The following is a 144,179-nucleotide window of genomic DNA, read 5'->3' on the forward strand; positions in this document are numbered from 1 at the left end:
ATTGTTCAAAGTTACTGATGGTTTTGTTGGAAAAGTTAGTAACGTTTTAACGTTATAAATTTAATTTAAAAGTAAGCTGAAAGTTTAAAGAAAATAAAAAATACAACCCTGGAAGATAATCAATCATTACAGTATTAACATCAATAACGTCAATAATAATTCATAACACAGTTTGCATCAATGTTCACAAACACGCTTTCCGCATATTGCAATCATTCCCATTATAATGCGACTCTAGTCAGAAACTATATATTTTCCTTCATTTAATGTGTTGCTGTTCTTTTTTGTTTTTGTTTTTCATAGCAATCTTTGACCAATTATTCATTACTGTCACCGGCACCATCACACGGTGATTATTATTCATTTCACTTAACCCAGACACATCGCTCGGATGTAATCCCAATCAATTCATTGCTGCAATTTTAGTCCTTCGACAGGCGCTACAGGGCCAGAGGCGAAATGCCGAACAGTGACAATTAAAAATTCGACTACCTCGCCCCATGCACGGTTCAACGGTGCGTGCATTTATTTGAAATGGATATCATTAGTGACGTTCTCCGTTTCATTGTGGAAATTAAAGCGAAAATGAAACCCATTTTTCCGAAGCTTCACTTTTTTTGTGCGTGACGAACATTGAAGCAGGGGTTTAAAAATTCAAAACTTCCTGGAAATTGAAAAATTTTCCACCCAACATTTTGCCGATCCGTAACGAAACTTTTCGTTCCAGCTAAATGTGCTTCGGTTACCATCGTCACCATCTTTGTCGACAAACAAACCGAACCAACGGGAACCCAGCTGCATTTGGGTCGGTTGTGTGTGGTTTGCACGGCCGGAGGCGTCTGCGGTTGCCCGTACCGAAAAGCATTCCCAGGCCGTAGCGGTTCTCTGGAGGGAACTTGCATCGTTGGTGGTGCAAACTATCATGGGTTTGGCTAGCCGACAGCACTGACCTCCTGCAAATGAGTTGCTTGAGCGTGTTGCGGAGTGCAGAGATTTATGAATGGTAAAAACGCACTCGTTATTTCTTGTAATTAATATCCTTACCCCCCGCCCGGTCAGTGTAGTGGTTGATGTATACTAAGCCTCAGCCTACGGTTTGCGTGTTTGAAAATTTGAAAAGTTGAGGTGGGTTGCGTACGTGGGGCTTAGTAAATAAATGACCACACTATATGACAACCGTGTGACATGTTTTGCTAATGGTGGGTTTTGATGTTTTTTTTTCTTTAACAACAGATAAATATGCACAGCATGGTACGGTTTGACCATGACCAGAGATGCAGGGAACAAGATAAATATTCATACCATATGAAAGTAAATACAAAATGGAATGCGCTTTGCATGAATGATGAAGTTTTAATGTGTGGAATATTGTTTGTTCATTTTATGCTAGTTATTTACGGTTGAACTCCTTAATTAATATTTAAAACATTTTTTGTCACTAGAAGTTTGTCGCACAAAACCTAACCGACTGTAACGGTGAAGAGATGAAATTTTGGAACAATAATCTGTAGCTAGAGTAGCGTTAGCTAGTTTTTTGTACAAACTACTTTCTAGTGCAAGTTTGCCATAAACTGTGTCATTTGTTTACACACAACAGGAGAATAAAAATCACGTAATGCTTTAGGGGAATTAATTGAATCAAACCCTCTCTAGAATGGGTAGAATGTTTCGTACTAAGCTTTTTTAACAAAACCTTGCCCAGCTTTTTTTTTATAACAAATACAGAAAGTGATAAGGATTCCTCAGTTCAGAAATCGACTTTGCCGATTCATATATAAAATAACGTTGTATCTACTGAATCTTTTGAGAAGAATCAATCATATGATTAATCAGTGATCGATCATATGATTCCTCACATACCCTTGTGGTGACCCTAAACGAGTCATGAATCATCAAAGATTTCGGATTTTCCGAAGATTCAACAGAATCTTAAATTCTCAAATCAAAGAGAATCGAGGATGGATGATTCGTTGGAACGTCATGAATCTCATGGTATTCATGAATCTTTGAGTATTCAAGCATCTTTAAATAATTATAATGCAGAGATCTCATGGTTATGTTCCAGTGCGAAAATGGCATAGCATCCAGCATTGCGCATAACTCGAGAAGTATCCATCGAACAAACGGATCTCGAAATTGTGACAGGAGTGTTGGACTACTTCATCGATTCCACATCCCCAAAACAATAGAACAATTTCTTGGTGGCTCCCTGGTGTGACCACTTTGGTTAGAAATATTGTAATGTCTTTCTTTTATTTCACGTAAAACGAGCTGGGACAAATATCTTATATATAATGTCATACAATTTATTGGAAATGAATGGCATAAATTTCAACCCATTGCGTAGTGGGCTTGATTGTTACATGCGTTTGTTAGCTGTCAACGGATAAAGGAATTACGTTCAATTTTCATTCGGTTTGGTCGTCCTGAATAACCGTAATAATCAGTTCCGACCATCGATTTATCAGGATATAAATAATATGCATACAACTAAATAAAAAATAATTTGTTTTTCATATAAAAACAAAGCTTTGCACCACAAATCAAATTTGCTCCAATCGTTTCATCCACCATCCGTTTTATCATGCTGTACACTTTTCACAAAGTTAAAACACATGTGAACCTTTTTGTCACCCTTTTCTACACGGACAAATTCGTACGCAATTGCTACAATGTAACGAACTTTTTTTTCTTTCTTTCTCTCTCCCTTACTTTCCAATCATTTCAGCATCATCGTACCCAGCCAGTAACGCTGACCGTTCGCACTAAAATATATACTCCGGAGAATGAAAAACCAGCAACCCAATTAAGTGCGAAATGAAAAAAAGGCTACAGCATCGGTACCAGCCCTGGCCAGAAAATCCCAGCGCAGAGACAAACGTTCGACCGAAGTCATCGATGCCGCACGATAGCCATCGTGGTCGCAGTAGTAGTAGCAGCGTAGCGCAAACAATCGTACAGTAAAGTCCGAGCCGTTTCTTCTGTGTGTGTGTGTGTGGGAGCAGAGGAGTTTGGGCTGAACAAACGTACGAACGGGAACCTGCCGGAGCACCAGCCATGGACGAACGATCATTAAGTATCACTGTTTATGACGGTCGAGACTGGTAAATGATACATACAAACGCGCTCAAACACACTTACACACACACACACACATGTACGGAGCGCTATGTTCGATGCGGTGCGTTCCTGCAATCAGTCCATGCCACTGACCCATGGGTTTCGGGGGGCACGGTGTGGAAGCGGCACGCATGCAGTGTACCGTGCGAGGTGCTTCGTTGTCTTTGTCACGGCAAAAAGAGTCGGTCGCTGCTTATCTGGTTGAATGTTGACAAAATGTTTTCCACCGTTGTGTCCGGCGAAAGACGGTTGCAAGATTATTGCCTGGCGATTTGTAGCAATTTCTTTGCCAGCGTAATGGGAATGGGCATCATGGCGTCAGATGAAAGGCTGGCCTGCGTGCTGAAGGTGCCCGGATGTGGTCGGTGAGCGTCGAGCGTGCGAATCAATACTCGGTCAAGCGCGGCGTAGTGGGTGCCCCCACAGGAAAACCTGGGATTCCTGCTATTAGGATCATCCGTTCAGTCACAAACTTTTCCCATTTTCCCCGGTTGCGGTCGAGCAATCATAACTCTCGGTGCTAATGAGACAGTGTGTGTGTGTGTTTGCGTGTGCGTGTGATGTTATTGTGTGCGGGTAAGGGCGTTTTCCGGCGACAGCGAAGGAAAAACAAACGGTGCATTTCCTAATGAACGGTGCTAACGGACGTTAACGCTATTGCGGTGCGGGACACAAACAAACCGCAATGGTGTAGCAAAAAAAAAAACCTCCCGGAATAGTTTTCTACGTGGGGCCAAGGTGAAGCGAAATCATCAACGATGGGCCAACCCAGTGTATCTGCGGGCCACAATCGCTGGCACTGCAATTAGTTCTAGTGCACCAATAACGGACGAGTCAATAAATTGCAGCCAATCGCTTCGATTTCGCCGGAAAAAAAGATGCACTCGAGCGGGCAATGTAAACGACCGCGCCGAGCGTCGGTGAGGTGAGGCAGCTGCAAAACGGTAGCGAAAAAGTGTTTTTTCGACGAGCATAAGTGGCGGCAAAGCGTGAATAAAAACGAGATTCGCGAATGGTAGTGAACGAAAACGATTTAAGTGTGCAAAGCATCGTCATAAAATGTTGTTTTTAATGGTGTGCACCGATGGTGGTGCCTAGTTTTTGCTGAGGTTTTCTCAAGATACTTCCCTACCTGCCGGGGGAGAAGGAAAAAAAACACACACAAACACAGCGCGGTGAATCGAGTGCAGTGCATATTCACTTCGAAACGTGAACGCCATTAGCGATCTAGTAGTCGGATAGAAACTTGAAGGGGAAAAAATCGTTGCAGCATCAAACACATTTTAACGTTCGTCTATCGTGGAAATAAAATTTAAAAAAAAATACCCCTCGACCACCGTTCGATAACACGCATACAATCGCTTCCGGAATGTTTATTCGTTTTATAAAGACACGTAAAGCGGGTAAACGTGCAAACATTAGCTCAAGTGCACAAACACTGCCACCGGTCGCTGCAATCGCTGCTGGATAATTGACACAGCAAACAGCCATCTCATGTTAGCTGAGAGTTGAATTAATGTTTTAACGATATAAAAAGGAAAGCAACAACAACAAAAAAACGAACAATACAGTGCGATAGTAATCGTTTAGCGAACCGATAAAGCAAACAAATAGGCGTCCAAATAGACGAATACGCTACTGACACCGTTTGCAGCAGGTCACCGTCCGATTGTACATAGTTTCGCAGTAGTCACGAGCATCAAACGTTCGTGAAGTGACGGCAAGCACAACTTATCGTAAATTGCACATACACACACAACACAACCACTTCGGCTAAGGGCTATCTGTGAAAATGGTGTTCGTGAAATTTCAATACTTCTGCATAATTTACTTTCTGCTGGTGCGCTTCCTGAACGGTGCCACGATGGATCTGTATAAAAATTCGCGCCTCGGCAACCGGATTGTGCAGACCCGGTACGGGCGTCTGCAGGGATTGGTGCTGCCATTGGACGGCTACAAATTTCTCAAACCCATCGAAGCGTTCCTTGGCGTACCGTACGCCACACCGCCAACTAAAATGAACAGGTACGTAAAGTGCCGCCCTGTTGCTAGCAAGGGTTTATAAAACACCATTACTTAATGCTTATTTTAATTAAGCTCATTGCTTTTAACGACACAACTTTACCAGGTTGGGAGCGAAGTACAGTAAATGAATTGACGAAGCGTACAAATGACCGGGCGTCTCCATTTGTTTTTATTCCATGCCTTAGAAAATGATTTATTATTGGAAAGAAACTTATTTCGTTAAAACTTAAAGACAGACTTCACTTCCTTTGTTCTTATGTTAAACTTTTTGTTTACAATTACATTTCTAAAATAATTATAACGTGTTTGAATGTTAACGAGTATGACAACTTTACCAAGTATTTTCCTCACTGGAGCCTGTAAGATGGTCGTGCATAATTAAAAAAAGCCTTTGGGAATTGGATCATTAATAAAATATATGCTATGTTATACGACACTATTTGATAATTTGTCAAGGTGTGATACCATGTATCTTGCCTAATGACAACTTGAAGCTTCTGTACAGTTTTGTTCCTCTTGCATAAATATTTAACATACTAAAGTTCTGGTGAAGCGACAAACTTGTATGATCGGATACTTTATGAAACGCTGCCAATTGACAAGGTCAAGAATGTATTTCAAATTTATTTTCTAAAATCTCGATGCATATTTAAGTATTAATGTATGTTAAAAAAGCTTGCTATGTAGTAATATGACAGGGAAATATAAATATATAACATTTATTTCCACATAATTACTACTTTGTCTTTACAGAACATCTCCAAATCCCAGATAAAACCGTGTGTTATGAAATGAGTAATCCAAATAAACACGGTGTACATCACACAATGTGTGGTAATCCTTAAATCACTCGAAATAAACCATCACCCTGCTAAAGTAAATTATATTATTGTTTATCAAAAAAATATATTGCAGTCCGTTTTGTTTTCGTTGTTGCTTTTACTTTCACACACGGCCTGCCGGCCTGCTGGCAATCTTTCATGAAACTGTCACTTTTATTTTCCCAAACTGTTATTAAATTAAACTAAGCCTCGTTTGCCTTCCCGACCAACAAAGCAGCGGTACTTTCATTTTGACATAGATTGAAAAGGGTTTTCGTTACAACGTTGATGCAGTTTTTTTTTTCGTTGTTTTGGTCCCCCTTTTTGTGTATCTTCATATTTTCAGCTTTACCATATTCTCTAGCAAATATTCCATGCTGTTTTTTGGGGGGAAGAAAGCTGTAGTGAGCGAGTTTATACGTTTTGTTTTATGTAAAGCCGGAACAAAAAGTGATAAATGATGTAATTTATCAATTAACACCATTCGCGGTTCCCCTTTTGCTTTTTTGGTGCTTCAAGTAGAAAAACTTGGTGGAAAGTAAAACGGCACAAAAAAGTGCACGAGCAAAGGCAAGAAAAAAAAGGCTTAGAGCAGGAACGTTTCATCGTTTCAGGCCCAATTTTTATGCAAAACTGACGCCTGCGACGGTAAGTCGATTTGGTGAGCATCGAATAGCGACGGGTTTAATTAAAACTTGTGCCGCTGAATTGCTGTCACATAAATTATCCATTGTATTTTGATTGTCAGTCGTACGAACATGGTGACGGAAGTTCGCACAATCGTGCTGGGCACTTGGTTAATCTACCACAGCATGCAGCATAGTGGGAGGTTTAAACAACTCCATTCATACCTGCAATTCGAGCTCGATTGATTGGGCTTTACAATATTAATTGATTCACAGGTAATGAAACGAGACAAAAAGGGTGCAAGAAACAAAAAACACTCCATCACACCGCTTCCATCACACGGCAGAATGTGAATATCACGCTTGGAAATGATAAGATCCATTTCATTCTCTGCATGGAAGCGCATCCAACCATTTTTGCTGTACAGACATAACACACGTCAGCAAACTTCCGATGAATTCATTAGGAAAGATAAACACCGTACCATTTCGTGCTAAACCACTCGCTTATCAATCGGAAATGTGAAAGCTAAACACAAGCTTAGCATGAGTTTAGCAAAAGTTAGTCAGAGATATGCCAACAGTTGCTCATTTTCCATTGTACCTTCTGTTCACCGTAAACGGTTGGAATGTAATTGCCGCAAAATATTTCCCATCTGTATATAACATAATAAAAAAGCGAGAAGAAGTAACAAAAAAAAACCCCTGACATACCGATCACTTTTCCCACCTTCGGTTACAGCTGTCAAGCATGTTGGAAATGTAATATTTAGCAAAAGTTTAATCCAATCAATGCAGTCACACTGCAGCTAATGTTTCCGAATACCACCGCTATAATCATATACCACTGTCAAGTGAATCTTTGCGGTAGGTGAAACATGGTTTCAGCACCATTTGTGAGAAACCCTCCCCTCCTCGAACACACTGATAACTTTGTTACAGTGGAAAAGCAATGGAAATCTTCGAAAGTTCGAAGTTCTAGTGCGCAACACACATACGTCAGCTTTCCCCAGGATGGCATGAGTGAAGGGCAATACTTTTTGCACGTGAAAACCCGGAAGCAAATCTATTTATAAACTTCTTGCCAAAGGGCAGAAGCTGATCCTTCATGGTGAGAGGGGAAGGTAAAAAGCTGCCGAACCGTTGTTCACATTGTGTTGTACAGATACGCACGGGTATGCTGTCTGGCTGAAACTTTCCCAAGCAGCTGGTTTGCTGTATCAATTCTGAATCGGATTGCTTTTTCACCCTCTGTATCGGGTGATATTGAAAAGTTGGGTGATAGGTTTTAAATTATGGACGGGAACCGGTGTGTCATTTCACACTTTGATGCAATTTTTCGATAAAAGTATTTCGTGTTTTTCCTCTATAATTTTATTACACTACTCTACAAGTACACCACAAAGAGTTTTTTGATTCGCATATTTCCATAGTCGTGCATTGTGAGAAGATATATTATTCCAACCCGATACAATGTCATCAAAACCAAACCCGAACCCAGAGCAAAACCCTAGAAATCGATAAAATATCACATAAAGTAGTTTGATTGACGATTTAGTACCCCATTTTCCGAACGGGAACCACGGCACAAAGAAGCGAAAAAAAAACCCACAAACAAAATTGGCAAACGCTCGAAGGGTGCCATGAAGCATGAAATAAAAATATGCCATGTAAAGTTGGGCCAGGAAAACTGCAAACCGCCAAACATCGATCGATTTGCATTCGCGTTTCCCGCACCTTCCGTCTCCGGGCACGCGCTAATCCCCCCTTCCTCTTACCAGTACCGCCCACCCACAGCACCGCGGATGGTGCCACTAATGCGAATCAATCGTAGCATTCCAAGGGTAGCATTGATAAAGCTAATGGAGCACGTTTCTTTTATTTGTCAAACGCACGAACATGGCATCGACATTTCGCACAACACGGGCCTTATTTTGACTTACCCTATGAATGCGAAACACTTTGTATCGGTCACGTTCGCTCACCTTGCGTGTACAAAAATCAGCGCATGGCAGCGTGCTTTTGTTTTGTTCCACTCTGTATTGATCTAAAACGCGTAACAGAAAAAAAAACATGGCAGATTTGGGGCGCGAGTCTGCACGGCGAGGACACTTTCAATTTTATGCTTGACGAATTGTCGCTTACGCAATGTGCTGATTGGCATTTATTACATCTGCACTCTACGTCGCTTTTTCCGTGAAATGAACTGTTCGTATACGGAGTACAGAGTAGTTCAAAAACAGTGCTTCCATGCTTTTCAAAAGTTAATCCAAAACCTGTAGGATGTAATCCGCTTCGTGGTTTTTCGCTTTGTAAATATATACTCAAACGAAAAGCCTTTTCTGGTGAATTCTACGAAACACCTTTCACGCAGGGACACTTTTGTGTAACTCTCGCACAAGGAGTCTATGATTTCATGGGCTAAAGAGCTTCAGTATTAACAACATATCTATTAAACAACCGAACAAATATCGAATCGATAAATTCAAGCTCGATACTGAAGGCTTTCTTTGGTTTGGTTCGCACCTATTAATCTACTGTTACTAATTGTTTCGGTGGATTTTGTGAAAAATTTACTTAAAAATATCTCGTAAAATTAAACTATGTCTTATAGAATTTTAAAGCAAGTAGTTTTGGAGCAAACATTTGTAAACATTTTTTTATTTATTGAATCGTCGAATGAAATTTCTGCCTCACTAATTGTTTCAGGAATGTATGTGAGATTATAGTGAAATGTAACCGAACGATAATGTTAAATGAGTTGCTTGCTATAATATGGATGCTTACTTATAATAATAATGGATTGCTTGCTAAAATTGTTGTTTGACATTTTATAGCAAACGGTAGTCGATGGACAAATTGAAATAATAGTTATTCCTTTATGCATATAAAGACCATGACTTTATAAACTCCCAAAAGGCTAATGTATCACTATACGATCACATTCAATGTTCTAAATCTTCCAGTTATGTTTTGTTAATCATCAAATAGAGGAATTTCTTGGACACTTTTTAACATTTTGACTTGTAGTTTTCCACAGCTCACATGATTTGCGTATAATTACGCTCACATGATTTGCAAGAAATTATTGTAAGCTTTCATTTTCAAAACCACATTGTTGAACACTAACTGGAAAATCAGTGTATCTTTTATACGCAAAATACCTTACACATGCACACAAAAAACACAAACATACACACAAACACAGCATACACAAACTAAAACTAGTTGAATCATATATCTGTAACTTGTGCTGGGAACAAAAAGAAAAGACAGATTGACAAAAAAAATCGTTTTTGTTCATGTTCATGACCACTAATTAGGATTATGTCTACGATGTTTTATGCGAAACAGCGAAATATCATTTAACAAAAGAACGGTCATAATTCGACGAAAACGTGGGTTTTCTTGTACTAGCTCATTATTACAAGGTGTCTATTTTTAGTGTCAACAATAGAAGTAGCAAGTGGGAAAAATTCTCAGAAAACAAATCAATTTCATCATGTTTAAGTGTGTTCAAATTTTCCTATCAACATAGAAAACAACCTCACACGAAAACTCCCATCGAATAAACTCATGCACAAGCATCTTGCGCATCCGGTAAAGGAAGTTGAACAACACTTCAATATTGTTCGCTTGACCATAAACAGTTTGTTGTTATCACTGTTCAGCTAACAAACAAACGAACAAACAAAAAAGTACATCATGCACTGTGAAGCGTAGCATGTCGTAAGGAGCAAAGTGTAGCAATTTCCCGTACGAACATTCCTCTCAGGCCAGCTGCAGCCGGCACCGTGTTCAGGTCTCAAATTATTTCCAATGTTTCCCCAAACGGCGACTCACAACTGGACGCGTGGCCATACCCACAGTACTGCACGTTTATGGGCCTCACGCTATTACCGAGGTCGTTCAGTGAAAAATCAGGCGCCTTACTTTCGCCCGTAATGGTTTGCCGGGGACCGATGCGCTTGTTACTCAATGCCGCACGGTTCACTTGGATTGCTTTGTTGTTTTTATTTTTATACAAATGTAGCACAAGGAAAAACTGACACTTTTGTGTGTGTGTGTTTTTTTTTCTTTCGAAGCATGTAACAAAACTAACCAACGTACCATCGCTATTATCAGCGCCTCCTATAGACAGCGTTCTACAATTTCGGTGGCAAAGCGAGGAAAACCGATTTGCTGCAAAATTACGCGAAGCGAGGGCAATAAAAAATATGAGGCATTTTTTATGCATCATTTCTTGCGCGAATATTATTCCGCAAACCACTTAGACAAGTTTTTCAATTTTCCTACCGATTGATTCTTCAATTTTCGGTAGTCTAGCCGGTAATTTCAGGAAAGTTGTTGAACGGTGTTGAACTACATTTGGCTGCTAAAATGTTAGACTTATCTTTATTCTTTTGATAAAACGAGAATTTTCCTTACCTTGCTTACCTTATCAATGTGCTGAAATAAAATGATAAGTTTCAGTAGGTTTATCAGATGTTTCCCTAACTGTTTCGATTGCAAAACAGACGAACGTGCCCGGTTACTTCATCCGAGCGCTTACATATGTTGATAACATCTTGCCTTTCTTAAGAACATGAAATCCATCCAAAACCAACTATCTCACGTTTGCTGTAAATTAACATAGAAAATTGAATCCAATGATGGTGTATACAGAATGTACCCAAATATTGATTATACATAATAAACTCGATCACACAAAAAAAGAATGACGAAACTCAAAACGAATCTTAGAAAGCACACAACGGACCGTCGACGGACCGGCCAAGCAGTCCTCGCTAGTTCCTCGGCTGTTGGTAGCGCGGTCAAACCACAGAGCCGTTCGAATGCCGCCTATTTCATCGACCGTGAAGCACTCTTAATAGCGATGGCGCCAATGGCTATCGGCAATCACACGAACGAAAGTGGCACTAGTAAGCCCCAAGTTTCACCAAATACTCACACAACCACTCACACACACACACACATACACTGACATCTAAATGGGCAACATTCGGCAACCAAACAAAGGAAACGGAAAGCACGAGAAAGCTAAAGGCTTTTAGCTGGAAAAGCTCACCGAGGCTTACAGGCGTGGAAAAACAGAACCACTGTAAATGGTAAACATTGCCGGGCACAGCGCCCTGGGTGAATGGTGTTTCGACGCGACGAAAAAGCATTTAGCCTAGTAATGGTGTAGCCCGTACCCCAGCATCGACACAAACTGGTACTGCTGCTGTCAGTTTGGTGATGGGAAGGCAGTTATTTCCCTTGGGGTGGTTTCAATGAAGCAATTTTTCATTTCATTCTACGTCCGTGCAATTTCTTCCGTCAATAGCTGTAACCAATACTGCTGCGGAAAGAAGATGGACCATGACGGCACAAGGTCAGCGGCAGCTTTGCTGTGCTCTGTGCTGTGACAAATGGTAGAGCGGGATCATTAATTTTAAGGAATCAAAACAAGCGATTGGGAGGAAAAAATATTTAAACCTCATAGTTTTTATTATTTAAAGAATATTTTGTATACGAGCACATATAGTGAAACTATTGAATTTGAAGAAAAGCAAATGAAAAAAGTGAATTTTTTAAAACTAATGGAGACGCAAGGTCTTTCAGGAAAGCTTTTTTATGAATATGATTTTTACTCCACAATGCAATTGTTGATCATATGTGTATTATATATGTATTCCTATTGTTCAACTATTGTTCAACTATTGTTCACAACAATAGTTGTGAAACTATTGCTCACAGCAATAATTGTGAAATTATTGCTCAAATTTCCAAAAACTAATGGAGACGCATGGTCTTTCACGAAAGCTTTCTATGTGTATGAGATTTCCTGCTCCAAAATGCATTTGTTGTCCATAAGTGGGTTGTTTATTCATTTCTATTGTTCCTCTATTGTTCAACTATTGTTCATAACAATAGTTGTGAAACTATTGCTCAAATTTTTAAAAACTAATGGAGACGCATGGTCTTTCACGAAAGCTTTTTTATGTGTATGATTTTTTCTGCTCCACAATGCATTTGTTGTCCATATGCGTGATGTATATTCAATTCAAGTCTGTGATCTAAGATAAAATGGTCTTTCAGGTTGTATCTTCAAACACGACAAATCTCCATCGTCTACTGGCCAAAACAAGCTTCATGTCAGAGCTAGAACTTTGCAGCACCGGCGAATGTCTAATGAAAATCTTCCATTATGACTAGCTTTGTTCCCTTCGGATGAACCAAACATACGGCGTCATTTAAAGAGGAAACATTTTGAACTCAATCTCTCTCAACTGAGACGTGAGAGTGTTTCTCAACTTACTGTGTTTGTTAGTTAAACACTCACAAAAGCAACGTAATGATAGCATTTTGGGAACTTGTTTAAACAACGTCTAATTGTGCTTTTGTGTGAGTTGTTACTTCTAACGAGCTTCTCGACTGGAGAGATGGTTCAATATCGAGTTTAAGCATCGAAAAGAAACTCTAACTGGAATTTTAAGCATCGTTTTGTTTCTTTTAAAGTTAACTCTTAAATTTAATAAAATGTTTAATTGTTTAGACATTTTACCAACGAACTACATTTTTAAAGTATTCGGTTTTGTTACCAAAAAAAAACTATTTTAAAACGCTCCCAATTCCCAACGCTTCAATGATTGTGTACTACATAATTGAAAAAAAACCAACAATTTTGCAAAAGTTGTAAAGGATTCCATTCGCGAGCGGTTCAAAGCACATTTCTTTACAAAATCCTAGACAATGCCCATGCATTATTAAAATATTCACGAACAAGCACCGGCACCGCTCGGCAAATAAAGTTCACTAACTCAATTTTTTCCTCCTTCTCTCCACGTTCGCTTCCAGGTATGTGGAAAATCAAACAAAATCCGCCTGTTGGAAAGGTAAAAAGTGCAGCTTCAGGGGGAAACGGCGTCAAATCTACGGAAAACGGTCTGACGGTAAACTTTTTTTCCCCTCATATTCAATCTGCAGCGAACCTACGTGACGAGCCCTGGCGGTAATCGAAAACTTGACGCATTGAAAGTTTGCGTGTGTGTGTGTGTGTGTTTGCTTCCCTTCCATTTTGAGTGGCTTCTGGGATCTGTCAATCCCATCGAGTCGGTTGCAATCGATTTGGAGCGGGTTTCAGTGAACCGGTAAAAGTTGAGTGGTTTGGATGAGTGGAACGAATTTTTCCAATGAAGTTATTTGACTCTAGCCTTAAGTCAGGTTGATGTGCTGAGGCCGGTTTGTGGATTTTTCATCCTATTCTTCGTGCAGCAGAACCATCAAAACTTTTTTCGTTTAGAACAGTTTAGCAATGTTTGTACCATTCAGCAGCTTTTGTTCTCAGCGCCTGAAGGGCTGCAGCAAATTGAGTTTTATCTTGTAACTATAACACACTTGGGAAATTATTAGCCTGTTTGCTGAACATGTACGGTTTACTTTACTTGTTCGAATACTCGGAAAGTTACTTCAATTTTCCAACAAGTTTCTTACATTGAGGACAATAGTTAAAGCTCAGATATTTCACCGTTCTAAAGTTAAACGAATCGTTTTGTAGCCGTAAATCTTTAAGACGTTATGATGAACTGATTTACACGAAATTGCTTGAAGTGAAAATAATAAAAAATACAGCTTAAATACAGAAATATGCTCTTCACAGCACTACAGGAACCGTAAGGCAGCAAATAAACTCTTCCCAAAATATAAACATAATTTTGACAACCATAATTGAATTAATAATTTAACTTACAATAAATTTCACTACAACAAACAAAGCATACATAGAAATTAAATTTCATCCTTTGAAGTTTTAATGGGATATCTCTGTGCTGTGACAAATGGAAGTGCGGGACCATTAATTTTATGAAATCAAAACAAGCGTTTTGAGGAAAAATATTTAAACCTCATAGTTTTTAATATATAAAGAATATTTTGTATAAAACTGCATGAGCACATATATTGAAACTATTTAAATTTGACAAAAAAGGAAATGAAAAAAGTGAAACTTTTTAAAAACTAATGGAGACGCATGGTCTTTCACGAAAGCTTTTTTATGAAATGATTTTTATTCCACAATGCATTTGTTGATCGTATATGTATTTCTGTTGTTCAAATATTGTTAACAGCAATAGTTGTGAAACTATTGCTCACAGCAATAATTGTGAAACTGTTGCTCAAATTTCCAAAAATTAATGGAGACGCATGGTCTTTCACCAAAGTTTTCTATGTGTATGAGATTTCCTGCTCCACAATGCATCTTTACCAATCCAATGCATAATTATAAAGCCATTTTTGCCCTAACTTAAGGAACTCCGTATGAAGTATCAATACTAAAGAAAGCAACAGCTCAAACAAGAATATGTTATCCCACCGTACAGTTTCGATTCGAGTCACTCCCGACATCGAAGAACAATTACTTATGGCTTCATTTACATGACTATCTTGAAATAATTCCACTCTAAAAGGATGCGAAACAACCCAACATGCTAATCACACTCCCCACGGAGCGTTCATTGATCCGGGTTTATCAATTCACCTTCTTATCTGGCGCGTCTCGCCAGTGTGTTTGCCGCTACCCGCAAGCACGATTAAACAGAACAGCAACTATTATAAGCATGAGTACGTCCTGAAGTATCTACCCAAACTTCAACCCCCAGCACCCGGCGAACGTTGCCAAACGAGCCGAAACTGTCTCGCAGTGGTTCAAAACATAATTAACGTCATGTTTGCACATAAATTAGGACTACTGTGAGCGTGTTTGTAAACATGGCACATAGCTTGGAACAATCATCCATCCACGTTTTCCTCACACCAAAATCCCCTTTATTCCACCCCTGCTACCCTGGGGGAAGCTTTTGGGCCAGGAGACGTGGAAAGTGTCGATAATGTTTCGTGTTGGGTAAGGACACGCTGGACTGTAAAATAAATTACCATCGGAATCGAACTTCTCAGCATTGTCGATAAATCTCAACCGGCAGTGGGACTTTGCTGCGAGGCAAAACATACACACAACAGGCACAGGCACACTGGCCGGTACGGCTGTTTGAAGCGCAACCCGCCCTAAAACCGTAACCACTGTGGCAGGGGCGTAATAAGCCACCGACCGAGCGTAGTGTGTGCGAGTCGTAACGAGCGAACGCCCAAATGATTTCATTCGGAGATACTGTAGAATTAGCAATTATACAGTCAATCCGGGGAACTCCTGCCTCGAAGGTTCCGAATATCGAATCAGACCGAGATTCCGCAAAACCCCACCATTCCAAACTACCATAGCATGAACACACATGAACACGACCCACGGCACAGAAACCCGTGCTAACTTCTAATGTCTGCTACCTCGAATATAATGGCATCGGTATGTAAATGCTGCCTCGCGCTTTACTACTATCGCTTCGAAAGCGCTAACCACCTTCCCCCGCCGTCCGCCATCTTACTGCTTGCTCCGCTTCATTCCACTCCACTTCACTTCACCTTCCAATGCCCCACCTCCACACCGCAGTCCAAAAGTGGCCAATCCGCGGGTACGGTTTTGCGGGCGGGATATGTCGAAAATTATCGCCCCTGTTAAGCAGTGTGACACGCAATCTCCCATTGAGCTGGTGCCAGGTCCAGGGCACGAGACTGCTCGAGAAAAGGTCGTGGTCGTTTTCGATTTATCAGAGGGTAGACACCCTGCGCCACACTAATGTACGATTGCTACGTGATAGCATCTTTCGCAGGACCCGGTGCGCTGGCACAGTTTTGCGTGAACCCATTTTCACGTATTCACGTCCCAAATGGTTCGCCGGATTATTGCCAGGCCCGTACGGATGCACGCACCACGCACCAGGCTGGCGTTAATTTTGGGGAAATAAATTAAAGTTTAATAATCGTACAGCGAGCTAGCGCGAAGGGTTGCACAGGAAACTGCTGCCGATCGTGAAATGTAATGGAACACATTCCGTGTTGTTTACTGTACGGGTAATGGGGGGGAATTTACCACACCAGTATGAGGCAACGAAAAGCTGTTTGAAGACATTTTTTTCTTTGTTTTTTTATGAAAATTTTGTAAAATTTAGGAATGCTGTTTTAATAAACAGTTCTTTTTAAAAAACATTATATTTTGAGATAGGCCAGATCGGTTATATTGAGCGGCTATTCTCATACGCCATCTAAGACGTGGACTTTGTCCTAAAACAGACGAAACCCTCTTGGGCATTTTCAAGAAGAAAATGCTCAAAAGGATTTTTGGCTCAGTTTATGTGGAAGGACAATAGAGGAGCCACTATCATAACGAACTCTATCGAGCTGTACAATAAACTCACGATCTACAGCGAACTATACTCACCTGACTCCGGTGGGTTGGTCATGTCATGAGAATGATTCCGGACGACCCAATCTGTAATTTTCCTTTAGATGGTCCAATTGGACAGCGGAAGCGTGAGACACCCAATTGGTGGCGGTGACACAAAAGGACCGATCCAAAATCCCACCCGAATTTAATCACCCGTAGGCAGGACTGACTATCCAGCTACGCATATTTAAAAACAACGTCAAAGAAATTCAGAAATTCAGGTTGTGCCGTTAAAGCACTACAGTGTTGACCTCGTACACCCGGGATAAGGTGCCCTTTCACTGTTTGAAAGAAGGAGGTTCCTCCAAACTGATGTGAATTGTACTTTACATCAAGATTCCAATAAATTTAACCAATTCGACCAGGTCGTTCTTTATGATTAGGGAAAGAGCACTACATTATAAACGTGAAATATTATATTTTATTTTACTGAAGCACTTTCACAAAACTGACGCGTAAACAATGCGATAAATACTATTTTAAAATTAAACCTTGCGCGGAACCATTATGCTAAACGTACGGCGAAACGTTCCACTTCATTAGTGGATGCACTCCGGAGCAAGCTTTCGGTCCTGGTAATACCATTGTGCAGGGTACCGCAGCTGAATGTAATATGGCTTGTAGTAATGAGAAATGTATACCATTCAGCATCGTAATGTCGGTGCTGTATTGCTTTTTGTTCTCAAAAGGAAGCAAAAAAAAAGTACAAGCAGGGCATCATCTCCTTTCACTAATTAATCCACCACACATGAGGCAGCAAATTTTTGTTTACATCCCATCCAGGCAAGGTGTTAGCCTTGGTAATTTGTGCCAAACCAAACGAAACAAAAAAAAACAGCGACAAAATAAGGCAACAGCAACAAAAAAGGCACCATCTTCTGTGCATGGACCGCTTCACATATTGCAGCCAGATGGCACACGAAACAAAAGATGCACTCGCCCCGTGCATCTGACGCACCACCGAGCAGAACCGGCGCTGATGGGATGCATTTTGGTTGCAGCATGTTTTTATCTTATTCCTGTTTGTTTGTTTGTAGCGACGTGAAGGGGCAAAAATGACAAAACAAAAGCATTCGTCCAAATGAATGGAAAGTTTGCGGTGCATCAGATCCCGCAGGCACAAAAGCGCCCCGAAAGCCACGGCTGGATGGGATGCATTCAGGGTGGGCTCACTCCGTACGAGTGCGGGAAATATGTGAAAAGAACTGACTGGAGTGTGTGTGTGTGTGTGTGTGTGTGTGGGGGGGGGGGGGGGGTGAGCAACGCAGCAAGAAGAAATAGTGAAATTCCTGTATTGCGGAACAACCAAACAGAGTTTCCATCACGGTTAGTCGGCGTTGCTATAGAAACGAGGTCATCAGCTAGCTGGCAGCAGGATGGTTGGGGCGGCACTGGGAAGTTGCTAACCTTGAATGAATTGGAGCGCGGACCAAACTGGGCGAATCGTGGGATGCTCCAGATACTGCATTCCCCTTTGGGCAAGCGCTTAAAGCACATTTTTAAGGATGCTGTGTGTGCTTTTTTATGTTGATGCTTGGCGTACGTTTGGAATGCTCTTGACACTGCACTGAACAGGGCGAAATTGACAGGTCGCTCTGGAAATTCCGAGAATTTTGAAAAAAGCGCGTGGTAAGAAAACGAGCAAAGTGTGGAATAATCTATTGAACTTACGTTCCATTCGTGTTTCTTGCAAGATAGCAGCCTGTTCCACACACCTTTTCTCGCACGGCAGAACGTGCATACGGGCAGGTGTTCGTCTAATCGACACATGACATTCACCAGCAAATGTTTTCAAATTCAACACGAGCAATAAACGTAACATGATTGAATGCTGCTGTAAAGAGAGTGGAGATAAACGTTAAAGAGTGTGATTTGTTTGCAAAACAAATACACATCGTCACCAGGACTTTAATAGCTTTGGTAAGCTTTGGCGAAATATTGTCCTTTCTTTAAGGCACACACACCGACACTCCACCCGGTGTGCGTCTGTGGAAAACGTGACTTTTACGGTTCTGTAAGTGTGTCTAATGAAAATTTATTCCAAACGTGAAGAAATTTTAATGCTTTCGCTGGAAGAAAAATCCCACTCCGTGTGCGACGTTGCTTTCTGCCGGTGGAGGCGATAAACACCGGAGCCCATCTTCCTATTTACGTTTTCATAACGTGTGAACCGCAAGTCTCATATCCGGGCCGGCTCACGCTTGCCGAGCGACCGTGTCCGTCGTCAAGACGCGCCTGGACGTGATTTTGTCCCGGCACGTGCCCAACCGAACTCTTTCGGCCCCGAAAAAGGTAGCCATGTTTTTCCTTATCATTCATCTCGCCCTCTTTCGCTCTTTTCAGCGGTTGGGCGGTAGTTCTGCCGATTAGATCAGGGAAATTGGGACCAAAACCCCCACCCCCCAACCATGTGCGTCTGTCCGAACCGAAAATAAATCGCCGTTGACCTTTACGTCGTGCTCGTGGTGGGTGAGTTTGCTATCCTCCGGCTGGTGGAAACAGCGTAACCAATGATTACGCCGGTGCGAGGAGAGAAAAAGTTCACAACAGAAATAAAGAAAACTCGCACGTACGCGTCGAATCACGCTAGGCAAACTGTTGAAAGTTGAATCTAGGTTTGGCGAAATACGGGCGAAAGTGCGGATCAATTATGGAACCACACAACGTTTGATGGGTCCCGGGTGGCCACCGCGAAACCAATGAATCTGTCCAGGCGCACCGATCCGTCGGCCCACGATAGCCGTCAAACGTGGAACGCCAAGTCGTTACGGGGCTTGGCGTATGCATATCGTGATACCAGCTCCAATATCCATTGCCGTGGTAAAACGGTCGACGATGCCGCAGTATCATGTGTCTGATTTTGCATTCCGCACACACACCGAACGCCGCCGTTATTGAACTGCGGAGCGACTATCGGCCGACTGGACTCCTGGTCTGGGCGAAATCACCAAGAGGATTCCATTCAATTGTGCTAAATGCTGGCCACACATTTCATCGTACGCAGCAACGAAACCGTTCCCGCACGGGCAAATCCAGTCCAATGAATGGCAATGGATGGGCATTTGGTGCCGTTGCTGTTGTTCGCTGTTGAAAACAGTTTTGATATCTGGAATTCATTTCAATACACAATTTGCAATTCGTAGAAGCGTACATGATCGAGGGTGTTTTTTTTTCTTGTTTTGTTACCCTTTTGGTTGCACGCTGGCTCGAATCACCGTATGATAGGACAACATTTCAATGTCTTTTGCACTTGACAAGATATTGATGGAATTGTAACGAATTTTGCGCAGCGCCCATTCTTCATCTTCACACACAATTTAATCATGAATGTTCCTAGTAATATGCTTCAACTGACAGTTGGAACACCGGTGGTTGCAGCATTTCGTTCACTTTCCCGTTAAGCCATCATCTCTGGCAATTGGAAGCCATCGGCGCTTAGAACAGTCGACAGCACCCAGTCGCTTCTAATTTATTCGTCGTCAGGAGTTTTGTGGCACGGGAGAAAAATATTATGTGTGCGCACATAAGCGTGAAAATGCTGCTCTTTCGTTTGCCATTGGCATCGTAATCAAGACCCCCCCCCCCCCCCCCCTCCCCCTTTTCGGGCCCACTACACCCTGCTGCCGCGTTGGTTTCCGTGGCAAAGTGTCAGAAGTGTCATCCCGGTTACCATCTAACGGGTTATCTTCTCCTTCGTTAAACCTCGGAATGCTAACGCACAATGCAACTTGAGCTTGACGATGTGAGTGGGTGCCTGCTTTTTTTTCTGCCTGGCTCTTCTTCGCCTATCAAAGCTCCTCCACGGGTGGGGGGGGCGGTGGGTTAGCTAACTCCAAAGTTCAACAGTGGTGCGCATACATTTTCTGATACCATCACCAAGCCAGCCGACAGCAAAAGTATCACCACTGCGGTGCGATGTAATGTGAGCGTTCGCTAGTCTCGCGGCGATGTACATAACTTGACGATGGTGGTACTACTATTACTCCAGATTACATCCACACACACACACGCACACGCACCCGTCCGACATGTGGGTGACATGTGACCGTTTTACATTGCGAGCCCACCATTCAGGGAAGCCCACCCGATTTGGCGTGGTTTGATCTTGCTGTTGCGCTGTTGCGCGACACAACACTCCACTGCGCGGAGCAGCACTCACCCGCATGGAGTTGATGAACTAACCAGCTACCAGGTCGGTGGGAAAATAATGATGGTTTTCGGTGAATCCCATTCACCAAATCGCTCTTCACCACGGTGCGGCATGCTGGTGACGCTGGTAGTGTTTCGATGAATGTTTGATAAGCCCTGGGACATGTGGAGGGTCGGCACCCTAATGAGGTTTACAGCGCTGTCACATCAAGCCGTGGCCGCAACGGTAATGGGTGTCTAGTTAATGAAGCCAAGCCTCTTTGTGTGGTGGTCTTGGTAATACTGATCAATGATAAAGGATCGCGCAATGGATCGGATGGGAACATTAAGGAACATTATGTGTCTTTGATGTGTTTATGAACTCAGGACATTAAATGAAATTTGATGAGTACACTCTTAGCTATTTTACAAGAAATAGTAAAACAGATTTTGCAACTATCTTAGGCATGCAGTACATCAGAAATTCCAGCACACAATATTCATCCGATTAGTGCAATCTGTAGTTGTATCTGTGAATTTCTGGATAATTTCCCATCACGCAACACCTGCTACTGATGAAGCTAATCATTATAGTGTTAGCGGGTTAGCGGCATCCCGATTTTCCCCAACACAAGTCCGTTCCCGAACCATCCTCAGTCGAGGAAAAAAAGGCTCGGCAAAGAGTTAACTTGCTAAAACTAGACCTGCTATTGGATAGCAGCCCCAACCTCACGTACATTCAGCTTTCGCCTGCGGAACGGGCCGTACTAATGAAATACGCAGCTGGTTGGATAAGCATTACAAGGGTGTTGTTGTGCTAAAGTTTAAATTTTCAAACGAAAGAACATTGTGCAGTGTGCGCACGTGTCGGATCAGCCGCTCTTGAAGCTTCCCGGGGCTAGAGTTACCGTTTGCGTGGATGTAGCTGAGCTTCCTGGCCAACAAAGCGGGCCTGCCAACGAAAACGGGGGGGGAAATATATTTGATCTTTTACGCTGGTCGTTGCAAAAACGGGGTGCAAAAACAACTGTAACAGACACCACATACACGCGCACACACCGTGCTCGTACATCATGGTAAATGTTGCACCTGGGTACAATATTTTTAGATGAGTTCCGGGACCAGGCCTACGACCTAGACAAAACGCAGAGCTTCACCATCCGACCGATGATTACGAAGCCGGAACAAATTTAGGTGAGAAAAGAGGTTTTTATCCGCTCCTGTCCCGCTGCAAAGGATTACCATGCAAGGACGAACCACGAACACGCACGGGGTTGGGTGGGAAATATGCTATCATTTCGACCTTCTTTTTTGCACCTACCAGAAGCCGGGTGAAAATTATGCTTAATCGCTGTTGTTCACGTGTTCACTAATATGCAAACGGTTGGACGCTGGTGCCGGTTCGCTGACGCTGTTATTAATCGCTGCTTAAAAACTAACCACTTGCACCACACGGCAAGCCGCTTTGCTGGGGATGAGTGGACATTACGAGGATGCTTTTTTTTAACAAGCATACGACATACAGCTCCCGCCTATTTGGGTCGGGCTAATCCAAAGATATGATATTTACAGAAAGCGGCAAAATACACCTTATTCGTTCTCTGGGATTTTTCCTACCATTTTTTTGGCACGGTAAGTTGCTGACGAGTTAAACCTCTCCACTGACGTCCACTACGCCATTCAGGCAAAAAAGGTGTACGTACCAAAAACCGAAGTTTACTTTGCAAAGCATCACATTCCAGATGGACGGGGGTTCTTGTCTTTTTTCCGTACCTTCGCTTTTGCTAATTGAAATGAAAGCCCGATGTGTGGCCAGGCAAGGGAAAGGATTTGCCTGTGGGTAAGAAAAGTGTTACGTGCATCAGAATGTTTGGCTGCAAAATGTAAATTTAGGCGGAATGGTGCAAATCGATAAGACCGAGGGATTAAGTCACCATCCGAACAATACGGATCACGGATTGACTTCCCATATGGTTGCCCGAAAGGCTAAAGGGGAATAGGGAAACGGAGCCAGCACACCAACGGAGCAGCGAAATTTCCCGCTTCGAAATGGTCCTTAATCCAGCAGCGTTTTTAGCTCTGCTGCGTGTGCGTGGAGAAAGTTTTGCCCCAAAAGCTTTGCTAAAACGTTTCAGTTTGTTTTCGGGGGTGGCTTTTCGAAATTTGGGTAATGCTTTTCGAATACTTTCACCGCAAAACATGGTTCAATACATTTCCGATTGTGTACGTTGTCTACGCGGTAAGCGAAGAGCAGATGTTATGCTTTAGCAGAAGCACGAAGTAGCAAAACCCATTTAAAAATTTTGAATCTGTGGAAGAATGTTTTTAAGTACTTACTTACTTTTCAGGCTTCACAAACATTGTGGAGACTCCGCTTGCTCTGCTTTCAGTCAAAAATCCTATTCTTCCGAGAGCACGTACGCCATTACTCCATCTTAATTTAGGCGAAATTGCGCCACCTCTTCTTCATGTGTACGACCTAAACGGACTTTATGGGCTGATTCGAGCGGTGTCACTTTCATGACATGACTTGCCCAAGCATGACAGATACGATACACGATCGAGAGTTTATCGTAAAGAGTGTCATTTTTTTCGGAGGCCCAAATGGGACCAAAACCATTCTAAAAATCTTTCTCTCAAGCTACTTTGTGACTAAGTGTCTATCGGAACTGTATTTAACTGTATAGTTTTATTTACTCCCATTTTCGAATGTTTTGTCAGGTGTTTTCAGAGAAGTATTTTTCTCAACCTGGGAGCAGAATTAGCAAAAAAACGGTTGACTGCCAGCTCCCTCCGTAACCTTTAGCCCAAGGTAGATGAAATTTTAAACGACTGAAAGGCCTATCTAATATACTTTAGACAGTCGAAGTCTGAATAGAAGAAACGATTGTTTGAAGGTCGCAGATTAGACAACAGACAAAACAGGATACATCCTTGAACACAAAAATAATTAAAATAAGAAGGAGGGCCTGTTCGTCACTACTAGGATTATTCAGTATTTGTTAGCAGAACCGCTGAAGATGCTACTATCAATTTTGTGTTTACCTCTTTAGTCTTCAACCCGGAGTTTTCTAGCCATCTGATCGATCCTCTGTTGAGCATCCGTTAGGTAGAAGATACATTAACCAATGATGTGTATGTCAGCAGCGTATGCCAGGATTTGGATTGACTTATGGAACATGGTTCTCGAAGTTTCCAGCTCCGAATCGCGGATAAACTTCTCTAGCTTAAGATTTGAAAGTAGACCAGAAACTACTAGCAGGCCCATGGTGTTCCTATAAGTGATCTAACTAAACGCTTATAAAAATAGTTTTTTTTACATGTTTTTATTTAAAAAAAACTTTCAATGCAGCTACCAGTGCAGAATTTCTCCATTTTTTTGATACAAAATTTTTTTTTTGATATTCTTAACACGGCCTTTTGTTAATTTTTGTTTTCAAACTGCATATTCTGTTCTTTTACAGCTTGGTTAGTTAAATTTTCTCTCAAACCTAATTGAAACATAAATTTTGTGTCTTTCGATAAATGCAATTTTTCGTAATTTTAATTATTTGAAATCCGACACACCAAACATTGAATTAAAGTTGTAAAGTTGCGCTTCCTAGAAAACTCCTCAAATGTCATGTATTCTTGCTTTTTTACAGTTCTTTTGACAGTTCCAGTTTTAAGTAATGACGAAAACGAACTTTCCTGTAAGCTTTTAATTACATATCTTCTCCTAATTTTAACTAGCAACGCGACGCAACAAATCGTTCCTTCGTGCGTCACACACTCATTAGCAAGAAATTTGCAAAACGTCCCGAACAAGCGATACATTTTGATTATAATTAAAACGGAACCTGCATCTGAGCGGTTTTAATTGTCCCCCCTCCGTTCCTGCATGCAGTCAGCTACCCGTGTTATTTACCAACGATTACCAACATAAATAAAAGCATGAACCCATTTGGGACTGATGGAACATGGTTATGAGGAACGTCTAAAGCACCATTGAGGAATACTTCTAAAAAAGGAAAAATACCTTACAAAACACAAAACAAAAAAAAAAACACGAAACGATGCATTCTCACACAAAACGTTTATTTTATGGGCTGATGTTCCCGGTGCCGTTTGCGGGTACCCCGCGTGTGCGCATCCCCACCGGCAAAGCATTAGCTCCCTGGTGGGAAGGTGATAATAAAATGCGCTTCCTCTGTCGGGACACAACAGCATCACAGGGCGGCCTGCCAAACGTTTTGCCGTAGTAATTGATGAATAAATTTACTTAATCGTTTCAACTTTTTAATTTCATTGCTGCCCTTTAGTTTCCGCACGGCGCGCGGCATTGCGCTGCGGGCGGGGGAACCGTTCCGTCGCTGGGAACGCCTGGCAACACTGGAACCGCCATTCTTCTCATGCAAGGTGAACATTTCGCTCGCATTTCGTTTTGCTCTATTTCGTCGATTTTCACCAGGCGCAAAGAAAGGTTGGAACCTTCAAGGTATTTAATAACATATGACCCGCTCGTTTTCTGCTACTGCTGCTGAAGTGTGGGTATTTTTCTCACATCCATGGACGATGTGGACGAATGCTGCACGGTATATTTTAAGTACCAAATAAACATTACGACTATAACTGCTTTCCTCTCGTTTACTTTTACCATTCCCATACCAATGGCAATCTCGGGCAGATCGCGTTTTGATGCGCAGAAAGGGACAGCTGCGAAACTGGCCAGAAGGATGCAACCCCGCAGAGGAAAACTAAACTAAACTGAATAAAACAATAACTCGCAACGCTTCACTGAACCGTTATCTCGCATTTCCTTACCCATTTTGCCGTGCTGCGCCCGGTTATTTCCCAGGGTGACTGTGCGTTTTCCTGTGGCCACAGCTTTATGCACGGCCGAGAAAATAAAACCCCAGCACCCGTTGAAAACCCTTCAGCGGGGACGAGAATGGCGAGCTTAAAGAAGCATCCCTCAGTTAGGGACGGTCTTCCCGGTTTTTTTTACCCACACACACACACTCAGTGTCGCTCGGTTCGATGCGAATGCTTCGACAGTGCGCAAGATTTTATGGCATGGAAAACGGTCATAACACAGGGTCCCGAGTTTTTTTTTTCGTTTTTGTTCTCCGCTTTCGATTTTCCTCTTTCCATCCGCTAGTTCCAGCCGGGTCATGGCCAGCTCCTGCCAATCTGTCGGTCGGTGTGCCTTTTCCCTTTCGGGCCGCAATTTCAGTGGGACCAAAAATCCATATCCTTTCCATCGCTGGCGCGTAGCGTACACTCGAGCCGATGTCGTTCTAGCGGTCAATAAAAATCGGCATCGGTCCGGTAGCATCCAGTGTGTAAGGGAATTTGCCACGAAACACGAGCTGTGAGAGATAAGGGCAGTAGGGGAGGAGGAGGAGCGTAATAAAATGGTCGTCAGAGAAAATTGTTTGATGGATGTTGAAGTTTCATTCGTCACCATAAAACGATAAGAAAATACCTCCAGTGTATGCCGGGCTTCGCGGTAGAATGTCTCAGGGATGATGCAGTGCGCAATCGAAATTTGCTTTTTATAGCTTTAATGAGAGGTCAATTGGAGTGCCAGAGCAGGTGTTCAATGTAGGGTAAGGTCGTAAAAATTTATACTGCAAATGGTCCTTTCGGTGGGAGTTGCCCTATGCCGTGATTTAAGTACATCCTAGGGCATCAGCAGATGGGCTTTGCGTGACTCAAGCATACAGGCATGCATACTAGCTGAATATTCAATGCGCATCCAAAACCGATTCTTTGCCATGATCGAATGGTTTTATTTGCCTATATATACTGAACGAGGTCCTACGTTTTTTACTGTACCTCAAATATTACAACAAAAGGTGCAACAGACGGCATCCAAACCGACAGGAAACCTCCTTCTGGGGAAAAATCAATTTCATAGGATTAATATTTCCGTAAATTAATTACTAAACCTCACCCGGCGGTATTGCAATGGTGCCCTCCCCCCGGGTGGAACTGCACTGCACTGTGCAGGAGGTCTTTCCGAGCGTACCTTCCACGTACACTCCAGTCGCACATAAAATGGCTCGTTGCGCTTGATTTGCATTTCATATTTCACAAGCTTGCGGCACCGTGCTCGTGTTACTCGCCCCCTCGGGCACACGAGTTTGGTGCACTGTTGGCTTCTTTAATATTGCTTCATCAAGCTGCATAGCGTTCGGACCATTCTTCAGAATTTCAGACCACTAGAAACGAGCAATTCTGGAACAAAAAACCCACCCCCTCCTTAACCACCGGGCAGATGGTGCCCGTGAGATCCTCAACCGCAGATCCTTTTCGTGGCAACACCTGACGAAGAATGTTTCGTACGAGCTACTTCTCGCACTCTTTCTCTCTCCTTCACAAACCCTGCTGGTGTTGGGAAGTTGTGGAATAAAATTCCAGCACGCTCGGTTTTAACGTAAAATATAACCCACAAGTCCAACACACACTCACACACACAAGCAGGAGAATTGGAAATCGTCTCGGAACGCGTCTCGGTACAAACTCGGTTGACTGGGAAGGATGCAGGCGTGTACACCTGGTTCCCTTCCCTCCAGGACGTGTTGCCGTTTGCCCGTTGCCGACGGTTGATTGGAGCTGCCCGGCATGCCATTTCTCCTTATCGTCGCAACACGGGCAGAAATGCCTGCGTGGAAAGGTTGGCGATGTTGGGGAAACGAGGCTGGAACGAGGGCGAGCAGTAAAATTTTATTAGTTACCCACTAAAGCTCCGCGTGGAAATTCATTTGCCACCCACGGAGGTAGCAAGCAGGCACCAACCATAATGGTAACGGGCCGGGCCAGTGGGAGGGAAACGAACGTGGCAAAAGGTAAAGACCGATACTAAGACCGCATAAAATAGAGTGTTCTATTTATCTTGCCGCTTGGCGTTATGCTTTTCCCGTTTTCTTCACCCACACCCTGAGCGTTTTCGTTTGAATAATGTTGGACAAAAAAAAGTTGGTTTAACTATTTTTACACCAATGGAAAAGTGATGTTTTACGATTAAATGTTTGCTTTTGAATACAGTAATCGTGGAATTGGAAATGACTTTTTGATGAAAGTTTTAAGCTTTCCCAGAATGTTGGGTCGGATAATTTAAAGCCCGGTTGCGTACAATTGCAGTGATAAGCTGTTGCGAATGCAGCACTAATTGGACATCCTCCCAAAACTAAACTTTGGTTAACCCACTTGTTATCGCAATTGAAAGTAGTGAGTAGTGGAATTTAGTCGCAATTAAAAAAAATATAGGAGGATGTTAAACAACAATTTAATATTGCACTCTTATTTTTGCAAATATCTCTCTGTAATATGTCGAATCTACCCCCATATGAATTTTCATTTTCTCATTTTCGTTGTAGTTAAGTTTTAAAACATTAAAATACAATTTAACCTCCATTTTGCACACTTTTCCGGGTTTGTTTTCGTTGTTTTTCCAACGACATTTTACAATGCTGAGCGTGTGGAATATATTACTGTTGTTTGTATGAATTGCAACTGGAAAACGAAGAGCGATCCTCAAACCTAGCCCTTTTTATCCCGGCTGATGGTGGCGCCCTCTTTCGTCAAAGTGACTGAAGCACCGTTGTTGATTTAGACGTAGGTCAATTAAATTCTTGGACATTTGCCTATTCACTGCAAACACCTTTAAAAAAATGTTGTTTTGAATAACCAATCAATATTTATTTAATACTAAAATTTCGAATATCTTTTCTTTCCATAATACTCGCTTCAATGGCTGCGCCGTCAAACACCCCACCCAATACCTATTTTCTTCTTCCTTGTCGTTAAAGTTACGCATACAAAACACGCTAATCTAGCTATTTTCGTTCATCGCTTGCAATTGCAATCCTGCAATCCTACTAAGCTAGCTTTGCAGCACCTGAACTGCTACAGACATTGCATGAACGATAGATATAAGTTTGATGATGAAAACGGAAAATCTCTCCCCATTGCTGGCAAAAGTATCTTTGCAAAACAAGCGGTCACCCCTTTTTTCCCTGGGCACCGTACCGACTCAACGACACTGGATAACGCTTCAAGATACGATCATTCTGGTTTTATCGCTAACTCGTAAAACTTACCGACTGCATTCGCTCGGTAAAGATTTTCCACCCCCAAACGAAGGGACACAAAAGAGCCGACCCTGTTACACGCTGGTAATTTTGGGTGGGGTTTTGTTGCCTGTTCTTATTTCGCTCATCCAAACCCCGTCCGGCTCGGTTGTCCCACCGCAAGGACGCACTGTCCGACGCTGCCCATCTTTCAGTAGTTTCCTTACCACAAAAGCCTCTCGAGCGTAACGTGAAATTACTCGCACAACTACCGGCACTAGTGCATGTACTACCGACTGCCTATTGGGTTGATAATTAACGTTAAGGCAACCACAGGCTAGAGGCGAAGTCGGGAAGATTAAGCGGCCAAGATCAGACAAGGCGGTTGGGCAAATGCTGCAGCCATAAGGCAGAGGTTTCATCATTAAATTTTTCTAGCAGTATAAAAAGCAAGAAGACTATACAAAAGGCGAAATATTATCGGAACGATATCTCGTGCTGCTTGGCGAGGGCTTAGAGACTGACCCTGGGAGGGTGGTTGTGCTCATAAACGACACAGCACAAAATGTATTTGTCTACTCAAACCTTTTGTGGCGCTCAACGCAGCTTCGGCCTTCGACCGGGTGGAGCGTAATGATTCACAATCAGTATAGATACTGATAACCATAAAGATGTTTTATGGTTGAAAATCCCCACTAACTCGTAGCATTTTTTCGTTAACTCTGTTTCGCCCGCGTTTCAACATGTACGAGAGTTTTGCAAATGGAGCGTTGAGCCAATTCTTCGGAATGGGTTGCTGTTTGAAGACAACTAGAAATTACGTACATTTTCGGTTAGTTTGGGAAAATAATGCATATTCCCTGCAACAGCAGAGCCTTTCGCAGAACAATCGTCCAAAACTTTCATTATGAACACCGAACAGAACAGTCATCCATCCAGTGGTTCCACTTTCACTGATAGTAATGCCCAGCATCGTTTTGCATTATAAATTCAGCGAGCGCGTCATCCGTGATGCACAGGCACGTTCAGAACATGAACCACTGCAGCACAAAACAGCATGCTCAGCAGTTGCTTAAAACCATTTACGTCAGTCGCCACGGTTCAGCAGTACGCAACTAGGACCGAAACTTCCGCCTGAACAATGCCTGCACATCAAACGGGTGTGGGTAAATTACCTTTTTTTCTCCCTCAGTTGGCTATGGTTCGTGGCCTTCATTCTATGGCCGCCCCAACACAACGCTGTTCGGCCTGATTTTTCCACCAGTGTGCCTTGGCTCCCGTTGGTGAAACTTTGCCGTCTCACTAACCCTGCAGCCACATGCGAATTATTTTTCAAAACCAAAAGTTCCACCTAGACCACCCGAGTGAAGTTCCGAATCTCCGTAGGAGCACCGGCACCGTGGATCTGTGTGCGGGTTTTTCGGGCGTACATGCGGTAATGCATGGTTTTGACACACAAAACCCAGCAGATGATGCCTGTCGGTGTAAGAACGCAAATGTGTGCTGAAAGCAACCGTAATTAGGAGTGCTGGTAGCCGAAAGAGCGAAAGAGTGTTGCGCACGGGTTAAATTAATTTCCTCATTTTTCTTGGTCAGAATTCGGGTAACCATATGGTTACGACACCTTTTCCGACACCGGATCGATATAACCTGCCCGGGCCCGGGTGGGCTCGCTGGTATTGAACGCTACACTACCGGAGGTTTCGCTTACAATCACGCGCCAGGTGTGCGCACAACGTCGTAGATGGGATGGGAGCAGGTCGTAAAACTCACCACGGAAGATCTTTTCGAGCCGAACTGGACACGCTATTTTGCTATGCAGGCGCACTGGAAACTTCGTATATAGCACGGTTACCATTGTGATAGGGTTTTAATTTATGCGGCATCTTCATGTCTTTCGGTCAGCTGCCTTGTCCTTCCCTGTTACAGCACTTGTACGCGTTAACACGATGACAAATGTGTTGTGCACTACTGCACTCTTGTGCGCCGTGCCGTGGGGTTTGTGAGAATTCCCTCACAAACTCCTGCTCCTGCTGAGATGGGCTCGAAATTCCTGCAACTATCAATCAAACCGGGTCCGAGTGCGTAAAAGCATTGCCCTCCCTCTCCCCTCTCGAATGTAGCATCCTGCAGCTCTACACTGTGGCATCCCGTACCAGGATAATTACATCCATCCTGCACACATTCCGATCCATTTGAAAGATTTCAACAAGCTCCGTTCAAAATTGGTTGGGACTAATCACAGAGTGTCCGTGCGCTAGAACACACTTGCACGTCTGCGAAATTACGCTTCCATTTCGATGCGTCCGATTCACGCAGTCACTCATTAATGCTACAGTACTTGCACCAACCAAAAGGTGCCTGGGCCGTCCGTGCATGGGATAAGCCTTAGCCGGTAAACCGTACCATCCCTAACAAGTGCAGTGCAGAAGAAAACAACCAATGGAATGCAATCTCTATGTCAACTGTAGCATTAAAATTCGCTACATTAGATAGCCGAAAGTTCGTCCCTTTACCCCAGGACGATAAGCAACACCACACCCATGCAGAGCAAAGCACTTTCACGCAGTACAAAGCCGTCGGCTAAACGGGTGACCCTTGACTGACGGATCCCTTTATTTACTTCGAATACTGGTTCAGCAAGACGTTGGTCTGCTATGCTGGTCCCTCATTCCGTAGTGCGGTTCCCATTGTGTCACCCATAAATCATTATTTATTTGTACAGTTGCACAATCGTCCTTTTGCTGCATGGTGTTTGGGGTATGGGAACGAAAAATGAGTTACTCCAGTGGGTTTGGATAAGTGTATTGGAGAGTTTAGGGGGGTGTGGGTTAGAAAAAGCTTAGCTGTTACAATAAATTCCGTTTGCTTTATGTTACGTTAGCATGCAATTCCAGTGGTCGTCAAACTTTCCACAGCAAAAAGCTCCAAACACCGTAAGAGTACATATATGAATTAATTTTCAATAGTCAAGTTTTGAATATTTTTTGTAAAACATATATCATGTCTTGAAAATGTAGATTAAACTGCGGAATAATTAAAAAGCAATGTAACAATAACGAAAGGTATCATAATTTTATAATTCTATAAGAAACTATCTTCTCATTTACTAATCAAGATAACAAAACCATTAATGGAATACAGTAACAAATAAAACTAACAGAAAAAGAATTGTAAAAAGGAGGTTACAATCATTAAAAAAATTTAATTTGTAGTCAAATAAACATAATTTATTTGCAATTTCTTGTGAACTAGTTCTTTTATCAAATATTGTTGACTATCAGCAGCAAATTTGTTGAAATATAATTAAAAAAATCCTCAAACCAAGTATGTATACACGAATAACATATACGAAAATCATGAAAATTAGGGCATCTTTAACTATCAAATTGACTTGCACTGCATAAAAACACGATTTAGGAATACTCATATTGTTTTCATAATTGCTTAGAAGACTCTCAGATTCAATCACCTTTAGAAGTACATATCTAATGAACCAACTATGTAGTTCAAATGCATCTGTTAGGTTTAGGGAAAAATGAGCAGTACTTGGGTTTTTTTACTTGGGAATAGAATAAAAATAGAAAAGCCATACAACATGATTCATTAGAATGTAACGAATGAATGAAATTGGAATGATGTTTTTTCCAACATTCGATATTTAAAAGGATTCATCTTTTTTAAACGATTAATGATTCATTGAGGATTAATGACATAACTCATCATTTGGATGACTATGCACGACAATGCATTAGAATGACTATTCTCTAAGAATGCATTAGCGTAAAGTGACATTGTAGCAAGTTTGCAGAAAATTAGTTATTTTCAACAAGGCTTACGGTCTATCGGCCTATGACACCGCAAGTGATGGAATCCTCTAACAACTGGATGGCTTCTTCCCTTACAGAGATGGAAAAGCTGATTGCGTGGTAGGACTCGTAAGCCTGTTATCTGTAAAAAATCTTATTCAAAAATATACATTCTTCTCCAGAAAAGTCCAACGCTCGCCTACACCGTCTCAGCTCAGCAGCATTCCCAACCAGCAAAGTAAACACGCAACACTTAAGCAGAACAATTCCGACCGCATTGTGTAGGTGTAGCTACGTGAATAACAAATCGCACAATGTCGTCCCACGGCACCGGAATCGAAAACAAAAAAGGGCAATGTAACTCACACGCACACTTTTCCCAAACCTGCCACCCGGCAGCCTCTCCTACCACGCACACGCAGCAGAGAGACTTTTGTGTTTCTCGCTAACGGCAGACAGGGTGTAACATATTCACCGTAACGCATTGGAAAGCTTTTTACGCAAGAGCAAAAGACTTGCTGATATTCACAGCACACGAATTATGTGCATGTGTGTGTGGGTGTGTGTATGTGTGTATGTGGGCAATAAAATTTGGCGATCGTGATCGGAATATGTAGCGTTGCATAGCATTGAAAGGATGAAACGAATTTGCCCCGGGGTGTTCCTTACAACAAATAATTCCGCCACAACAATCGGATGGGAATGTAGCATCGGTGAGAGTAATTGTGGTGAATTGTTCCATTATTATTTCATGTGTGTTTTCCATTGCATAATGCGTTTGGTTTTGTGTGCAAAAATATTCCACCAGATTGTGAACCAGATAATTAAAAACCCTGCATAACAAGACGATCGACCCATACCGGTATTCTCATGAATGGCATTATGCTTCCCCAAAGAAAACATTATTACTTCCACGTTAGCATTCTAACTTGAACCCGCAGTGCTGCACTTGCACGCCACAGGTTGAATGCTGTTTTAAAGTTCGAACATTAACAACTCTTATCAACCGACGACCAGCTTTTAACCCACCCATTCTCACGCACACACTTCCGTATCACGGTGTGGGTCCATGACTTTGGGTAATCTTTAGAACATTATACCCAGTCCGCTGTGGTACATCGATTTCGCAACAGAAGTTTCATCAATATTATTGCTTCGCTACCTGGTGCCGCATCCGTTAGGCCCCACGTTAGCCCCGAAAACTTCCCATAACTTTATGCCCATTTAATCTTTTGCATGAATGAGTGCTGCCGGAGCGATGGCTGCTAGGTTTGGGGGCGACAGAAACTTTTCCACTATATATCGTTGCCTCAAATCAAAGGCTTTTGGTGTAGTGTGCCCACCAAGCTCACGGTAAGTCTTGCGATGAATATATCATCAAACTTATGATCCCTTGCCGGCTGGTTGGTACATGCGTACTCGATCTCTCGATTAACATTTTCCGTTCCGTACAAAACTTCTCGTACGTGCGCAAACGACGAGCAGCGTAAAGTTCTTGCTCCCGTTTTATCTACGTTGCATGCTGTCATGCGTCATGCTTTACAAATGTTGCATGATATGTTTCATCTCGTACGTCAGTGCGTGCTACGTAATATATTAGTTTCAAACGGTACCACGTAAAACTTCAAATAAGAGCAGAGAATTTAAAGAAAGGTATAACAAAATTAAGCCAAGCTAAAATTTTTATTCCATCTTTCACCAACAACACATTCGCAAACACAATTTTCAACCTCGCCCCGAAACACAATACAACGCTCGAATAAATATTTATCAAAAAGCCCTCGTTCGAGCTCGACCGCTTCCACACCGCAATCATTTTCCTGCTTAAACCGCAGCTTTCACCGATCGGTTTCCCGTCCGCCGTGCGGACGGCAGCCACGCTAATGCTATTATGCTCCGGTTTGGGGTTGAGGTTACCGGGGTTCGACGAGTTCTTGCAACCCTCCGGTCAGAAAGTTCAGCACTCGCTTCAGCCGGCTCGATCGATTTCTTCTCGGGCAGGAATTTTATTTCGCTTCTGCCTCGGAACCGCAAACGTCTCGACATGAATGTGGCCACTGGGCATCGCCTCAATAGAACCATTAAACCGCAATCCGATAGAGCAATTTTAAATCGATCAAAAGCCGAAGAAAAAGCGTCCCCGAGCTACCGGGCCTCGGAACGGATGGATGATTCCATCTGAGCTATTTCTTGGAAATCGAAAAAAGTTTGTTTTGTTTTAGGGCTAAGTTCAAAAATTCTAGGTATTCTTTTCTAAACTTTGTTAAAACATGCTTGTAAAACATGAATTATATTTTTGGGGTTTGTTAAATTTTCCTCTCTAATCAATTCTAATCATCGTAATTTACTTTAATTCACTAGAATCGTTTTATTGTCACACACTCACACATGCTGTAAGTAAAATTCCCTGTTCGACTTCAGCTACACCAACAAACACAGTACTAAATCTTGCCCGGCAGTAAGTTATCAGGGGTTTTATTGCAGCTCTTGAAAAATAGCTCGTTTGTCTTGTGATTGAGCTAGAAACGTAACCCCCCCACACTAGAACACACCGGAGATTGGTTCAATCGGAGAACGAGTTGTAAAGTTCCATTAATTATTGCACAACCCAGCGCTGGATTACGATCAACATGGCTGTTGGTCCAGGATTTGTGAAACACCAGTGGGGTACCGTAAAGTGTCAGCAAATCCCGACACGTGCTACCGGAATGGGAGGCCACACGATCAAGCCTCCCGTGTACCTATCACACCTGGTCTCTTGGGGTTGGCACGACATTCACGCACACATTCTCTTTCACATTATTTTTCCTTTGCTACACTACACTGTGACGAAAGCAACTGTACGCACACATTCCGAGGTCCGCCCTGAAACAATTGCCATGCTTAACGAGCTGAATGAATTATGGGACGCCGTACGAAGTGTGTACTGTGGGGGCTAATGTACTTGGTGAAATCTACCCTGCGAGTGACAGTTACTAGAGTTTAGTACGTTGATGTTTTGAATATGTTGCGGGATTTTGGAGAAATAACAGAGTTTATATGTAATTTATAATTTGAAAAGCTTTTAAAGAATAACAATCAATGAACAAAGTTTTTATAATTAACATCTAAAAATACTCCAATATTAATGAGGTAGTACATATATAGAATATAAATATATTCTGGATATTCTTAAATATAACTTTACAAAACTTAGACAAATTTGGAATTCACATACTTCATTTACAACGTTTTTTCCACCAATTTTGAACACCTGCTGTTGACACAATCACATTTGAAAAGTTTAATCCCTTCGACTGTTTCGCCCTTTTAGCCTTTAGCTTTGAAATGGAGGATTACATGAACTTTGGCTGAAACTTGTGATAAGAAGAATTGTTACTGGATTAAAAAAATTGAACTTGTACAGTGTACTACCCCCTTTATATAATTTTCCAGCATCAAACTAAGCCTTTCGGAATACTACAAACCATAAACTACCATCTCAGGGTAACCTTACCGACAACTGTAAACCAGTGATTTTACGATTTCAGTTCCCAAACATCCAACCAATTTCGCCTATCCTTAACCACTCAATGGCGTCGTACTGATTGTGCGTTTTTTCTGCATTGAGTTTAGTAGATCATTGTTATCGATGGGCAAAAATTTAATCATTCCTGGAACTCGGAATGCCTTATGCTACCCGCTGGAAAACTGCTGACCAGCGCGCGTGTGCTGTTTTCTAGCCGCACAGGCCAGCGATTACACAGATTTCCATTTCACTTTTCCGACCCAGATCGATCCCGGTTTGCTGGTGTGGGTGTGCCAAAGCGCTGTTGAACTAATTTGAATTCGGTGCTGCTAACCATCCACCAGCCGGCGGGGATTGTGAGTCCATTTTCGGTCGAACTTTGGTTAAAGCTAGCGAACCATCGTTGGGCCTGGTCCCATCCGGCGAAGCTTAGGCTAATGAAACGTTTCGTTTATTTATGCATCACGAATTTTTGCAATTCAAAGTAAGCACAACCTGAACTGAAAGGGCAGCCACATTTTCGCCTTTCTTGAAGCTAGCCGTGTCTGACTCACTTTCTGATGCGTACTGTGATGGCAGCTGGGTAGAAGCAAACAGAACGCTTTTGAACGGTTCTGTGCATGGTATTAACCTTTAGGACTTGAATTGAACGAGAACAGCAATAAAGCCTATATAACATGATTTGCGGAATGCTGTAGCAGTCAATGGTGTTAATTTACATTTTCCAATAATTTGCAACTGATGTTGTTTTTTTATTTTTATTTTCTATCGACTTTCATCTTTTTTTTCATCATTTTTTTTTCATCTTATCGACTTTCTCGAAGAAGTTGCCCGTTCTGACAGTATATTAGAAGCAAAAAATTAACTCCAGTAACCCTGCCCTTTTCGTGAAGCAAACAAATGGCGGGAAAAGAACAAACGCCTACTTCAACACATGATGGACGGCTGTCACTAGCTTTCATAACTAGCAAGCGTCCCGTGCTGTAAGCCTAGCCCACTTCCTGTCACCCGTCCGCACCGTGTTGACTTATGCGGCTTACGTGTGTCTGCGTTTAAATATTCCTTCGGCAAAAACTATCACCTCTCGATCAGGGAACCACACACGAACAAAACGTGCGGAAACACGCACGCCACGACGTGGTGCGACGTCCTCCGAATGGGGCTTTTGATGTATGAACTAGGCATTCTTCCATCAGCATCCCATCGCTCATCGCGTTGATGAGTCCCCGAGGGCGTGAAAAGCTAATAAATACCTGTCTGTTTCCTAGCTGCTCCCGTACCGTAGGCGAACCACAAATGGTATCTTCGGTGCGGTAGAACAAACGAGCTTCACAATGGTGGAGTTTTGTTGACGATGATGTAGATGATGGGCGTGGGGAGAGGGCACGGGGGAGAGAATGTTCGCTCACATCATTTTTCCAACGTCACATTGAGGTTGGGGTTGAGTAAAGAAAAACAGAACAAGATGTCGGCAACGTGGCAAGGAAGAAAGATTCTTTAGCAGAAACTCCATGTGGCTTGGGCTTTGGGTTAAAGAGTCATGTGTCTTCTTCTATACCTGAGATACCTTAGCACGTGGTTGAGGCACTTTTGTATCATTTTTTATACCTTTTTTAACTTAGAAACCGACATTTGATATAAAACACATTTATCCATAGGATTGGCCTATTCGAGCGCTTGTCAAACTTTTCGGAGCAAAGAGTCATTTATCATAAAACTTCACATGGCATGAGAAAAGGTCGAAAAGACTTTATTCGAGTATTGTCATAAACGAGTAATGAGGTTTAAATATAGCTACGATTTGTGGTAAAATATTAACTGGCCTTTAATTATTGTCCATTGGTTTATTTTATTTAGATCTTGTTTTAAATGATAATTTTAAAAAATGTTACCAAACTCGTTACGGTCGCGTGGACTTTGAAACAAGATTCCATTGATAATAAAACCATTTTCAGCTCGTTATGATTTATTAGTTTGCAAATAAACCACATTGTGGAAACCGTGAACGGATGCAATAAACATAAGCATGCAATTCTGTTCATAGCTGCACCTATGTTGTTGTTATTCAATTAAACAGCATCTGCCAGCCATCCCAGCCAGGAGAAGTTTCTTAAGTCCTCTGTCCGCGCTACGCGGCACCCAAAACAAGCCACACAGTGTTGCTGTTCATCAACATCCAATAAAATCCGATGAGCACCCGGCCAAAGCAGAGACGTCAAAACCATCGAATCGTACTTCTTCATTACGAAGGAAAACTTCGGGCTGGAACAATCAACGGGCGCTCACACAACCGTAACCGAGACACACATTGCCGCTGTCACTCGACGTCACATCGACGAGAAGGCGGTGTTTATGCTGATTCTCGCCGCGTATCTTGCAGTGGATGTGAAGTTTTCAATTTAGCTGCCCGCCCACCACCATGCGGCGTAGTGTACATTCTCAAGACGGAATGCTATCATCCGGCTGCTGGCAGTACATTTCGACCGTGCACGATTCTCTGCGGCTGGCTGGAGCTGCCAAACATGGCCAGCGCCAATTCGCAACGAAACCAAATTCCACCCTGTCTCATCTGTATCTCATTCGGCGCACAATGCGCCGTGGAGAATGCGGTGCGGATAGTGTTGCTACCGTGCGCAACGGCAAACTAATGCCGAGGTTCACACATTTTACGACACATGAGCTAAATTACATCTTTTCGCTGTCACGCGTGCCTCGACGCGAAAATGGCCCTTTTGCGTTCCCGCCGGTGCGTACGACCCCAGCAGCGCCCTGGAGGGCGCTTTTAGCGGGAAGCGAGTTGTATATTATTTTCCTGGGACCGAGGGCCTCGCTCAAAACCCGCGTGCAAGATGCCATCATTTATCGTGTGCACCGCACGGGCGGCGCACGGAATGTCGATGCGGGTGGGCGCACTAGGAAACATGAAACTATTTCCCGCCAGCATAAAGTGTTGTTCGCTCGTTCGATGTTTGCTTAGAATTTCTAACATGGGCCATATTGTTTGCACGTGCTAACAATTCACCATGCGCGCCCGCGTTTCGTTGAATGAATTTCCGAAACTGTTGGAAACTGACTCCTGGCTCAACGTGGATCCATTCATTTCTGGAACAGGGGCTCCATGCGGGTGTACTTGGAAGTATGTTTATGCTATTTGAAGCCTAAATTACGTGAATTTTGCACACGTCTCGTAAGTGTTATTTTCAAACCCTTTATTATTCGATGAAACTCATTCTCGCACGCCATAACTGTATACATATTATTATATAATATTCTGCTTAATCTAATTTTCCAATATGATTCTGAAATTCACACAGGTCTTTCAATTCACCTTTTGAAGAATATAAATGTACATTAAAGTCCGATGTAACTTGCGGGAAAGCATAATTTGCATGAAATGTTGCATTGTATTGTATACAGTGGGAATGTCACTACAGGCTTCTTTTTCATGTATCAATGGGGTTGTCATTTATTGCACCATGTTCCTGATGCCATGCCGAGATGATCGTCAGACAGGCCGATCCGATTGGACCAATGAAGTTCTCTTGAACAGTCGCCATTCGTCTATTGTCGAACTTACAACAATTACTATAATATCTTTAACATCTCATCATATACAATAGAGTAGCACAACCGGTATATCTTCCTTAAAAAAATAGTTAGATGGCTGTAGAACTATTTAGAACTACTCACGTTACTACAATCATTTAAAAGAAATCTTCAATTATCGCATCCTGTATATCTCAACTCTAGGGAATGAGTCCATAGGGCACTATAGTTTAAGTTATTTAGCGCGATTCTTCTGAAGTCACTGACTATACGCGATTTGCTGCTATTACTACACCTTGATTTGATTTACATGCGTTTCAAGCTGCTTATTGTATTGATTTTCTAGAACCTTTCCGGTTTTCCTCGGTCCTTAAACAGCGTTTCGTATGCTATACACTGTGATATTGAGTTGTTATAATAATAATAATCCTAATAATAATCCTAATTATAACGTTATAATAATAATAATAATCCTTCAACGATATATTCTTTTCTCTTGGATTTGCTACGCTATCCTTGCTTTGTTGTCCTAAATTCATCGCTTGTTCACATGTACCGAACGACGCAGGGTTTCATCACAACACAGACGTATCTACTAATTATCTATTACACTAATCTAGACGCATGAAATTATTATCACAACAGCTGCAACCTTATATGATGTGAATCCCAATGACAATACACCTTGTTCAATCATTCTTCATCCATTTTTCTTTTCATAAACATATTCAATTTACTATATTACTGTAGCATCAAGGCAATTTTTCATAACAATAAATTAAAAGCCTTATTGAGCTAAATTTCAAACACCAAAATTTCAAATATATATTGCATATATTTCTATTTTAAACTCTTCAAGGTTCTCCTTCACGTTACAGTATCCATTCTTTTCGCCTAGACAAAATGTTTCCCGTTGAGTAGATTTCAAAGGGATAACGCTAACCAGCGGCCCGCTTATCGCATTTCTTTATCTGCTTAATACCATCGGTTTACTTCTCTATTTGTTCACATTCTGCCACGTTTACATACATTATTACCACTTTGAACAAAAAAAAAAAAGGATGTCGAAACACCAGCCCACCCAAATAGAAGCTTATGTTAGATTGAGCAAAAATCGAAAATGCACAATTCAAACGTACATAAACCGTCGTACACACCCCCGACACGAGTGGTGTCCCGAGACGCTCCATTCGTGCCGGGGGAAAAGGCCTGTTTTGCCGTGACCCGGGACCTGGATGGGTGCTTGAAGTACTTGTGCAAGCAAATCACCCTAAATCCGATGCTGGCCTTCGAAGCCGCTCATACGGCATAAACATATGGTGGAAAGGATATAAAACGCTTCCCAATATGTTTTACATACAAGATCAATCTCCCCATTGGCCTCGAGGCCATATGACAGGCAGCACGGTGAAGATGAAGAGATAGTATGCGCTGGGCTCGCCAAACGAGCACCGAACCAGACGAACGCACATAAGAAACTGAAGCAAAAAGCACCAGTAGCACGAGAAAGTTTACCCCAATTTAGGGGCTGATTTTGATATCGTACAACCAGCATCCACTTTAGCTGCTTCAGCCTTGACTTTTCGCTTTCTTCATTCTTCAGTTTTATGTTAAACATTTCTGCCGCTCTCCCGCAACGCTTTGAACTGTGCCAAACGATTATCTTACCCACGGTGGACCACTTTGGCCACTTGGCTGCCCCACATTGCCATGGCAATCTTTTAAACCTAACGAACCCCGGACTGACGGTTTTGCAAGAAAAATGATGGAGAAGAAAAAAGTAATGCACGATACAACGAAGAAAAAAAGGGAAAAAACTCTTTTGTTTTCCCGCTGCACCCGAAAGCATTTAGTCCAGAAATTTACCAACTCCAATCAAAGCGGGATATTATCTTGCCACAAAATACCATCTCAGGGCAGTAGCGAAACGGAACAGCGGCCAAAATGTATGTATAAAAACACAGTTCACATTTTTGCTGCCATTGCTAGGTAAAAGAAACCTCCGTCAAAATATCATCCAAACGTGGCCAAAGTGAAGGCAATTTTATTCCACCGAAACTTTCGCTCATGCCCGCGCAACCGGGGACCGGTGAAATGTGACGTGGGACGAGGCTCGAGAGGTGGCAACAAAACCAGTGGCAAAAAGAAAAAAAACACGCACACACACACCCACTCACATATTTACGGTCGACCCTTTTGCGCTCGTGCTGCCAAAATGATCACGATAGGAAAGAGGAAAGCTTTCCACTCTCAAGACCAAAAAACAATAAACGAAAGCACTGACAGCGTACAGCGTGGCAAAGCACATCCTTACAGCAGGACGGTCCCCGGGGAGGAATAAGGCTGAAATTTGAGAGGGGATTTTTTTTTTCTCGTTGTTGTTATCACACCCTACATCTACATCCACACCCAACGGCCGAATGCAATTATTGCTTTCTTTGCAAAATTTGGTACATTTTATATTTCTTTCGTCTTTCTTTTTTTCTTTGAACTGTTTACCTTGCGCCAGTGCTGCTCGATGTGCCACTTTCGAATCACACAAATTCCCGAATTCACACACACACACACAGCTGTGTCCCAAAATTATTTACTTCCTGCCTCGAACAGGCCGGCATTTGCGAGACTTTGCAAGTTTTGCATTTATTTACGAGCTGGGCGTAGTAAAGCTTTTCCGTTCCTTTCTTCCTCGACTTCAATTTCCGGGTTTACGCTGCCAGTTATTCGTTATTGTCTTTCTTTAATCCTTTCGGCAAGCGTCTCAACACTGCGGGCGTCACCTTGCAGTATTGACCGGTGCTATAAGGTTGCAGGAACGTGTTTCCAACGTGGTGTTGTCTGTGCGCAGGGAACTCGAAAAGGGACGCACCGAAAAACCCGGTGCCAGATCGAATCCGTAACGGGGTCGTAAACTATCGTTTTTCCCGAAATTCGAATGTCTCTTTCGACATATCCTCCATGCAGCCGTGGCCTTGTTCCGAAGGGAGCATCGAGAAAAAAAAACGACGAACGAAGAAAAACCAATCCCAGCAACACTGGTACCGGTCTCTTGGGTGTGGATCATCAATTTCGGGCTCCAACTGTGGCAGAAATTAGAGATTTGGTTTTTAGTTTATTGGCACACGCTATTCGATGCCAGTGCTGTTTGCTGGAGGCATTGCATTGGGATAAGCGATGCTAACAAGCAATGGGTTGGAATTTAATATGCGCCACATTCCTAGCATCGTTGCGCATAGCTTTTATTTAAGACTTCAAAGACTTCGCAACTCAGCAATTTATATTTGTCAACACATATCGACGCCATATTTATGCTCTGTAGAGTCTGGTGTAGCTATATTTCTTGAAGAATTGGTGTTGTCGAATACTTCTATTCTTTTGGATTGTCGGAGGAGATAATCTTCATAGAGAAACCATTTTCTTGCCAAGGAAGCATGCTCATGCTGGAGGCACCATACTCAGGGAACTGCCAGATTCGCCGAAGCTTCTACGGATTAACAACTCCTCAGGCATTAGAATCTATGCGGGATGGTCCGTTACGACATTTACGTCAGTAATAGGTCTTTTGGGTACATTTGCTCTTAGTAAGAAGCCAACAAAACCCCCACGGCGTCTCACGTGTGTTAACTCGGTCATGACACCTATGACTGACATTTAAGTCACACAGCAGTAATCTTCGCACTTCACTTCATGCAAATCAAGGTCGTAGTTGCGTGAGTAAGACTTCGGGTACTCACTAGCCAGATGCTGGAGATACGGCGCATTGGCACACAGATAGCCCACGTTTACCCCCAATGTTGCATTAGCCCCTCTCGACTGAGGAGACACAAGAATTACTAGTTTATGCCCCGGCTGGAGCCATGATATGGCCTACTTTAATGGTTCATTGGTCAACTATTATTTCGGCCCCAATTCGTACTTTGCAGGTCGCAACGGATTTTAGGGTTGAACTGTATGACCGAGTGTTGGCCTAGTGAGGCTTAATATGTCCGTATCCAGCAGGGCCACGAGAAGACTTGGGATCGGACTTCGCCGATGACTGCTCTTGTTAGGTATCAAATCGTACGAGCAATTCACCGAGAGGATGTTTAGGCGACCCCCCCTGCCGTGTTGCCTTATATTTAAAATATTGTATATTACTATTTCTGAGGGCTCTTGGCATATATCATGACACTCTTTGTTGATGGGAATATTTACCTTTGCGTATTAATTCTTTGAATATTACTACCTTCCCACGAAAAATCAGAAAACGTGCCATAACCTAGAAAACCAAAACACTGCTGCCAGATGCTGTATTCTAGCAATTTAAAAATAATTACAACATTGCGTAGGTTGGTTTGGTTTCTCCAAATATTCTACCTTTAGCACCGTTAGGCCTTAGACTCCTACGCTTGCAATTATTGCAAGAGCATCTATTTCAATTACTTGCTTCCTTTCAGTTCAATGTTAGCCGGCCGCTATTGAGTTCCTCGCGCTCTTACACGTCTGGTGAAAGCTGATAGCGCTTAATAGTATTTGAAAAGACTCCATATCCATCGCGGTGTGCAGTGGTTGGAGCCGCATCGTTTAGTCAGTAATCACATTTCTTTTCAATCTCCAAATACCAACTGTGTCCCTCCAAAAAAAAAGAAGAAAACACCCTCCTAAGCTGATAGACGCAAACGCCGTTGACACCCAAGAATGTACGAAATGGGAAAATGAAGCTGATGATAGAATAAAATAAAACATCACCGTACGGGGCCGAAATTGTACCGTAAAATGCTGGAAAAGAAAATCCCGACGTCCAAGCGTTGGGCACATTCACCACCGAAAGCCTCGGGGTGTTTTGCGAACATGGGTTTATCTATCAATTCACCGGGCACTCACGCGGAAGGTGCGTTAGGGCAACACTCCCGTGCGGAGTGTTCCCACACTTGTAGCCTGTAGCCCGTGGTCTGCCATCTTACAGACGGCGGATCGTTTGCTTTCTTCTTCCCACCATAATCATAATCATAACACGGATGATAGCAGAGAGACATCGCGGCCCAAATCACAAGCGTCCCAGCGCACGGTTCTTCCGATGCCGTGCGAAAGCTGCTGCCTCGGTGAAGATTGCCCCCGGGGCGTTGTGTTGTGTTGCGCTAATTTTCTCTTTGATGCAGGTGGCGCTAGTGTCGCCCGTATCACAAAACACTTACCCACCTTTATTTTCCCTCAGCCCGGCGTCCGTCAGCCGGCCTATGGACACGTCTAAATTACATCCCAGCCCGGGGAGGGGGATTGGTTTTTGATGATGGATATAAAAAGTGACTTTACCGGTCGACATCGACACATTTAGGTGGCACTAACAACGCCACCACCACCACCACCAACTAGCATGACACGAAACCGGCCACAACATCGTCATTTCACAAATAACATCCTACTCGTTTGACACTCGTCTCCGTGCTGTCATGTGGGCTTTAGCTTCACGGTTACGGGATTTGCTCTGGTCAGCAGATGCTGATGATCTTCACCGACCGGTCCATTCCACCGTGGCCTCGCCCACACACTAATGATGTACACTCATGTCTCTGGCAACTGCAGCAAAAATCCACCCAGCAACCCCGAGTTCGCGTCAGCCCGACTAAACCAGAAAACCGCAAACACTCGCACGCGGGTGTTCGCAAAAACGAGGCAAAGCCTGACTGCGTCCCGGCAACCGGATGGTGACGCCACCGATGACATGCGACCTTCGATGTTTGCGATGGGTATTATCATAATGGTAATAACCGTATAAAAATAATTATTTGTCGCCCAAGAGTAACCTGCCGGTCGACGGTGGACTCGCAAACCACGGCAAAACAAACGATGAGAAATAAGAGGAAATTATCGTTATTTTTGTTCTACAGAGTGGGTCAATGATTTAGAACTATTCGGATGCTTATTCGCTTGTGTATCACACTGCGGGATATGAATAAATGACGTGATGTTGTCCACAGGAATATCGCAATCCATTTAACACGATCCGCATCATGATCCTAATGTAGGTGATGCTCCTGTGCACTACGATAGTCGATTGCATTTTTGATACAAAAGCAATGGAACAAGCTTTGTGGTGTAAATTAGAAATTATTGAAGGAATAAGTTATTTGAGGCTTTTAAGATAAGTATTGTAGGTTGTAAAACATTTCTTGTCTTATGCTTTTGTCGTACGATGTGAAAACAATCTGTTCCAATCGATGGAAACTCAAAAAGATTTTATCAAGCTAATAGTTTTGTATTTTTGTTCATTAAACAATTTTCTTCTGCTATTTTTGTCATATTTTTTGCTATTTTTTAGAAAAACCTAACGCAAGAAGAGTTTCTTTTCTCTAACTCTTTCTCTTGTTTCTCTTGTTTATTTTTGCGATAACCAATCTTTGATAATCATTTTATGAAAGTTTTGTATCTTGATGTGTTAAAACATTATATATTACAATTTAAATCATTCTCCCAAGCAATGAATGCAAAATTATCAAAATATTAATTTATTAGTTTATTCTTTGCATTGCAATAGTGAAATTTCAATCCCACAATAATGACATTTGCGCTAAGCGTCGAACATGTAAGCTCCAAAAGGTACAACAAAAAGCGATTATATGTTTTTTTTGCTTTTGAAATTATTTCAAAAAGCCTATTGTTAAATAAACATTAACAAAATACATAACATACAAACAATTATTATCGCAAAGCTATCTCTGCATCAATCCTCCGGTCGGTTGTCTAGGTTGTGGTTTTTTTTCCCACCCGTCCATTTTGTTTCCTACTTCCGCCCCAAATCCAGCAGCAAACAGCGTACAGAGCATGTCAAAAAGCTTCATACACTCCATAACACTCCATCAATTTGACTGCAGTTGTATCCGCAAAACCGGCCACATATGCAGCAGATGGTTGATTGGTTAACAATGGTGACGCGTGATCGTTTGTGACTGCGCGTAAATATTCTTTCATAATCACAACTGGCAACACCACGGTGCCAAACGGTGCCACAAAAACCCACAGCGGGAACACATAATCGCGAGTGGTTTGATGCTAAATATAAATCGCAATATAAGTATATTCCTTCCAACCTGTGGTACGGTGTTTGTGGGCGAGAATAAAACTATAACTATAAATCGTGTTCAATTCCTCTTATTTTATTACACTTTTTCCACTTGTCACGGTTTGTCGACAACGCGGCCGAAGCGAGCGCTGTATTTTTTTTTTTCGTTAATGGAATTGAAAAATAAATTCGTTATACCAAATTACTCACCATAATGTACCATGCTAATAACATGACAGTACACTATAGCAAACAAAAATACGCACACACACACACACACAATGCACCCCTACAAGTGCAATTGATTTGTATCTATTCAAAGGCTGGCCTAGTTGAATTTATTTTGATTGTCCTCTTTATGCCGCAGCCAGCATTGAAACGGATGGAGAAATAAATTCCACATCCAAGCACCCACTCACTTTTTTGTTTATTTTTGTTGTTGCAGTTGGCTTTCAATCAATTCCTGGTGAAAATAATTCATGCTATTATAATTAAATAAAAATAGCGGGTTCCATTATGTTGCACCAACGCGTGCATCACAACAAAGCAGCAACATCTCATTAGATGTACGTGCTCGAAGAACGCCATCATTCGATTATAGAATGCAGAACATCAAAGAACTCGAATAAATGAATGGCACATATTTAGGCTTTTTTGTTTTGTTATACAATTTGCGGAATGTATTATGGATCAGCAATTAAAAATAATGATGTGTAGTTAATTGCTTCGGATTAAAGATCGAATGCAACGCTAACAAGCTCGGTTGGAAATAAAAATGTTGTGTGGTCATTAAATTTTATCGGCAACCACATTTCTACATAATTTCCAGCATTTTTTTCCAATAATTATGTACTTACATAAATTTAATTATTTTACCACACTCGATCCGCATTGGATCAACATTTTATACCACATTAACACACTGTATTAGTTAAAAATGATGTCTCAATTAACACGTTCACCCAGCCATCTTATTCCTACCCAAAAAATACCAGCATGTTCCATACGGATTGTGTGATCAACTTAAATCGATTGACTATTTTCACCCCAAAATGACCGCATCAACCTTCCGCAGATGGTGATTCCATCCCAAAGCATACACACACAACGCCTGCAGTAGCTTTTTAATGATGTGCCATCCCTAGCACCCCAGCGACAAAATGCGAACCCCGCTTAACAACACGGACCAAAAGCCTACCCTGCCCAACGAAGGCAACATTCTGACAGCTTCGGAAAAAACCCCGCTGCCCCATGCTCGTTACGAACTCGTTCAGAAACAAATTCCAAACCAATCAAAACTACTATTTCGGGGTTTCGGTGGATGTGATTTCTGTTTATGGTGCGATATTCCGCACACCCAAACGGTCCCAGTGGCCCCGTGCTAGGGGGTGGGGTGGAAAGCATTTTCCGATTATAATAAACCGAAGGAACCGATCAGGACATGGTGCCACATACGGGGTCTATCTGCTGCCAGCATGTCAGCTATGTGCGACAAACCGAATTCCCGTCCGAGTTGCACCGAGTTTTCTTGTTTCAAATAGATGTCCTCGTTCAATTCGTACCAAAACTGATCCGTTTCAATCCCAAACAGTCCCATTCTCTGCGCATGTTTCATCTCCCTCGCACGAAAACTTTCTTCTAACGCTGTACGCTCTTTCACTCTATCTCGTTCCAGATTTAGTCCAACTCGTACGCCGTCACCCTGGGACGGCATACGGATAGCGGATAAGTTTAGTCCGGTGTGTCCCCAGCGACTGCCGAATGTAAATAACGAAACAGCAGCTTTAGATAAGATGCCAAAAGGACGACTGGAGTACTTGAAACGTTTGCTACCTTTTTTACAGAACCAATCGGAGGACTGTTTGTATTTGAATGTATTCGCTCCAGTTCATGGTGAGTTCCATGGAGGTCGGGGTCGGCTTACTGCTGCACCATGCGTTCTATCACCATTAACACACACACTCACTCACATCGCATATCCTTCTTCTTTCCATTCACTCACCGACAGCCACTCAAAGTGACAAGAAACTGCCTGTTATAGTATTTTTACACGGAGAATCGTTCGAGTGGAACAGCGGCAACCCGTACGATGGAACCGTGCTAGCCAGTTACAGTGATTTAGTCGTAGTTACGTTAAACTATCGGTTAGGTATATTGGGTAAGTTTTGCTTCATGTGAATAGTTATAATGCGCATGCCGCATGCCGAATGCCAATGGTCCACTTTCCACGGACTAACTTCACCGCTCCACCCAACCATTAAAAACCACTCCGAGCAAATGTATCCATTCATCAATCATGCAGAATGATGAATAACCCCGCAAAGTTGATGCCGCCTTTCACCAACATCAAGGCTAACCGGTGGCCGTCAATAACAACAACAACATAACGCTTATTTGCCCAATGCCAAAGAGATGATGGGAAGGAATATTCTCATCTGATAATACAACTCACTTTTGAAAAACCGAACTCTCATCGAACGGTTTGGACGATATGCACGTTGCGAGCACGTCATTGATAGACATCAAAAGAAATGGCCACTGATTTGTATTTCATTTGCAGTTTTCGACCCATCATCGTAACCTCTCATTAAGTTAATCGATTATTCATTTCTTATTCATACGACTTTACCGATTTCTGCCCTCTCATAGCTGTGAGGCATGAATTTGGCTAATGGATGCTCGGTACTATCGGTCCGAAAGCTTAAAACTATTTCCCCTTCAAAGCGAAATTGTTCGGCTTCTCACATCCCCCGTGTGACTCATGCTAACCACCATCCACCATCTGACTCGTATACTCGACAGGTTTTCTAAATGCCAACCCCAGTCCACAGCTGCGGGCACGCGTCGCCAACTACGGCCTGATGGACCAGATGGCCGCACTGCACTGGGTGCAGCAGAACATTGCCAAGTTCGGGGGCGATCCAGCGACGGTGACGCTCGCCGGCCATGGTAGCGGTGCGGCCTGCATCAACTTTCTCATGACCTCCCCGACGATGGTGCCGGGGCTGTTCCATCGGGCGATCCTGCTGTCCGGTTCGGCCTACTCGTCCTGGGCCCTGGTCGAGGACCCGGTCGTGTATGCGCTAAAGCTCGCCAAGGAGGTGAACTGCTCCATCCCGGAAGATCTGATCAAGAACCACGAGCAGATCGTCGACTGTCTGCGGGATGTGCCACTGGAGGAGCTGTTCGGGGCTGACATTCAACCGCCGAGCTTTCTGAGTGCGTTCGGCCCATCCGTGGACGGGGTCGTGATACGGCCTGGGCGCTCCAATCAGGACATCGACGAGCTGCCGGTGCGCGGCACGTCCAAACGCTCGCAGGGTGCGGCCGGTCGGTACGATCTACTGTTCGGGGTCGTCACCGGGGAGGCACTGTGGCGCTTCAGTGCGGTCGACATACAGAGCGGTTTTGAGGGCGAGCGGCGCGATAAGATCTTGCGGACGTACGTGCGGAACGCCTACACCTACCATCTGAGCGAGATCTTCTATACCGTGGTGAACGAGTACACGGACTGGGAGCGTACGGTGCAGCATCCGATCAATATGCGTGATGCGGCCGTGTCCGCACTGTCCGATGCCCAGTTCGTAGCGCCGCTCGTACACACCGGTGACATGCTGGCCCCGCCACCCCCACTGCCCGGCCAGGAACCGTCCGGACCGAAATGTTTCTTCTACGTGTTCGACTACCAGACCAAGGACGGTGACTACCCGCAGCGTATGGGTACGGTGCACGGAGAGGACCTGCCGTACGTGTTCGGTGCACCGCTCGTAGATGGGTTTAATCACTTTCCGAGAAATTACACCAAGTCCGAGGTGGCACTGTCCGAAGCGATTATGGTGTATTGGGCGAATTTCGCACGAACCGGGTAAGTGTAAATCCGGACCTGCACCGAAGTTGTATGGGGCCTACAACAAAACTACCCTCCTGTAGCATGCTTCCCTTTAGGGCTCATTCAATTATTACGTAACGCAACAAATGTCAATCTTCGACCCCCTCTCTCCCTATTGTAACAAAACGTCACTCTTCACTCTAAACAACCACGCTTTTGCATACGATACATCTTTAACAATATTTGTTTTCAGGCTGGCCTTATCTTTCATCAATATAATTGGGAATAATTTGGATAAAACACAGATGAAAAGGTTAAAAACGAAACTTAAAAACTTGGCCATGCAATCACTGATCATGATGCCGAACATTCTACTTGTCAAAATCTGATCATTGCTTCGAAAATGAGTATCCGAGCACTGATCTGATGCATGATGAAAACTGAAGTTCTTTGAGATAGTGGAAATCTTAGATGCATCAAAAGGCAATGTTTTATTATTTTGATCATTTATTTTAATAAATTTAATTTATTAGCTAATTAATTTATATTTTATTTATTTATATTTCAATACATTAATTTTAATATATTTCAGTGAACTTTAAAATTGTTGCTGTATTTGCTTTAACGCAAGAGAATTCGAAGACGTTTTAGAGCGCTTCAAACTTGTTCATTTCATTTTCATTAGTAAATAGGTTTCACCACCTGAATTCAAAGCCACCATTTGAAAGGACATCAGAAGGTATCAATGGGTGGTATCATACGATTCCAGGAATTTGTATTAAAAAAACCCCTGAAGCACATTTTTTTCTTAAGACTCCGAAGCGGGAATCTAAGTCTCATCTTATTGTATGTTATGTAACAAAAAGTTACATAACTCAACCACCTTCCTTTCTATATAACAAATCGTAACGCTACTACTAACCCCCTCCCTCTCGTCAGCATTACGTAATAATTGAATGAGCCCTTAGTACCTTAAATAATTTTGTCATAATTCTCCCTTCAACATCACACAATTCCATGATCCTATTACACCTGGCTAGACAATGTGTTACACGTCCAACAGCATCCTTTAGAAAAGCGACGCGAATGTAATCGATTCCACAATTCCACCGATGTAATGAGAAAAATCAATTGAATTTGTTCAAATAATTTACCCAACCGAATGTCGCCTTTGATAATATGGAGCCTGTGGAAAGGTAATACCCTACTACCTCATTTGGCAATCGTCATCAGTGTCACCCGCCGCTAGCATGGTCGTGGGAATTCCAATTCCAATTTCCAGAGCAAAATTCCTGCAAACCTTGCATCGTTCCCATTCTCTCCCTCCATCGATGGGATAGCCAACCCACCAAACGCAATAACAGGTTCATTTCCCGGAAGGTTCTTCGTTTGCCCCGAACCCCGTTCAAAATTAGTTCAATTAACATCATTAAATCTTTTTTCCTTTCATTTCCCAACGTAATCCAGCAACCCTAACGAGCACCATCGGCAGGACTCGATTCTGGCAGCGTCCCGCGAACGGAACCGGTTCCGCAGCATCAACTGGGAGGAGTACGATCCGGTGCATCAGAAATATCTGGAAATTGGTAATGCCATCCAGCACCCTCTCACCTTCCACCCGCGAACTCCCAACCCGTAACATTCCCGTTCCGGGTTTTAACGGCACGCCGTACTCACACCACCCATTTACTCCCTCGGCAGGTATGAAACCACGGATGAAGAACCACTTCCGAGCGCATCAGCTTTCGATCTGGTTGCGGCTAATACCGGAGCTGCACAAGGCCGGCATGGAGGACGTGATAGCGAGGCACAATCTCTTCAAAAACCACGACGACATGGACCTGTACGAGGGACTCGTCAAGCCGGATTCGTTCGCCGGTCGGCTCAACTACCTGGAGGACAATCTCAAGCGGCGAGGTATGCTAACGGGCGGCGAACTAGGGCACGCACTGCACGCCAACGGTACGTTTTGCTAAATTTCGCACGCTTTCTACAACAACATTGTAGTGTTTTATATGACCGAGGGGTTTCCTGGGGTTTTATTGGGAGGGAGATGGCGGTGAACGGTGTCAGGGGAGTCAATATGTGGTGCTATGTCAGGAACGTTTCGCTGACCGCATAACACTATGCGAGCGAGTGGATGAAATTGTGCGTTGGAACTGTGTACGGGCGAAACGCTTACCATGAAACGGTCGGTTGTAATTTATTTGGAAATGTTGAACATTCCCCATGTCAAACCCGTTTTCCTCGGAATTCTATGTGCGTCTTGGTGAACTCACTGTGTTGCGCTATGTCTCTGTGGTAGTTCTCTGTTAGTCCAGAAGAGTTCCAATGATTGTAAATTGTTCGGTCTCACAATACAAACTTTAAGTAGAATTTTCAATTTGTAGCAAAATATATAGCAAATACATGAAGGAGTGATGTGAGTGAGGAGTGAAGCCATGTTATAAGGACATTGTTGTTTCCAGCATCATGGGACATAATAAATAAATAGGGTAAAGAGCACATTAAGGATATTTACCGGGTGATCAAGAACGATGACTGATGTTTTCTGCAGCAGTATGCTCCATCCATAAGATATCTTGGAACACTTAAGAAATATGTGTCCTAGGATCTCTTCAGGAGAGAGCATACTGATGTGGCCGTGGATGTTCCATTCAGCACGAATCTTCGTTCAATCTTCAATAGTCGGCAGTTGTTTAAATTTGTTCAGATTTCCACAGCAATCTTTGCACTCGGAAGTTGAAGGGCGAAGTTCCAGATGTCATTTTAACGTGCTGGATCACTTTTCTTGAGCATGAATTAAATATCAAACTGGAGCTTATGTTTTGGAGGATACCAACTCAAGATATTTGTCGCCTCCTTCTTCTCAGACACCTTTTTTGTTTTGCAAAAACGGACAACTAACAGCTGTTATTGCTATTTTATTCTATATTGCACATGGTTTGATGAGTTACATAAGCTTCAACTGGTCTCTTGGTCTCTTTGGTTTGGATAGAGACTGTCTTGGGTTGAGTAATACAACGAAAATGATAGTATTCTTCAGTCTACAATTACCTTACCTTACATAACCAATTATATCAGTTATCTTCTTTTGCTACTTGGAGTTTGCTTTGAAGTAGGGCTCTGCATACTATAAACATACTCCATAATCAATTGAAGTAAATTAATCAACATCCTTTTCTCGCTTCGATCATCCTTCGTTACAGTCGTCATGACAACGGCGGAACCAGTCCTACTAACGACCTGCATGCCTGTCGGTAACTACAGCGCGCTGGTACCAACGGCTACCATACTGAACGCTAGCACGGACACGCTGGCCGGGTTGGAAGCGGCCGGCTATGCGGCCTACTCAACAGCGCTCAGCGTCACCATCGCCATCGGTTGCAGCTTGCTCATCCTGAACGTGCTCATCTTTGCCGGCGTGTACTACCAGCGCGACAAGACGCGGCTCGAGGTGAAAAGCCTTCAGAAGCAGTACCAGCAGCGGGGCGGCGGACTCCACCAGCAGGGTCCGTTCGATCCGATCAAGCACGCGCACTACCATCTCGGCCACTCGCAGTCGGCGAACGTGATCGTGGACGTGGAGAACCACGATACCGGGGCGCTGATCCTGGCCGGCGACGTCAAGTCGCCTCATATCTGTACGAACGCGATGCAGATCAGCGTGATGAAGAGTGGTTCGCCCGGTGGTGTTGGCCACGGTATGGACGGCCGCGGCAATGGTGGTAATGTCGTCAGTGGTGTTGGTGGTGGTGGTGTTGGTAGTGGTGGTGGTGGTGGTGGCGGTGGTGTTGGTGGGGACACGACCAGCTGTAACGTACCGGCACCGAACGTGACGAAGATGCCGCTGCAAGCGAACAACACCTCCTACGGCACGACGAAGCTGCCGCCACGCAGCGAACACATCGCGATACCGATAAAAAACTCCACCTTCATCGGTACGGGCGCTAGTACCGGCGGTGGCACGTTTGTCAGCGGCATGATGACACTGCCGAAGCCCAGCACACAGCAACAGCAGCACCATCAGCAGCAGCAGCAGCAACATCAGCAGCAGCAGCAAGTACACATCCCGATGAGCTACAACCGGAACGAGTGTATGACGCTGCCGCGGAACATTGGCGGAACCGGGCACAGTGCAAACTCCGCCGGGCCCAATGCAGGTAAACCGAGACTAGATTTCATGACCACACCGATATGAAAACGGACCACCACTACTACCACCACAACTAAACACCATTGACGTATCTCACCTATTGCACACAAAAACCATAATGACCACGAAGGGCACCGCTTATCACCATCGAAAGAAGATGCTTCCGGCGTGTCCTGGCCAAGCCTGTTCCTTGTTGTTTTCTTTTGTCACTCGCTTTATATCCCCTATTCGCTCGGACACTTTGGTTATGGATTAGTACACCGAATGGTCCGTGGCACTTCAACCCAATATTCTGCACTATTCAGATCTCCTTCGCCATAATCCCCAACAGCCCTACCGAGCACTAGCTTCAGTGCGCCCTTTCCTTGTTACCAATTAGGGACAGGTACAGGTTGTCAGACCGGTAGGGTCGCAGGAACGGGCGAGCACACATTAGGACGATTATGATTCTTATTCGATTCGCAGCAAGAAAGAACACGATTCTAGCAGAAGCTCCCGGGCCGTACCGTTCGTTGTGTCGGTGGGCTTTGTATTTGCTGCATAGTGTCCTGTCTTTCCCATCGTTCGTAAGGACGCCCCATTGTTCCATTCGTTATGCTTTCTCATTATCCGTTATCTGATTGATTGTTAGTGAGGATGTCCGAACGCTAGCGCTAAGGGAGCGTGCAAGGTTCGCGCCTCGTGCCCCCATACTCCACACTCCGGCAGGTTATTCGCGTACTTCTCCATTAGCGCGAGCGAAGGTAAACACGTGTATTCGATTGTTAGCTAGTGGTTCGTTAGGTTGTATGGCCAGAATTCGTTCGCTGTTACGTTTTATTTTTTGTTCGTTTTTGTGATGCGGGTTTTGTGTGTAACACATTCGGGCATCAGTGTTTGTAAAGATGTAGCTAAATGAGACAGTTTAAAGGGCAGCGCAGTGGAAACAAGTGTCCGATCAGGTCCGTAAAACCAAACGTCCCATTGGGAACAGAGGGGGGGCGAGAGAAACAAAATTGGACAAACGTTTGTTACAAAAGCTAGGGAAACCGTGTATCTATACCGGGAGGAGGACGGAAAACTATATCAGTAAATAAACACGAAGAACAACAACCGTTTCAAATCTTACACTTTGTGCGGAATTTTTCTCTCATTTCCGAAATGAAGGTTAGGAACAATATGTCCGTGCATCATCCTCAAGGGAAGACATTTGTAGGAATCCACTTTTTATTTATCATTTTTCTTCTAATTTTTTCGACACAAACCCCTTAAGAGGTCTAGCCCTGTCATTTATGACTTTCTTTTACTATATTAACACGTAGCTGGATAGTCCGTCCTGCGTATGAAGGAATGATCCGGATGAGATTTTATACCGATCCCTGTCGTGTGAAGACCGGCATCGCTACCAAATACACCACCGGGTCCCCTCCTCCTTTCTTCATTACTGTTGATGCAGGATACTGCTTTCGGACTTTCTGGTGTTTCTTATGCTAAAATTAATAGCAAAACTGCTCCTTTTCGTGTTTCCTTTTGTGTTGTTTTTTCGTCTCTATATTTCACGTGGCGCTTGATGTGGATCCCTTTGCGTTTGTGACGTATCTCTTTCTTCTTCTTCTTCTTCTTCTTCTTCTTCTTCTTCTTCTTCTTCTTAAACTGTCACAACAACAATACCCAAGTAACCCATACTTAGGTACTGGTCTAAGGCGTAAACAATTACTTTTATTTTATTTTATTTTATTTTAATTAACTATTGCATACAAAATCAACCACATTAAGCTTCAACATTTAATTGAGCGTATTAAAAATTAAACAATGCACAAACAAATTACATCTAATTGATTCCAACTAGCAACATGGTGCCACTGCGGAACTGTAAAATATTTATTCAACACTCCACAACCAATAAACATTTTTGTTTATAATTTTTTTATGTATAGAAATGAAGCGTATGAATGCTTTCTACTCTATTATGTGCATGATTTATTGTATGCGAAGGCAAACAATATCACTCACATTATTGAACCGTTGATATTCAACGCGATCAGCTACTTTAATCTTGATTGATTGCGGAACCACAGCAGGAAGGTCCCATTATCGTACGCCCGTGTTCATATTTTTCAACCCTCCCCAACCCCCCCCCCCCCCCCAAAACGGTTTCTATTGTGCGTGGCTTCAAGTATGTCCATCATGCATTCTGCCAGCCGGTTCAATAAGTTGCCGTTGTTCGGGTCGGTCATAATCCGGTCGTTAAAGAAAATGTAAAAAAAGAAACAATACTACAGTGCAACCTAGTTTAACAGAACAATGGTGACCAGTTTTGCAAAAGCATTACGTTACAACGTACCACATGGCTCCCAGACCAATGTTCCGTGTGGGTACTATTTATTAACAATTCTTTAACCTCAAAGTTGTCGTCTCACCGCTTCACAGCGGGCCGTTGATCGTTGCACGGTAATATCTTCTACAAACGGAGCCCACCACCCATTACACCTGCTGCGTGCATTACAAAAAGCATTAAATGGAAGTCCTTCTCCCTTCCCTTCGCCGGGCCCGGTACGTCCCGGACGCTTTGCAGAACTGCTGCTGAATGGTTTTTCAGTGTGCGGCAGCCGTGTTAAACAATCTACCCCCGGACGTTGAAATCAAATTAAACACCGCTTAACACGCAGCCCGCGTAGTTACAATTGTCGCTTTGCGAGGAGTGTCATGATATGTGTGCCCCTCTCCTTTTTTCACCATCTACCCGCTCCCGCTCACCTGCCCACTCCTGTAATGTGAAACGACATCGGGACGTGGGAACTTCTGCGTGCCTTACACGCCAGTCAAAACCCTTCCCCGGCCGTATGATGGAACGTCACCCGTTAAGACGATTATTCTGTATCAATTATTCGCAATAATATACACTTTCCGGGCCCGAGGCGGGTACAGTTGTCAACCCACGTCATACCAGTTACGGTATTTTCCATTCTTGCGCAGGATCGCGAAAGAAAACAATTCCGCAACAGCACCGGTTACACCAAGGGGTCGAGTGCGCCGTTGCCTTGTGCCATTAAAATCACTATTTCACTACAATCGTGGCGTGTGGCATGCACACAATGCTACCGAGAGCGTATTATTGACTAACAGCACATACGCGCCCGCATATTCCCGGGGTTCGAAGGAACGAGGGTGGGCACATTCCTAAGCCAGGCGAGAAAAGCCTGGCGAAGTGGCGGGTTGAAGGGTAGCGGCCGGAAATCCTTAAACGATGCCGCTTCCGCTTCCGGCAGCTTTTCCGGCGACCGCGAAAGATAAAGTGATTAGCGAATGGCTTCGTCGACGCCGGAAGCGTACGAAACTCGTGCAAAAGGCAAATTAAATACATCCTCCCTCTCCACCCCTCTCTCAGCCTAACTCCCTTCGTAATTTACCCCTTTTTTCTATATCACTTCAAACTCTAGCGTTCCCCCTAATGTCCCCATCTTCCTACCCAGTTTGCCACCTTCGCCTGTACTGCCACAACATGACAGCAATTTTTAGAAGTGGTTGCGTCTCCCATCCTGCTCACTATCGCCAGCACAATCCAGCTGGGAACTCGGGGAAAAACCCAACAACAGCAGAAAAAAACACTTACCCGACATCTGTGGCCTTCTCGTGCTTGTCGTTGGGTTTGGTGTTTGGGGGGTAACATTTGGCTGTGCACCCAGCACCCCTTGTGTTACTACAGGCACTTGGCGGCTAGCCTTGTACAATTTTAAGCACACATAATTTCCTTTTCCGGCCAAAAGCGATGCTGGCAGGAAAAAGTAAAAATAAGCGTTGCTACAACAACACAGTACCATCTAAAACATGGTGTATGCGAGTGGAGCGCCACGCTTGGCAATGACACATCTTCGTTCTCTCCCTCTGGTTCTCTCTCTCGCTCTCTCTATTGGTATGTCACCCCTTAGTGTATGTGGAGCCGGATTAAGCGCGGCACACAAGGCAAGCGAAAGTCTCTCGAGGGCTTTTCTTTCCCTGGGTGTGGCCGAATGTGTACGATCGCGACGAATGTCGCCCGATGCATGTTTTTGTTTCTGCTCTCTTGTGGTGAATTATAACTTCTCGCCGCATCGCCAGCCAGCCATTCGCCTATGCTAAACGGTTGGGGGGAGTTTTTTTTTTTTGTTTTGTTTTGTTTTGGCTGTTTTAAATACTTCAAGTACGATTAAATCGAGACTCTCGAGGTAATTCGTAAGCATCCGTTGGAAGCGTTCGGATGGGTGGTCGGTCGGTACCGGGGGCTGATGGGTTAACTTGTTAACTTTAAACGGGCGAAAACCCCCCATCGAATGGGAAAGGTGCGGCTGTGAAATGATTGTGCTTATCTTCAAGTACTACTGCCAGCTCGTTTGTTGGTTTATATGTAACAAGAACGCCCACACACACAATCAAACGTACCTTACAACCTGATACATATGTACTTGGTGTGATATTTGTTGCAAACCTGGGCTGCTGAAGTGTACTGCTACTTTTGCTACTGTTGTATTACTGCTGAAATTTCATTCGTTACACGATCATTTCCATCATTGCGTAGCAGACAATCCCATGTTTCGCGCAAGAGTGAAAGCTTTTTTATGATTACGAACGCTATGGTATTATGCTTTCGATAAATGATATCCACCCTGAGGCAAATGAATGTATTTCGATGAAATTGGATCATTTTAAGGCTTACGGGGTTCGATATGCTCTTTGCTAAGTATGCTCTTTTTTGTGTGCCACTAAACTGTGTGTTAAAACTGCTTCAAATGCAGCATTGAACACGTTGTAACAAAAACTTGAGAAATGTAATCGAATCATGAAACTACATGTTATTTGTTTTTACACTGCTGATGTAACAGAAATTTTATATTAAATTCATATACATTTGAATTATTATTAGAGCCGTGAACACTGCAGTTTAAACGGAACGAACTGTCAACTGGTGAGCTGTTCAGTGGCGACGCTTGTGAGACGCTTGCTTTTCTTAGTTGCAGGTTTCCGGAGTGATACGTTGTGCATTTTTGATAATAATATATAATAAACGATTGTATTACAAAATACAACAATTATCATAAAATATATTTTTTAACGTGATAAGTACACCAAAACTAGATGAAATACGGGTTTTAAAAAAATAAAAGCATAAGCACACTTGTAAAGAACATTTGCTTTTTTTAAGTGGAGGCGCCTAGTACTTTATAAAGAACATTTGCTTCCATCAAGTGGAGGCGCCTAGTACTTCATACTAGGCGCCTCCACTTAATGGAATCAAATATTCTTTACAAGTAAATGAAGCTGTTCGTGTAATTTTATTAAACATTGAATACTCAGTAATTCAATCGGAGCATTTTTCCCGTGTCAAAAACAAATTATAAACACATTAATTTGGACCATTAAATGAAAACCAACTATTCGTCTTCCGGCGGGAAAACGTTATAATCTCATAAAGCAAATAAAAATCCCCGTCGAAAGGAGCGCGTGCACGTGCGCTCACATTCCCCGGGTCACTGGATATGAAAACATGCTGATATATTAATTAATTACTTTATCGAAAAACTGTGTAAACACGGACTAGCATCGACATAAGCACCGGTGATCTTCATCAGTCATTGCACTGGATGTATCAATTAATTGCATCGTTTAATTTGATATTATTTTCTGGCTCAACAATCGCACTACGGATATAACTTCTGTGTGTGCGTAATCTGTGTACACGTGAAACACAAACCTGCCAATGCCGCGAACCCACAGTACTTCATTATTTTGATTGATTTATTGATAAGCATCCGTCCTGCTCAATTAGCACCCGGCCAATCGCTGCTGTCGCTCTGTAGCGTACAGTTCGCAGTCCAATTATCATGTTGCACTATTTGCAAAACCGGTACCGATTCAGTCTAACACCCAAAAACCCTACGGCATTTCGTTCGTTTCACCAAACTATCGTAGTAATCGAATTTGATAATTACCAATTAAAGATTATTAAGTTTCCCTTTTTGCACGCATTTTACATCACCAACCACCCATCGGCTACAACCATTTCCCTTCCCCAAACACCTAGCTGGTTGTGTTAGTTTTTATTGTTAAGCCCAATTTACATCAGTCGGATTAGTACGGGCGGTTGTAAACACAATCGAACACGGTTTATAAATTTGTGGCACCGACTTCCATTTGAAAAGCGGCAAACACTATCCCCACCGCGCCGGTGGTGGTGTACTTAACCACCGTGGAATTTGACGCCTTCTTCATCGGTTTTAATTCGCAGCGTAAACAACCGTAAAAGCGGTCACACGCTAACACGAAACTAATCCTATCTGATCCGACAACAAATACAACACACCCATGCCATCCCTCGTGCCCGCTCCCTTCATCTCTCTTCGGGAACAATTTAAACAAACATACACATCCCCCGACGGAACAGGACGGAACAAACGTGCCACCAATTGGCCAAATGGTACGACAAACTAAAATTTTACATTTTCCCATTATTCGATTGCTTTTTCTAGATCTGCAGCAAATTAAATTACCACCAAACGGGACCGCCATCGGCATCCATATGCGGGCGGCCCAAACCTGTGCGAGCGGTTCGCCGGAAAACCGTCCCCTACACACACAAATGACCGCTTCCGGTCACTCCCATCATCATGCCCATCACGGTCAGCACGGGCAGCAGCAGCAGCAGCAGCAACAACATCAAGATAGTCTAACGCAATTAAAATCCCAAAATCTCAAGAACAGCGCCTGTCCCCCACAGTTGCCCCATGCCGCAATGAGCGAGATGCGGGTCTGATTGCATACCGATTGCGGTGATTTGGTCTGAGACGATGGTTTGCGGCTTTTCCGCTAGTGACCCGCACGGCCGGTGAGCTTTCAAGCCACACACACAAACACATACGCGCGCACGTGTGATAAATGGCACAGATAAACCCGTTGTGCCGTGTGGCACTCTGTTCACTAACACAGAAAAACAACCACAGACACATGGACTGACATTCGCCATTCAATTTTGCATTGCACTGAACGCCCTTCTCCGGAAAAGGGATCGATCAAGATGGATCTGCCTACACCGATCTTGACGCGTGGTGCTAGTTCTTCCAGCATTGATCCTTCCAGGATTTTAGGATACGTGTACGGGAGATATTAAAGCAAAGAAAACACACACACCCTTGCTCATCAACCCGACCGGGTACTGGTAATGCTTCCACGGATAGAAAAAGCCCCCCAAACAACACATGTCACGCGGACGGGATTAGCATAATTCCTTCGCCCTATCAGTCATCAGCCAGTTACGGGAACCAGCCGCTCAGTGGGTGCGTATCGCGTCAATCAATCAGTCTAAAGCTTTATTTTCTTCCGCGAATACGGCTGCACGCATAATCACAATCCCCAACCAGACCACAAAACCACGATTACTTACCCCTAATTGATTATTGTGTGTTTATTTTACTTTACTATCAAGCTACCCGCTCTGCTTTCGTTTATAAGCTTTCGTATAACTTCATCATAAAATATCCCGACACACACACACACACACACACAAAACACACATTAGTTTTACCTTGTTCAGCCTCACTGGAACACCACTCAGTTGGCAACGGTTTTACGCTACAAAACTTCCACTGAAAAGCTACTCTAAACTTTGCCACTTAAAACTTGTCACCTTTAGAAACACCTACGATGCATGGCAAACTTTACTGCAAATGATTTGACAAAAGTTTCAACAGGCTCTTTGGACAACAACTCTTCGAATCGAATGGTAGTTTCGAGGGTGAGAGAATGAACACGTATAATTGATTTTGTCAACACTTATTATACAGGTTAAACATGCTTTTCAAACTATCAAGCTGCAATAAATATGCTTTTGTGTAGGTTTTTTGGATTCAAATATATTTTCAATGAAAATTATACAACTAATTTTCAAACAATTTGTTTCGTGTAAATCTATCGTTACATAATACGCGTTACATGATGTAACTAATTTTCTGAGTTTATTAGTTTCGGCTTTACAGGAAAAGAAAAGTCTTAAAGGAAAGAAAAATACTAGAGATCTGAAGATCGTATAATAAATTACAATTTTTAAAGATAAAGTTTCTTTTTGCACCAGAGGGCACAAATTCCCATTCAATTTTTATAGCTTCTAAAAAAGTGCTTACTGTCTTCGTGGAAAAATTGGTTTGTTTTTTGTTTGTCTGTTTGTAATTTTGTTAATCATTCATTCAAATTTTATTTAATTTTATTTAAATTTGCTTGTTGTCTTTAATTGTTAAATTTTAATAGTGCTGAGATCCCGTGCTTGGAGAACAAATAATTTCAATTTGGTTTTTCGTACATCCACATTGAATAGCACCCCGTTAAGCCAATTAATACCACACTCAGAAGAAAATTAGTAGCACAAAACCACTAACCATGCAACATCTCAAATAGGCCACTTTTAATCGAATTATTCACTGAACTCATTAATTAAACCAACCGTACTGAAACAAACACTTGATTGGCTACCGCACACATGCCGCTGATTACTGGCATCCTTTTTTTTTTGTTAGGCTATGTCACTTAACTGGAAACATTATACGTAACAGAATACTGTTTCGCAACATTGTTAGGCAGTTGCAAGACAAAAAAAAATGCCGCCGATTGTGAGAGCAAAATACACAAAAAATCACATGCAATCAGAATCGAATCAGAATCGTGTCGCCACACACGAGCATGGGTGCAACAGAATGGTGCGCAACATTTTCCAACCGGGTGTTGCAAGGGACATGCAGAATAGTAACACATACACAAACACACACAAAAACGTTGTACATTGTAATGTGTAGGATAATTCTTCAATTACTACTTCATCCCTTGATGCGCACGCAAAATGTCAAAGTAGCGCTTTGACAAAAACCGGCACCGAGCAGGATTGATACGACTGTTGTTAATTCACACTATAGTATAGTATAGGAAACCATTATACATACCTTCGTGGAATGTCCAATTGAGGTCCCTGTGACGCTCCCGGATGGTACGAAAGGGGAAGGTAAGAGAGGCGATTTTTTTTTTGTGAAACGATCGTACGAATGTTAGACATATGTTCAGTATCGCCGACACGATACGGTAGCAACACGATTCACTGTACATAACTTAAGCTTAAGACACAAGGTCCCAAAAACTAGCATGAACCCATCACAGCGTTCCATGTTACTTCCAAACTTTCACATTAAACTGGACACAAACGTACGCACTCACGCTCCAAAGTACATTACGGCACCAAATTAATTCGGAACAAAGTTTTGTTGGAGCCGGAATGCTGCCAACCCTAGTGAACTACCGCGAGACATGGGAGCATAAGACTTTTAAGGCAATGCGCACTGATACCGATGCCCGGTGTTCCTGACACTCAGTGGACAGGCACATTGTGCGCTACAGATAGGATAGTGCGAAAAATAAACAAACCTTCAAACAAGCGATGTAGGGCGAACTACACGAAACAATGGTTTGCAAACAGTTAGACACGGTAGGCGGGAAGCGCATGTGTTGCGTGTGTTTCGCAACAATTTAAGGGCGTAACTAGTGAATCAATGTAAGAGAAGAGAACGAATGAAGGGAATGGTGAGTTGTAACATATGATGTAATTAAATAACATTACCGTACACGATGGGTCAAACCAAACCAGATTCGAATAAACTATATGAACAAATAACAATCACGAGATTTTTCTTTCCGGACAAACAAGCACAGACGAACAATGATTTTAATAAATGGTAAGTAATTCTTTATGCAATGCAGTCAAAACAACAAGCACATATGCGATTTTTCATGCATCTATTCTAGTTATCCTCAAATAAAGTATCAGGCATCAGAGCTCGAAGCTTTGTTTGAACTGCAGCCATCAAGCTTGGGTCAATACACGGTGAAGATCGTTACATCATTGGAGCTTTTAATTTAAAATCCAAGTTTTAATTCAGGCCCATTACTTTAGAGATACTTTACCTTTAACGCCCCCCTAGAGAAATTTTTCCTTTTATTGTGATTAATTTGTGATCTGCAGGACTTACAGCATCAAAATAGCCATCAACAAGCAGATTGTGCTGCCAGTTGTAATCTACGCAATATTTGAATGGAGAAGCTGCGCCAACTCTAACATCCATCGACTGCAAATAGCGTTAAACGGCTTTCTACGGTTAATTTTAAGTCTACCTCGTCGAACACATTCTGCTATTTTATACACATCAAGTCTAACTCATCTAGCAATACGGCCTGGCCGTCTCTGAATAAATAAAAAAAAAAAAAAAAAAGTCTAACTCATCTGTTGAAAGGCATATGTGATATATTCTGTGATCGCCTAGAATCCAAATGTATTCCATCTAACTCTCTGCTCATCCCGTGGGATTTTTAATTAAATTTACATAGTTAGCATTAAGTTAGTATAAGTATAAGTTTCATTGTCATCAATCAATAAATCTGAATCTGAAGCTGAATCTACCTCCTACAGCAAAAGTGTTCTCTATTTGCCTGGTCTCGCTCCAGCTCATCATGACAAGAGACCACCAAAGCACATCCTAATGCTGTCTAATTAATTTATATTATTGACATGTTTTTCGTTAAAGCTACAAAAAACTTGAAGCCGTCTCCACGTGGGCCGCGGCCTCTGCGGTACCGCGGAAAATGCGTATAACTGGTATACCGCGCTCGGCTGTCAGATCTCCGCGGCAGGCTATCGAACAGGCGCTCAGCTCTGCGGAACAGCAGCCGCGAAAAATTTGACAGCCGACACAGACCGAGCTAAGCCGAGCCGAGCCGAAGTTCTGTATTGACAACGAAAGTTATACGGGATTTCCGCGGTACTGCGTCCATGTCCATGTGGATACAGCCTAAAATGGTTCAACTTGAAATCAAAACCAAAAGCTATGTTTAATTTTGATGTAATTTTTCTTTAACGTTGCTGTCTCATTTCATATAAATTCCGAACAAAAACAAACTCGAGGATAAAATAAAAAACGACAATAGTTAACAACCATCAAATCACAGTAGGCCTAGCGAATCGAATTAACCACGGGACATTGCACGAATCAATCAAAGAACACATCATAGCACCACTACTCATTACGTTGGCAGTTCTTGGTTCGTAAAGACGTTTGTTGCATCAATCAGGAGCATTCAAGTGAGTGTGTGGCCGTCAATTCAATCAGAACAGAACAACTGTACAAGCCGTCCTCTTTTTTTGGAATTTGTCAGTTGTCCATTTCCCAACACACTTGAAACCAACATGGATTCCGCAATCGAAGATTTGGATGTAAGTTCTCACTTGTTGAACGTTCTAACCTCCATTACATTCACCGTTTTCATCTTACCATCCGCACAGGCCCATCTTCCCGTTCAGGACGATCCGTCGAACATGTTCTCCTTTCCGGCCGATACGTTCACCACCATGGCGATCAGTGCTCCCCATCGGCAGGGTATGAAGACACCGAGCGACGCGAGCGAAAAAATGGGACGGCGTCGCTCCCGGGGCCGTTCACAGTCCCGTGGCCGTCGGATGGCTAAGACCGCCCAGGGACCGGAAGCGGAATCGGAAACATCACCGATGCGCCAACGGCGTGGACGAAGCCGATCGCGGTCCGCGGCCAAGCGTCGTGCGGGGGCTACTACTCGGAGCCAATCGCGTCGGCGTACCCGCAGCCGTGCATCGTCCCGTTCGCGTACCCGAGCCCGTTCGGCCCGTAATCGATCCCAAAGTGCGAAGCGAACCAGCCGTTCTCGCCGGCGCTGAAGATTGTGTTTGAAAAAAAATTTGTTTACCAAAGAACGATCACGCGAGTGGGGAAAAAGAAATCATACACTTTCGTTATCCTGGGGTCACCATTTCCATCTACTTCATCCCTGTGCTACAAGGAGTGCTTCAAATGTTTGCATCCCAGCTTGCTTAGGCTAAATTGCAAATGTAATATTACAAACCAGCAGTAAATTTTCGATTACTTTACAAACATACAACTGCGTTTACATATGGCATAAATATGAGCGTACACACAAGCACACACCGGGCAATGTTTAACTTTGCATAGCTTAATACGCTTTCATGCAGTTTCCCTGTGTACGGCTTAGCTTTCTGTTTTCTTTTTTTGTAAACATGTGATTCACCGCCACAACCATCGCCGTGTGTGCGAATGGGATGGCATTCGGGGGTGGGTAAGGGGTGGGCAAAAAGTGTTTCACATTGTTCACATTTTAATACCTCGCATAATGCTTGGCATCTTTGACCGGAAGCTGTGTATGGTCGCCAGGCCACGGGGTAACAATCATGCCCTGCCGTAACGTTCGCCATCTAGTTGCCCGGATTTGCATAACGGAAGGACGAACAACGGGAAGAAGATAGATAGAGAGAGAAAGAGAGAGAGAGAACAAACGCGCGAGCGCGCCTGACCCCGGCGGCATTTCGCTTCCGCCTACGTTATGGAGAGGTCCGGCAGGATGGTGCAGCAGTGTGTGTGTGTGTGTGTGTGTGTGTGTGTGTGATTTTTTTTTTCATTCTCCTCATCTTTGCTCTGCAATTTCCAATGCACCAGTAAGCCATGAATAAAACATTCTCTTTTCTTCTACTGCCTCCACCGCCTCTTCCACATCTTTACGCGCCGGTACAGTGGATACGATAAAATCGTGTACAGCGAACCGAACAGGGTGCTTGCTGAGGGGGAAGGAACGCGAGGTGGAGCACTTGAGGTGGTTTGAGTTGAGTTTGATTCCGTTCAGGATGATGTTCATTCGCTCCGATGGTAGGCCACGGAAACCGATGACTCTCTGATGATGATAATCTTCCGGCAGCCGAGATGGAAAACAAGACTAGAAACATCATCCTGAAGGATCGGTTTTCCTTTAAGTATTCCGTTTCGTTTCCCATGCATGCAACTGCCTGGTAGCTGCCATAACGGCGGCCTTTTCTTTTTTTTTTCTTTGGTTCGCTGATGCTACTCTGCTGCTTTGAAACATCAGAGGACAGCCTAATCCAAAAGGGCAGGAAACGCGACTGTGCGGTGGTAAGCGCGGGCTTAAATTATCCTGGACCAACACACTACACCATGCGCCCTGCTCTTTCCCGGTTTCCGTCCCCATCGTCCCCGACGTGCGCGCCCCCTTTTTTCCAACGGGAACGATGCAAAATAATGAGTTCCGGTGCCGGATAACGAATCGAAAACACAGGACCCACAGCCAGCACGGGGTGGGCAACGGGAACGGGGGGTAACAGCCGGGTAACGGTGGTTCAAGAATTATTTTACCGAAACACGGTGCAAAAGAAAAGCGAACATTCGCATGCTTGATGTGGCTTGCCAAGCGAATCCACCATTAGCTTCCTTTCGTTCGGTTGCTTCGACCTTTTCCGGAAAAAAAGGGCGGACAGTAACATTTCACCCCACAGTATTCATTGTACGCTTCCCCCTGGCTATACCGTGTGCGTGTGTGTGTATGTGTGTGTGTGTTGTCTCCCAAACAAAAAGAAAACAGACGAAAAAATGGCATGGGTTGCGTACATTTTTTGTTAGCCGCTCGTGTCCATGGGCGTATACTTTAATATTTGCTTCACGAAGCGCATTCTAATCTGGGTTTCTTTTTTTTTAACACCGTGACCGAAAGGTTTGCTACTTTCCGTGGTGCATTCGGTCATTGGCCGGGTTTCTGGAATGACCGCAGGATGCAAACGGTCCGTGCGTTCATCGACCGCACAAATAATTAGCTGCAAACAAATACGTTGGTGGGAGCAAGCAAAATGCTGGCTTGCTTGGCTGAGCAGGCCCCGTTCGAATAGGATGCGAGGAAAGGCTACAGTGAGATTGTAATTCCAAACGCAGTTTAATTCGCTCTATTAAAGAAAGTAAGTAAGTTTTTGACACAACCTGCCCATCTGGAGGATCGGAGCTTGGAACAAATGACGGGAGAGGGCGCCACCAGCAATTCAATAAAAAGGACTGCATTTTGAGGATCGCGTCCTATTCCTGTTGCAAACGAAGTAAAGACCAGTAATAAATTTTGAACGTCTCTGATTATAAACGAGGCTGTTAAAGATCTACTGACAATATCCGCAACTTTGCAACAGATACCTTAGTGTTTAGTGAATTTAGTTTTATTAGTTTAGACATGTTTAAACATCGACATAAACTCGGAACATCCAAAAAATAACTTAGCTTGATATGCAACTTAAAAAAGGACAACTTCATCACTTATTGGAAGATGGCAATGCTGGTGAGAGGATGGTGACAAGTTCTATCACGTACCGCAGTCCTTTGAGAAGGATGAAATTAGATTTAAGATATTCTTAAAATACAAAGCTTTTATACAAAGCAGGTGACCTCGAAAACCAACTCTTATTCTTGGTGTCATCCTTTCATTCTCTTACTTGTACGAGTTCGTGCTTAAGATCAATAATCCTCTAGCGTTCTACTGGTATAGTCGGTGCTCCAAGTAACACTAATTGAAAATGGTTCCACTCCTTCCCAGGGCGCCGCTCGTCAAGTTCTTGACGGTTCCCCTGGGTCTCAACAACCGAGATCAGATTGTTGCGCTCCAGAACGGAAGAACTTCATGTATCTGTCAACGGCTGCGAACGGCTATCAAATAGAAATGTATCGTATTTACCTTCCGGATTAGTTCGAGTGTGACACATTCCGAAAGTTGCAACCTGCAACCGGCCTAGTTGCATACTGGAATGTCACAAATCTATTTTGCCGCTTTCATGAGTCATTTAGGCTAATATGTTCAAAATAAGCTAGCAATATTTAAAATGCCTCAGTGAAACTCTCTTGATGTAAATATCAAATCACCATAGATTTTTAAAACAAATGTTAAACTTCATATGCCATAATTAACGTAATTTAACACTATAGCGATCGGTTATTAAAAAGAGCTACCATTTCGCCGGATCATAAAAATAGACAAAAATAGATTGATAATTCTTGGTACTTATTACGAAAAAAAACCGCTTTATGCAAAATCGAATAACCTACACACAATGTTTTTAGCAAAGAAATAACATTTCTCCAAACAAAACGATCATTTTTATTTCGATGTGAAGTTTGTGTAAGCTTGTGGTATTTTTCTGGTATCGTAATAACAAGTACTAAGTTCAAGTGTTATGTCACGCGAAATAAAATGAAACAGATTCTGACCTCCACATTATGCACTAGTCATAATGCCTGATAGGACGTTCTAGTGTTAAACCATCCAGCTCATCTTGCATTACGAATCATTTACGTTATTTTATGCTTTGTGTAGAATTTTTGATGAATGTAAAAGGTAAACTCTCTTACATAATGGTACCTAGAGCAAAAATTATCTAAATGACACGCACAATACAAACACGCTGCTGTTTTAACACATTTCAACATTCCCATCCAACTTCAGCACTGCTGCTTCGGTCACAGCCCACCGGTTCCGCCAAAGGGTTGGCTCAGTTTTGTGGACTACAACAGTTAGATGAAACTTTTGGTTACATTAGGCAACACGGAAGTGTGGCCGACCAAGCGACCATTACCGAAACCGGTCGGCCAGTGTTTTTGGGCGTAGTTTACCATCCGGGATTCACCGGGACCGGGTTGGTTCGGCTGAACTTTATGCTGAATAATTGAGCGGGGTTTAAAATTTCCTGCGTACATTACCCATGCATACTTTCCACCGTTTGCTGCGCCAATATTGACTCAGTCACACTCAACAACAGGGCTTAAAGTTCCCTATTTTGTTGTAGGAAAAAAAGCCAGAAGCGGAATTTGTGGAAACATTTTGGAAGAATTTCAGTTAGCTCCTTCATTTGGCTTTTCCAGTGACCACCTGATTCCAATCATTGAACTGTTCACTGTAAACGAGAACCGTTTGATTTTAAAGCTTATTAAGCTTGCTACAGTTTAGCGATCGAATTACGCCTAAGCCTGCCTGGATGTGATGCGGACGTGCGGAAGGTGAGTACATCTTGAAACCAACGGTACGTGGAAATCTCTCGAGATCGAAGATGCACAAGGGTTTTTAATCATTTTTTTATTGCTGCTTTGTTGCGTTTCCTCATCCCTGTCGCTCTCAAGACGTTCACCCGCTTACTGACGGGAAAACGGAGCAACGTAAATCAATTTCCACCGGAAAAAAGCCCGGATTTTGCGCTCATTGTGCCGCACCATCTCGGAAGCTACTGGTTTAATTAATTTAATTGTATTTTCCAACACCACAACCCAAGCCATCGGGTACGGTTTTTGCGAGAATTACGTTACGTCAGTAAGCTTTTCTTCTCGCAATGGTCTTTTATAATACGTTTTTAGTGGAAATAATAATTAATAAGTCGAAAAATACGATCTAATCCAGTGGTCCAATGAAATGGAGTTAATGACGGTGGGAATCTAGCGTCGCATCCAGGAAACGAGACACGGGGTTTTCTTGTGTGCATGATGGCATGATGAACCGGCAAACAGAAAAACTAAACTAAACCAAAGCGCACGCACATCCACCCTCGCACGCGCACGAAACGAATCCACGCGCTAGAACGAAAGTAATATTTAGAAATACTTTTGGGGTAAAAGGTTTTTACGCTAAGTAACCCGTGTGGACAATCTAACGTTCTGTGGGGTGGAGGACCTCTTGCACAGCTCACAACAAAAACACTCCAAACACAAAGAGCCCGTTCGGACCGTTTTCATTTCACCCGGTGGGCTGGTTTGTTGTGTTTTTTTTTGCGCCCCTTTTCCCTCTTTCGCTCCATGTTTGCGTGCAGTCGTGCAGGCTTGCAGGATGCCGATTACGAAAGCATCAGCATCACGCTTGCTTAGCGTTGCACGGAGTCACCGGGCAACGAGCAAGCGCGCGAAAAAGCTACCTCCCAGCCTGGCACAACATTATTTCATTATGTTTGCTGTTTGATTTTGCTGCCGCTGCCGCTTCTATCATTCGATGCTGCTCCATCTTGCTGCTACTTTCCGGTGAGTTTTTTTCCTGTGTTTGTTTGTGTGGTGTGCACACTCGGTACCGCTGGGCCGTAAGCGTTCAAGATCCGTAATAGTAGTAGGAGTGCGTACCTAATATTACCTCCACACGGCTGGCAGACGCGGGTTTGCGCCCGCTTCTCGCCCGGTACACGCGCAATACTCATAAATATTTAATGATTTATCGTAGCTAATGTTTTTATGTACATGATTTTTATTTTATCTTACCGGGTTTTTTTTTTTTTTTGAGGTCGCTGTTTGCAGTTACTTTTGCCTCTCGTGCCTATTTTTGCCTGCTGTGTGTGTGTGTGTGCGTGTGCTGGTTTCTGTTTGCCCTTCGTCATATAACGAACGTTATTTCCCCGTAAAGAGTTCGTTACTTTGTGCAGCTTTTTGCCGATTTTTGTTTTGTTTTTAATTTTTCTTTCTTTTCTTCGTACGGACACGCACTGGAACATCGCGCGCTGTACTTATCCTACCAACTTCTACTCAATTCCAAGCACATAATGCACAGTACCGCTTGTGTTTCTTTTGTTTCATCGCAAGTAAAAGTAAGATGTAGATTTAAATCAATTTGAGTTGCAAATTTGTCACTTGTTACCATATTTTGGGACCAGTTCCGCTAGGGTTGGCAATTTTATAATACTGGATCCATAAATTGGATCACTTTTTTACCACTTTTTTACCAAGATGTGCTCGACAGTGGCACGAAACAACGAACAACGTTTGGGAACTTGGGCAGAGAAGCAAAAACACACACACACACAAAAGGGCAGCAAAAATAAGTTCTCATTCATTAAAATGGTATTATTCTTGCTGGAGGGATGTGTTTTTTCTTTCTTTCTTCTCTCCACGGGCCATGGGGTCAGATGCCGGTAGAGTTTTGTACAATCTCACTCCTGTTACGGGTTGCCTGCGGTTACAATGAACAACAACAACCTCACCGCAATACTCTTTTTCAGTGAACTTTCACCGTGTGGGACGTATGCTCTAGCCCGAACTGATCAGCATTGCAAAATGAATCGTAAAAACTTCAACTGGCAGAGGGTAACGATTGAAATAATTAACCGCATACACACAAAAACGATGCTACCGGTGAACCGGTATGAGATAAAGGTTGTACCTGGACCGGTTCCCCAAATCGAGACCTTGTTGATAAAGAAAGAAGCTATTAAGTACTTGAGATTCCACTGCTTTCCTACTCGGCCTCATCGATGTGATGCGCACTGAAGGATTTTGAGGTTTGTTCTATCGGCCGGCTGAGAAAAAGTGCACGTACGAAGATTAAATTTCAGATGAATGTTAGTGAAGGTGTGTTACGGTTATTACGATAGTATGAGTTGGACGTGCGATGCGAACCAGTAAAAAGCACTCGTCTATATCGAAACTGTTTTGCAAATTTTCCCGTCATTCAAGTTCTGTATCAGATTAATATTTGCTTTTTCTTGTTTGCATACTGTTTGGTTTTCCCGTTCGGGGCACTAAAGCTATTAATGTGACTCTAAGTCTACTTGATTTTTGAAATTAAAAACAAAAACTGGGAATCTTGGTAAAATTTATGCTCCAGAAAAATATGCAAAAACATAAAAATGTACAAATAAAAAAGGGCATATTTTTCCGTGAAATACATGAAAAATATTGAAGTTTTGTTAGGTGATCTTTTTTTTTAAGCCTTCGCAAAAGAGTTTTTAGTTTAAACTAAATTAATTAAGCTTTTTATATTTTTTGACGATTTTTAATTTACAGAATCATTGCAAAAAGGTTACAATTTATTAGCGTCCATATAGTTAAGAAATTTAATGTGGTACTCATACCATATAGAGGAACAACATAAATGGAAAGAGTTGTGAAATGTACATAAAAAATGGTTTAATTTCCCAAATAATCTCTTCTGATCAGCGATGGAATCGAATATTCAATACATATTTTTTTGCTTACGGCCCACGTCTGCTCTCACATAGGCCACATCCAAACCCTTCCGAAAAATTAAATTTCACAAATTTGCCTCGATCATAAATCAATTTTAAAAATGCATTTCCACTAGACGTGATACGTTTTGCGAACTTGTTTGTTGGGCTTGATTTTTAACTGATTCGTATCAATAACTCACATTTATGTTGGTGGCTTTTTGTTACAAGGAACAATGTCCCATCTGATACAAAAATATTGATGAATAGCACCACCGTATCAGAAACTGTAATATATTGTGTTCTGGTTTGATCTGAACAACCTTAACTTATAAAAACTTTAATACCGAGGAATTTTTCTGAAACATTTTCGTACGCTTTGGGATTCTTTAATCTCCTTTTTACCAGTTTTCATTTATTGTATCCACAACCGTTCCCCACAGAGCTCATCATAATCCTATTTCTGTACCAAAGTTCCCGGTTGCCCGGTTACCTAACGGTCGAATGGACGGCATATCCTATCCACGGTACACTAACGTCCGGCTTACCTTTTTGCGAACGGCACCAGCAACAGCTATCCCGGCTCCAAGGGGTACGTAATTAATTAATTATTTATCATTTATTTTGACGCAAGTTTCAGTTGCGCACCGTGTAGATTCACCCATCGGCGAAGTCCGTTCCCCGTTGTTGAAACAAACCACTTCGCTAGATTATGATCTAGCCAACCGGTTATGATCGCAATTTTAGAGAAATTACCTCATCGCCCTTCCAATGCCAGATGCTTCCAACGGCCAACACCTTCCAACTCGGTAACTTTATACCGATAGGGTCAGTACCGCGCGTCACATTTATCGACCGCGTGGATGAAACCGGATGGCTATATTATTCGTGGAAACGGTTGAATTTAGATCATGCCTACGCCGGCTAGTGCGCTAACGGTAAAGTACGATGCCCACTTGTCCAGGCAGCTAGTTGAAGCAACTGCCGGGGTAGATTCTAGCCTATACCCGTGGAACACTAGCGAACACTTTCGTAGCCACGGTACCACGGGACAACGTGCCCGCTTTTTGGTTATTAATATTCAACAATCAAGCCTCGCGCCGCCGTGTGAAAACCTACACGCTCAAGCCAATTGTTATGAGATAACGGGCTGGAAAATGATAAACTACTTAAATTTCATCCTAATCCCGCAGCAACATGACACGCGCTAAAAGCAGGAGGTCTTCATCAGCCTTCCAACCCTCGCTCGCTCTCTCTAGCCGATAAAGGTATTATGGCTGCAAAAGCACAGATTACGCAGCAAAGCTTGATATGATTAAGCTTAAGATACAATTGAACGCTATTTACAACAATTTGATGCATGTAGTACAAGTGTAAGTGAATGAAAATAAAACTGTATAACGTTTTATGGTCTCATTACTCATGCGATCCTTGATAAACACCAGGCGTCTCCATCGTATTGGTGGATTTATCACGCAGAAAAAATATGTTTAAACAAAACTACAAAAAATACTCCTAACAATAAACAATACAATACAAAACTACAATAATTTGATGCATGCAGTACAAGTGTAAATAAATGACAAAACTGTATAACGCTTTATGGTCTCATTACTCATGCGAACTTTGATAAACACCAGGCGTCTCCATCGTATTGGTAGATTTATCACGCAGAAAAAATTTGTTTAAACAAAACTACAAAAAATTCTCCAAACAATGGAATTATACAATTTAAGATGAACATAATTTACAAAAGTGTTTTAAAAATTATCTACCATAAGTAAAACATAGTCTATTCTCAACGCAAAAGCACGACATAATGCATCAGTTGCCTAGCAACACTATGCCGATGATCCAGTTGCCTATAAATGAATCGTTTTGCATGCGATCAGAACGGCTGCTTGCAGGGGGGAGAATTTTGCATGGCCAAATCGGTAATTTGATCCCATTAATATCTGATCCAAATCAATGACCGTTTGCATAAAACATGATGCTCTAGAAACAAAACAAACGAGAAAAAAAACAAACATGCAATAACCCTTTTTTCGATTATTACACGCCCAGCGAAACCGGTACCGGTGCCTATCGTGGTAAATGCTGTTTGAGGTCAATTTATTCATCGGAATACCCACAAACAGTTGAAGCCAGTGTGTATGGGACGCTGGTAAGGAATAATTATAAGCGATTAATTAATATTTTCATCTCCATACCGTGTGACCTCATATAGATACGATCGGACATGGACATCGCACAACTGGTATTGATTTAAATACTTTAAATACTTACTGCAGATGGTAGTAACGTGTATTGGATTCGTGAACTTTTTAATAACAAGTAATATAAACAAAACGAAATGTTTAGAAGTATGTAAGGGGGAACTTATTTTCCTACAATTTTCTAACAAGGAGCCTTCTACGAAGGAAGGCGTGGGGGGTGGAGTTCAGGGTGAAATTTACCAACACCACCACATCATTTAATGTGTTCTGGTAATGTGTTGGTATCTCTTCGACTTAAGACTTAAGACTTCGCACAACTTGAAAAGGCTGTTCAGCCATACTTGTGTTTGAGTTATTTACAAACTTTTTTGCTCAACAAAATCTCAAACCACCGAAATTGTTATTTCGAACTTATCAACACAAGCTGGATTGAATTTTGTTATTGTAATTTCGTCCCACAAGCAGGGAATTTTGCTATTTTCTACAGAGAACAGATCCGGATTAGCAGTGGGTGGGCTCTGCAATTCAAATTGAACAAGAGTTCGCTACAGACTTGCTACGATTTCCTGCAATTTCTCGTTGAACTATGACATTTTAATAACACATCTGACTGTGAAAGGAGTTAAATAATTGCCAAAGACTATGTGGGAAGTGACCGCAAAATAGTCTACCTCTTTCTATAGATCTCATTAATCAATAAAAATAAACCTTCAACTAATCCATACGACCTGGCCATTTCTTATGGAATAAAACAAAAATAAGAAAAATTAAAAGGAAAATTTAAATTAAAAAGAATTAAGAAAATTGTGCATTTTGGAATGAACAAAGTTAAGGCTTAGACGTCTAACCTTGATGACAGGTCGTTAGTGTGGTGATAAATTAAGAATCCATTTTATTATCTTTGATGAAGTTTAAAATTTTGAGACATAGTTTCATATTAGCGATGGGTAAAATACACATTTCTAAAGTTGTAGGCTTAATCTTACCACAGGACATTACAGTGTCTATTGATTCAACTTCAGATTTGATTCCGAATTCAAAACCGAATTAGGTTACGATTTCAACTTCACATTCAAATTTATATTCGACTCTAGAAGCCGATTTTGCAGTATCGGTGGTGGAGTACATTAGATAACTCGCTCCGAATTACTCATCACAACTTTACACATTTTCATTTGTTTCAGTAAGATAATTTCTATTCTTTTATTTTAATTCAATGATACAATGGATTAAATGAGTTGAATATCATATCAACTAGCTTGATTTGATAACTTATGTATAAAGTTCACAAAATCTCATTTTTAATACTAATAAATTCATTCATCTAAATAATACTGTTTATACTTATCCTTTTAAATTAAATATTATACTATTATTAATTTTATATTATATTTACATTGTTGAGAATGTTTTCAACTACTCTTTCATGCAATCGAAATAATCCGAAATTAAATCCTGAACAATATAGTCACATTTCACATATATGCTTTCCAACGTTCCAACGCATCATACCGTGCGGAACAGATAATTCATTGATCCGTTCACCCTTTACATCATATCATCGAATTTACATCAAATGATTTAATTTACATTCGCTTTTAGCTCACTCACTCTCTCTTTCTCTGCAAATTGTTTTCCATGGCACGCTTGATGGCATCGATGTTGTTTGGCTTGATTGTTCAGTGGAATAAAATAAAAATTGGCCATTTGATAAATTGAATTATCCTATCGCATAGTTTTACATGCGTAAAACCAACGCAAAGAAAGCAAAACGCAAATGTGGAGCTTTGTTTGATCATTCCATATATTTCTCTGTTTCCACACATTGGGTTAAACATAAAAACACAACCTTTAACATATTGTAATGCGCCGAACGTTACAAAGATCCCTATCGTCTGTGTAATGAGAACGGGAGATTTTACGTCTTCCACCATCATCGGGGCCCATCGGTTTTGCATCGGTCTGGCAGTGGCCCAGCTACACCTACATGACGCGGGACCCGGTTCCACTCAACTTCACACCATTTGGTTACCGTACCGTTTTTTTCCGTGTGTGCGTTTACCTTTGACATTCGCAACGGTCGCGGCATTGTGAGCGGGTGCCCAGATTTCATTGATTCAATCACACGCGACAAATGTGTTCACCATTCGTTCAATCGACTCGGAACGGCGAATACCTTAATCAAATTTCCGCCTTCATTAGCACGGAACCACGACAAGCCACGACAAACAACTTTATTAAAGCGAATACGTATACGGTGCTACCGCACGCTTTCAACCTTGCTTCTTTCGGTTTTTAGTCTAAGAGTAAGAATGTGTAAGAGCGGGGAGTTCACTTCACCTTGCCAGCGTCACTTTCCATAACAAGAAAGGGAAATTGCTCTTTGCACCCGTAAAACCCCTTACGGTGGGGGATGGGGTGGCTACCGACCGTTTTTAGCTACTACACACCCAACTCCACCAGTTGCAGACGAGGTGGGCGAGCCTATTGGGGACGATGGCAGGATGCAAACGAACCCACGTGAACCAAACCTACCTGATCCGACGAACCTTATCCGGATGGCGCAAGGACTGGCTGTGTGTTGCTTTTTTTTTGCTCGCTCTTCCCTCCCCTTTCCCTCACGCACCTGTCCTCTTTCTAACCACTGGAAATGGAAAGGAAATGATTGCGTTACAGGCCTACACGATTGGACTGGCGCACCGGGCTGGTTGATTTCCATTGCTCAACGTCAACAGTCCACAAGCAAAGGATTCTTCGGCACGGTCCATGCTTGCACTCTTAGCATTCCATCCAGCGGAGGAAAACACAACCAAAGCGATGATGAAATGCCGTCCGGAAAAATGGACGCGTAACAGGATCAGGGAACACCCCGAAAAAGGGTGTTGGCCCTGGAAAGGGTCATGACCCTATACCGTGGTGCGTAGTAAACATGAGGCGTTTATTTATGCCGTCCCATAAACATAATAACCGCTGTTCACCGCTGTTGATGCTGTGTTGAGGTATTTTTCTTTTCTTTTCATCCTGCCCAAACACACCCACCCCAAACCGGGTGCTCCGTCCCAATCCGGGTTTGTTTCTTCCCTGTACGCACGTATGTTTTCTTCACCGAACCCGGACTCCCAGGATCGACGCTGTGATTTCTGTGTGGCGGCGGTCATTTGCGTTTCGTTTTGCTGTGAAATCTTGCCGTCCAACCACGATTGCCTTTGCTTGCTTATCGTGTTTGGTTTGTGTTGCTTTGTATAAATATACACACATATAGTTTCCTTTCATCTTCGGTGCCTTCCGTAGGTGTTACTGCGCTATTGGATATGGTATATGGGTGGGCCAGATTTTCCCGGAGCTTGTCCACTGGATATTATTACCCCACCCGACTCGTTCAATTCGATTTATTCGCATAGACTAACGGACGAGGAACCGACGGTGAATGAAATTGGCAACGTAAAAAATGTAGCACGACAGTAAAGCAGCAGCAAAACACGAGCGACTGGATTGAAAGAGGATAAAATCTCTCTTAATCTCTTTGCACATTCTACGCCGGTTCCCCTGGTTCGCCGTGTGAACGGAGGTAATACTTAAAGGTGCAGCTACTGTAGCGAGATGCTTCATTCGAGAAAACCAACCGATAGCATGAATTGTGAAACAAAATCCAAGAGTTCTCTAAATGCATGATTGGCGGATGGAATATGGCTCATAATTCGTTCTATGCTCTCTAAAACAACCAGAGAGTATTTAATATGTCAATCAATTTTATTCGAGGAATTTTGATGCTTACAACTTTTGCTAAGCCTTCCTTGAATTTCCTGAAACTTTTCTAGCTTTATAGCTAGGGTCGCGCTAATCTCAACCTGACAACCAACCCGTAACCAGGAGTTCACATATTCAAAACAAATTCAGGGAATGCAGCCATACTGCTCAAATTACTTTTCCGTCCATCTGTTCAGAAAATTCCGCTTCATCAGCTATCGCATTGCATCAATTTACGCTATAACTATCAAGTAACGATGCATTTTTGTTGGGATTCATGCGATGGAATTGATATGTATGTACAAAAACCGCGCACTAACTATAGCAAAATTGTGTAAAACCAAAATATGATGTGATTTGGAAGAAACTCGATCGCCCGGTGAAAAACACATTGTAAATCCATTAGGTCAGTTTGAGGGTTTCTGCCCTTATTGCTCTATACGGCTTGATTTTTTGAATGCATAAAATGCTCAAAACATAAGGAAAATGGTGCAGAAATTGATCCTGAATGTAACAAAAACATTACCAAAAAAGCTCCATCCAAGCTTTTTACTTTCTTATCCATTGATTGCGTTTATAAACATTTGTAATTCCTCTTTAATAGTACATAGGAATTTGTTAGCTTGATGCAAATATTGAGCAGCTATAGAAAACAGCTTTCATAGAAGGGCAAAGAGAAATCGTCTCACCATAACTATCGGCAGAGTATTAAAACTACATCGTACCACCATTTACCACCATTATCAAACCGACCCGTAACTTACAACGCAAGAATAACCTTTCGCAAAACACTCCTTACAGTGCACTACAGTGTCTGTATATCTGCTGGTCTGAAATCTGGTCTGGATCTTCCAAACACATCGGCCCCTTCACACAGGCCAGGCCAGCAAATATCACCTTGAAGGTTGAAATCTTTAAGATGATGTTTTTTTGTCTTCCAGCCACATGAAGTACCGAACGTACATCCCGGGGCATCCAGGCCGCCTTTCCCTCGCTTCCTACCAAACCTTTTCCCACCTTTCTTGGAGAAGGCAAAGACCCGGTGCTCATAAATCAAATTATCGAGCACTAAATAACCCGTTTTCTGGCGGGCGCTGAAAAACCGAACGAACTGAAGCGTAACTCCCGAACGTCCGAGCAGCGGGAACACTGGACAGGATCGGTACTTTCTAAATTGAATGTTCATACTGTTCCAGCTGTTTCCAGCTGCTTTGGCTTTTTCCGTTCCCGCAACCGTTGTGCCACCCACCAGCCCCGGTAAACATCCAACGCCAATTCACGGTTATGCGATTCATTTCACTCGGGGCACCCGTAATCAGGGGATTACATTTTCACTATCACCAAACACGCCAACCCATCGTCAGTGGTGGAGTAAACGGAGCGAGAGAGAGAGAGAGAGTGTGAGAGCGAGACTTGAAGGCACACCCCATGCAACCCTCCTCAATTTCCCTTTACCACCCATCCATTTCCACTATCCGACAGGCCTCGCTCTCATTCAACAGTGACCCAAAGCTTTCGTCGTGCTTTTCTTGCTTCTTACGCCTGCTTCGATGAGTTCATCTTTCGACACCAGGTTGCTATGACACGCATCCGCCCGAAAAGGTGCCGCGTGGTGGCTGGTGGCAAAAACGACAAAGCAGGGAAAATTAAGCCATAACCGAAGGCGAAAAAGCAACCCCATACGCCGAAAACGTTCGCGCGCACACGGACGGGGTCGGGTGCACTTTCCAGCTGGAAGCAATAAATTAAATATCCCTTACCCCGCGCCCAGAGCTTTTGGGACGAAATTCGAACACCGTCGCTCCCGTTTTTGGTTTTTCTCGAAGATACGCTTCACTGCCCGTCTTACCTTCCTTTAGCGATGGTTCATGCTATTACTAGCAGTTTCGATTATCTTCTTTTCATTTATCATTCGTTTCTCTAGCGCATTCGTTTAATCGCAACTTTGCTTTCCGCGGAAGCATCTGCACGGTTTTCAGCTTTGCTGCTTCGCATTCGCATTCGCATTCGCTCCCACTAACACTAATCATCCCTTTGCGGGGCTTAATGTCGCTTTTTGAAGCCTGGCAACCTACTGAACCGAGCCCTCCCATCATGGCGTTTGCCTGACATTTATCCGGTGCGCGGTAAAACCCATCGTACCATTCGATACCGCCGTGCGCTCAGTAATCTTTAAATTAAAGCCAACTTTCAAACCACCGACGGCGAAGGGACGGTAGGGCGTGAGAATTTTCTACCACACAGCAGGTTCCCGTTCTTGTCCCGGGGGCGACGTCACCAAAATGTAACAAGATTTTCCCTATTTCTTTTTAAGTTATTTTCTTCCTCCTTCTATTTTTCCCCCACTTTCGCCTCTTCCGCTTTCCCGCGAACGCGCACACGGTATAATTTATCGATATTGGCAACGAACGAACCAGGTGCACTCGATTCATACCGACAGGATATTGCAATTAAATCGACTCCTGCTCCGGGACCCGGCACACGAACGTCTATAACAAACAAATTTAATTTACTTTTCGGAAAATATTGTACCATACATGTATACTATGGGTGAATATTTAATTGCATTTATTGATTAATGTTCGGCGCTTATGTCGCTTGTGTGGGTAATTGATATTGATATCGGGTAAATGGATGCATTTTATCTATTCAAATCAGATGCAACAATTAGTTAGGAAAAAACATCCAATCGGAACAAGGCTAGCGTGCGTCAAGGACGATTTTAAATATATTATTCCGAGGAATTGGAATTAAATTTCAACCAAAAAGTATATAAATTTTGAAATATAATTATTTGGGTTGTATAAAAACGTTCCGAACCAACGTATTGAAACATTTGTATTCACCCTTATGCAAAGCTTTTAAAAATTTAAAGTGCAAAGTTATTATATTAACATATTAGCTTCTATTCGAGCATGAGCCGAATAATATCAATCTTGAAATATATTCAACTTTGAAGCTATACTCGTAAACCCTTGAAATGCTGTAAGGAAGATGATTTTTAGTAAAGATTATCAAGTGTTAATCAGTTACAAAATCTTTTCAACTTAAATTGAATAACTTTTCCTTATAAACTTAATGTACAGCTAGGAATGGTATATTTTCTCCTTTCTTGTGCTCTTTTACACGACTTTTTAAGGTAAAGTCCATCCTAAGTAAAGCTCTCCGACCAGACAAATGTGGCAGTTTGCGTGAAAATTCATCCCCAACTTGCCATTTATTCAGCTCAGGCTCGAACTTTCTCATTTGAATTTAAAAATAATAAATAATAATAAAATAATAATAAATAATATAAAAACCACGGAATGATTTATCTCCCCTGGCTCGATAGTAAATAAAATTATCATACTTTGGTGTTTTAATTTTACTGCGCTTATTAAATCAGTTACGCTTAGCGAGACCATATAAATCATAGTTGTAAATCTCGCAATGTTTTAATAATCGTGTTTTTTTTTTTGGTCACAATACAGCACCATTGTACGGACGAGGTGAAATGTTAGCGAAACGCGCTCGTTGCGGATAGCGTAAAGCCACGAGCTTAAAACTAATTATTGCTTTATACGATGGCAAACTGTTTCCATTATCCGGTCGATGGAAAAGAAATTAAGACACATTTAATCCCAAACATCGTCCGGCGGGCGAAAGCAAAATCAAAGGCCTTCCCTTGCTTGCCGGCAACGCTGGGCCGCTGAAACCGAAGACGAAGCATTTCCGGCCGAAACGCTACCGTGGAGCATGTTCGCTCAGGCTGCTTCGCCCAATTCCGGCTACGGAAGTGAGACAAAGCCAAACGGAGGCAAAGTAAGGAAAAAAAGGCGCACGACACAAGCACAGAAAACTTTACGTCTTCCGAGGAAAAAACTCATCAAAATGAAACGCACAACGGAAGTGGCAGCTGCACTGCCGAACTCGAGCATAATCGCCCAAGGAACCGCGCCGATAATCGGAGCGATGGAAATTGAAGACGAAGCGGTTTTAAGCAGTGCTTAACGAAACATCACAAACTTTTACTTACCCAGTCCGGACCAAAGGGTGTGTGTGTGTGTGTGTGTGTATGTGGGGCTGTGTATTTTCTGTGAAAGAAAGAAAGAAAAGGCAACAGCAAGAACTGTGATGTGCAGGGCAGATATAGCACCGAAGAACAAAACCCAGCGATACAACCGAGATTGAGAAGGCTTCCGTGGTAAAAACTTTGCTTTGTTTTGAGGCTTTTTTTTCTTATTTCCCATACCAAACGAACCAACGCCGGGGTAACAGTCAAAAGTGAAATAGTTTAAATGAAAAACTTCACTTGAGTTTCGGTTTTTCTTTACGCCATTACGCCATTGGCCCACACTATGATTCTGCCGCACCGTTCCACCGTTGCGTGGTGTTTGCAGATTTGGAAAATCAGCCCTTCCATAATGAGTTGCCAGTTTGGGGAATGGATGGCAAAAAACCAGCTCTTACACCCTCACACACACACACGCATACACATACACACACCCAAGTAAGTCCCAGCAATTAAAACTTTAATTCCTTATGTTTTCGCTCCATTGCATGTTTTTGATTGCTTGCAGTTGATCGTTTGTTCACGATGTTGCCTGTAATGAAAGTGATATAAAATGGAGTAGATTGTGTGAAAATTGCTTCCGATTTCAAAAGAACGAAAAATAAACAACAAGTTTAGGTAAAAAGTCAAACCTTAGAGGAGTTTATGTTTATCCTGTGTTTGTTAATTTAATGTTTTTTTTTTCAATTCCGTAAAAACCTCCAGTACAAGATGCACCTGCTGCACCAGAAGTGCAACATGCAAATGTGGAAATGCTGAGAAATCTGTTTTCAGGTTTTAAACCACATAGTGTTTGAAGCAGGTTTCTCTTTATACTTGCGTATTCTTTTTTATAAATGTAACTTGCATGTAAAAAATAAACTAACCGCCTTTGGTCAGCATTCTTAAGAGCTCTGGTAAAAGGGTAGTGTTCGAAACCTCTTTAAGTTCACGTCGTTCAGGCATGTGTCTCCGTATGTACCAGCTTTGGATACACAGCCTCCCTCGAACCCCTTGAAGGTGACCTAATCGTCGGAAGGACATCCAGATGCTAAGCTCGACTATCACGAGACCCTCCAGTGGGACTCGAATAGCTTGACCAATTTACCTTTTCTCAAGTACTTTGTTGACTATCGAAGGCTCACTTCAACAACTTCGAAATGGTTTTATCAGTCTTGGTAGATTGGCATATAGCATAGTTTACAAAAAACATGTTATCCTCGGCCATTAAATCATTTAGACTAACTTAGATCAAATCCTTAAAACTATAACAACGCGAAGTACTGAAGAAGAGTACTCAACGAATCGGAACATTAGCCAAAGAATGACATATATAGAAGGGACTTCAAAGACAATAAAGTGAAATCATGCAGAGTAAGCACAAATGGAGAAAACAAGACAAAGCCAGTAGACAAGGATAGTCGGGGATGATGGACAGAAATGGAGAGCGTATAGAGAGATTCCAAAGTTCAAATGACCAGAATAGACATTGAATAACAGGAAACATTATTATTCAAATCGGCATGATAAGGTATGATTAATATAATATATTTGTTTAACTAAATCTACATGAAAAACATTCACTTCTACCAATACCAAAATTAAGTGTATCATGTCAATGTTACCGAATTAAGCTCAAAAATTGATCAAACTATCAGTCCATAGGTAGTTCTTGTAAACATTCGATTGGCAAGCGCTTAAAGCAGCTATATTTAGTGAAGTAGTCTAAACACAAACAAGATTTTCTGAAAAAAATAAACAATCAAAATATTTTCGTAATAATCATAATAAATTTATATAAATAGTTTCATTACAATAAAAACTGCATAGACTGGGCACAATTTCCCATCTTTTAACCAAAAACCATCGGTGTCTCAGGTTTTCAGTGCGAAAATACTTAGCTAAACACACACACACACTCATCGCCAGCTCGGCCATTAAAGTTATGCAGCAGCCCTGCCCAAATGACCCGAATCACGATGCGACGAAAACGCCGAACGCAATCTTCACGTGCCAGGGCTGCAGCTGCGCAACTGCAATCGGAATTGCATTTAAACGGGAATGCACGATTTGCACCGTGCCGGATTTCCGCATACGTCGTCGTGGACAGCAACAACAAAAAAACCACGCGCTCGTTGCAAACACCACGCTGCGTTTTACATCCCAACGTAATGACAGTGTAATGAGACGCCTTTTGTGGTAATGTCATGATCATTTCGTTTAATGGAAAGAAATCAATTATCCATCGCGGAAGGCAGATGTCATCAGGCATAAATGTTACATTGTTGTAATGCATACATTTTTTCTTATTTTATTTTATTGTAATTAAAGCTTAAGGTTTAAATTGTTTTATTTCAGGGCGGTTCTTTGGCTTGATGGTAGCGGCGCCAGTCGAGCAAGGACTGACTATTTAAAAAATATTCTTTTGCATAAAGACTACTAACTTTTATTTTTCAAAATCCGTAAATTTCATAGTTTTGTTTTCTTTTTTTAACAAACGTGAACGTGCTCAATTCGCCTAGTTTAATTACGCTTTTGCCCTGAAAATGCTATCAAACTTAACCTAAGCCCAACTTTCCCAGCAGAAAAAGCATACTTGCAACAAAAAATATATGATCATGTAATTTAAATACATCATAATGATAACAATCAGCCTGTACCTGTACACGCCTCATTAAACATCTCGAATGCATTGCCACGGATACCGTGCCACTGTAGCGAAGGCAACCATATTTGATTGCCGGAGTAAACACTCACATAAAACATATAAACCGCCCGGTTGTGGTGGAAGTGAGCGAGCGCAAAATTTCCCGCTTTTCGCGCAAATCAGTTCCACCACCCAGGTGGAAGAGACGACAGTGAATGAGCCATACACACACATACGTACACATTCACACACACTCAAATAAAAAACCGCCTTATCGTGCAAATTATTTTCCCTCGTCTCAAACTCTTTGCCTGCGCCCGTTTGCGTCGCCTGATGTTTTCTCAACAGACCAACAGGCGTGCTTTGTTTGAAGCAATGTAAAAACCTCATTTCATTTCGATTCACCAACCAAACCGGGTACGGGGTAAAAGAGGGTAGAGGGAAAAGGGAGGGAGAGGTACGGACAGCTTTTCAACCCCTCCATCCCCTGTCCCCTGTGAATGTAGCGCATATGTTATGTGCTTAATCAAAGATGCAAATTTTGCCCAGTGTACAAAGATGTTGCTTTTTTATCCCGTCGCACTGTTTGCGATACACGCGGCATATCGTTGCTTGGGGTTTTTTATTCTCCCTATCAAATTTCCCTGCGATGGCGGTAAATGTGGTAGATTGCTGTTGTTTTTTTTTTGCTTACGTTACTTTCTTTCACCCATACAAGCGAACATAACGAACCTCGGAAAACCAATAGAAACACGGGACCGAACGATCCTCATACCAAAGCGCGCCGTGTACTGGAGTGCAAAAAAAAAGGTGCTGAAGGTGCCAAGCGATATAAATAAGAATAACCATCATCGTTAATTCTCGCTAGCGAAAAAAAAATACGAGCAGCAACACAAAGGTGCGGAGGTAGCTATAAAAATATTGCTATAAAATGTAGCAAGTTCCATCAAAAACGTTGAACCGATGGCTTGATGGTAACGGGGTTTTAGGGGACCAAACCCCGACCTCATGGCTAGAAAGTACCTGCAGAACACTCACTCATACCGATGGGTCAAACAGCGCTTGCCAAAACTTTCCTGCACATTATCAATATCAATTATTATTGTCATAAAAAGAGATTCTGTTGGCTTCACGCTCAAACTCCTCCTCCATCACACTATATCAACAACAGCACCACACACCCTGAAACCCTTTTCAGTATCCTTCCCGAATGCAGCAGAAAAAAACCATAAAGTCATAAAGTTAATCCTTACTCAAAACAACCTACACCGACACTGACCGTAGCACTTTGATTGCTGTCTCACAACCGGTCCACCCACCGCAAGCTGATAAACGATCTTCTATGGCTTTGTTTTGCGGACCCCGGACCCCCCGAACGCCACCACACCGCATAACGATCGCCGGCAGCATCGATCTTTTTACTGCTTCATAATTGACATGGGGACGTTCGGTTCGGGCCTGGGGAAGGATATGGCAGCGATGGTTTAGCCACCGCAAAGATTCGAAGTTCCAACTCGATGGTTCGACGCGGTACGAAAACGAACATAAGCGGAGACATTTAGAATGATGCGATAGGAGGAGTTGTGTTGGCGCTTCTTCGCAATTCCATTCGCCAGCACCATCATCAGCCACGGTACTTGTACGGGTTGATCGAAACGCAACTGGCAATAATAATAACAAGTCTTGTCGGCAAGTCAGTGTTCGACAACAGTTGGTAGTGGTGATCGATTTTTTTGGCGGTTTGTGTTGCGTTTGCTGTAGCGTATACGGTAGTGATCGATTTGCTCCTTAGGGAATGAGTTCTAGTATTTAAACTTTTGAATTTTTAATTATCTAATTAAAGTTCCTGAAAAAATAAAAATAAAATTAAAAATAAAAATAAACCCATGGATGCCAATTTATACCACTTCCAATTATTAGCTTAAGGTATTCTGGAGCATTTTCTGGCTATTATTACTGGGGTTTTTACAGTTTTTATTTTATTAACTTAAAGTACTTTTGTAAATTAAATTTACACCGCAAACTAGATCTGGATTTTTTTTTATTTTCTGGAATAGAAAACAGATGCAGTTTTTTGAGAAGTTACAGAATGTTTGAAGAATTCCTGAATGTCTATTTAGACATATTCCAGCTATACATGAACAGAATCAAATATTCGCTTCAACATTTGCTCTGAAAACCCCTGTGAGCCGAAAAAGTTATGTTCAGAATTGATTTCTTTTTAAAAGTGACTAAAATTCATACTTATCTCTAAATGTTTCACTTTAACTAGAAAGTATACTAACATGGTTCTAATGTACTTGACTAATCAACTCAAAAACCCTGCATTTAAACGGATATCTGATTATCCGTGCTTTTTGAAACTGACAGTTCCAAGGGGTGGTGGACATGTTCACTTCACCGTTAATAGAAGAAATAAAATCATCAAGATTATAAGATAGAACGTGGGAAAGTTATAAGAAAACTACATTTTTTGCAACAATAAACCACAATATAAAAATAATCTATGTACTGCATAAAAACTCTACCCGTCATACATATTTTTATTCATACTAACATTTACCACAAACGATGTGCCTTTTATCCGTGTTATTCCATTATCCGGCTGCCATCAAATCGATCGATGGCCACAGATATTCAGTGTTCCACTGTATTTTATTGCATTAAAGTTAATGCATTTACAGCTTCGTGTTATTTGCTGTACAATCCTCGTTACTATGTCCATGGTTATGATTATTTGACAATTGAGTGGGAGGATTTTCAACAATGCCGTCGTGCGTCGTGCGACCGTTGAGCGCTGCGAACTGTAGAGCATGAAAACAATCCACGAGCTAGCTGAGCTGGGTAGAGGAAAAAATCATCGGAGATACGATGATTGAGGTACGTCATGAGGATGGCTAACTTATGTCCTACCTGGAAGGTGCTCATCACCAACGACCCGTTCGGCATGATGCGTACGAAATCCGCAGGCTGAATCAAGTCGAGTTTAACGTACCGGATGTTAGATGCAGCCGGAAGTGAAGCACTGCAACCCTACGACCGGGCTTCCACGAAACGAATCGATAATATAACCGCCGGCATGACCGCCTACTGTGAGCGAAATCCAAGAAAAGGAAACGTTGTTACGCTTGACCTGCTTCGCCTAATGGCTAGTTCCGAATAAAACAGCCCACAGCTGTGTAATCACCTAAGGAGGACATAGTTGTCTTTTCCAAAAAGAAAAAGTAATAAAATAAACATTTCACTCTTCAGGCAGTAACAAATTGATCGCTCAAAAACCAAACACAACCGACCTTTGCAAATATTAGGTTGCGCACCACTGGCCAAACCGCAACCGGTCGAAGGAAGCGACACACATACGCAAAAAAAAACCACCCTTCTAAACCGGCTTCCGGTTGCTGACGCCGTCACAGTTAACTCCGGTGGCCCCTGGTGGTGGGCGAACCGGCTCGATGCCACGGCCGTATTGTGATTTGTGGTGACGGTGGCGGTGATCCATTTTTTTTAGAGGTCATCAAAATTTACACCCTCATGATGCTGTTGCTCCCGTAAACGACCCGAAAACCGGGGTAGTTTTTTTACGATACTCCAAGAGTTTGTGTTCTTTTTTATTTCGTTTGCTGTTGTTGTTGCGAGCGCCTCACCGTAATGTCCGCTTCGCAAATATCTAACGACGCTTGGGAGAGGAGGAACAGCTCCCTCGCCATCATCACCGTTCGTGGCGGGATATCGAGTGGTTCTATTTTATGCGTGTGTTTCCGGTCGTACGGTCGGCACCGAAAGCTTCGAATGTAATCGGAAGTTTCGGTGAGCACTTCCCGGCCGTTGCTGTTGCCAGTCCATTACGGTGTGTGTGTGTGTGTATGTGTGTGTATGTGTGTGTTGTAAGAAAAAGGGTAAGGATTATGATGGGCCTCCCAAGCGGAGCGGGACCAGTTTTTTTTCTTCCCTGTCATTCCTTTACTCGTAACCTTTTTACCACCTCCAGGCGCTTTATAAAATTTATGCTAAACAAATTAAAGCCATTAGATTTTATGAGATTGGTTTTTCTGCTCGCACCACTTGCTCCGCTGCGATTTTACTTTGCAAAAGACAGATCTCCTCTCCCACCTCCCCCCGGTTTGCCGGCATCCTTCGGGAGGAACAAAACTCAAAGGTAGCAATCTAGCCCGTCCGTTTGATGCGTTTGACCCGTTTACCCCCGTTGTGCGGAGTCGGTGCGGAACCCCCCATTTGTCTGAAACGAAGATGGGAAATTTGGCCATGAAGTAAAAAATATGACCCCGTTCATAAAGAGTTATGGAATAATGACGGGGAAAAGTGGGCGTGACGGTGGTGGATACCGCGCTGCGGTTTCCATGGAAGTGCGTGAGTTTGTGTGCAATCATTTTTTTGTTTTTGTTTGGTTTTTGTTTGCTTCCCCCTAACACACCAACCGTTGGTCCAACCGTGCCCATCAAACACATTGGCTCCCGCATTGGCCCTTTATAAAGCCACACGGTTTTTCTTCGTTTGGTTAGTGGATTGTACAATTTGGATTCCCGGACCGGACGTAGATTGATGTTTATTTTAGACTCCCCCCCCTCCCCCCTCACTCATCACACCCCCCCGTCCCTGTAGCGACACCAAAAAACGATGCTCGCAGATTTCTTGAAGTTTGTCTTCAATTTATTTTTATTATCATATTTTTTCCGTAATTCTTTTTTATTTCTTACTTCAGACCACCCACAACGCCACCGATGGAGAACTTTTTCTGTTGTTGTTGTTGTTCTAGCCAGTTGCGTTTACAAAAGGGGTTTTGCAATGTAAGCTTGGCGTGGAGAAGATTCGGAAGCGAGCATCTTCGATTCTGTGCTTCTTCTGGCCTGCCTGCCCCAACACGGTGCAGATTAAACGAAGCTCATAAATATCGCCTAAAATCTCATCCTTTGCCCCAAGCTTAACGTTCATCATTTGTGCTTCTCGCCTCCATTTTCTAGCCACAGTTGATGATTCTATGCGCCACGCCGAAGGGGGTGCGAAGGGAAGGGGAAACAAGCGGTACGGAGCCCGGAAATCGGAAAAAGAAATATGCCCAAATAAAGGGTGCCCAAAAATAATGGGGTGGGGTGGGGGTGGGGGAGGAGAGCCGGGAATATAAATAATGCAATTCCAGACCCATGCTTCCCATGCGGTTTGTAACTTGGAGGGTTAAAAATGGAATCCACCGGTCGGTTGCTTGGGGAAGCAAATGAATGCTTTCCGGGACGCATCCTGTATTATCCTTCTGTGGTAGTTTTTCTTCGCGTGCGAGCAACACACACACACACACACGTGCCAGTTCTCAAGAATTGTTTGCGGGTTTGAGGGTGAATTTTGTCGCTTCTTTCGATTTCCGACACGATTGGGCGAAACAGCCAACATCTTGTTTTTGCGAGGATAATTTTATTCCGTCCAATCTCGAAACATGCCACAATTGGTACAACAACATCTTCCCAGGAAACTCATCCCCATCCAGGAGTTAGTGGTGCACAACTTCTTTTTTCTTTATTTCGAGTGGGATTTCTACATTCTCGCTGCGACGACGTATGATGGAGCTTGATGATAGGGTATGGTGGGAATGGCGTTTTGGCCGTTCTTTTCTTTTTTTATTTTCTTTTGCCAAACGATGATAGACGAGCACAACCAGAGTGAAGCATTTACCGTGGCCTCATAAGCACGGACCGCTCGGGCCAACAAAGTGGCTGCCCGGGCACCGGAGATACGACCACGGGGTAGGCCGTTCTGTTACGGATAAGTATTATTTATGTGTACGTCATCGGGCTAGGGGGATAAATTGTGACTTTGCCCGTTACCATTAGCGAAAGTGTCACCCGTTATGACAGTCACTTGAGCGCGCATGGACGCGACGCATGAAAACGATCGGTGCGAGGATTTTATGCGGCATTATTAATGATACCGTGGGCCGCCTCGAGTGGGCCGCCTACCCCGTCCGGAGCGTCTTCCAAGTTAGGGCTAAATTATAACCCCGGAGCGTGATTGCATAAGTGATGCATTGATTGTCATGTAGAATATTGCGCATGCGAAGGATTTGGAAGGGATCACTGTTATTATTTGGTATCAATGGCTCCCTCACAGCGTAACCTGACGGTGGTGATCATCGCTAAAGTATACTTATATTTACGAATGAAGTGTGCAGGCGAAAGTACTACCGGGGGAAAGGGAAATGGTCTTAAACTTTAAAGCAGTTTCAATTTCAAGCCCATCTATCCGCTAGATAATGCCATGTTAGTTGTAAATAGTTCCCATATCAAGTAGGATATTTTAGATGCTTGAAAGGATCTCGCAGTTTTCATAACGTTTGTTTATTCCCTTTATTGGTAAAGAAATTTATGCGAAGAAATGAAACAATTGAAGGGAATGGCAAAACCCCAAACCGCAAACATATTCAAAATATCCTACGTACGATGGCTGAACATTTGTTGTACACTTATTTGAATAATAAACAACATTGAAACGTTTTTTACTGAAATAATACGGAATTTATGAACGACACCGTTTCACTTTTTTCCTACGTGTATTTAAATCGTATATTTTTAAAAATTTTTGGTTTAAAAAAACGCGATATTTTCTTACAGTTCTTCGCAGATAAGAGACCGAGCTTGCCCTACGCGCTTGCCTCAAATCTCTTTTCTCCCGCGATGGCCGTTGCGCCCTCGGCTTGACGCGATCATTGCCCTCAGATTTCGATCTTCGAAATCTGCGCAACTGTCACCTTGACGCTCAAGGTCCTTACAATATAAACATTCCTGACAGCTATTTTGTTTTGCGATCTGGTCTAACGTTGTGTTGTGTTGTGTTTCGTCGGCACGGTTACAACGTAACAATATACATTACAATATACGATATACGTGAGCAAAAATCAGTCTCAAGCAGTAGAATTAAAATACGTTACAGAATTTCGTTGTTTTCTAATATGCCCGCCAAATACATGCCGAAAATATTCTGAGGAACTAAATTGATGGGGAAAACATAATGGAAACTATCCGGTAGTTTGGGAATTTGACCATCGAACATTCATGCTCGTATGTAACGGAGCTCCATTTATAGGAAAGGTACACGTTTAAACATATTCCTGTAGTATTATACCTCAGTTCTACTGCTTTACCGTTTCCTATAATAACCAGTATACCGATAAACCTGACTTATTCGAGTATCTGTTTTTATCAAGCTATAACAAAAATACCATTATAAATACAACATTACATAAATATTGCCCTCATCGATTTTAAAACTCATTCTTACGTACCCGGAGCGTCGAGGCGTTCAAACCGTGAGTCATCTGGCTTATATACTTCATTTTTATAAAATTTTATGTTATTTAAACATTTTAAAACACCTAAATATTGACCACTTTCTGAATATTATAATATATTCACTAATATGTTGTTGTTTTTTATGGTTTCAGCATAGTTAGTCAAAACAGCTGGTATTTTATTGTAACTATGATTGATTTACATGTTGTATTGAGCTATGCACTGACCATTTTGCGTTTGCCTGATGTATCGAACTGGCCAAAAGATTGATTCAATTAATTTAAACTACACACTGCCCACTATCCAACCTGGAATTATGCATGAGAGGTGCGCCATAAACTAACCATGCAAACCGTGCATCGAATTAATTACCAACTGTTGCATTTTTTTGCACTAATTGCCAGCGGGAGTTTGGTATTACAGCGAAGATATTTGCTACCCACACATTTAAAGGCACTACACCGGTGTTACAACGTATTATCACTAGCAGCATCTCCCGTGTGCATTACTCCATTAAATCATTTTAAGCGTTCCATTCCACCATAACATTTACATATGCAACCACCCCAGAAACCCCATTCGAGTGACGAACCAGCAAAACCACTCGATCAAATCGCTCCTGATTTCCGCCCCGTTGAGTCATTAGTCGATTGGTGACCGGGAGACTAATTTGCTCCTGTACAGCTGACTAAAAACGTGCACCTAAATGAGCAGCATTCCAGCAGCCTCCAGCTCGTCCCCCTCCATTATTGGCATCCGTCCTGCCCGGCGGCCCCCGGTGCACGATCGTAAATTACTCACTCTTGACCGTATCGGTGGTCATTAACGTACGATTTTTGCACAACCCGCCCGCCAGCTAGCGGGCATGAATCGTCCCGGCAACTGGGACCACCGCGTCAATCGAACCGCATCTTCCGTTTCATCTGCTTCGGGTTTCGATTGTGATGATTTAGTTGTGCGATTTATGCGGTTGCAGTTAGTATATATAGATTCGGCTTTTTTTTTTGTTTCTCCTTGACTGTATTCTGCCACACACACACGCACAGTTCCCATGACAATCTGACCATATACGCCTCACCGATGGTACGGTTGACTTCCTGCAGTTTTTCCGCTTCCGGCACGGTATGCTACTGTTTTTCTATGACAAATAGTCAATTAACTCAAAGCTGAACGACTGATTTATGGTATTAGAACAGCAACAACCTGGGTACCGTCGGGGCGGGGCGGCCGGTAAGTTTTCCCTCCGGGAACCGTACGCGATCTGCCTATCGCTACAATCGGCGTTAAATGTCCCACTACTGCCGCGATACAGTAAAAAGGCGATAGTACATTGCGCTAAAGCACATACGCTCATTAAAACATGCGCACTGCCATAAATCAACCTAATCCAGGTCCGGGCCCAGGTCAGCATATCGGGGCGGGGAACTAAAGATTGAACAACCGTGGCAAAAAGGGAGCGGCGCCGAATCACGGCAAGAAATTCATGATCATTTGTACCACACTTCGCTACTGGCCGTTTCTCTCCACGGTAATGGTGCACTATAATTGCTGCTGTTTCGGTGATTGCTCTCGACCTGATTGTTCCCATGTTAGTTAATCTAAATACACCCGGACACACACACGCTTAAGTTCAATCATGGCATGCAACCTTTTGCGTGGACAAGTGATCAAATGTTTGATGCGGTTCCCGCTTCCTTCCTGCGTTATGATGCATATACAGCACTGGGGATAACAATTGATAAATAATGCTTTTATTAGCGAACTAAGAACCCTACGCACTGGATACAATGGCGATTGTGTAGTGGTGGCACAAAAAGATTACCTTCCATGCATCGGTTTTTCTGTAACAAGTATTTGCGGCGATATTGATGTGTTCCGGCAAATCATTACAGGGTGGAACTTTTTCAAACAATTTTAAACATTTTAAACTTGTTTTTCTACACCGTTTGATAAGTTATAATTGTAATCTCTCCCAATAACGCTGAAAGACGTACGATTTCCTTGAAGTACTAGGCGCCTCCATCAAGATGATCGTTTTGCATTGCATGATCGAATCGATGGAAGCTTTTCCAAAATAGATCTCACGAGCAGATTTTTTTCGTATATTAGTTTAAAGAGTCATTGAAATATTAACAAATTATTATCATAAAACTGGGTAGTTTGTAATTGTTATGTCCTACATGATGTGCCTGAAGCACGTGCTAATTCTATAAACAACTGGGCGCCTCCATCATGATGAACTATTTCTCCTTTGTTCAATGAAGGTTTTATTCTAAAACAATGAACCAAAATTTACATATTGCAAAAAAACATATTGCAAAAAGGTACCACGACTTTGACAAAAACTTCCCAAATTTGTACATACGACCGTTCACAAATGATAACCAAAAACAGGCAACCCACGTAGTTGACAGAAATCGTCCCAAAATATGCGAAAGTTCGTGACAACTTGGTAATCGGAAACTTTATTATAAATTTAATAAAACGACAGACATCATCCCTCATCCACCATCACGCATTCTATCATTTCCCTCCTCGCAATCCCCTTCGCAATTTCAACTTCGTTATTGTAAACAATGCGCTTAAAGATGCTGACCCACACAAATCCAATAAATCTCAGCTGCATCTCAAACTTACCCTTAAAAACCAATACCGACACCTTCGCTCTGCGCTTGGTACGAAAGGCCAACGGGGCATTCGGTGTGCTAATGAATGGGATGAATTGAAAGGAATATTTCTCCATCATCTGATCCCACCGGCAATATACTTACCCCATGGCACCTCCTGTTGATATGCCATGTCCCAAACTACCGGGGTACCCACCGCGATACCCTCCGGTAATGCAAGGAAAATGAATATAAATTTCACTTCATTTTCACACACCAAAAAACTTTCAAATCCCGTCTTGGATAGGCGTTCAGTAAAAACCGAAAGCAACGAAGAAAGAAAAAAACCAACCCCAAACAAAACAGAAAACATCTCTGTGAGGTTGTGAGGTTTGTGGGCTGAACCATTTTGTGGGCGAACGGATTTGCCTTACCTTTTGTTTCGTTAAAGCTACGGTCCATTGGGTCGTTTTGTCTATGCGCGAACCGGTGGCATCGGTTAGGGTGAAGGTGCCTGGATCGGACAGCAAAGGGCATCCACGCAAAGCGCAAAACTTTTGCCCTACCTGTCGTTACCCTTATCACCAGCGACTAACACCACCATCGCCAACACTGCTGCGTGCGTAGGCTGTTTCGCTCGGTCCCTTCACAATGCGATTCTTTCGCAACGCTGTTCGGTATAAAATATGTTCACAACTACTGCTCTATTGTGTTATGTGTATTTTCACAACTACAATGCTAGTTATGTGGAAAATTATGGTGGTTATTACTAATACGAGTTTTATTTCTCCGATGAACGAACGAACTATATTTTATTAATATTGAAATCAAACATACTTCACGATAAATTTGTATTCATAATCCCTAAAATTAAGATGAAAACCCAACGATTCACAGGGACTCTATAGTTGTGCTTATTTATGTAGCGAGAACCACAACATTAAATTTAAAACATAACCTACTTTCACATTCGTCGAACCGGTGCTTCATTAAGCTCCAGCATTAAGTCCACCAAACCGATCCACATTCACTGTAAACTTATAGTTATCAATCAATCAATCACTCCACCAGAATCACTAATTGGCTATCAAATATGCATATCACTACTGAAACGGTTTTATAGCTGGTGACGAGTTGACACTGGTGGACAATTTTATGGCACTGCCTAGTTGCATGTTGTATGCAGCACACCAAACTGAAAGGGGCGGAATGTTTTATAATAAAAAACAATTAATAACAAGCAATAACAGTTCCCCGCAATGGCCATGCTGCCCGGTGCTGTGCGATAGTAATTGATTTTGATGGCAAACTAGCAAAAATTTTACGATCAGCACAACGCACAATACGAGCGAAGTGTGGAAACAGGCCACGGACTAGGAGGAGATAAAAATCAATTATCTCGACCGAATAGTGCGAGAAGTGTGATGCGAAGTATTAATGTTATTGGAAAAAATGTATATGCACGCACGTCATGGTGAAGGCTTTCAAGTAGTTTAATATTAGGATCACATAAACATGTACCTTGTATCGAGGTAGATCTGGAATGCTTCGATCCTTCTGGATATTGTTCAAAGCTGTATATCGTCTCTCGTCTAACATACTGAAAGCTTTGCATTAATACATTTGTAAAGCTTTCAGTGTGTCAGCCTTCAGAATCAGTCTCCTTTTAAATATGATACAAAAATGGCTCTAACAGACGTTAGTCAGAAATGCCATGATACACTTTTATATCCAGAAACTATTTTCCGCGATCATAGGGTAAAATTAGAGCTATTTCTTTCAATTCATTTTTCAAGTAAAAGTGAAACAACAAACACATGCAGATAAATGTGAAAAAATGTATCAGAAATGACTAACTGTGAAATAACTGTGCAGGATGAACTCGATAACTGTGTTTGTCGAAGAACTTGGGTGTGTTGCGAGAGCTTTCGGTGCATCTTTTTCTATCGAAGCAGTACTATTTTCTTGTTATGTGATATAAAGAAGCATTCGTCAGTCTCGACGTGTCTGTATCTATTGACAGGGATTATGTAGAGCTTTACTGGGAAAAGTCAAATTTCACATAACAATCACAGCTTTCCATGATATCGCAATACCTCGATTGACTTGTCCTCTCTCAAACAGTCAACCCAGTCTTTGGGAAAGTACGACCCAGCTGAGAGTCGATATTAAATCCACATTTGATATTGAGCCATGCATGCATATCGCTTTTAAAAATGACTAAAGAAACATCCAATCAAAACAGCCTATATTTAATATTTTTTTTCATTTCATTTCATTTGTTTCATTCATACACCACAACCAAATCGCTGTATTATGCTAACAGGCATTTACCCCCCCCCCCCTTCTTCCCCTCTCCCCACCCCTCCGCACTAAATTTCACTAAAGCATTTGCAGTAAACTCGTAAACCTACGCCCAATCTCACTCGAAACGCAATCAAACCGTGCCACTAATCGTTAATCATGCAAATCAGGATTTTTTGCATCTGTTTCACGTGCGGTTGAGGCCCCAGTTTCCATCTCATAAGTGTGATGGAATGCTTGGCAATAAAATAATTTCCTCGAACGAATTTATTAGAACCACCGCCATCAAAAGGCCACCGCTGTTTGGCGTATTTACCTGCTTAGGTACCTGCCCCTTGATCTCGGCCCGCACATCCGTCGGAGGTGGAATTTCCAAACCCGATCGACCATTTCGGACAAACCCTCGGTACGGAATCTGCACGCCACACGGACCACGCACACACAAGCGCGCTTGCTCAGCCCCGGGAAAAGCAACACCATCGTGGTATGCCTTGTGGCGCTCGTGAAATACCCTTATGCGGTCACCGGGCTGGTGGCACAGGTGAAAGTTCGGCAAATGTGAAACCAAAGCCACACGGGACCCTTACCTTCGGTTCGGCATAATGCAAAAACCGGGGTGCGCCGAATTAGACCAGGCCTGGGTTGTGGGTGTTCACATTTCCACCAAAGCACGACAAAGCATCCCCGAATCCGAGATCCGATTTGCCCTCAGGTCGGTTCTCGTTACAAACACTGGCGCGTACGCACCCGCAATCACACAACGACCCAGGGCTTTGAACGACTCGGTTCTGGCATTTGGACTGCACGGTGCCCACGGTGGGGGTATTCCACCCACCGTTCACCGTTCCACCGCGGAGGGTATGTTATAATTTATTTGAAAATTTAATAAACCATAAATGCTCACATTTCCCCGGGATGCGAGCGCATGGAAGCAGCACAGAAACCGTCACCGAGGGTCTGGCCTAATTCTGAAACCCTTTTTCCGCTCGAAAAGTATTGGTTATTTTGTGAATGATCATGTGTACGTGAAGGCAGGAGGGCGATAGAGCGAGAGAGCAAGAGAGCGAGAGAGAGAGATGTTGAAGCGAGGGTCAGAAACAATTGTTTTCTGACCGGTCCAAAGCACGGCTTTTTGTGCGTTCGCATCAATCAAGCTGATTTGATGCGACGAATCGATGGATTGTTATGGTCAGGAGTTTATGTTAGATAGAGTAGCAAAATAAACTACAGCACGGTACTGTAATAATAAACTACTGTAAAGCATTCATGCTGAATTGTTCGTCTAAATTACAAAAAAAAACCCAATTCGTTAGAATATACATCGTTGATTCTGTTTCTCCTTTTTCTCCTTTAACTAGTAATAAAATTGTTCCTGCTTATGAAATTAATACCCAAAATAAAATACATTTTTATACAAATTGTTAATGTTGTTCAAGTTTCTTTGTTGGGAATGTTGTATTTACTGCAGCCCTAACTTACAGTTCAATAATTCAACAGCAACATAAAATAAAATGTCAAAATAATATGTAAATAATAATATATTTAAGCATATAAATAACGAATAATAAACAAATAAAGAAACTTATAAATAAATCAAACAATTGATCTAAATGATGATCTGATATCTAAGAATGACTTTGAATAAATATGAAGTTCTGCATAGAAGAGGACATAGGAAGAGAAATAAAGTACTTTTACCGGTGGTACACAAATTACTGAGAATTTTCTCAAATTGACACCAATATCGTTTATACTACAAAGTTACAGAGTCGGTTTTACGCATTTACTCGAGATCCATTCAATATTTCGAACAAAGTTTATTAATGGAATTAAATTGGAATGGAATACAGCAGATATTCAAAGAAGGTAACCATTTCCTAGTCATCTTCTTGAATTTAATACAAAACTCGCCCGAAGATGTCCCAAATTTCGAAATTCCCACAACCCACTGCGTTTTTCCGAGACCTTCCAGCTATGGTGTGACTTCCTATTATATCAAATCGATAAGCTTAGACCATGTACATGTACTCATGCCCTCCAACCCTTTGAAACCCATTCAGCCATAATATCTACCATCTAATTGAATAAACTAGCTATAATTTTGTGATACAAATCTTGACTCCACGACATTAACGATGCAGCACCGTCCCACTGTGGGAGTGGAACGGCCTCATGTTCTATCTAATTTGATACAAATCATGCGGCCGGAAAATCGTGGCGCATGCTGTCTGCCTTATTTATAAGCTCCAAAATTTACGCTCCCACGCCAACCGAATGATGCCCGAAAAACGATGAGTAATTGAATAATTATACATGCAAATTCACAGGCCACACACTTCTGCCATTTCACTCGCGGACCCATTCCACTTAGGCGGAAAGTTTTGGGAAGGTAAACACGGGCAGAAACTTTTGACGGATGGATTCAGACGTAAGTGTAAACAAGCTAACAAAAAACAAAACAGATATATGTACACATCCCACAAAAATGCGTCTTAAGATTCATGAAGAAATGTTTGATAATAAGTGTCTAATTGTGTACCACTGTTTGATGCAAACAGAATTACGGGATATCCGGGAACCGCCCCACCCGGAAAACAGCATCAGCACAGCCCCAGCATGACAACAATATCGTATATTTGGTGTAATGAGAGAAACCGAATTAATTTACACACACACAGACATACTAACACGAGGGAACGGAAAAAAGCTTATAACACGTGCACCACAGGGGAAGCCCGATTAAAACTGACTTCTAGGCACGCTCACCGCTGCGGGCGATGGGCAAAAGTCAAGTCGTTGCCTGCCTGCCTATGTCGGGAAAGATAAACAAATGAAGCTCGGTACAGTCAGCATTGATAAGCGAACGTTGCTTGGATGAAATAAATGGCTGCAGGGTTGAGGGAAATACAAACTTTTAATGTTTGTGACGCTCGTTATTGTCCGACTTTATTGGCGTGAGATGATCACTAAGAATGATATGGAGCCACTTGTTAGTTTTGGCAGGTATGTGAGCATATTTGGAGAGGAAAGAATAGTCATTACATCAGGCGGATTGGTTCCTTATCACGCGAGGGAAATGAATGAAAAGATTATCAAAATAATGTTTGTTATGACGCTCGATCAGTCAGAAACTTTTCAGAAAGAAATATCGAATATAAACCAGATGTCTATCCGGGATGCTTTCGACTTTCGAGGAAGTGAATTACTGAACCGTACAAAATGGCTGAATGCTACATAAACCGAGTTGGTACAGGTTGAACAATGTTGGAGGGTCATCTGGTGTCTTTCTCATGACTTGATCAGCCCCCCGTAATCTGGCGAGTCTAAACCGCTGTACGACAGTAAGTTTGCCGTACTACGAGCTGTCAGTGTGACGACTCCTCCATTGTCCTTCAACACATACGGGACTAAAAATCCTTCTGGCCATCTTAGATTTGGAAAAAGTTCATGTCTCAGGGGCGTATGTGAGGACTGGAACTATTGAAGTGCTGTATAGTTCCAGCTTCCTTCGTGGCGACAGATGTTAGAGAAGTTTCTTTAGTCTATAAAATGACCGGCAGTCAACACTCTAGCGCGCATCTCAACGTCAATGTTATTTTCGGTACTGACCCAAGATGGGTTAAAGTTTGGACGACTTCGACACTTATTTGTACATTGAGATTCATTAACTCTGTTGCTTTGGAGGATTTTATGTAATAGGGTAGGATCCAAAGCCTCTTGAAGGTCCCACAGGCTCTCCTAATCACATCCTATTCCGTCACGTCCTCGCCGTACAGAGTGGTAACGTATGTCACCACCTATCCAAGCATTGGGTTTCTGGGGGCACAGAAGCTTTCTGAGCTACCTGAACGTCAGGAAGGACAACCAGACACTGAACTATCCTGTCACGTAGTCCTCCACGAGGTACTAGAGGACTTGAGCCAATCACCCTGCTTCAAGTATCTGTACAGACTACGGTAAGCATCAGGATTTTTTGAAATGAACAACGCTTAAAGGTATCGACAAATGGATGAATGGATATTAGTAGGAAACGAATCCATTCGGAGTTTTTTGCCCTATGAAGCGATAGCAATGTGTATTCTATTCGCGGAACATAATTGGAGTTGGAGGCGAGATTGGACATTAACTAGCTGAAAACCCCCTTGAAACATGCTATACTACCCAAATGCAATTGCAATGATCTGTTCCAAATCCATTTTAACTAACATTGGGTAAAAGAAATGCCCTTAGTCCTAACGAATCATACTTCAGTAATTGATTTTGCAATGTACCGTGATTCGTTTCCACTGTACGTGACACAGAACCATTCGTTTTGTGGGGTTTTCCATGCTATATAGTTGCATTTATGCTATCCTTCCCTGCCCAGTGCGAATAGACAAAACAAGGACCAGTACCGACTCCATAAATCCATCGCACCGGCGACAAAAACTTATTACTCTAAACTTTCGACCGCCGAACCACAAACCACTCCCATCCTCCCGCGATCCTTACCTTGGGACGAGGGGTTTCACCGTGCGCTTAAAACAACACAAATCATATCAGCGGCAACCAAAAACAAAAAGCACCCACTCCAATATCGCTCCCCACGAGCCAACGGTCGTGGCTCGTGAAAGACCCCACGCAAAAGGGGCCCGGAGGCCCGCTAGTGCACTGCTATGTTTCCATGCACTTGAAATAATACACTCAGGGGCTGATTGTGCCGTCCAGCCGGTACGGGGTACGAAAGGTGTCAGCAGGCCTTCATCCATGGCGGTTTCATCCCACGCATCGTCGGCTACGGTTAACCGATATCGAGAAGTGTATTTTTCCTGATGGACGAGGGGTTTTTTTTTTTTTGGCGTGACACACCCCACGCTCACGGGTGGAATGTACGCAACATGACTTAACGCTTAAAATTTTATCAAAACCTACCTTCATTTTGTTCGTGACCGAAGGCCCCCCCCCTCGGTGGTTGAAAATTCGGTTAAGCTTTTTTGTTTTGGCCGTCACCGAGGTACAATTTCGTTGTGTTTTCGTTTAACGCAACGCGAGATTGAAGTGAAAATCGGAACACACATTAACGGAACACACACACATGCACCCACATTGATATTGACCGACCCAAAACGATCGAGTACACACCACTTTTCTTTACCATTACGAGCGGTGGAACGCGCTGAAGTGCGCGAAAGTCCACCTAGTGCCGAAAATCCGAGTATGAAATCCATTTGCAAACATGGGATTGTGGCCGCATGCCACGGCACGCATGATGGTACAAAATGATTGGCATGGAAACAGCTGGGCGCCCAAACGTTTTCGGTTTGGCTGTAGGTTTTACAATGTTGAAAAATTGTAAATACGATACGGCGTAGCGTGAAGTGCGGTGCAGTTCATTGCAATATTATCAGCCCAATGAACAATTGATGTGGCGTTTTCTCTTTTGTTGCCAAATTATTCCAATAGTGTACGAGGCGCTATTTTGTTTTTGCTTGCTTCTCTTATTTGTTTTTGCTTGCGGTCCAACGAATTCACATTCAATCTGTTTGAACAGGAAAAAGTGATTACCAAGCACGTGTAGTTGAATAACAAATGATAGACTTTTGCTTTTGAGTTTTTGATCAACTTGGTAATGGTAATCCTCGCTGCAAAACCTTTCAAACACTTTTAAATACGAAATGAGACCACAAAATATATAAGCAATGTCCTAGAAGATAAGTTCTCTTGAAACGTTGGAAGTTAAAAAGCATCATATAAAGATAATTCTTTTGTTATATTCTACTACTCGTTCAACGTACCGTTTGTTATAGCGCAGAACGCACATAAATGAAGGGAACTTATTACCATATCAGGCTGCGAGAAGCTAGCAGATCAAGTTTTTTTTGGCAATTCCATTGGCAAAGCAGCTCGAACGTGCAGATTTCAGACTGTTAAAATAATAACGACGCGCCTGAAATGCATTCCAGAAAACCGAACTATCCGCTTCAATTTCAATGCATTCTTAAACGCGTGCTAAAATGTCGTGTCCTCTGTCGGCCTGACTGCAAGCTTTACCCTGGTGGAATAGGAAAAAGATGCCATCTTCTTTCTCTCTATATCGCGGTCTCTCGCTCTCTTTTGCGCTCCTTGTTTCACTCTTCACTTTCCGCTGTGAAATAATGTTGCAGGCTGCACTATTTCTTCCTGCCCAAAGGTTCCGGAGTTGCAACCGGAAGGTAAAGCCAGTGTGGCTTTTGTCTTACGCTGATAAGCCGTTACGGCGAACGGAAAATGCGACGACCCCGATGTACGGTGGCAGCGTACCGTGCGGCTACCGAACAGCTTCCCGCTTCAACAATGCATTCGTACGCGAGGGTTTTGCGCTATGCGACTTAAGATTGGGAGATTCTTGCCAGCCGTGCATAATTTAACCGTTCTTTCGCAGATTGAACCAATACCACTTTTGAGCGTGAAGATTACGCCAGGGAGGGGAAAGAGGAATCCAACCTCGAATGGAGCCCGCTGATCTTTGACAGTGTTATTTTTCTATTAACTTCAGTACTGTTTTCTAAGCTTCCATGATTGCAAAAAGTTGGGTTATGATCTTCAGTACAATAAAATTTGTGAAATTCTTTCTTTGATTGCTATTCTAGAATTTCTTAGATAGTTCAATAGTTCTTAGATGCCTTTTTCAGGGGGAATGGCCAATCCAAAATGAAAACCAATGGATGTTGAACTACCTATCTGAAAAACACGTAGAATGAAAGGAATGTAATTTATTTCTTCTGGATAATTTAAAAAAAAACGGGAATTTTCAAACTCGCATCGATGATCGAAATCCTACATCGATTTTAGCGCCCTCCACCGCACAGTAGTGTAAGCTAAGCGAAACACATACGAATGTAGCTGTCAAACTTCGGCACCACTCGGCAAATACATCAGCGACATCTCAAGTATTAAACTGCACACGGTAAACGAAATGACATACGAAGAAAACAAACAGTCAAAACAAGAGGAAAACACGGATTTATCTTGCGTGTGTGTTATTTAGTGCATTCATGCGAGTGAACAAGTTTGGATAAGTTGTCCCGTCGTCGCCAAATTGTTGCAGGTACAGCACAGTGCAGTGTAACAAAAGGAACATCATTTTTCACACGCGGAAAACGCTAGTGCTACTGGTGCCGTCCCAATGTAAAAAAGATGGTTAAACGGTTATCTGTTATCGATTGCCAAGCAAACGTTTCCGTTCGTGCAACACAGCTTTACTTTTGTTTCATTAAGAAACAGTAGCGCAAGTTTGCTACGCGTGTGTGCGTGTGTGCCCGTCCGCACATTCTCTGCAACGTGCTGCGTGGGTGTGTGTGAGTGTGTGCTCCCAGTGTGTATGGTGCTATAGCTGTGTGGCCGTCTGCGCCCGTCGTTGATGCGAGTGTAGTACCGATTTTTCGGGCAAATTAATATGCAAACATGCCGAAGTGTCGTTCCTACGTACGGATGCATCCTACTACAACACACCAATCGCAATAAACGGATACTGGGATCCATCATTACGCAGGTGTCGCGGGATGACGATGAACGCAACACCGACCCGACACCAACACATGTGCAGGCGCGTAAACACGCACATCGATGAACGCTCGCCTTCGCCTCTGTACGGAGCGAATATGTGTGTGGTGCAGCCAACGGAGCTGAACAAAAAAAACCTGACGGACATCGGAGCACACTATCTCTGCCTTGTGCAGTGATTCTTTCTCAGCAGTGCTGTGCGCCAGCTCTGGTTCTGTGTTCCGGGAGGCAGTGTACAGTGCTGTTTTGTGCTTGGCCCCCTCAGTGTGTGGCCAGTGTGTACCATTCCCAACTCGGCTCCAACTAGCCAAAGCGTCGTGGTACAGCAGCGGATTCACGCTGTTTTTCGCATTTTTGATAAGAAATGGTGTGTAATATTAGATGTGTGTGTGTGGGGGGAAAATGTCAAATGTAGAAGAAAAAAACAACCCCCAAAACCGAATTTGACGAACCAGCAGCGTAGGTGTGTGAGCATTTGCAGTGCGAAAGGTGTGTGTGTGTGTGCATGTTTATGCATATTGATTGCGTGCGTGCGTGGGTTTTCTTTCGCAAAACTGTGAAAGGGATAACAACAACAACAACAACGCAACTGTGAAGGGTTGAAGAAAGATCAATGAGGGGAAAAAATGGGCCCAGTTCATTCCAAACAGTCTCTTCAGCAAGTAAAAACCGGATGGATTTCCATCAATTACACTCGCGCACACACACAGATAAACACACACAGCGTTTAAACGCACGGGGAGCAATCGCGGATGGAATGTTCTTGTCCACTTGCAGCACAGGGAGAGCCTACTCTCTGCATCCCTCTGGCTCTTTGTGTGTAGCGTTTTCTTTGCGTTTTTTTTTTTTTTTGGTGTGTCGTTCCCACCCCGTTGTGTCGTTTGTGAGAAACGGGAACTTGTTTTTCGAGCAGAAGAATAAGAAGGTGCTTGAGAAGTAGCAGCAGCAAAGCAGCTAGCAACCAGTATCATCAAACGTAGTAGGCGCAGAGTTCGCGTTGTTTGTGCGTTCCGTGGTGGGTTTGCTGCTGCCCGTTTTCTCGGTCTCGGTCGGCGTTCGCTCAGCATTTACGTTCGGGTCGCGGGTGTGTGCGTGCGTGTATGGCAGTGTTGGTCGCTTGGTAACATTCCTATGCTTTCATTAAATACACCTCTCGAAACCCGTGATGTGTGAAGGTTCGTAAGGTTGTCCCCCGCGTGTTGTCTCTTCTCGCAGACGAACAGCTTCATCCGATGGTGTACACTGCTCTTGTCTTGTGTGAGTTCTGTCACATTTGGGGGGGTTGATATGGTTCCAGAGAGATAGCCCCACGTCTTCCGACCAAGCAAAGATGCCCCCAACGAAGACAACGAAGGTAAGTTGCCACGGTTAACAACGATTGCATACTACATATTAGATGTATTTTTGGTACAGAATCTCTTCTGCCGAACACTAAACATTACTTAACAGTACAAAACATCACAACCTAAGCCACGGACAAGCATGAGAAGTGTATGTTTTGCATACTTTTCTTCCTTTCAATTCCATTATTTACACACCAATGTTCTGCAACGGTAGAACGGTCGTTTAAAACCCCCACTCTCACTATCACATGAACACACACAGTCACACACGCGAGTAGGCAGAATTATCATTGGACTCTCTCTCTCTCTGTCATAAGGCGGACGGCTGTCTCAAAAGCACGGGTTACGTGTGTGTCGGTCACGCATTGGAGAATTCGTTGGAATTTTCCCATGATTAGCGTCTTCAGAATTTTTTTGTTGGTACATCATCTGTGGGGTGGGGAAACGAGGGGTAGATATGCGTAGAAGCGCGTAAGATGATGAAGATGCTGGTTAAAAAAGATAGCAAGAGCTGGCTGGTGGCGGGTCAAGAATTTCTGAAGATGTGCAAACTCGCCTCATAATCACATGCTACACACGGCCCCGCCGTTGGTTGGTGTTGGGCTGATAATTATGATACATGGGCCGCAGGGAGCATTTCGTATTTCGGCATGGCATTCACGCAATCAGTAGCGTCGTTTTGTTTTCCGAGACCCAACCAAAAGTTCCCAAAAAGGGATCTGGTATTGTGGATGGGTTTTGTAGCATATGAAATACTGCATATGGCACAGGGTGAGAAAGGATAATCCAAACTGTAGACTTTAGATACAATTATTTCAACTTTCAATGAACTTAACGTTCTTCTAATTTACTGACATGTCACGAAACTGCATTGGAGTTTAGCTCACTGTTCGCGGTATTCTGTGGTTGAGGATGGACTCCACTACCCCTATTAGTCTAAAGACCGGCTAGTAAGGCCATAAGTCTTAACTAAAGTAAGATTTATCATATACAATGTACAAACTGATATTTATCTGTCTCATGCTTGAAGGAATTCTTAGAACTCCCTCTTTGAACTTCTTCTTTATCGGCACAACAACCTAAAGTCCCGCTGATTTCAGATTTTTTATGACTTTTATTTACCGGTGGCCCGGTGGCATGACGGCACCGATCTTCACACGAACGGACCGGACCATAATCTCGTCCGGAACAAACCCCCGTAGCTAGGACTTACTGTCCGGCTAAGAGGAAAAATAAGTCTTGTAAGCCATAAAGCAGGCAGGCTTGAACAAGCAATAAGAAATGGAGAAAAACAAACAAAAAAATCAAAACAAACAAACAAAAATCAAAAAAATTTAACGTCAACTGCTCAATGACAGTTAAGCCTCTGATAATGGTACACGCTGCTATAGGGTGAATTTACTCTATATGAATCGACCTGTATACTGTACTGACTTTGGTTACAACCTGCAGGATTACAACCTGGAGGATGTAATCTGTCAATGAAACAAAAGAAGCAGGGGAACTTCTTATTGTTCTACTTATAACAACGAACGCTACTGCTGTGCAGGCACACATACACACGCAGCTATCAGCAGGTTCATGTTTTTGACAGTTCACAGTTTGACAGATAAGTAACCAGAATGACAAGTCTAATATGTTTGCGCTACACGCAAACACGCCACTTGATTACGCACGAAATACGTCCAATCTAGGCTAGGGTTTTTGAATGGAATAATAAGTCACTTTTTGAATCAAAAGTCTCGCTTAGTACTCTTCCCGCAGAACACACACACACACACTCGTCGGTAGCTACCTCTAGCGTTGCTTGAATAAAGTTTTTCATGTTTTCTTTTTTTTTGGCATGTTTGATTGAACTGCCTGCTACGATGGACGCAGGCGCGCAGCCTCTCTTTTTAATGTTTGTTGCTTACAGCCTTCTCTGAGAGTTGCATGGGAAGACACACAAACGCACACTACACACAAGCGTTATCTGTTGTTGTTGTTGTTGTTGTTGGAGTCGTCTGCTCATACCGTCCGTCCTAGGTTCACAATGAATTGGGCAGCCCAGGTTCAGCGAGGAGACCGCCAGAGAGAGAGAGAGCATAAATACAGACGAGCATATGCTGTCGTGGGGTGGGAGGGGGGTGATGGAACGGATGGAATGGTCTCCTAAACGCGATGAGGAGGAACCGTGTTTTTATTTTATTCGTTTTTTTTTGTTGCCGCTTCACGCTCGTACTATCGCGCGCGCTCTGTTGCTGTTACTATAACTGCCCCACGACAACGCAGCTCAACCCCATCCCTCCTGGCAGGCCCTTCACCCGTTGTAGCTTTTCCAAGAATGGCCCTGCGGTCCCGAGAACATCATCAGTGCCTGCCTGAACGTTTATGGAGCATGGTCGGGGTGCCTTGGTTGGTAAGAAAAGCACTTCCAATCAATGAATTGCGAAGCGAAACCGTACGCCGAGAGTCGGTCTCGGATATATTGGCGTGTTCCGCTCGCGAAACGCGGAACGTCTCATGCATCGACAGAGCCACCATGTGCGCTCGCTCCCACTAAACGGTCCGATTACCGTTCATGGTTGAACATTGCTAGTTTAACCTGCTCCAACTGCCCGTTTGCCTGGGTGGTACTATAAGAATTTGTAATGGGAGAGACCAACAAAACAAAACCAAAAAAAAAAATCAAGCTAATATGGTTCCGATCACACAGCCTCATCGCGGTGCAAAGCTGCTTGGACCACACGGCAGCTTGATGGGAAAAACATTCGCGCCCACACACACACACACCCGATTTTGAATAATTGACCGGGTGCGTGTACGCTTTTTTTTCGTCGTCAAAACTCTGACGTCGTTGCAACCTTCTCCCGAAGTGCATTGATTTGCCTTTTTTTTGTTTTGGAAACCCCGCGCAACCCTCTCACCCCAAAATTAACTCACAAACGTCAGCTTTTGCTAGAACTTTTTTTTGCGCGAGTGCATTTAACCGTAAACATGCCACCTCACTCCCATTGTCGGCTGAATGTGGCCCCCCGTGTTCAAACAGTTGGGGGGACAAGGGGAAAAACAACCGTTTTACAATCTTTCCGTGGTGGGTACAACGATTTTGCAAAGTTTTGGGTTACTTGGGTACCCCTGTGTTTTTTTTTCACTTTTAACTGCTCACACTGCCCCACACTGATAATACACACTTTACGTCCCACCCCTCAGTGGCTTTTGTGCATGTTTGTTTGGAATGTAGTTTATATGTTTATTCATACTTTATTATTATTCTTTTTTTTCATTTCTTGTTCTATAAATCGATAGTGATGGAACTACCCTGTTTTAAATCGCTGCACTCGCTCTCCCTCTATCACTGGCTTACGGTAGCGCTATGGTTGCTTTGATCGGCAAAATTGGTGCGCTGCTGGGAACCACTTGTCATACAACCAACAACAATATTGCTGCGCGCGTTGTTGGTGGAACATATATTGACCACCACAACAAAACAAAAACACACACAATTCGCAACTGGTGTAATTTTTATGTTATTTATTATAACTGTCTGCTTTAGCAAGTTGTTGTTGGTCCTGTTTTTTTTTTGCGCTGCGAACGTAACATGCGGGAGAAACAATAATCTGTTTTTACAATTGCGTTATCCACCGCTGCTGTGTTAAATGAGCTGCGATGGATGCGTTCATTAACCTTTTTTTTGTGTGGTTTACTCTCTTTGGTGGTTTGTGGTTTGCTAAAGGTTCTACCCCATTGCTATCGATTTTTTTCCTGACTTTAAAATGCTTACTACAAGTGTGTATTTTTGTTCACCTTATTTTAATTCTATGCAGTAAATCTATCCACGTATAAAAGCATTTCCACGCTAGGGGTCTATCATACCTTACAGGGGTTTCGAGTATTATATGAACAAGTGCACTGAGATGTTTTTTTTTGTGCCGGCATATAATTGACTCTTTCAGCGAGTTGTTGAATTGTACCGAAGATGGCCTACCTAAAAGACCCTTATGGGGTGGGTCGTCCGGTGTCATTTCCACCCCGTAGCTCAGAGGAATTTCTTGAAGTATTTTCATGAAATTATTAGGTAAACTTTCTAACATTTTACCAGAATAGCCATTTGTAGTTGTGGTTGAGCAAAACGAACTTACAAGCGTGATAAATTTCTTTGTCCACTGCGAATCTGTCTGTCCGATGGCGCGCGTATGTTTGTTTTTATTTGTCGTCTACAATCGAATGATCAATGTCTACACACTCTCCATCGTGTCATGTATTGAACTATTCTCGCCATTTCCTGTCTCAGCGTGTTTACTCTTGCATGCAGCGTCGAGTGTTAATTGCCAACGAATGCTTCGTTCTTTGTGTCGCATAATGAGAGAACAGCCATGATTCATCTAAAATACCCATCTTGTGTGCGAAAGTACTATTGGACATACTGATCAAAACGGCTTCAATGGCAGCTATTGGTCGCAGCATCGTTTAGAAAGTGGAAAAGTTAGGTATAAAACCAACCCAAAGTTCTTTGAATACGTTTTCCAAATTATTCATCCCCCGACTACAGACGATCTTTTATGGCACGATCGTGAGCAAAGTTTTGTTTAGCTATTTGACTAGAATTTGCGGTCTATTTACCCTTCTAGCGAGGTCTATTTACCCTTCAAAGAAAGCTAAAAATGTAAAATTAAGACCTTCCAAATCTGCAGGGCAAAACAAGTGGAAGAAGAATGTAAAAACTGTTCGGACATTAGACCGATTTGTGTACAGTCGTCTCCACTGCCTACCAGCGGATTGTTTACAATAGCGTAAGAAGCGGACGACTCTCGTCTACGACCGCTCACTGGACAGGAATTGATGGGATACCCGATGGGAGTAACGTAGCAACTCCAAACAATTTACGATCGTTTCTCGTCGAGATACCGTGCGGATGCCAATTATCATCAAACGCTGTGTGCGTTGTGCACCATTACACTTGCGCATAACCGTACCGGATCAGATTGTTGACGCGAGCGAGTATTGAAACACGTCGAACGGTCATCCTCCCCCCAGGGCGGTGTAAGATTTGTCGATAGTTTAGCATTTTTCGTGTTGACCTCGCTACAGTGGCTGGCCGGAAGAGGGTGAACACCTGCGTATCGAAGTACGATATCCCACAATCGAATGTTTATCGTGGCCCGTTTACACATCGCCCTCCCCCTTGCGGGTGGACCGAGAACGGGTGGAGTGAATAAAATCTCGATTTACTACCAATCGTTAAGCATTGATCCAGTTGCTGTGAACGAACCCCGAGTAAGTTGTTGTGCTGTTGGAGATTACTCCCGAAATAGATCTCAATGCTTATCATAGTTTACCGGTTTTTTTTATTGCTACTTATAATAGTAAGGGGTTGGTAGGTAATATTGGCCAATATTAACAATATGTACTCGCTCATTTTTAAACATAGGCAAGCTTTAGATTCATCTTCAGCACTCGAATGTTTTACCGTGTGGTTAATGAATTTAATATGTATTTTTTTCTTTAATCATCGTAATTAATTTAATCGTAATTTACCGTCTTCATTTGTAAGTGTAACAACAATTTTTTATTTTTTATTTTTTTTTTGTAACAAGACGACATTTTGTCGACTAACGTTGCTGTTTTATGTAAACATTGAAATGGACATTGTGCTATCGCGTCCACAAGCTTAACGGATTATCGAGTAGAGTTGCCCGATTGCTGATCGACATAATTCGTCAACACCATCGCTCGTCCATCGTTACCTGAAGCGATGGGTGGTGGTGGTGTCGATGTAACCGTGCGATACGACGTACAACACGCGTTTACCTGGTAAAATCGATGAATGCGTTGCCTGGCTAAGTTGCTTACAGATGGCTATAAATAGCGAATCTTCTTCAGATACCTACACGCATACTGCCTTGGGAAAGATTTCCACTTTCGATGGTAGAGGAAGTGTAAATGTTAGTGTTCGGCGAAAAGAATTTTCTTCTCCAGCATTTATAACACTGTTATGGGCATGCTTTCATGCGTAACACGGTTGATTGGAAGGTGTTCGTTTTTCTTCTTGGAACTAATTTTATAAGATCCACACAAACATACGATAGACTGATTCCCCTTGTGAAAGGAGGGAGAGATGATTGATGATCAAGAGATGGTTTGATTCAAATGAATTCAATAACGAATGAATGATAAGAATTATTTGCTTTTAATTTGGCATGTGAGCCGATTTCGGTCTATAATGGTGTAAGATACTATTTTAGATATTAGAACGATGATCGGTTTAAGGTATATTAAAACATTAGATGCAACCAGGCATCTCTGAGGCATCTAACATAAGCGTATGATAAATTAAAAAAATGGAACGCTCGGAAAAACTAAATTCCAAACCGTGTTCCACGCCATAACCCAGGCAACAAACCACTTCATGAAGTTGTAATATTCATTAAATTTGAAAACAAAGTTTGGAAATATTTGCGTTCGCAATTATAAGTCCCATTGACACTACTGCACTTTCCGGTATGTAGCTTTGAAACCAACCTCAGAGCACACTTCACAAGTTAAAATGAAATACATGGTTGAGATGAAAAATTACTCGTATAATTTTTCATCCGAACCCTATTTTTGGTTTTTAACTTGTGAAGTGTGCTCTTCACCTTTAAATCCACAGGCAGACTTGCCTTGTCAGTAAACTTTATCCTGAGCTGAGCTGAGTTATCATAGACTTGCGGTTGCGTAGTGACTAACGAATTATCAATTGCCGGTTCGGTGATATATGGTTGCATTTGGATAATAGATAGCAATACAACATATCGGTCCCCTTCCTGGAAATATTACTAACCCACTGTACATTGTAACTCAACTTGTATAATTTCCTTTCGTTAGCCGTCTGGTCGTCTGTGACTGCTATCACATTCGGCGTGTTGGATGACTGGCATTCGATAACCTTCTCGGAACCAGCGGAACCTATTTGCCCGCGTTTCTGATTGCGATTGGTGATACGACGGTCTTTGATCCAACTGTGTTCTGCTCTGGCGGTGACCCGCCTTATGCGTGGTGGATCGATAAATTAAAGGCTACCATTATTAATTGCAATCCCCGTAGGATCCCCATAGCTGATCGATTGGGTGTGAATGTCGTTATAAACATTTTGAAAAAGGACTAAACAAAATGTGGCCGAAATTGGAAGGATCTATTTAACTAACTTACTAATTTGAACCATCTCCAGTGATCGAGCGTTCATTCGAATGATGTCTAGACTTAGGTCTATCTTAGGGACCATTTCGGGTTATTGGGTGTACATCTCAAGCGTATAGGACAGGACGATTCCAAGGGTCCTGCATGGAATTCTAGCAAGGATGCAACACCATTCTTCTTGGACGCAGTTCGAAGTATAGGAAGATCCCCTGTTGCAAATTCGGATTTTATAAGTAGATTTTTAACAGCCTTGTTATAATTAGAGACGTTCAAAATTTATTACTCTTCTTTTCTGGATTGCAACAGGAATAGGGCCCGATCCTCACCCTGATAGCCCGATCCTCGAAATACAGCCCTTTTTATTGCCTTGCTGGTGGCGCCCTCTCCCGTCATTTGTTTCAAGCTCCGATCCTCCAGATGAGCAGGTTGTGTCAAAAACTTTGACATCCCCTGATAGCCCTGAGTTTCCAATCCGCCGGGAGAGGCTCAGATGTAACCCTCCCTGAGGGTGATTATTGAATATTGTCACAGAAGGAAATGCCTTCAAAGGAATGTGAATTGTACCTTAGATTAAGCTACCAACAGTTACCAAGCAGCACGACCTCGCCATGTTCCTCTTGAACACGTCACCATGCGCAATAGCCACAAAATGTACGCGGCAGTTCTCGAGTCCCCTCACCGAATGCTTTGTCTTCGGCGCGTGTACTAAAATGAACGATCAACATCGTACTGCAGCCAACAGCGGCAAATTTAAACGCATGCTAATTTACGCGCTCCCGGTGTGCATAATGCACACGCGATGACTCATATGCACGTAGAGGCGGTTAAACCCGATACTGTGTTAAACGGCGAGGTCGCCATGGTTCATTGCCATTGACACACACTCACACGCATGACGACGGTGGCCCATGGTGAATAGAACCGCAAATGAGTTCTAATCGCGTTACATCATTTTTGTCCTCCCGGTTCTGGTCTGTCGTTACCTTCCCCCCTTTCGAGCACTGGTAACACTTTTTTCGACCATGGATGTGCTGATGGTGAGAAAATCACTTGTTGGACAAAACAGACAGTCATCAACAAATCCGACTACTACTCCGTTTCGATGTTCAATGTAAGTGAATCATGGACATGTATTTTTGTCCATCCATTGTGTGCTTGTTTGATAGGGCACAAAACACGGTGGGTGTTAAACGCGTTAAAAAAGTATGACCCCAAAAGGGAAACCATCGGATTGACTTAGTACAAAAAATACATAAACGTAGACATTTGATGGACAGTATTGCAATTTATTTGAAAATTTTAGAATTTAGAAAAGCGTTGGAATTGCGTAATTGAAACAAAACTCGTCCAAAAAGATACATTTTATTAATTAATATAAATTTTTAAACGTAGAAGTTCATTTTAGATATGCCATAATGGATTATTGGGAAGCGGTATAATAAAGCATTAATTAAACCTAGCTAGAAAACGATCACATTAAATGATCACAAAATCCAGCTGAAACTGAATTCTCGCAACAAAGAATCTCTTTGTGTTTTTTTTCTATCATCAAACGGGCCAATTGGATGTTGGGGTTTTTTTTTCCTGGTTTTACATGTTTTATTTAGCGTCCAGCATGCGCCGCTCTTGAATGAGGTTTCAATTGCATCAATTAGTGTTCCAATGCTTGCTGTTCCATTATGGTCGTTTTATTTCCACCGAGTGAATCATCCTGGGTTCCTGGATGATGTTAATGTCTATGGCTCGGTTAAACTGAGACTATGCCATCGATGATGGCTGGTTTTTTTCGTTCCCGTTTCGTTGCAGGAGTTAATCATAGCGCGTAACACTAGGCGAGATCGTTTCTTTCGGACACGAATGAATGCCTTTGTGACGACGCATTTGGGTTTTATTTTACTCCGCTTCATTGTGCAAATAATCGTTAAACATACTGTTACAGTTAATAAAGTTCATCTTTAACATAGCGTTTCTTTATCCACCATTACATCCCAGGGGGAGGTAACGGAATCTTAATCATGGAATCTTAAATGGCATGAAACTTAGGGACAAAAATTCAACTTTTTCATACAAAATTTATACCTTCTTTTTTTCGAAATTTGCTCGAGAAACATATTGTAAAGCTTGTCTATTATCATTTTGCCACAAAGTTTATCAAATTTGAATAAGATAAATTACATATTTCATTCTAATTTTGGTTTGGTTATTTACTGAGTTGTGCTCCAACTTTCTACATTACAAAACACATACATAATAAATGACAAAAATGAACTCGCGAAGTGTTGCTGGCCCTAAAGGCACTCTTAAATTATCATCTGATTAAAACCGAATTGGGTTGTTCAGTTGAAAAAAAGGAACTTTTTTTTTATTCTGAACAGACTGCCAGGCCGTATTGATTAATATTAGTGGAAGCTTATAGTAAAAGCCTTAACCTGATGTACAGTTCCCATTCGTTTGAAGATTAATCATTTCATTTACTTGCAAAACATATGTTGTCCAACGAAATAAGAGTGCAGTAACTGCAGTAACCTGGAGCTCCAATTGTCAACAAGATGAAATGCATACGCTAAATAATAATAATGTTTAGCTCAGTTTTGTGTTTTTTCATCCGAGTACAGTTTATTTGAGTAATTTACAACTTGTGTGTCTAGTGCGCTCCACGTGTTATCCAGAAACCTACGCTTGCTTCTCTTTACCTGATTTTTCTCACTGACTGCTGTCATTCCAAACGTCAGACGGTGGTGACGTCTGGATACTTTAAAAAATTCGTTATGCCCTTTAAGGAGGCGTAACGAACAAATAATGAAGTGCTACTCTACTGCATAACCTGAACAAAACGTGCCATCAGTGTACGTGGTACGAAGTATAAAATTGAGCAAATTATTGAAAGCTCCCCAAAACCCCCACAAATTGTTATTTCTACTAAACGCGTGCGATAATATAAAATTCGTCCGCCTGTGAATGGCACACAGCACGCGCGGGGTGTGCTTTGAACCCATCAATGAACGCGCACACACATGCACACCGTGGGCCATGGACTGTAAGGTTGCCGACCGTGTATCCACAACCACGGTTACATTCAGTGTACTCTGGTGCTGGCCCAACGGTGGCCATGTGTTTTGCATCACCAAAAAAACACGAAACGTTCACGCACAGACCCCGGTCCGGCCCGTGACGCCCGCCCCTTTCGCAGTTTGTTGTGTTGTGGGTGTGTGGAACAAGCCGTAGCTCAACCAGTTCAGTTATCTTCTGCCAGATTGTTGCTACTTTTTCTTTTCTCGGCCCCGCTGGTGCTGCCCCGCTTAATTGCGCTCCCGTTTTCATTTCGGGCAAATAGCGACCACATGGCGGACCCGAAATGTGCGTTGTTCATTCATCTATTTCCAAAACACTTTTCATTGATTGTGTTATGTGTGTGGTACGTGGCATGGCGAACGGGTGTGGCCTGCACTGTGCCAGGGAAGAGTTTTATTTTTTTAGATTTTTCCATTCGATTGCGGTATTGGCAGTTGACAGCTGTCAATTCAAGTACCGATAAGAGAATTATACGATAGCAATATAGTGTGCCTTATCGTATCAATGCGGGGACAGAAGCCTTATCGTCGTCCGTGTGAGACCTAACAACTGGCGATGAATGATGAAACAAGCGGCAACAATTACTGGACATTACTGGACAACACCCCAACCGTATGGTATGGCAAAAAGGTTTTTTTTATAACTGATATATGACTCTTTGTAGATATTAGTATCTTGTTCGAAGCATTTGAATGATTAACACAATTGTGGGATGATTTTTTTCCACATAGGTTTTGGTCCAATCGAAAGTCTCATTTATCTAATGTTCGACGTTGCCTTCAATGTTCGCTGTGAGTACGTAAGCAAATTTTTATTTTCCTGGCGACACCAAGCAATAGATCTTCATCTTCTTCCATGTGTGTGTGTCTGTGCGCTTAAGAACATAATCAGCACCTGCTAAATTTGCGTGCGCTGACGCTTTGCTTGGTTTCGCTGGAACTTGTTTGCAGACATTGCAGACCGCTTTCTTCAGCCGGTAGGCAGCCTTTGCTACAGTTGCCACACTCGAACGTTTTGTTTGTTTTATCTGCATCAATCGATATGCCAACGTACGCGGAAAGATTGATGGCCTTCTTCGCGGTTGCGGTTTCGTCAGCAAAACAACAAGCAAGGGGGAGTTTGTTTTCAACATCATCCCCCCCCAGAGTGTTGGATATATAAAGAGAAGAAGGGCTTCCCTTCACCTAACTTCCATACAGTTTAGGTTGATGGTTTAGCGTAATTCTTCTATTTGGAGAAAGTTGATCATGTTTGACCTTGGCAAGAGGTCGCTATAATGCGCTCGGTTCATTGCTGCTTTGTCCAATGTCACAGCGTTTAGGACGTCGCGTGTCTTAAAAGTAGGCTGTAGGTGCAGTGTATGTGACCATAACAAGTAAAAACACTTTAAGACTCTGGATGTGCAAGTGATAATGGTCCCTATCGCGAACGAAATTAACTACTAGTCTATAAAAATATCAACCCTTATAATGACAGTCATGGTGGATTGGTATCGCAACGCAACAAATTTGTCAACCCTTAAAACGGTGAAGGCAATTGCCATGACTACCATACAAATCGTGGGGAAAAAATCGAGTAGTCGTTAAAAAAGTCTTTAATTTGTATCGCGAACGAGCTAAACTAATTATATCAACCCATATATTTACCTACTGCCTCGATGCAGTAGTTATACGGTATCAACCCCGTTTTATGTGAAGATTTAAGAGCTTACTTCACGGGAAATGTAATGTAATGTAATGGGAGATGTATTGTTGAAAAGAAAAAGTACAAACTTATAAAAAAAATTAAAAATTTTCATTAATTTAAATTTTTTATTCTGGTAAAACGGACTTCCGCTTTTTTTCTTCTCATTTTTTGTCTGCTTTTCTTTGCTAATCTCTTTCCTTTTCAAAACTAACAGTATTCTGTTAGGTCGTCTCCACATGAGCGGTACCGCGAAAAACGCTTATAACTTTCGTTAACCATCTGCTCGGTCCGGCTCATCTCGGTCCGTGTCGGTTCTCAAATCTTCCGTGGCTGCTGTTCCGCAGAGTTGTCCATCTTAAACCACGCCGCGTTTTTCGCGGTACTGCCGCGACCGCCGTCCAAGTGGAGTCGGAATTACCTTGATTTAACCACGTCCAAATGAAAAACATATTACACTAACATTCACGAATAACTTATTTCTCTAGAATAAATGACGATTAGAACCGGATCGCCTGCGTACGGGAAAAGTCACTTTAGAAGAAATAAAATAGAAGAACTAGCCTAGTCGTGAAATGGGAAAGGTGAAAGGAATGTGCTGCAAGTTGCTGCATCACGCAAAACACTTCTTTGTTAGCCGGCGATATGAAGAAAAACCATAGATTTTGACAAATGGCAAAACTACTAGATCTGTATTTATGATGGTTGGTATGATTTTATAGACTGGTAGGGGAAAATCGTTCGCGATACCATTTCTAGTAGATATATATAATGGTGGATAAAACCAAGCAGGTGGATAAATTTTAACAACTTGTTTCGCGATAGGGACCAATGTTACAGAACAAGTAATATATTGTGAAGCAACACAAATCCGGTGATGAGTTGTATATAGAGCAGCTCAAACCAGAATAGGAAATGAGATAATATAAGTGAAGAATACAGCAGAAAACATTTAACAGTTCAGTACTGATACTTAACCCAATTGCAGGGGTGTTCCACACTGCAAAAGCTGCTTAAGGTTTCATGAACCCTCAAGAATACGTTAAATATTATTGTGTATCTTATAATTAGGATATGTTGAACTTAATTGGCCTTAGTTAATATTAACAAAACAAATTCCAGAATTATATATGTTCAAACTGTTATGTACGATCTTACAGCTTTTTCTGTCTGTACAAAAATATCTATATAAAAATTATAAGATCCAGTTTCTCGAGAGATTCTTTTGAGAGTCGACTTCTGAGTTGAATCCTAACTAAAGATTCATATGAATGACTCTTCGCAAAAGCTTCATTTAGCACAACACTAGGCATATAAGCATCAAGAAAGGTGTTTTTGGTGAAAATTTGTGGCAATTTTGTTCCTAAGACAAAGATCCAACATTTAACAATTAATAGCATACACTGAAGTTCCTGTAAATTACAGTTGATAACAATTTCATGTTAATTGATGCACAGGTTTGACAGGATCGACTGCGTACTGCTACACCTAATCGAACAGATTTTAAAACTCTTCGTCAAAATTAAAGGTCTCCGGGTTATGTCTGGTTTATTAGCAATCTTAGGTGACCCTGAGCGACAGCTGTCACCGATTGTCATCTGTTTCAGGTACATTCGCTTCTGGTTATATCTGCCCGCTCGCTCGCGATAGGCTACGATCGAAGAAACTTTTCTCGGGGCTATTAAACGCAGTGAAGCCACACACCAGAGTGGATGCAAATTTATCTCACGGACAAGGGACAGTGCATGTGGCAAAGTGTTGGGACGCGACGACTTGTATCATTCGACAAAAGTGTTTCGATTAGATATCCCTCTTTACCACAACTCCACACCGCCTAGTAGCACGAGTTGTACGAGAAGTGTATTAGACATTCGACCGTAAAAGAATAAGAAAATGACCGAAAGCGCGCATCGTGACACTCTAAACGTGGTTCGCGTATTGCGTGTGTGTGTGTGTATGTGTTTGTAAGTTTGGTTTCGAGCGAAGAAAACAAGCAACAACAACAAAAGGATTGAATTCGCTCTCCGCGAAACATCTTACGACCATCCACGGGCGAGAACAGAGAATGATTGTTGCAGCACAGGAAGAAAGGTGTGAACAGGTTAGGGGGAAGGGAAGGGGTTCGGATGGGGGCGGTTTCACACCCCACGAAGGCAGTAAAACGGTGAAACATCAACCCCACAGCACCCCACAAAAGTATGAATGGATAAAGCCAACGCGGGGAGAGTATTGCTGCGCGCTACAGCTTCTGTTTTTCTGCAACGAAACTGAGTAGCCCGTCAGCTTCATGCCATAGTGCGGGTCTGTGTTGGTGGCGATGATGGTATCGCGCGAATGTTGCTATGGGAAGAACCGCAGGCGACTACATCATGCTACTACGTACCGCGCTATCGGCTGCCATCTTTCTTGCTTGGCCAGCCAACGCTTGCTTTGCTAACACGGACACGAAGTATCTTCGCGCTTCTCTCTCTCTCTCTCTCTCTCTCTCTCTCTCTCTCTCTCTCTCTCTGTTTCTCTCTATTCCCTCGCAAGTGCAACTCACCATCTGATGATCCCCGCAATAGCCGAAAAACCCTGCCCTCTTGTGCTCCATTGTTTTGTAGTAAGTGTGCGTGTGTGTGTGTGTGTGTTGATTCGCGGACGTGTACGGTGTGTGTTTATGTGTTGGGGTTGTTGTTTTTTTCCTGTTTTCTCTGCATTCCGTCTTCGAATCGCATCGCGGTCGCGGTTTCGAGGGGCCCGTTGTTCGAAGTGTCAATGGCAAGGACGCCGCACCACTAAGTCGAGGTTATTGGCGCGTGTATCACAAACAGCGAAACAGAGAGATAAAGAGACACTTTATTAACATGTTCAGGAAACATGCTTTGTCTCTTAGCAAGTGTCGTCATTGTGGTGCGGTGCAGTGTTTCGGAACATCTTCATTTCGTTCTAGTTTTGAACGCTGGAACAAATTGAATATCTTGGAGGGTTTAAAATTCGTACCTGTCAGCATCCACCCGAACGATCAAAGTAACCGATGCGTTGCTGTGTTATGCAGGGTTTTTCGAGTTTCCTAAATACGCTTGATTTATAGTGATTTCTGCACTATTTCTTAGTTAAATTTGGCCTTGCCTGTGCTTTTTCAAGGTGAAATCGATGCTGTACAAAGCTTTCCCACGTGTCAGATGTGTCATGCTTTGTTGCGAATGAATTGTACCCAATCAATTTAATTTCTTTTCAAAAATCCCGAGAACATGAGAAGAATTCCACATCCTACCTCTCAATATTCTGCTTCAACTTAAAAAGAATTGCCGAACTGACGCCAACTTTTCGGCATTCCGGCCGAATACGGGCCAGAAAACGCCCCAAAAATGACCTCACGCGTTGGGCAGCCCAGAGAAGAATGGCTTAAGGCTACGAAAAGCTCTCGGTATGCAGATATTTAGCATTCGCAAATCCGTCGATCGGTCTTGAGTGGAAATCCCTCCCCGAGCGAAAAAAACCGGTTCGAGTGTTTAGTCTTGTATGTTAATAAATTTCCGGTAGAGTGATTTCGTCTTCTCGTGGTGCCTTTTATTCTCCAAACCAGTGTGAATCGTGCAACGTGTTTGGCTAGTGTGTGCTTTTGTGTCAAAATTAAAGATATACGAAACGGCTTCCAAACCGATATGAATGTGATAACTTATAAGCTGTTGTAACTAAAACTTTGGGAGTCAATATAACGCAGTTTGATGTGTTTTTTGTTTATTATGATAGTTCGCCTCTAACGTTCGATTCGTATGTTTATCAAGAGTTCTTCAATCTAAGAGTACTAAATTAACGAATCTTAGTATATTGAGTTATTAGACCAAACTCCTTAGCACATCTTCGTGCCAAGAACGACCCCTTTCCACTTATGGTAATGTAAATAGCTCCTAATGGCAATATTAATGTCTCATTATCGCTACGTAACCGGTGCAAGCCATTTAATCGCAGCGTGTGGATGGCTCTGTATCTATCGCTCGTACAGCTCCATCAGCCTTGTTTATTTGTTTCCGGGCCGAATCGAGCCCAGACTGTGCTGCCCATTCTCGTGTCCCGTGGGTAGCGGTGTATGTATTTCTCACGCGCCCCCTCCCCCCATTATCACCTACTGCACTAATCGCTGAATGGAACTGAACTGCAGTTGCACCCACCCATGCATGCATCACGCTCGTTCACGTTGTGAAACAAACAAAACGAACATCTCTGTATGTCTTCTACTATCTCTCTCGCTCTCTCTCTCTCTCTCTCTCTCTCTCACTCTCTCTTTTTCTCTCTACACTACCACGACGAGTAGACTGGCTGGCGTGGTTAGTAAATTGAGGGACCACGGGATAGCAAAAGTTGGTAACGATCCATCCACTGTTCGGCTTGACCGCGCGGTTGCCAAACCGTCAAGCCATCTGACTTACACAGGAAACCGCCCAGTTGGCGGCCTACGTAGGATAGACACCAAGTCAAACACAGCTGTCAAATCCACTCACCTAGACACACACACAGGGGGGTTCTGCGATAAGGAATAATGCGCGAACGCGCGCGCGCGGAGTGATAATGATGCGCTCATCATCACGCGGTGTGGACGCGGCGAAGCGTCGGCTACTTCGCGTCGCATTAGACCAACGTTATGATGGTGGTGTGTGCCTTTCTCGTACATCATCAAACATAAACCATCAGCAAACCAGCCAGTCAGTTCCTCAATCACCCTGTTCTCGTGCAAGCGACGCTTCGATCGCCTGATCCTTATCGATCGCCGAATGTTTGATTATTTGTTCTCACTATCTCACTTACCTTCGCGCTTGCTGGCTTGGTAGCGCTTGAACGGTCTCCCCGTATATCGCGTGTCGGTGGGTGGTTGTTGTGCTGCATTGGGCAACAGCCAGGATTGGTTCGATTGCTCGTTGAAATGTTTGCGGCGGCGGCGGTACTAACATCTCACATCTAGAATACTGTGTTCCGGATCGTATGTGACAATACTTCGCTAAACGCGGTCCTCCCGTATCACACGCCATTTGTGTATGTTTCGTGTAAACTTTTCGCGAGATGATGCGCTGTTGTGAATGAAACGTTACATTGATACATCTGTGTGGTACGGTAGAGTAGGTCTCTCTTCCTTCTTTCCCATCGTCGGTTGTCGACGCTCACAATCCCTCCCAATATCCAAATGGTTCAGTCGGACGGTGTTGTTTACGTGCGCTCCGTGACGCACGTGCGCGCTTCAGACGGGTATAGAGCTGCTCAACGTTGGCAGGGGACTAAACCGTCAAAAAACGCAATTTGTCGGCCATTTTAGTCGATTTTATTTGTAAAATTTGTGTGACGCAAAGTCAATGTCTCTTACAACTGTAGGGTGCCCATGTCCATTATATTGAAGTGATAATTTGTATACCTATCGATTTTATTTGTAAAATTTGTGTGACGCAAAGTCAATGTCTCTTACAACTGTAGGGTGCCCATGTCCATTATATTGAAGTGATAATTTGTATACCTAGGGGCGGCCCGGTGGCATGATGGTAGCGGAGCCGGTCTTCACACGAACGGCCCGGACCAAAATCCCATCCGGACCAATCCCCCGTAGCAAGGACTGACTATCCGGCTACGTGGTAAAATAAGTCGATACGGCCAGGCCGTTCTAACGAAACAAAAAAAAAAAAAAAAAAATTTGTATACTTCTACCTTCGACTTTTGTACTTGCTTAAGACGACACTTACATATAAATATTCTTTAGAGCACTTTAGTGAGATGGTTGAAAATTAAACTTTTAGCAACAAATTGCGGAACTCTCCAATTGAAATATTATAGTTTAGCTTCCCCCAAGCCCCACGACCATAGGTATTTCGCCTCACTTTGTCCTTTTTATCGCACATTTGACATTGATGCTTTGACACGGAAACCACCACCAAATCAGTCGAACACCGCCTTCTGCTGTTTCGGTGACGGTCAATGAGCCTAGTGTTTCCCGTGTCCCCCGCGTTTGGTGAATATATTAATTTCTGTCTTGCCCTTTTATGAAGCGGCCAAGAGCCAGAAAAAGGAGCATCGCTCTGTCCCGTGCCCCGCTTACTAATTACGCGCGGTGAATGTGCTGACTGTTGCCGGGCGAGATCCCGAAGTGTCCCGGCTGGTTGTGCTGATGAAAGGTGGAATGTTTGTAGCCAAACCAACTTTTCCCATTACATGGTGTAGTAGTATCTCCTTCGGGCGTTGCCTGATATACGTCAGAGAAGACGGTTCCACTGGGTTTTTTTTTGCTTTGCGTACTAAAAGTAGCAATTTGCGTAACGATATTAGGCAATGGTGACTATTAGCTTTCCGATAATCTTTTACTTTCTCGTTTTTGCTTTTTTTAAGATCGTTCAAGAAGAAAATGTAGGGAAATTCTCACATTCTTCTCGAATAATATTCCACTAATCGTCTGGTATCGTCTCCAGTTTAATATTTCTTATCCAATAATCTTCTGCTAACATTAATATTTTTTATAACAAATAAAGTATCATTCATTTAGAAAGTACATTAATTTTTTACCATTAGCAAGTGTTTATAACTTCACGAGCTGATGTCGTTTAGTAGCACGCACTTTTGGCGTGCTGTTATGTTTGATTGCCACATTAACACATTCGCAGCTCGTGCTTGCTTACTCGTGCACTGAACGATGGAAATGCATCGGAAACAAAAGAACCACTAAACAGCAATGGGGGCTGTGTGTTGTGTGGATGCAGTGAACCTGGAAAGAAGTGCAATTAAATGCAACTGAACCGATGCGAAACAGGGGGAAGAGAGCAGCGCGAACGGGGTTTACAGCCAGATGTCATGGCGTGTTGCCGATGAAGACAATGCCATTTTACCGGTTACCCCCTTTTCTCCTGGTGACCAATTTCGCTTCTTTACGACCCTTTTCTGTCGATCAGTGTCCAAACCAGTGCCAGTTGATGCGAATGGTCGGTTGTGCTTGTATACATCTTGGGAAGAAATTCATCCACGTCCTCCACTGTACAACAATCCGCTGAGATCGTTGATGAGTTGAACAGCATAAGGTAGAAATAAAAAAACACACAACACACAAACAGCACAACAGGAAATGACAAGAAATAGAACTGAAACTCACCAACACGAAACATCGCAAAGAGACAGCGATCAACAGTGCAATTGAACCGAACACAAACACACATCGTGTGTGTGCGTTAATGAGCGAGAAAATGTATTTATGTTGAAGATGGTTTTTTTTTTCATTCTTCCCTCCGTTTTCTTTTTCTATTTCCAGATCGGTCACATTGTGCTCTTTTTATGCGGTACTACACACCACCACCAAGCTGCGAGTGCGAGTAGTAACCAGCGCAAATATTCGTTGAATTGACTGCCGGCCGCCAATCGATCGTGTGTCGTGTACGCAGAGATCACAGACGGCAAGAAGTCGCGGTAACCGCCTCGCCGGAACGTGAAATGGTTTATCCAGCAAAGAACTTACCGGTGGCCAGCAAACCATGCGGCGCTTGGTTGACGACGACGACGACGACGACGACGACGAAGGCTTTCTCTTCACTTCTCAGCTCTATATGGCAATGCGCTGTAGTTGTTGGAACCGTACGCTGGCACCTGGCCACAAAAACATGCACGACGTGTGCATCTTTTAACGGTTGACGGAAGGAATTCTCTCTTGATTAATTATTAGAATGTCTGCTAAGAGAGGAAGAAGTGCACCACCAGAAGCGACAACAACGAAAACAAAAAACGGAATATATATGAAACGTTTTGCTGGGATACCTGCCAACAGAAAGACACTGTGACACACGGGAATATATGGTCTACAAGCGTGCACGATGCCCCATTGAGGCCAGATTAATCCGACGCGACTTGACGCGGTCGGTGTCGCGTTGGTGCGGACGGTTAGGGCCCCAAGACATCAGTTGTACACAGCGCACCATTTACGGCGACGTATATAGTTCGCAACAAAACTGTACAGGAAAAAAAAAGAACGTTGCAAAAAGCCAACACAGCGACTAGTCGACTGGATGCGTTGATGTGGCCAACATTCCAGGGCGTGTGTTTGCTCGATAAAGCTCGCCACCATTCGCCATCGTAGTGTTTATGGATGATGCGCATCTAGCTGGATATTGTGAGAGGTCTATTATAACTTCCACTAGCTATTCTCTTTGCGTGTAGACATTTGGAGGCTTTTACATTGCCAAGCCAAATTAGTCTGCGGATTGTAGGTTAAATTATTTTACTATTTGAAAGTTTCAATCAGCTACTCGACTAAACTGAAAATCATGTTGCTTGTTTGACCCAGCATTATGCGCTTATTCTGTAACTAATCGGAAAGCTATCTCGATCGTAATAGAAGCGCAAAATTTGTGAAATACCCCATGAAATTTTGCAGCGAACCATTTCCGTTTCAATCGGAAGCAAATGTTAGGGGAATAAAATCGCTAAACGATCGTCTAATAGCAGATCAAAAGTATTAAGCAGAACCAAACAAATCCTTCCACATGATGAGCGCTCGATATTTGCAGTTATAGTCTGATAGTTTCAGCTTACTAACTTCAAGTATGATTTACTCTACCTGAATATTGGACTTTTGTTTATGTCACTAGCGTTGCAAATGTCACTATTGCAGTTAGAACCGGGAAGTGTCAGAAAATGTAAACATGAGCTAATATACTGTTGAGACAGTTTAAAATTGAAAAGTTATTCTATTACAAAAAAAAGCGAATCTTCTACGTTAGTTTGAATCTCTTTATTATGCAATTAGTCCAACTAGTAACCTTATTTTACCATAATCTCTGCGATGGAATCGCTGCATCCAATGAAATCTTTACCGCTTTTTTCTGTGAAATTCAATAACTCTCTAGCACGAATAAACACACCGCATCAGGAAGAGACCCCTACGGTTAACATATGACGCTGGACACTACTCTCTAGATGCTGAAGTTCCATTGAAATGTAAATTCAAACTTACATATTCAATAGACCGGCCACGCACCAGTGTGTACACGGCATTGTAGCCGTACTGTAACCGACCACCCCACACCAACTCCTCGGTGTGCGATGCTCCATGCTTGTATCCATATTTCTAAAATACGCTGTTGTGTGTTTGCTTTTCGGTTCTCGGCCACCACTATCTCCCATCCCCCACACCACGCCCGCATCGGTGCGTTAGACTTTGTGTTTGACCGTGTCCATCGTGCCGTGTACTCTTTGTTGTGATTTTCCCGCCTTTCTCGTATTATGTTTTTTTTTTTTTGTAAATTGCCGATCAACGCCATTACGAATCTGCGGCTGATCTCATCGCTCGGTTCCCCATTCTTTTACACGCACAAACACACACACACAGCCAGATGCGTTCGAAACATAGCAGCGTAGTATGAAAAAGGCAACAAAATACACGCGCACACCCCGCTTTCCACATATGCGGCGTATATCGAGGATGCTGTGAAACGTCACTGCAACGAGAGCAACGAAGAGCGTCTCAGTAGACGGTGCGGAAAATAGTGTGTACGGGGTTGTGAAAACACACGGCGTGGTGAAACACAGGCCGGGAAAGGCAAAGCAAGGAGACACATTTCCCCGTGCAAGTGAACTTTTGATGTGTGTACATCCGCCTACTTGGGATGTAGTAAGTTTGGCACAGTTGACAATTGCCGTTCACTACGCTAGTGACGCTCGCAGCCGAACATACAAACCATATAAAGAACGTGAAAACGATTGCTGCGGCTGCGAGTTATTTTTGGCAACGTCTAAAAATGTACATGATTTATAGTGCAATTTACCATGATTTACTATATTTACTTTTACTTCCTTTTGCTCCCCCCCCCCCCCATCTTCAGATAATTACCCCTTCGACAGATTCAAAATGAAACGTGATGCACGCGTGTGTGTGTGAATGATTGATTGTGAATGATAATCGTTAGGTGCTGTTTGTTTTTTAAATTGTAAATATTAAAATCGACCCTTCTTCTTCGGTACAATAGTGGTGACAGTTGTGTGCAGTGATCTAGCAGTCCGACAGCAATAGGCAAAACGGGAAGATCGCGCTATTAGTGTATATGTGTGTGTGTGAGTGTGAAGTGATGCGTATTACTATTTAGCAAAAGTATCCACCCAACCGCGTTGGGGAGGGTGGTTTTAGTGCAGAATGTGATGCTGGTGTATGCGTTTGTGTCGGTGTATTTATTCTGTTCTAATTGTTTACGTTTCGCTCAATATCGCGCATATCGAGCAGAGTGAAATGTGCGTTTCGTAAAACTCGGTGACACATAGTCGGTGCGTTTGTGTGCGGGTATTCTGTGTTCTGTGCCTTGTCTGACGGAACCACCACTGTCCGTTTGTGTTTAATGAATGGTGTTTCCACCCCTTTGGTCGCATCCGTGCAATACACCAACCCGGGTTACATGGCAGCCGTTACTGTCCCCTGTGCATGCCCATAGTTAAGCGTACCGCACACAATGGCCGTCCAACGGCGGAGGAGACGGTGCATCATACTGCTGTCGTAGGCCGTGGAGCAATGTGTGGGTGACGCAAACACACCAGTGTTGTCTCGCAGTATTAGAGCGCCGCCTAATGTGCATTCTCTAGGGGTAGGGGAGGAAAATGAGCAATGTGATGATAATGGGTGTAGTAACCCGCGCAACTAACCTTTCGTGTAACACCACACCCGCGTGTTCGGTGTGAGACCTGTGTTTGTGTAGGTGTGTAGGCGTACGGAAGCGTTCCGTAGCAGCAGCAGCATCGATCCGCAACCAAAACCGCGGTTCGATCGGTTCTGTGAAAGTGGCAACAACCTTTCCAGCGCCGCGACACAATACATCTCATCATCGGCCATCACGTCGGATGGGAAGTGAATTTCGGACCGCGTGGACGACGCGTGGCTGCGTGTAGTTGGCCGTGACGGTCCATCCCAGTGTTCTGGGCAGCAGCCGAACCACGTATAATTACGTTTTGAAGTTGCGCTGCCGGGGCAGAAAAACCAAACCCGGGCATCATACGCGCTAAGACGTCCCAACGCAAACAAGTGCCGCCGTTTTTAATGTCCCCACGACTCTCCGCCACTCGCAATCCTTGTATATGTGTGTGTGTGTCTATGTGTGTGTAGTAGCTTGACAACAAACAAACAAACAAACAGACGCAAAAGAAGCAACAACGCCAAGGGGCACGAGTTGCAGCAGTAGCAGCCAGCAGCAGCATCAACAACACACTGCTTGGTGACCTTTGGAGCAGGGAGGCAACAGCGCGCATGAGCTTACAAACCACACTGCTGGGCTGTGCATGCCTCTTTCGAACGCATTGTGCTTCGAATCACATCGAGCTTAGATACGAGATATTCACGAACCGCAACCGCTAGCGGGATTGAAGGAACGTTTAAGGATACGCTAGGGCCCCGCATACGCAACTCTACGTACTAGTTGGCAAAGCTATAGTTAAATGCGACAAGAACCTTCTATCCGTATGAAGCGGATAAATAGAGAGCGACATCGAGAAACAGAAGGTAGGTGTTTTTGATTTATATCGTGAGCTATAAACATAGCATTTTCGAAGGCATTTCTGTATTTTTAGGAAGTTGAAGTTGAAATACGTTGTGGATTTTTCCACCTTTCTCTGCAAAGCTGCAAAGTACTCCGACATGACAGATGTATTAGATGTGAAAGCTTAATGCCTATATTCTAGTACAGCTTCTATCTCCACCTATTTTCCACCTCAACTTGCAAAGAGAATCCGGAAATGTTATCGACCACAAGAATAAGAACTTCCGACTTGCAATCTGTTTATATAGGCAAATAGGAAGCCAAGGCTGGAGTCCTTCGCACTGTCTGGATCTTGTTTAACAGGAAGCTAACTCTGTGCTGACACTCTGGAATCAATGATAAATAATGTGTAATTTGAATCGATATACACGTGCTAAAATTCGCAAGAGTTTTCATGGATTCTGCCCCGAAAGATTTCAACTCGCAAAGAACTCAGACGTAGCTCTACTTCAGTTTGCGATGGAACAAAAACAAGTAAATAAAGGTTTATTCATATATTATGGAATGGAATACAAATAAGGTGTTGTGGTACGTATTGCAACAGTCCCCACTTTGACACTTGACTTCAAATGTCATTGCCGAACCTGCTACCCCAAGATAAAGGTATTCACTTACTACTGAAAAGAGCGGTCCAGATGAGATTTTGGTCCACGGCGTTCGGTATACCAGACTGACAACCAACTAACGATGCCATGGAGCTGCTCCAGAACTTCGTCAGTTTCAAGGGGCAATGTTCAAGCTAAGCACACAGTACACAGAGTACGTGTAACGTTATTTCAAATATTCTAGCTCTATAGTAAGTACAGGGTAATTCATTCGTTAATGACAATTTGGCACAAGTAAAACGCAATTTAATTTTTAATTGAGTTACGAGAGGGCTTCTAAATGCATTTGATTAAGAGTGCTACCAGTGTTGTAAAAAAACCAGCCCATAATTCCCTTTACTGTACCTGCACACTGCTGGTATTGCAAAGGATATCCCGGACCATGATTGTTGCCAAGTAGTAAACCCACACGCCTGCATCTTCAACCCCAAGACGCGGGACGTATCCGAACGCCACGCCACACATCGTCTACGATGAACCGAAAGGAAATAGAGAGAAGCAAAGATGATAACATACGCGAAGGGATAGAGGGATAGAAACAGAGAAACAGAGAATTGTAGATGGAAGGGTTAATGAACGGTAAAAGAAGCGAGAGGGGATGGTTGGCCTGTGTAAACACACGCTGGCTGGCTATATTTACTTTAAATTTATATTTATAAATCCCTGTACCGGTGTGTGCGTGACCATTGTAGGTTCGTGCCTGATGGTGCAGATGTATTTGTTGGCAAGTGTGCCCACTACTTGGAAGGGAAGAAATCGTACGTGCTCTCCCCAACGGGTTGCAGAAGTGCATCTTCTGCCCATCATAACGGTTAATGAGGGTTTCAGGTGAAATTGACCCCACGACCAAGTGCGGGAACAGAAACGGGTGATTTCGAATTAGAGAGAGAGAGATAGATAGAGATAGAGAGAGAGAGAAGGAGAGAGAGGGAGAGAGAGAGAGAGAGAGAGAGAGAGAGAGAGAGAGAGAGGCTGCGAAAACGAATGACACACGCGATCGATTAGTGATGATTGTGGATGGGACCAATGGGCAAATGATTTCTAACGCACTGACTGGGGCTTTAACATTCCATAGATAGGGCTAGGTATTGATGCGCGAGTATTGAAGACCAGAGCACGTAGAAAACCACTCTGCAACATGTCAAGCAAAGGGATTGCAGGAATAAGATTTAGACGAGACAGAGTCAGGACTCCAACGAGGGTTGTCTTGTGGAAATTCATTCTTGTTCAGCGATTTTTCTCTCATGAATTCCTTCCGATTCCATCTTTCTTAGTATTAGCGATAATTATACAATGAACAATCAGTATTTCCCTGATTAGAAGTTTTTTTTAAATATTTTTCTCTGTTTCCTCCATCCTGTTCTGTAAGTCTCATTTCCTTTTGCATCGCTATTATCAACCGATGTGGAAGAAAATCATTCCCTCTCTGTGACCTTTACATGAACACCGATGTAAAACTAAAAACAAGATGAATAACGCCGTAATGCGTGCCACTCACGCCTAGGTATGTTTTTTCCCGATGGTGGCCCACAACCTAAAGTTCTTCCCTGTGCGTAATGGGAGGCCATAAAGCCCCATGAATTAACCTGTGGGTCTGAGTTATAGTGTGTACAACGGTCGGTAGCAACGGCGTTAGATCTCATTCTCTCACGCAAAGTACATAAACCTTATCCGGCCAAATTCCCGCTGGGCAACTTGTGCTTTGTGTGCCGATGCCACCACCACCCGAAGAAAAGCCGCTTTTTGTGCTATAAATCCTTTCCGATTGCGTTCGGTGGTGGGTGTCCCCCCTACACCCATAAAGAGCTTCCCGTTGTTATTCTTCCCCTAGCACCGTGTGGCAACCTCTTGCGTTGAGCAAGATTCCAAGGCTGGATCCCGGAATAAGAGGAAAAACCCAGCAGCAGCCCTACTTTATTTTATTTTTTTACTTATCTTTCACATGAGATGCTTCAATCGAACGCTTTGAGGGTTGTGAATGGCTGCGTCAACGGTGTGTGGATGCATTAACGCACGATGCGAAACAATAGCATCCTGCCATTCATTTTGACTCCATTAAACAACCCACCCTAGGCTGTTCATCTCCTTGGTTTTTTTTTTCTTCATCTGAGTTCCCTCGGTTTTCCTTTGTGAGTCCTCGAATTTTCGAAGTGGTAGGCGCTTGTGGGAGCAAACATGGCCCGTACTTCGTGCAAAATCTGTGCATCCTACGCACGTGATGTTGGTCGCAAAATGTTGGCAACACTTTTTTTTACAAAAAGGTACCATCCCCTGTCCTTTACTGGAAAATGTGGGTGAATGCATACGGTTCGGAAGTTGGGGCGAGGAACACACATTACTCCTACAGAAATAGAAAAGATGGGTTTTAAGAATTAGGATGGTTGAAACCTAAGGTACTCATATGAGGCTAAATATAGGCTCAATCTTGAAGACTCTACTGAAAGTGATTGAAAACAAATAAAACACAGGCGGTGTAATAGTATATTGTTATACTATCCACTGTTAAATGTTCCGATCGTTATTAATGCCCCCCAACCCCAAAGCTCCTATCCAAATGAAGCATCGTATCTAATTCTCGCTTCAGATGCACGAGAGCGGCAATTTGCACGAAATGGACAGTGTCAGTAGGCGATCCACGATCCACCGTAATGATGGAAGCGCTTCATCGCTGTTTATTTGCATATCTCACACGTAGCCACGCAATTATTTCCCCGCCAAACGCGGCACGCTGTCACTAATCGGTGTGCGATCGTTTAATGAACGTGCCGTAGGCGGGAAACATTGAGCCTGGTTTTCTACCGGGCTCTACTTTAATTTACATTGACGAGGGGCTCATCGCGATCATCGAAAGTAGCAATGCAAAATGGTGTAATGTTACTACCGCCATTACTCACTACTCCGCCATACGCGCACTATCAGATCGCCATCGGGTACGATCGGTGGCCGGATACGATAACCGCCAACATCGTGGGAATGAAACATCATCCTCCAACAAACGAGTGTGATCGATCATCGCTTTTGGGTGAGAAACACTGTGAATGACCGATCGGTGCCCCTTTAATTGTTTCGCAAACCCCCGGAGGTTCTCTAACTCTCTACCGGGGACTGCAATGTTGTTCCGCAGTGCATTCCTATGCGTTTCGTACGCGGCCGATTAGTGTGCATCATAATGCACGACAACACCGTCGGTACGATTTCACCCGTTTCGAATGATCCGCTTTGATGACCCGGTGTGTGATGATCAGTGTCTAAGATTCCTTGTTGCTTTTCCCCATCCCCATTCCGAGCTCTAGTATTAAGAGGGTGGTACAATCTGCATTTGTCTTAAAAATATTAGGTTTTTAGTTAAATATTGACTTCAGTTACCCGTGAGAGGGAAAGTTTGTCCTGCGTACGCGTAACTATATCCAAAGTATATGAGACATTACAGCCGAAAGTTACAGGGAAATAAAACGAGGCGACGAGTACTTCAAAACATTCACGCGATTATCTCGAAACGATTATCTCCCAATACACAATTTTTCAGTCAGCATACAGTGTCGGACAAAACAATAAGACCACCCGGTTTTGTTATAAATAAAATGCTGCATCTGCTATGTTTTTCTTTGCATCGTTGAAAACAACTATTTGATACATTGCTTAGTGTGTTGGTTAAACGATGAAGTCGTCCCAAGAACCACGTAAATAATTAAGAAGCTTGTATGGTCCTCAAACCAAAAATTGGCCAAAAACCATGCGACAAAAAAATAAGACCACTTAAGGAATTAATTGCAAATATTTATATTTTTTTCTTAAAAAGGGCATTTCCTCTCTAAACTAAGAAGCCTTATCCCGGGCTGACTCGGTTTGAGCTGGACTCAGTATTTGGTACTGTGACCGTGGTTCTGCAGAACTGCCCTTACTCTTCTGGGCATGGACTCTACAAGAGCTTGACATGTCGACTGTGGGATGTCGTACCAAGCTTCTTGTACCCTTTTCCACAATTCCTCTCGATTTCGAGACTTTGTGGTACCGAGTCTGACCTTGACTATCTTCCACAGGTTCTCAATTGGATTGAGATCGGGAGATTGTGCAGGCCACTTCATCACGTTGAGCCTTTTGTCAGCGAGCCATTTCTGCGTTTTTTTGGCAGTATGCTTCGGATCATTGCCCTGCATAAACTGCCATCGAAGTGGCATCTCCCAATCACCGTGCGGCAACATCACTTGCTCTAGTATCTGGATATACAGATGTTGGTCCATATTTTTCTTTATCCAAAATATTGGACCAACCCCGTGCCAAGAAAAGCAACCCCACACCATGATGTTACCGCCACCGTGTTTCATCGTTTTTACAGTGTACTGTGGCCGGAAAGCACAATGCAATTGCAACGATGCAAAGAAAAACATAGCAGATGCAGCATTTTATTTATAACAAAACCGGGTGGTCCTATTGTTTTGTCCGACACTGTAATTAGCTTTTTTTAATTTTATAGTTATCTGAAAAAATAACTTTTCTACACAAGGTTTTATAACCATTTGTTGTGTCTAAACTTCAGATTTTATTCATTTTTTTAATATCTCCAAACAATCATACGTACGATAACAGGAAATTTATCCAAAATTAAACAAAAACAATCGATTTTGTTCTAAATTCAACGTTGCGTTCTCTACGATGATCGCAAGACCAGCGCCTTACGTTCAAAGGTTCTGAATTTCTTCTGGTGTAGAAGCCAAAGGAGGCAAACAGAATGATTTTTGGACCCGTAAAAACGGTTCAATAAACTTAGGGTTTTTATTTATATCGTGTGTATGTATAGTTGTCTTTAAGTAGAATGTTCGAAATTGTCTTTAATGTTTTAATTAAATTATTGTAATATTATTCCATCTAAATAATGTTTATGCTTGTTTCTTCTTCCTTTTCCCTAGATACCGGAACGAAAGAAGAAAGCTAGGACAATCTAAAATTTACGTCAATCAATAACAAAAACAAAATCCCGATCGATAAAAGGAAGCGGATCCGGATGCTCACATTCTTGCGGAGTGAAGTGTTTTCAAGATAAACGCGCACACGATCGCACTGGTAGTCGATCCGATCGCATCACAAATTCACCGCCTCGACGACGATCTATCAGCGAACCAGCTGACTGCTATGCATGGCGATAACCAGACGACGGTTTGCTTTGTGCGTGGTGTAGGTGGCGTACAGTGTCGACCCCGAGCTTGTTAGCTCCCCAGGTTGCCGCAACTTCGCCGCCCGCCAGCAAAAAAAAACAAACAAACAACAGCAAAAAGAAACACACGAACGCGATTTTAGCGTTGTCGAGCATACATTGAAACCAAGCCCCAGCACCGCGGAGGAGAGAAAGTGCCAAGCCTTGATGTGGCCAGTGTCAGTCCTGTACCGGGGGCAAGCATGATACCGCAAAAACAACCCCCGCCAACAACAGTACCACCACCAACATCATCATCATCATCGTCGTCCTTGTCGTCGTTATCGCAGCAGCAGTCGGTGAATGCCAGTGTCAACAGTGTGGCCAACAGTAGCAGCATGACAACGACCGTCGTCGCCGTTAGTACCGGTCCCGGAACGGCAGCGACGGTGGGTACTACTTCCGGGACGGGAGCGGCATCGAACACCGGCACCGCCGCCACCACCATCGATCGTACGACGATGCTGGTGGAGAAAAGCGCCAACCAGAATGCGACGCCACGGCAGCATCCGAAAAAGCGAAAGTTTGATCTCGCCGAGCTAGAAGAGATGGAATCGCATCGGCCAGTACCGCCACCCCCATTACCGGCGCCACCGACACCTACGTCGGCGCATGCCGGTACCAATGGAGGAAAGCCGGTGGTGGCACAACCGATGGATACGGAAGGAGCAGGAGGTGGAGGAGGTATTTGTCGTGAAGTGGACAATAGAGATGGAGGAGTTCGTGGTGGTGGTGGTGAAGGGTGTGCCGAAGCAGAATCATCATCGCGATCATCGTGTACCGGAACGACGGTATTTAGGAACGGTGAATCCGAGGAAAATGGAAGCTTTGCTGCATACCATTACGGTGCTAGCACCAATGGTAAATTTAGTAGAGAAGGTAGCACCAGCAGCAGCACCACCACCAACCATATGGTGACAGAAGCGAGAACGGTCAATCAGACGACGTACGAAACCACGATCCAATCGGAACGATTGCAGCGAGAACCGGGTAGCCGGGAGCGGATATTGAACTGTACTGGCCATCGCTCGCAGGCGAGCAATAGTCCCGGCCAGGGATCGTCGTCAGCAGTGTCACCGGCGAGTAATGGTAGCAACGGTGGGCTGCTAGTCGCACAACATCGCGTCAGCCCGGGCAGTGCGGAAACGGCCATGATCAATCTAACGTCCGTCCCGACGACCGCCACGCTGCTAACGATGGTACCGGCCAACAGTGGGGGTAATGTGAAGACACACCATTTGCACCACCGTCCAGCGGTATCCACCCACTACACTCATCAGCTACACCATCAACAACCACCGCCGACCGGTAGCCACAGTCCGGGCATGAACGCTGCCAGTAGTAGCAGTAGTAATAATGGTAGCACTATAAGTTGTACTAATAATACCAGTAGCATTAATAATAGCAATAGTAACGGTGCCACTTCGACCTCCTCGTCCGCCGCCGCGTCCTCTTCCTCCTCCTCCTCGTCCATCGCCACGATGAATCGATCTCAGAGCTATACCATTTCCACGATAACGCTGCAACAGCCATCACCGTCGAACACAGCGTCGCCACCGGGTGCCATCGATCCATCCAGCCAGCTACATCAGCAACAGCAACAGAATAATCAGCATTCATCGCATCCGCTGATTGCACACAATCGGCAGATACTGCTGGCTGTCGATCCGGTTGCAATAAGGCATCACCAGCAGCATCAACAGCAGCAACAAATTTTGCGATTGCAACCTTCATCTACACCGGCCGACACGTACTACATCAGCAAGAAGAAACTCCATACGACACCATCGTACGGGTAAGTTGTGTTCTCGCTGCTGGTTGGAGGGTGGGGACTGTACTGTAAGAAACGTGTTGAATTTTACCCTTAACCGTCCCTCCGAACACGAAGTGTGTTCCGCATCGATTAAAACAAGTTGAAGCTTAATGGAGGCATATCTGAACTTTAAGCTTTAAGCATCCACCTCCTCATTTCTCCAAATAGTTCTTAACTGAAGTTGGAACTTGTGGTCGAGCTTTGCCGTAGGGGAAACTCTTTGGCTCATGTTTAGTCTCAGCATTCCGACCAGTTTTTCGATCAACGCTCACTTCAAACCATTTGGTTGGATTCCACATCATTCCCCAATGATGTGCTGATCACTCAGCAAAAAAAAACTGAACGATGCTATTACCAATTCTACAGGAGATCTGACATTGATGCCCGTAACGAATATGGTGGCGTAATCTATTGTACCATGCTTGAAACTTACTTGTACACCCAATAGAAGTAAATCTGAATTGGTAAAACGCGAATAGAGTGCGGAATGTTCTAGTAAAAATAGCGTACTCAGTGTATCGATTCAGTTTTGGTCCATATGCGTAACATGTCCTCCCCATTCATAGTACGCCCCGTTGGCACTCGGCCCATCAACTCGATTCGAAGGTTTAAAATTTGCAATCATGATCATGTGAATACTAACAATACCGTACATATGTTCCCCACTAAAAAAAAACGTATTAAAATATATCACCGTACGATAGTAAATTTGAATACTATGCGCTATCGTCTTGTTACATCTCGCTATTTGTACACGCTTTGCCTGTTTCGCAAGCAGACACAATAGGGCGGCCAAATTCATGCACAAACAATTGAGAAGAGTACGGTTTCCCCGTTTCCCTTCACACGATTAGAATCGATCTGGGTTTGGTTGTGGTTGTACCGTACTTACCGTGTTTTCGTTTCCTCCACTCTGCAGCTCACCTGGAAGCTACAAACCATCGCCAACGCCACCATCTGTTGGTGGTACGGTTGCCACATCGACACCATCGCCCGTACATCAACTCTCAGCAGCAACGTCGTTCTCCGTACCGCAGCATCACTACCAGCAGCATACACTGCATCCACCCGGTCAGCATTCCCAGCAGCAGTTCCGCCAGCAATCACCACCAGCATCATCGTCCGCCGCTGCCACGCAGCAGGATCCATCGTTATCCACCAGTGGCGGAGGGCAGTATGGTAGTTCTGTCGTTAACTCCTCCACCAACACCACCACCACGACTCCACTGATTGACCTCAGCGAATGGATCAACCATCGGGTGTTGGCTCGTCGAAAAGACGTGTACGACTCTGGGCGCATCCGTGCCACATCCGCACCGGGCACCGTTGTGATCGGGTTCGATCAACCCGAGGGCAGCCATCAGACGTACGACGGTGTGCTGGACGATACGCACCGACAACAGGACATCATCGACGATGTGTGTCCCGCGCTGGCCGATCTACAACCGGGTGTGCGGGTTTGCGTTAGGGCTACCTGCGTACATCCACATCCGTTGACGTCCAACGGTGGCGATGTATTTGTCGAGGGCATTGTGAAGGAAGTGCATGGCAATAAGAAACAGTTTTCGGTACAGATTTTGAGCAGTGTCGTTGGCGATAAACATGAGGTATGTTTTGTTTTAACTTAACCTGATGCATAAAGGAAGGCAGAATGATTTCACATTAACTTGCTTAATATCTTCTCTATCTCGTAATTAGCTTCGGATAGTGAAACGTGTCGATATGCGTCTGCTTAAACCGCCCTGGTGGGATGAGCTGGAAGATGCGTTGGATAACTATACCGGCCATACAGTGCCATCAGGGCTGGTTGCTGACTGTGGATCAACCAGGCGTAATACAATCACCCTCGACCAGCATCGTGCTCAGGACGGAGACAACACCGGAAAATCGCAGCAACCCCAACAGCCAGCCATAGTGAGCTACGTACTGGCCACGTCGGCCAATAGTGATCATTTGCACGGCAGTGCCACGAATCAGCTGGTGACCGGGGTTTCGAGCGGAACAGCGGGACAACCGTCTGCCACCATTATCTACACCAGTGGTGCACCGTATAAAAACAGCATCAGCATAACGCAGGGACGCGGTGTGGCGAGTGCCGGCATACGGTACGATCCAACACTGGGAGCAGGATCATCGCTGGAACAGCAACAGCTGAAGCAGCACCTGCACGTGCCATTACAGTTGCAGCACGTTCTGCCGGCGGGAACGGGTGAGGAGCAACACCATTACCGTAGTGCCGCCACGTCGCCTTTTCAGTCTGTACAGCTAACGATCGGTGCGGATCGTGATCACCGTGATCGGGATGGCATGGATGGCGTTGCAGCTGCCGGGCACTATACCGGCGCACATGCGCGTTCCCATTCGCTCCATCATGTTTCCCATCCGGTGCAGGTTGGACTGTCGCCTGCACCGGCCCACAGCGGTAACACGATCAGTGGGGCATCAGGTTCCGGTGGTGCCGGTGGTACCGCCACCAGCAGCAGCTCAGTATTAAGAACGCTCAGTCCGGATGATCTGCGTATCACGAACCGTAGTTACGATAACGAAAGCGATGATGAAGTACGCAGCAGTTTTCCCATGGAAGGAGGTACGGAAATGTGTTACCAATAGCTTTCAAATGCTAACTTACTTGTGTTATTGTAGAAACGGAAAAATACTCAGGCAGCAGCAAGCGAAGCAGTATGCAAAGCCGTGGAAGTACCTCAAGCTTAATGGATCAGCGAAGTACACCCCGATCTCAACCTGCAACCCCAAGGTATCGTCTCGTGTTCGATCCCGCCGACCAATTGTCGATCATGTCGTTATCACCCATTAGCTTTAACAACATTTGCTTCATTTCGCTTAATTTCCATCCTTAAAATGACGATCAGATCTCAAGCGGCAACACCGCACCGATTCAAGAAGGGAGATGTTGTTTCAACTCCGACTGGCATACGGAAGAAATTCAATGGCAAGCAGTGGCGCAGGCTGTGTTCGAACGAAACGTGTTCGAAGGAATCTCAACGACGAGGCTACTGCTCGCGGCATCTCAGCCAGAAAGGCAACAATACACTCCGATCGTCCACCAGCTCGGTGACGAACCATTTCAATAGGTATGCAATTTAAGGATTCCTTATGTGCATTGACGTTTCTACGTTAGTACAGATGGGAGAAAATTGTTTAAATTATATTATTTGTTCTGTTCCTGTATCTACAACAGTAGTCGATCAAGCAGTAAAACGCAGTTGGATGAGGAAACATCTAGAGATTCTGAAACTTCACCCCACTACCGTGTCGCGGGACGATTCGACCAGGATGAAACAGATGCCGCCAATATGCTCGGTAAGTTTATTGCAAGATTGTGAACCCATATGATCAGTTTTGTGTTCAATGTTCTGTTCAAAGTAATTCAAAAAAGGATGATCGGTTTTATTGGTTAACATAACTTAGCTTCTTTTATTTAAGACATATTAAACTCCCTTAGCGGAAAAATATAGAGGTTTGAGTTAAATTATTTTAACAACTATGCTGAACGAATTATTTAATCAACAAAAAAATGTGTGCAATAATATTTATTTACATAAAGAACAGTGAATTTAAATCCATACGTTTCCAGGAATACGTTAAACCATGAATATTTCAGAAAAAAAATTCTTTGAAAACGTCCCCCAGCGAATATAAACTTCGCGAGAAAGAAAGAGACAAAACTATGCCACTAGTGGCACTCACACATGTTTAGGGGAAACACACAAAATGCGAGCTATTTCACAGTGGCCGTCGATAGCCTTTCGGTTTATATACGATCGCATCCATACATAAATCCCGTTATTCCCCTGTACCAAGGAGCGTTCCAGTACAATTGGAATCCTATCGGTTCACCACAGGTCTCTCTGTGGCACTAATGCACACACTCACACACACACACGTTCAACTTTGGATGAACACCGATCGTTGAATCAACAGCATTCAAAACGGACAATGGGTTTGAACGCTTCCGTGTAATGTTCCTTCATCTGTGTGGTGGTGGTGGTAGTAGTAGATGTCCAATGGAACTCGTTTCAGCGCAGGATTAGTTTCAATTCGTTTGTCCTCATCTACACAGTATCACTTTAGTGCGCCGCTCAAGCAATACGCGTTTTTCACATAGGCTCAGAGTGGCAGTAAAGTTATATAGTTGAAACTAAACTAAACTGTTTTCTAACATTTGTAATAACATATTACGCTAACGTAGTGAAGCGGAGTGACAATAACCGTGCAGGTTGCATTATTGACGCTATTAATGCAAAAGAGTATGAACTTTATGAACATGAACATGTACGATTTGCAAAGCGGAGCCGAGCTCTACGTCCAGTGCCTGAGTAAGTGCATTGCTCAAGTTTTTTGTTATTAAGTGACGATGATTAGCTTGTTGCTGTAATTGCCGTTTCATCTACAGAGGATTGCGTGAATTCGAAACCGAGATTATATCCTTTTCTGGAACGCGCCTCCAAAGCTAACCTCCAAACGTGTGAATGATACGCCGGTTGTATGGATTTCCTCCATCTTGTAAAATTGGTTTCATTGTGCGTGATGAGTGTATGTGTGAGGATTACTTTTCACACCGGAGAAATGTCATATTTTTCGTCAGAAAATACTAAAAACAAAAACAAAAAAACCATTTGGAAATAATTTTTTAATTTACTTGAAAATTAATAATGACTTAGTTAATTGAATTTAGTTTTCAGTGTACAGGAATCGGTATTGCATTGTCTAATAATCTCCGTTCGTTGCTCTCCTCTTTTATTTCGCAGTATCGCTCAGTAGCTCCCGTTCGGCGACACCTAGCAATTCGTTTTCGTCACCAACGGGTCATGGATCTTCCCCGTTAGCAACACAATCGCCGGTAATGATCGGTAATCGACAGAATCTTTTCCTACCTATCGGAAGCCCGGCACCGTCCAGCGAACCACACGGTAGTGTTGGTAGTGGCAGCAGCAAGTACAAAACGAACACACCGAGCCCAAATCCGTCGCACGTCATTGGTGGCGGTATCGGTATTGGCAGTAGCGGTAACACTAGCGGAGGCCATCACCATCCACTCATTCGCCCCGAGTCGCTACGGCCAACGCAGCCGCCAACAAGCAGTGCAACTGCACCACCACCGACCGGTCACGCGACCAGTGTCATACGGATGTCACCGCTCTATTCGCAGCATTCGGCACATCCGTCTGCCATTTACGCCAGTTATCCGTTGCATGTGGGTGGGACCAGTTCTGCAGTGGGACAATCATCCTCCAATTCCCAGCAGCAAGTTCACGTGGAATCTTTATCGACTAATGGTGTTGTTCAACATCAGCAGCAACATCAACCACTTTCTTTGCAACAGCAACAGCAACAGCAGCAGCAGCAGCAACAACAACAGCAACAGCATGAGCAGCAAGAGCAACCTCATGCGCTGGTAACGACCAGCAAATCGCAACCAACTTCCGGCCAGGTTCAGCTCATTTCGCAGCCACCTGTACAAGCCCATCACCATCACACGATCATACAGCAGCAGCAGCAGCAGCAGCAACAACAACAACAACAACAACAACAACTTTCACAGACTTCGCAACAGCAACAGCATACCGTGGTGTTGACCAGTCAGCATCAGCAGTCTTTAACTGTGCCAAAAAACGGCA

The 144,179-nt window shown here is 43.1% G+C and overlaps 3 protein-coding genes across 3 annotated transcripts in view; all 3 read left to right on the forward strand.

Annotated features, from left to right (window-relative positions):
- The first annotated feature begins 4,754 nt into the window (after positions 1-4,754).
- On the forward strand, positions 4,755-61,742 carry LOC128302013 (neuroligin-3). The gene is made up of 8 exons (XM_053038727.1): positions 4,755-5,145; positions 48,667-48,884; positions 49,000-49,149; positions 49,794-50,856; positions 52,288-52,406; positions 52,522-52,782; positions 54,030-54,983; positions 61,459-61,742. Exons 1-8 carry the CDS (start codon positions 4,913-4,915, stop codon positions 61,740-61,742), a joined length of 3,282 nt encoding a protein of 1,093 aa, XP_052894687.1. The 5' UTR covers positions 4,755-4,912.
- Positions 61,743-66,203: 4,461 nt separating this feature from the next.
- Positions 66,204-66,903, forward strand: LOC128298509 (serine/arginine-rich splicing factor 2-like). Its single transcript, XM_053034261.1, has 2 exons — positions 66,204-66,230; positions 66,300-66,903. Exons 1-2 carry the CDS (start codon positions 66,204-66,206, stop codon positions 66,705-66,707), a joined length of 435 nt encoding a protein of 144 aa, XP_052890221.1. The 3' UTR covers positions 66,708-66,903.
- A 69,993-nt stretch (positions 66,904-136,896) lies between these two features.
- LOC128298890 (protein capicua homolog) overlaps positions 136,897-144,179 on the forward strand; it is a 17,805-nt gene continuing 10,522 nt past the window's right edge. Inside the window, exons 1-7 of the mRNA XM_053034699.1 lie at positions 136,897-138,522; positions 139,460-140,147; positions 140,239-141,127; positions 141,184-141,295; positions 141,411-141,632; positions 141,740-141,861; positions 143,310-144,179. The exon at positions 143,310-144,179 is cut by the window's right edge and continues 1,718 nt beyond it. Coding sequence (XP_052890659.1) covers positions 136,931-138,522; positions 139,460-140,147; positions 140,239-141,127; positions 141,184-141,295; positions 141,411-141,632; positions 141,740-141,861; positions 143,310-144,179 — 4,495 coding nt within the window. The 5' untranslated portion in view covers positions 136,897-136,930. The remainder of the gene's footprint in view (positions 138,523-139,459; positions 140,148-140,238; positions 141,128-141,183; positions 141,296-141,410; positions 141,633-141,739; positions 141,862-143,309) is intronic.

This window comes from Anopheles moucheti, chromosome 2 (assembly GCF_943734755.1).
Source record: "Anopheles moucheti chromosome 2, idAnoMoucSN_F20_07, whole genome shotgun sequence".
Lineage (NCBI taxonomy): Eukaryota > Metazoa > Arthropoda > Insecta > Diptera > Culicidae > Anopheles > Anopheles moucheti.

Bases quoted from the DNA above. Each gene is read 5' to 3' on its own strand.
- LOC128302013 (XM_053038727.1), top strand. From the start codon at position 4,913: ATGGTGTTCGTGAAATTTCAATACTTCTGCATAATTTACTTTCTGCTG. The intron at 48,885-48,999 runs GTGAGTTCCATG...ACTCACCGACAG, and splicing joins TGTATTCGCTCCAGTTCATG to CCACTCAAAGTGACAAGAAA. The intron at 49,150-49,793 runs GTAAGTTTTGCT...TATACTCGACAG, and splicing joins CTATCGGTTAGGTATATTGG to GTTTTCTAAATGCCAACCCC.
- LOC128298509 (XM_053034261.1), top strand. From the start codon at position 66,204: ATGGATTCCGCAATCGAAGATTTGGAT. The intron at 66,231-66,299 runs GTAAGTTCTCAC...CCATCCGCACAG, and splicing joins CCGCAATCGAAGATTTGGAT to GCCCATCTTCCCGTTCAGGA.